A 144,179-nucleotide genomic window follows, 5' to 3' on the forward strand; every position below is an offset into this window, starting at 1 on the left:
GGGTCCGCAGAGTTTAGGTCCTTTCTGTTCATATGGATTGTTGGCCGGCTCGGTAGAGGCGCAGAGCTAGCCATGTTCGTTGTGGGCGTAGAGCACGGGGAGATGGTGGTGGTTTCCTTCAAGGGAGGTCGGTGCTCCTTTAGTTTTTTTGAACATGGAATTGGTTTGATGCTCTTGCCGTCAAATGATTTAGAGGAACTCCGTAGTACTCGCAAGGAGGCCTCTGAGATGTGATCTGTTTCGGACTGTGCAGGAAGAGTTTCACACGGGTCAAGAAGCTCCATGGCTCCTGCAGCAGACTGCAGACGACTGCTCACCCTCTGCTCACGCTCTGCTCACCGCTCCGCGGTGGTGTAGGTGGTTTTAAACACTCCCAGTAGAAAACAGGGTGAAAAGACTGCCGACTGCAGACGACTGCTCACCCTCTGCTCACGCTCCGCTCACAGCTCCGCGGTGGTGTAGGTGGTTTTAAACACTCCCAGTAGAATACAGGGTGAAAAGACTGCCGACTGCAGACGACTGCTCACCCTCTGCTCACGCTCCGCTCACCGCTCCGCTTTAGTTATTGCATGTTCAAATTCAACAGTTCATTGTTGCACATTTTGCCACTTTAACCACAAATTAATTGCAGTACTTGGATATCCTTGACGAAAAATGGACAGAACACAAAAGCACATATACCACTTATCATGCACATGCACTACCTGCGCGCGTTTTCTCCCCGTTTCTCTTTTTTCCACCCATTTCCCGTTTTGCCTACTCTTCTCATTCACTCCCCACCTCTTACACCCTTCTTACTCTTTTCCAAGAATCCTTTCGTACCCAGAAAAAGAATGTTCTAAATAACTACTCCGAGTCTACTCAATATATGAGACTCCTACTATTTTCTCTGTATCTTCACTTATTTATTCTGCACTGGACAAGACAATGCTACGCGGCACCACCTTCTACCCCGTTCGGGATAGGATACCACTTCTCTTTTTTCTCTTCACTTCTTACCAAAACCTAATGGCCATATAAAGTATAGATCAGAAAAGCCTCATCATCACTCACACAGGCCCTACTCTTCCCTACTACCCGTTACCACCTGTCCCCCCCTATTTCCCACTTACCTTTCCTTTGTAACCTTCGCAACCGGCACTCACGTGTTCAGTCAGGTGACCCGAGGGTCGCCGCTCGCAGTCCGACCCCAGTCAGGCTTGCACCCCAACCAAGCCGTGGCCCGCTTCGGCGAGCAGCTTTTCAGTCGGGTATTCGTCAACCGGGAACCCTTGACCCTTCTTCGTAGTGCGCACAGGCTGGTCGGCCGTGGAGGCGATTGTTTCGCTGGGGGGTGTCCCGGATCTCGCCGCTCGGAGCCGGCCTCGAGGCACCTCTCCAATCACGTTGCAGGGGGTCACCAAATGTTTGTGCCCTCCCTGACTCACACGTGTGAAATGAATAAAACAGACACTCCCTGGGCAGGGAATAAGGCACAAAAGAGCAGGCTGCGAGAGTTCAAGGAAAAGTTTATCTAGATCTCTGAGAGCGCTCTGGCCACATCAAGGTTACAACACATTTATATAGTACATCTACATCTTTCACATATGATGCTACGTTGGACCTGGATTGGCCAGCTGTGGTGGTGTCTTGGGTGTGGGCATCATCTCTTCCTCCGGGTTGGTTACTTGGTTGGCGGGAGGATTGTCGTCAGACATTTGTGCTCCGGATGGGTGAAGGTCAGGTCGCTGTGAACACGGAGGTCACGATCTAAGCTAAGAAAATACATTCTGAGTAATGCATGCACTAAATAATAGTTGATCAAAAGACTCTCAATAGTGTATCATTGCCGTTATACAAATCTCTCAAGGGTTTATATCATCTAAACATTTGGGTTATACAGGTCACAGGTTTAAGGGCCTTGACCACTATAATACTGTCATAATACTGAACTATAGGTTTAGTCTCACAAGAATCTCAGGTATGCGGCACTTGTTAGTATTGGGCACGATATACTGCAACAGGGGTCTAATGTTAGTTGGGGGTCTGCTGGGTGGGCTTCATAGCATGGTTGGCAGTCTGGCACATGAAAGGGATGCCTTGCAAGGGAACAGGGTTAGAATGGCAATAAGTTTCAACTGGCGAGGGTAAGAGGGCAAGGACACTTTTGTGGAGATGAACGAGCTATGTGCTTGGCTCATGTTGGTTCACATGCGGGACAGTGATCTCAGAGGAAAAGGGATGTGTTACATTTATTATTTGTTGCAAGCAGTTCCGGCCTCAGCGTGAGAATGGAGCTGCAGAGTTTTCCAGTTGGAGTGGGGACGAGGGTGGGGGCCATGTGCTCCGAGCAACAGCGACGGGCAAAAGGGGGAGATGCATTTTGTACTATCGCAGTGAGGCCTGGTTACCAAAATGGAGTCAAAAGGGGGTCCTGCTCGGTGGTCCCATCTACGCGAATGTAACCAAAAGTTAGTATTGCATAAGGGCGAGGGGCGTACCCACCACTAGAGGCACTTGGTCCAAGTTTTGTACTGAGAAGTCATGGTAGAGAGGGGCCCACCTGCCAGACTGCACACATTCAACTGATAACAATATTACCACACCTAATGCTAGGATGCAGCTACCATCAGGCAATTGCATCGGCTGCACACATAACTGGTGCACCCAAGCACCCTATGACACCTTACACTCTCAACTGACCTGGACTACGATCCCCAAGGGCGTTCAACCTATGAGCGCTTTGAGATCATAGCAATGATATATTGAGCGCTATATAAATGCCAAATAACATAAATTAAGTTTCGGTAAAAATTAAAGAAGACTGTGTTAATGCCCTCCGGTGTGTAACACATGGTGCCTTGTGGAGTCTGTATATAATAGATGGTAGTACACTGCTCTTCCTTCTTGCATAGCCACGCTAATAGTCTGCCTGGTTTGTCCCCTTCTGCATGTTGCCTCTCTACATACCTAGTGTAAGTATGTTTTCCTAATTGTACCCAGCAGCTCAGGCATTGTTGGCGCAGGACCATTTCGTTCCAACCCCTGTTACCCTGGAGTATATGGGATTGTGTCAGTGCTTGCAGTGCATCCACCACTGCGGTCAATTCCCTGCGGAGCAAACCCAGATTGCCCCCCAATTTAGCTATTGCAATGCCCCGCAAAACTACCTTCAGGGCTTCCCATAAGGTATCTGCCTCGGGCACACTACCCTTGTTGTGCTGGAAGTATTCTTGTATGCTATCTCTCAGGTGATCCCGGAAAGAGGGGTCCAAGAGGGTCTCACTTCTCAATCTCCACATTGGGATTGGGGCCTCGAAGGCACATAGCACCACTGCAATTGCAGTGGTTCATGGTTAGACAGAACTGTGCTCTTATAATCCGCAGTCATGGATTCTTCCATGATATTGTTTCCTACAAAGAAATAGTATAACCTGGTGTGAACTGCATGGGCTGAGGCAGCATGGGAATAGTGTCTAGCTTGTGGGTGAAGCGCTCGCCAGATGTCCACGAGCTCAAATGACTTTAGTAGTGACTGTAGGGTCATAGCCGGCGGGGATGGTTTCCGGACCTTAGAGTCCGACCAATCCATAGAAGGATTCAGGACACAAAGTCACCTCCCCTTATCACTGCACCGTCTCTGTGGGGACCGAGTCAAGGGTACAGAGTTTGGAAGAAGGCTACTGTGTTATGGTTGGGTGCGTATGTATTTATTAAACAAATATCTACATTTTCTAACAGTCCCTGTACTAGCACCATTCTGCCCTCGTCGTCAGTCCTAGATTGTGTCAGCTTAAAGGGTTCTGTAGGTGCTATCCAGATCAGCACCCCTCGGGCATGCGCCGAGTATGTAGAGCCTAAAGTTCCTCCACCCCCATTTCCTGGTAATCAATGCTTTCTTTTCGGGGGTGAGGTACGTTTCTTGCAATAGGGCTATATCAATTTTATGTCGGTCGGAGGTAGGTGTACACTCTATTCCTTACCACAAAGTTATTCAGTCCCCGGACATTCCAGGTTAACAGTCTTACATTAACAGCCATCTGTACACATTTATTGCAAAAGAGACTTGCCCCTTCGCACCCTCCTCCCTCCGTGCCCTACCCCAAAGCGACTTGACCTGACGACAGGAAGAAGAAGAGAAAAAAGAAGAAAAACAAACACTCTGCCTTGAGATTACTATTAGCAACACAAATTCCCTTATAACTTCCCCAAATAACAACAGTCGCCCAGCTATCGAGCCCATGCTCTGGCATAACCGCCCTTCGCCCCAGCCTTTAGGAAGCCTTCCATAAGTTGTGCGCAGCGGCTAGGCACAGAAAACAGGTTCCCAAGAAAAAAGGAGAAAAATGAAACCAAGAAAGAAATATTATAATGTTGAGGGCGGGTTAGTAGAAGCCCGGGATCGGTCCGCTCTTAAGATTGCAAGTACGACTACGGTGTGCATCCTGCCAAAAAGCAAACTAGGCAGTGAAGGTGAACCGAAAGGGGAATTGGTCCCCTCCATCTGCATTGTATGATCTGGAAGCTTTTGTTGGATAACTATTGTCTGCTCCTACAGTCCAAATGCCCTTGCTCTCCATCTGGAACTCAAGTTCTACATGTGTCTGCTTTCAAGGTCTCCATGTGTTTATTTGATGAGGACTCGTCCTCCTTCTGTGGTTGATTTTCTCTCTATCCATCCACTCTTGCACCTCCTCAGGTTGTTCAAATAAAAGGGAGCAGTTTTTGTATAGGACTTCAAGTCTTGGAGGGTACATTAGCATATACTTCAGGCCCGCATTACAGAGCCTGGCTTTGGCCAATGAGAACAGTGCCCTGCTTTTCTGGACCTGGAAGGTATAATCCGGGTACACTGCCAGATGTGGGGATGCCCTATGCAAGGTGCCCCCCGGCTTGGAGTAAGACAAGATCTTCTCCCGGTCTCTGTAGTTCAAAACCTTCGCTATGATGGGCTTGGAGGCGCTCCGGGCGGCGGCTTCCTGACTAGCACTCTGTGCGCCCTTTCGATTGTGAACCCTTGGGAGAGGTTGCCAGCTCCAATGTCTTGTAAGAACACATTTGCAATGTAGGTTGTGGGGTCAGCGCCTTCCTCCCCTTCAGGTAGGCCCACAATGCGTATGTTGTTCCTTCGGCCCTTCCTTCTGCATCTTTCGCCTTGTTCTCTAGAAGGTTGACTATTTGTTGCAGAAAGTGGATTTGGGAGCTGGTGTCCTGTGCCTTTGTCTTGTGAGTCTTCAGTTGGGACTCCAATTCAGTGGTCCTTTCAGATAAGTACCACACATCCTGACGTAGCAACCTGACGTCGACTATTACCTCGGCAATCTTGGAATTTAGCGTTGATTTCAATTCCGCAATGGCCATCAGAATCTGGTAGTTGGCTCCTTGTATGTCCCCTTCGTTGTCACACATCGCCGCCATCTTGTCGTTCGACTTTTGAGGCGGGGGTACCGCATAGTTTCCAAATGTCTTTTGGTTCCCCTTCACTTTAGCAGCCTTGGGAGGCATCCAGCTCGCCAATATTTAGCGTTATGGTTGTTTTGTAGAAGCAGCTGCTGCAGTGCCACAATGCTTCGCACCTGTTTCCACCACTGCACAAATCTCTCAGTCCTTCCCACCAGCTCCGTTGATGATTCCCTCTGGACTGAGACCAGGGTGGATGAGCAACAGTAAGTGACTAGGGGGGCAATCCAGTCGGTTGGTCCCTGGCTCAGCATCTCCTGCCCCTCTTGCTGGAAGGGTTCCCTCTGAGGTCTCTCTGTAGTAGGTGGGGGGGTTGTGTGAGTGTGTGTGTGTCTGTCTGTGTAATCCCTTTATCATCCTGCCGCTTCAGTGATTGCAATCCTCTGTCTTTCCAGAATCGTTATTTTGTATCCTTTGTCTGCAAGATTGGGTAGTTTCACACAACTTGTGCAGAGCGTTCGTTCTCCTAGGATAGTTCTGCAGTACAAAAATCGTTCACTGCAGTCTTCCAACAGGTCCAGCTTCAAGATCCAGTACTCTGCAGGTCTGCTTTTCTGCCAATTATTCGGAGATTGTAGGATCTGGCAGGGGCTCCTTCAAGAGCAGTCTCACTCCATGGCCACTAGCCACCCCCTTCCCAGCCATGTCTTTCCTTTTTCTTCAGGGCACCTACATTGGAAGTATTTGCTAGGGGCATCCTTCATAGTATGCCGGAGTCTCCCCTCTCAGGTGTTTTTCTCACGTGCTTTTCGCTCTCCCTTGGGTCAAAACCCAAGGATCTGAGCTTGTCACTGGAATCCGAGAGGCGCGTGATCAGAGGCAGAGGCCATATGGAGATCAACACAGTCATTCTCTTTTTCGTTTGGAAAGTCAACAATTCTAATGTCTCAGGAATCAATCACTCTCAATCTAGGTACATGATGGAATAAACACAAAATATATGAGCGACTTAATATTAATCTGTCATCAGTCTTTAGTATTCGTTTGTTCACGTCTGTTGGCCGGTCCGGTTGCGGATGAGTTCTTCTGGACTTGAGCTGCACCCCACAGTCTGCTTGGGTGGCAAACCTAGGGCTCGATCTAATCACGATTTATTAATATTTGTTTCCATAATGTTATTGGGCTTTGAATAATCTACCCACAAACATATAACTCTGACACGTCTCTCGTTCAGAGTCATAAAAGAAGTGATGTTAGAATTCTCTTCAGCGTGGTCCATCTGGCTTTCCACTGACCGAAAGCTTGGTTTTTGGGTAATGTTTACCGATAAACTGTCGACCTCCGAACTGTCCGGTTCACTGTCCTCATAAGTAGAGAGTTGCATCAGGGGATCCATGGAGCTTTCCAGGTCAGCCAGATCTGCCGATCTCAAGCGCATGCTTCCGTTATCCTCAGTGTCATTTTCATTCAGATGAGCTTTCATATTACAGGCCAACTTGCTTTTTTTAGCTGGTACTGGTGGTGTGCCCAAAAAAACATTTTTGAGATTTCTTAGAAAGCTCCTTGATCCACACGCTTTCCCCATTTTCACTTTTGGATTTCCTAGATTTCTCTGCTTTATTCATTTCAGTTGGCGTCTTTTTCTTCTCTTTGTTTTCATTGAAAAATTGTTTGCCACTCCAGCAAATTCTCTCTCGTCATTGTTGCCGTCATCTTCGACTGTAGTTACGAACTCGGGACAATTTGTGATCTCGATGTGATCCAATTTCTGAGTTGACACCACCTCTACGAATCTGGGGCCTTGGGTCGGTGCCACTATTGACCGCTGGTGTATTTCAGCCCTTTGATCACTTTGGACCAAGTCCCACTTTTCCATCAATGGTGCAGTCAATGCTGCTTTTAGGCAAACCACCTGAGGGTTTTGAACAAAGCTTTGCCGCAATCTAGTGAAACTATAGAGCCAGAACAGCTTGACATTAGACATTGGCTAATTTTTCCTCACTGTGGAGATCTTGGGGTTTTATCTGCATTATCAATCTCCCTAATTCCTTCAAGGAAAATTCTTTTGTCGTTCCTGGCATCTTGCGTATGATTGATGAGGGATTCTAAAATGACACCATCCATTTCTTTTCCCCCTCATCCTTTTCTCCTTGATTGCCTCTATGAATGATTCTACGTGCATTAATTTAGTATACATCAGTGCAATCAAGGTAGTTTGCTCTTTGTAGTGATTGCTAAGATTTTCATATAGCTTTAGAAAGGGAGCCAGTGTGATAACTGCAGAATAAAATACTGGTTTGTAACTGACATTCAAGCCGTCCAGGTACTCTCATCCATGACCGGTTGAGCTTGGTTTCTCCGTTTTTGTTTCACTTTTCGTGATTGAGTTTCTATGCCTTCCCTGTGATTCGTTTAGTCCCAAGAAGAGTCAGGTGAGTTCTGCTGTGTTCTGATCCATTCACATATTCCTGAATCAACATCCCTACTAGACTGGAGCTCGTTTTGCTTTGGGGGGTCAGACCTGGGGGAGTTTACCATTGAGGTCCGGATATGCTCTCCCTCAGAGTGCACCTTGTGTCTGTGCTTTTTTGCAGGGATAACTCGGTCCAAGTCGCTTTCATCACCGGTCTCAGGGCTTGGGTGCTTTTCACCATCGCAGCCACCTTCCATACTCAAGCGTAAGGTCAACTTTGCAATGTCTTTTGTTAACCGTGCAGCCAGAGTCGAGTTCTTATGCGGGCTTTCTCCAGCTTCTGTTCGTTGGACCAAGACGGTCAGGCATATAGTGCCTAATCATGGCAATCTTTGCTTCATCACTGGATTGTTTGTTGTCGACAATTGCTTGTTGTTGACTAGGGCAGACTTACCCGGCCTCCCGCAGTCCGCTATACATATTTGCACACCAATCGAGGACTGTGCCAAGGAGATCTCCTCAGCCAACCGAGGGGCACTAGAGGGCACAATACTTGTTGGAGGAGGGGATTGGGCTTTGCAAGGGGCCAGGTACTGCATCCAACTCCCTCGGGTTAGTCGCCTCTCCAAGATACGAGTTGGTGGTAGATCTCTTTCTTCGGCTGGGGCCACCCTCTGGAACAGTCTCCCTGCCTCCCTGAAACTTGAGGAGAATCATCTCTGGTTCCGGAAGCACCTCAAAACCTTTCTCTTTGCTTCTGCTTTTTCTTCTCTTCTCCCCTGCGGACTTCCTCGCTGAAACTGAATCTGCACTGGTTAGCTGGCTACCCTCTGATCTCGGGCCCAGGTCCTCTCCCCCTGCCAGTCGCACCCCTGCACTGCCTTCCTGGCAACCCCCGCACTTGGGGAATGTTTTCTGTATCTCTAACAGTCCCACTACTACCTGATATCTGCACTTATCCTTGCACTTGCCACCAGCTGGCTGTATTTTTACTTATTGTTTATTTATTCTTTTTCCCATGTACTGCACTTTCCCTTCCCCCTTCCCATGCACTTGCGCGATCTGAATGACACCTGGCCTAGTAGGATCGTTGTCTCTGTCTCCGCTCTGTTCCCCCCACCCTTTGCTCGTCGCGCCTTGAAACACTTGTGTACAGGCGCATTATAAATGCCATATCATATGTTTTCCAGCAAGTCTGCATCATTAAGATCAACCCATCAATTCACAGCCCCATTGGGAACATATTGGTCCGTTTCGGTGGGACCGTTTAGCCCACGTATTTTCCTTGGGCTCATGCCCTACAGAGGGCAAGCCTTCGACCGCAAGTAGCTTCATAACAGCTACGGCACCTGGGGATTCCAAACACTTGAAATGCCATTTTAGCATTGCTGCGTCTGCCACTGACACGGACTTGCTTCTCTTTTTAAATATTGGCGACATCCTGTTCTCACCAGAGCATTCCAACGCTGAGGATGCATTTTGCGTTGGGGCGACGTTCTTGGGAGAAACAGGGTCTGCAACATCAAGGGCCTCTACACGAGTTACTGAGGCAGTTACACAGTCAACGGCCTGATCGTTCACAGGCGAACCCACTACAGCCCTTCAGTCCATGTGGGTGGATTGATTTAGTGCAGGAGTTAGTAAATGGTTGGAGCAAATAATGAGTTTTGGAGACTAGAGGGACAATTTTGCACAATATGTAGCTGCATGAGTCAAAGGTACAATGAGTGCTAGAGTAGAAGATTCAAAGTGTTTACCTTTACCTTGGGAGTTCTGGGCGCCCGCTCAGTTTAAAACTGCTGCTGACTGCCCCAGAGAAGAAATTGAAGATTCCCCGATATCTGCCATCTGTTATAGGTGGGCTGGTCGTCTAATTCTCTAGTGGCAGTCGACCTAGGGTACGGTTTGCATCAGCCCCAAATACCACTGCCACTCTGCTGATGCTCAACGTCGGGTGAGGCGAGTTCAGGAGTTTGGCACCACCTCCAGGATGAGCACAGAGGAAAGACTCAGCAGCAGCACCAGGTCCACACTATACTGCCAGCACTCATGATTTCAGCCTGGAGCACTTTGAAAGTGGGCTTTAATTAGCAGACCTCCCTTTCAGAAACATAATTACCTGCATAATAATAATGTTAATAGAAATCTAAAAAGCTGGGGCTTCCTCACCCTCACAGATGTCAATCTGTCACAATGGCCTCTTAAGATACTTGCCAAGAACCAAGGGAGCCTACACCCTCACTCTACCTTCAAAGGTTCATCCAGGGGTCCAAGTTAGTTCCCAATGCGCACACATTCTTTTAACAGAAATGTGTTTGTGGCCTGCCTGGGGAGTTTGGAGCAGGTGCATTTCTGGAGCTGCTCTGCACAGCCACTGGAACATAAGCTGCTGCATCAGTGGGCCCATGTCACAAACTCTTAAATCGTGTACATCACTGGTGCACTCCAGGAACTGGACTTTTGGTACTTCCAGATGTTTTTTTGGGAATAGTCCAAATCGTGTCTCAGGCGTGTCCACTTAAGCCGTGCAAGGGGCACTTATTTCTCAGCCTCTGATTAAGGACCTGTGAATGGCACCTCCATGTTGCGATCACACTCCCTCCCCCCCTCCCCTCTTGCCCCACATGAATGTACCAGGTAACTGTTAGAGTCACTCCCATTGTGGTGACCTAGAGTTGTTCACCGGGCAGGGGTGCATCTGAAAAATAATGGTGTGGATGTCCCTTTGTTGTGCATTCGTAGAGTGCTGAGGGAACTATGCTCTTGCCGACCCCAAGGGAGAGAACCTTCTATAAAGTGCACAAAGGCCACAAGTAATCACGGCCAATATGCTGAATGAATAATAGAGGTAATTTTGGAACAGGTTGGATGCTTGTATGCTTTCCTTTTACACTCCAACCCACCTTTCTGCTGACGCAGAGGATGGGGCGGAGAGGTTTCCTCCTCCGTCTTGAGTGAGCACTCCGTTTTATGCCTGCATAACATTTTCATGTAGGTGAAAAAAGAATGGATTCCAACTGAATACCCCTCGCATTAGCGTCTGCTAAAGAAATTAGCAAGCTGATCCCATTGGAATCCGTTGTATTTTTTTTTTTTAATGCCTGAAAAACATACACGCAGACCGTGCTTTAGATCTCTCAGGGTGGAGAGTAGAACTCAACAGTAAAGACTATTTTGCACCCTTTTACTCTTCGCTTTCAGAATGACAAATTATGAGTGCAGGAACCCCACACCACGTTAAGTGTAATTGTAGGCAGTTCCTGCATGCAACTGCTGTCTGCAACAAAATGACCCCCAATATATGTCTCTCTGATGGGGAAGGACCACTCATGAGAGGCAAGCATTGCCATGGGACATGGGGTGAAGAAAGAAATATAATTGATAGTCAAGCAGCCAAATAAGCAACTGTTACCAGCAGCTCCTATCTGGTATGAGAAATGGGGAATTGCGGTCACAGCAGAGCTTTAACATTTGGGAGGTCGCATGTGCAGGCATGGCCATGCACGTGCTCCAGATACTGTAATGGCGGCCATTTTTGTATTTAAAGAGTGCTATGCAGATGGTTCCAGCAATCGCATCCCAAAAGTATTGAGGAAAGGGGACTAAGAAGTAGGAGTACTGGAAAGGCCTGCCCTGTGTAAGCTTTACTGAGGAGTAGATGTGGCGATTGCCGATTAGACTCAGATTGGATGAGGTTGGTCTGGTAAAAGATTACACTTGTAAGGCTTCTCCCATTATACTCGCCCACAAAAATATGAAGAACATTATTTTCATACGGAATTTGCACCCCTCTAAACATGAAAAGACATTACTGCTCATTTAGTGATCTGATTTCTTATGATAGCTTTGCAAGGCTAGACCACACCAGACAGTAATTTCCTGTATGTAATATGTTCAGGCTCATGATGTGTCAGGTGACGTCATGAAGCGAGAGCTCATCTGATGTAATGTCTTGAAACTTCAAGAATCCTACCGCTTTTTGGTCACAGAATGTTGGCAAGTATGCGGAAATGACATGAAATTGCCTTGCGCCGTTCCTCTATGACTTTTCAGTGGAATAACGAAGCTTTCGCACGTGAGAACGATACCGGGTGAAGAACAAAACCACTTTGGGGATCTGGGTAGAGGCTACGAGCTGTGTTGGGCGAAACACTGTTCTGTTTTGAGACTGGCCGTCGAAAACATTTTGAAGGAAAAACGTAAAGAAATGGCTGCAGAAAGCAATCGGTTTTTCCATTTGTTTAGCGGTTTCCACTAGTGTGCGCATCCAGGTGCATGTGACTCGAGAGAAGTCGGCGCTGCCGAGCCTTGTGAGTGAATTCTACCTCTCTCCCTTTGATGAATACACCGTTTACTCCATTATATAGTCATAATAGTACATGGGTCTCCTCCGATCTCTCATAGGTCAGTCCTCCTTTTCTCCATCGCCAGCAGGCATGTCGGTTACTTTGGAACTTTAGGTCGGACTGTTCTATTTCAGTCTCAGCTTCAGCTTCTCTTGGCAGTACCCTCTGTGCGTCCAAATCCGATTCCCTTGCCGACGTGTGGTCGGGGGTCTTCTCGTGTGCATGTCTCTGCTCTTACTCACTCTCTCTTGTGACTGATGTCTCTCAAACATTGCCACATGTTCCATTTGCGACTGCCTTGGGTGCGGACTTGGTTGGTTCCTCTTTGCACTACTTTGATCTGTCGACTGAGCTTGTACCCAGTCACTTGATCTTTGTGCGGTAACCGTATTTTAATCCAATCACCTTCTCCGACTCCTTGACTTTGGGTTGCTCTTCGCTTATCGTTCCATTTCTTCATCTGTGACTTTCTGTTCTTTATCTTCGATACTACATCCTCCACATTCACCTCTTCATCCTCCCTTAGGCAAGCAGTGAGCTGCTATGGCTTTCTTGCGGTCTTAAATGGGTCCATTCCAGATGCTGGGGCCAGCTGTATTGCCCCTTTGATAAACCTGTTCGTCCATTGGCTTGGGGTTTGGGGGTACAGTGCTGCTTTGATCTGCCTTATGTTCTTTTTCATGAAAATCTCAATTTCTTGTCAGACCAGTTGGACTATGTTGTTGGTAACAATGTCTTTTGGTAGTCCTTCCCTCTGAAACACAGATGTGAGTACTTCAATCACGGTCATGGTGATTTTGGCACAAATTCAGCTTCCACCCACTTTGATAAATAGTCAATCATGACCACTCCATACCGATGTTCTGGGGGCATTGCTACTAGGGGACCAATACAATCTAATTGTAACTTTTGCCACACCCCCCCTGGAACTTCAGTGGGTATTAGTGGTGCTTGTCTCGTCTTCAACCTCTTGTCACTGGTTAAGACACTTGTGACATTTGTCGATCATCAGGCATATGTTCTGATCAATGGCAGGCCATGAGTATGCCTCTCGCATGTCGTGTCATGGCGGAATCACTTGATCGCCCTTGATTATCAATCCTTCTGCCTCGAACATTTCTTCAGCCACTTTCCAGTATGGCCTCATGCCCTCTGGGATGGTCCTTCCTCCAACCAGCCTCTCCTGACCCATTCAGTGAGCCACACCATTGTGGGATCCTTAGAGGCTTCTTCATTCCAACGATCCTTGCTCATTTCTAGACATTCTTCCTGGATTGATGCCACCATGCACTCGTCCTCAAGTAATGTAGTAGCGTTCTCTCCGTTTCCCAGTAGTCTGGATGTGCAGTCTGCCTGGGCATACTACCACCCTGCAATGTGCGCTGTTTCATAAGTATAGTCTTGAAATTTCACTGCAATGTGCACTAGTCGAGGTGTGGTGTTTTTGTCCCTCTGGGGGTTTAACATATGGATCAATGGTTTATGATCCGTGACCAACTTGAATTTGGTGTCCCATATGTATGCCCTGAAGTATTCTAGCGTCCACGCACAGGCCAATATCTCTTTATCCTACGTCGAGTCATTTTCTGCAGCAGTGGACAATGCCTTGGACACGAATGCCACTGTGTTCTGTATCTCCCTTATTTTTGGGTCAGCACGGCTCCTAGACCATACTCGCTGGCATCGGTGGGGATGACAGGATTGAATTGTTGTAAACATGGAGCCCTCACGATCCTTCCTTTATGGATTTGAAACGCCTATTTCTGCTTCTTACACCATGCAAACTCTGCTCCTTTCTTGAGCAATTCTATCAACGCTGCAGTAACCTCTGAAAAGTTGGGGATGAACTTTGTGTAATATTCAGCAAGCCCTAAAAAGGATCTCAACTCGTCCTTGTTACCAGGTGCCTGGGCTTTTACAATGGCTTGTAACATGTTTTTCTTGGGACGGAATCCCTGACTTGATATCTTGTACCCCAGGTATTCCACTTCCTTGGCTCTCAGTACACATTTATTGTAACTCAGCTTCACCCCTGCGTCTTGTAACTTCATGAGGACTTTCCTTAGCACCGCATTGCGTGCCCGTCATCTTCGGCATATACTAAGATATCATCTTGAAAATATGAGACATTTCCTACATCATGTAACAACGAGTCCATCATCAGCTGGAATGCAGAGGCTGCAGATAATAGGCCAAACGGCATCCTTGTGAACTGATATGTGCCGAACGGGGTGATAAACGCATTGAGGGGCCTTGATTCTTTATGCAGGTATATTTGGTGATATGCATCCCTCATGTCCAGCTTGGAAAATACTTTGGCTTCTTTCATCATTAGTATCAGTTTGTTTCTATAGGAGAGGGCAGCTGTCTGTAACAACCTCCAAATTAAGACTGCAAAGGTCTATGCATACCCTCAAATTGTTTGAGTTCGGTTTTTTAATTAGTACAACTGGACTCAACCAGTTGGACGACTCCACTTCTTCAATGGTGCCCTCCTTCACCATCTTTTCTAGTTTCTGCTTCAACACGTTTCTTGCCATCGCTGGCACTGGATGCACTCTGTGCTTTACGGGGACTGCACTGGTTCTGACCATTATCTTGTGCACATAGTTCTTGATGATACCAGGCCTTTAAAAACAACTTGGGGCATTCTTTGGACACCAGCGTGCCTCCTTCATTGACCACCATTACTTGGTCTTCCCTTCTGGGGTCTAGCTTAATTTTAAGTTCTGCCTGATCGTCCCATCCCAGGACCGCTGCACCTTCTTTGGCAATGTAAACTCTGGTCCTGGTTGCTCTTACTTTAAACTCAATGACACCATTGGCGTACCCCAACAAACATACTGAGGCGCCTCTGAATATGGGGGGCTCGTGTTTGGTGCTTAACACTACTACATTGTCACTTCCTACCATTTCCCTATATGTGTGGATGGGTAGTATTGTCAGATCTGACCCTGAGTCAGCCATCACTCTCGTCTCCTTACCGTCCACCTTGATGACGCAATGTGGCTTTTCCCTCCTGGCTCTTGAGTTATTAACCATTATTACCACCTTCCTTCTTCTTTGACAAACTGTTTCCAGCTTGTCTGGCCGTCACTTTTTTGCTGTGCCACTTACATGAGACTGCTAATTGCCGAACCTCTTATAGTTGGAACGCTCTTTGTCCCTCACAGGACATTCTCTGTCGTTGGCCAAGTGCAGTCTACTGGCACATCTATGAAATATGAGGGGTTCCCTTCTCCCCTCTCGGAGTTCAGATGGCTGCTTCTCTTTCTTCCCTCTAAACACTACAGCCTGCACTTCCGTGTCAACTGGGCCACCAGCAGACTCCTTGCGTCTTCCCATAATCTCTTCTACTGCTCTTGCAATTTCAATGGCCTTATCCAACTGAAGTTCTTTCTCCAAGAAAAACTTGCCCTGAACCTTTCGGTTGTTCATGTGAACCGTGAGCATGTCGCAAATCATATGTTCTGCAGTATTACCAAAATTGCAAAGGGCAGCCAACTCACGTAACTTTGTGAGGTATCATCCACCGGTTCAGTAGGTTCTAGTTTCCAGCTGTAAAACCTTATTCTATGTAGCACAGCGTTCTCCTTGCTGGAAAATCTCTCAACAATCCTCATTACGGCTTCTTTGTACACATTGTTGTCATCCTCGGCCATCTCTGGCGTAAGGCTAGCAAACACTGTCCTTCCATTCCCAATCCATTGAGAAGCATCCCCCTTCTCACAGCCGTGAAGTCCACACCACCCAGAGCATCCACATACTTTACAAATAGGGGCTCCCACTCAGGCCATGGTACAGTGGGCCTATTTGGAGTTTGTAGAAATGGCGGGGTGGTTTTGCAGCTTGCATCGTTAGTCGTGGGGTTTCATTTGATCCTCATCGCCAATTCTGTTGTATAATAATCAGGCCTTATTGTGGGTTGGTAACTCATGGGAAAAGCAACTACAGTATATGTACCAGTGACAGTTATCTTCACTGTCACGGCACACCAAGTCTCTGCCATGTTTATCAGTCTGCGTGTGCTGAGGAGCTGTTGCTCTCACGTTCCAGGAGCAACGCCGGGAGCTGCTTGGTGCTCTGTTGCTCTCTCGCGCGCTCTCTCTCTCTCTCTCTCTCTCTCTCTCTCTCTCTCTTAAGCTGGATTTTTTCAGGCTTTGCGCCGCCCGTAGCACGTGTCTTGCAAGAACTCAGCGCTGCCAAGTCTCATGAGTGCGTTCGACAGAAACCCTATGAACCACAGACCAAGGTTATCAAATGGCGGACCTACTGTGCAAATTGCAAATACTAGCTATGACCTTAAAGGTTTTCCATAACCCAAGTCAAAAACAGCTTTATTTTAACTATTGTAATAATAAAAAATGTTGAAACATTCAAGGCATTTGCTGAATATTGGATAAAGTTCAATAAACCTCTGACAAAGTACAAGGCCTGATATTTCGTGAGTGAACCATGAGACTGCAAGATTTCAGGGAGTCATCAAATATCTAACACGCACTGAACAATACACTATACATTTATGTGAGCAGAGTTGGCGTAACTTCCAGGGAAGGGATTGGTTCCGTTACACAGAACGTCTTGTACCTAGCTTCAGGATTACACAAGTGATGCAAAAAGCAGTGAGGCAGCGCAACATATACTCGATATGGACACTGCTTGAGTGCCGTGCTCTGGGCTGCCATACGTTTGCAACAATATTACCTTTTATTTCACTTTGTTTGCATAAAGCACTTTGGTGATTTCAAGGGAATGATCAACCTGTAGGGTTAAAGGAAAGAGCGGTCAGAGAGTTGCTTGAGAATGCACTACCTTAACCCACATGAAGCTTATAGACAGTTCTTTCTGGGAACGATCATTATTTATTTTAATTTATTTATTTGCTTGTATCGCGCCAGGAACCCTCAAGCCTCAGGTCGCAAAAAACACTAGAAAGACATTAAATAGACGGGACAAAACATACAGTTTGGAGCTTTCCTGTTTAATGCTCATTTACTCATTTTGAACAGCAATGTTTTCAATTGAGCATGAAAAACATTAAACATTTTTTCCAGTCGCCTGGGACTGGGTTCGTATTCCACATCTGTGCAGCCCTCGTAGGGAAGTCTCTAAACCGAACTCTGCGGCCTTTCTGAACCTGAGCGATTTAATTGTTCCCAAGTTGGCCGATCTTAGAGCCCGATTGGCGACATAGGGAAACGTGCAAGACTTCAGATAGTTTGGGGCATTACCATAAAGGCATTAAGATGCAAGACTGGAATGTGAAAGATCTGAATCTCACTACACAAGAATAATCACTACTCCATAGTTCTCTTACACAAGATAGTTATCAGCAATGCTTAGTGGGGGAAGTTTGGAAGGTGATGCACTCTGCCTTTTGGAAAGGTCCAGTGCTGAATTCTTTATTATTATAAAGCTACACTATTGCAGATTCTAGAATTTGTGACCCTGATGTAACCAAGTTGTGAATTAACTAATAAGCTGGAGGGAAGGGGGGCTTTACCACGTCCGGTAATGCCCCGGGAGGATCCATAGTTACAGGCCCGCTCTTCGCTCAGACCTGTAACTATGGGCTCTGGGGCATTACCGGATGCATTAACCCCCCCCTCCCCCACACACACCCAGCAAGGGGCTTATTGCTATTACTACACCAGCCCGTTGGACCACCATGGAAGGGGAAATTAAGTCTGTTCTCCCTTTCCATGCCAGTCATTGGAAAGAGTAAAGTAAAGTAAACAAATAAAATGGCCGCCATCGAACAGAGAACAGACTAGATGAAGTCCTTGCTGCCTTTCCATTGTAGCATGTCGCTACCTGGAGGGGATGTTCCGGGGACTGAAGTGTACCTGGTACATCTGCTCCATAAAGCAACAAAAAGGAGAAGTGGGGTTGGAGGGGGAGGGAAATCTGTGGAAAAGGGAGGGAGGCCAGGGCACTTACCTTGCTACCCGATGGGCAAGAGGATGGCCTCCAGCCCTGAGGAGGCTGAGAGCAGTGGTATCACAGTCTGGTAATGCCACTGTTCCGAGCCTACTCATTGGCTGGGAGGCCACCACACCCCCCTCGAGAGGTACTAATGGTTAATAGCCTTATAATCCTCAATGATGAAGGGAGAAAGGAGATTGTGTAAGGTGGTGATTGTAGTGTAACAGTAGGCAGCGACTATTGGGAGATTTACAAGCAGCAGTGGAGGCGCTGAACGAGACATAAAAAAGCAAGTTGCAAGTGAAGCCACGAGGGATCACCCAATACCACACCAAGTGCCTGCATGCCCACTATGGAGTATGTTGCTTCCCTGTGACTCTTGTTCACCAGCATTGGTATCTTTCGTGGATTCACATGCTTTGAATATTCCCAGCTGACAGGCTTGGAAACCTCGGTAAACTCAGTATTCTACTATATAATAAACGTTTATGCTCACTTTAGTAGCCCATCACTGTCCTTTTGGGTGTATTGTGTCCCAGCCAATTGGACGTCTAGTATCTAGCTCCACCCAAGAGGCCAGCTTCACATTCTAGCCCCAGAGAGATGTGCTTCACATTATTGCAGCCTTGCTACCGCAGGGTGAATAGCAAGCACATGTGAATCCATGAAAGATACCAATGCTGGAGAAAAGGAGTTACAGGTAAGCAACATAATCCTTCTCCAGCATTGGATCGTTCATGGATTCACATGCTTTGAATAGATTACACAGCAGTTGTCAGTAAATGACCAGGAGGTGGCAGGGGAGAAAGGCATACCTTATTGAAAAGTGTTGTAGCACAGCTCTCCCGACTCTTGCCTCCAATTCACATTGTCCTTCCATGCAGTAGTGTTTCACACAAAGGTGTGCGGTACTGCCCAGATAGCTGCTCAGCAGAGGGATCCCTACCCATAATGCCACAGATGATCCTACTGCTTTTTTAGAAAGCGCTCGTACAGGTCCCTGCAGGAGTCTGTTCGCCTGTGTATGCGCCCTGGTGATCACTGATAACCATCGGGCTATGTCTTGTTCGGAAATGGGCTGACCCAAGTTAGCGGCTCCATTGGGGAGGCACTTTCTTTTGCGGAGGGTAGGTATGGAGAAGACCCCTCATACAATGTTTGATTATCCGTGCCCTGTAGAGTGGGGCTTTCTTCTCTCCTCTGTTAAACCTTGAAATTGCCACTAGGTGTACTTTGATGGACGAGTGTGACAGCCCCTCTTTGGCTACTTTTAGCAAATATGGTAGGAGACCATGATGAGCCATGTTAAGGGGTCCAGTTGCTGTTGGACACCACCTGCAAAAGCAGTCCCACTTATATCCATATGACTAGGGTGTAACGTCCGCACTGGCTGCTGTTAGAAGGCCTCTGCATTCTTGTGCAATAGGGGTGTGGCCGAATTCTACAAAGTGAGGAGCCAGGCCTTTAAGTTGAGTTACCCTGGCTTATGGTGCAGGCTTACTGGTTCCCCATTGAAAGCAGATTCAGATCCTTCCCTAGGGGATTTGGAAGGTCTTGAAAACGATGTATGAGGTCTGAGAACCAGGGCTCTCTCAGCCATGCAGGCGCTACGAAGATGACCCTGCATTTGGGCATTGTGATTGTTTGTAGGACTTTGTGTATCACTGGGAAGGCATCCCTCAGCGATCCTTTGTGTGGATACCTGCTGGCAAATTGTGGACACTTTGTTTTGCCATGTTGCAAACAGGTCGATATGCTTGCCAGTTGCCACGAGGGGGACTGATTGATGGCCCTGCTGAGCTGATCTGCAGTTTCATTTTGTTTTCCTGGAAGGTGGAATGCCTGGACTTTTATTTGGTTTGGGTTCGCTCAGTGCCCCAATTGCTGGGCTTCCCGTGATAATGTCCTAGATCTTGTGCCCCTTGCTTTTGTACATAGTAGTGGTGTTGTCTGTCAACACTCTCACCACTTTATTTTTTAGCATTGACTGGAATGAGCAGGGAGCCTGGGACACTGCTTTCAGCTCTAGGACATTGATGTGTAGTTTGGACTCTTGGAGTTTCCAGAGGGCTTTGATGGATAGGTGATTTACTTGAGCGCCCTATTGCGTGAGTGACGTGTCTGTTATTATTGTTTCTTGAAACAGTAACTCCCTGAGATATGATATTTTATTTATATAGCACCTATACACTAGTATTTTAAAGTGCATCAAGGCAAGGGCGGGAGCAAGGGTAAAGCACAGTACATTCTTATAAAGTCCTTGAGACATTTAGGAATGGCAAATAACTATCGTACTAGGCCTGACAACATTTCTGACAGTGTAAGTGCATTGACTATTGGGTGCAGGGGAAAAGAGAAGGTACAGGCAGCGACAGAAAAGCGGTCAAGATAGCCTGAGAATCAGAATAACTATGGTTTGGTCCACAATGTGGTCGTCTGATTTCGAACATAGGAGGCGTGGCAGTATGTGGAAACAGCGGGGTCAATTGCTATTGGAACAAGCAGAGGAAGGTGAAAGTTAGGAACACATAAGGGATAGGGGAGAGCGTCAAGCAGGGAGAAGGAGGGTGGTGCATGAAGGAAGAGTGGGAGGGGGAGGAGAAACACAGGGATGGTGGAGCAGGTGGAAGAAATGGAAAGGAAAGGTTAGGAAAAGCAGGAAAGACTAAGCACAAAGCAACCACCAATCGCAATTAAAACCAATATTAGAGCAGATGAAACAGCCACTGGGCACAATAAAAATCGATATTAGAGCAGATGAAACATTTAGCCACTGGGCAAAGAAATGCAAGTCCTGTTGAACATCTCGACTCTTCCACCCTCACTCTGTCTCAAGTTGAGGGGGGGGGCAGGGTCGCAGCAGTCCAGTGTGCTCGAGGGAGGGTGCGAGGACTGTCCCCATGGGCCCGGCCAGGAAGCAGACAGGAGCAGAGAGGGGCTATATGTGAGGGGCTGGCTAACGCCTGCCGGTGGCTGCTGGCTTCCAAGTGGACCACAGCTACCCGATCAGGTGACAGCAAGGCAGCAAGCTCAAATGAGTGAAATACACCAGCCACGTTAATGCAGCAGCCAATTTGGAGGATACATTTTGTTGTTGTAAAAGGCACACAAGCAAATGAAGCGATTCAAGGCTTCCAACCAAACAGAGCACTTTGTAGTGCAGCATCTTGTATTTCCAGCAGTCAAGTGATCACATCAAGATCCGAGGATGACATGGATTCCTTGCAGTAAAAGCCCACAAGGCTTGCCTTGGAGTGGAAAGAGCAATGCTGCTCCAGCAGCTTCCCGCGCTGGTCGGATCATCAGCACCAATGCCTGCGCACTGCCAGTGGGTGTTCCATATGGTGTTGAACAACCTGAAGAAAGGGAGGGGGGCCCTCAGAGCCCTCTAGGCCCAGACAGAGGCTTTTAATCACTGGCCTCCGATTCAAAGGGGCCAGCTTTCCAGCCTGCCAGCTCCCAATTGGCTGTTAGATGGAGGCTGGTGATGGAGGCTGGTAGCCAATAAGGGCCATTACTGTAGCCAGAAGCAAAGAGGCACTCCAGTGCCAGATGGTGACGAAAATATGGCGCCCATGTTAAAAGGGGTAGAGGCACCACAGCAATGCAGGGCCCCTTGGCCACGAGGTAGCAGTAGGGGCTACAGGCACACAAAAAGGCACAAAGAAAGAAAACCACACAGTGCCAATGGTATAAGCACCCCAAGTGGCTTTCAGTGCCCCGGCGTCAGAACACAACAAAAGAAAGTGGAAAAATCATTATCAAAGCCAAGCGGACCTTACCTAGTGGTGCGCTCGGTCCCGTGCATGCCGTGGTTGGAGCGCACTGGGAATGCTGGTGATGCAGGCAGGACCGTAGAAGAGAAAGGTAGGCTCAGGCAGGGGCCTTGAGAGGCAACCCGACTGGGGACAGGGATTTTTCCACCATTGTAGTTTGTGTGCCAACTGAGATGTTTCAAGCAATTTGTGGTTCCATGACCTGCTTGTTTATGACCATCGGTCTGTCAGAAATTCTTGGAGAGGCTGCATGTGCAGCCTGCTCTGCAGAATCGGTGGGATACAGGAGGACATTGTCCCTAATAGTTGCATGCATGTTTGTTCCGACACAATGTTCCCCAGGTAGAATTTGTTCAGAAGATGGAGAATTGACCTGGCAGGGTTGGACCCTGCCCTTTATGGTGTCGAATTGTGCCCCCAAGAACACCAAGGTGTTGGATGGCTTGAAGTAGGATTTGTCAGAGTTAATTGTAAAGCCGAGGCGCAAGAGGATGTGTATAACGCATTTATTTTTTTACATTTGAGAAACGCTTAGACTCAGGGGTATCACAGCGTTGTACCTTACATACGTGAAAGCAGAAAATGCATTGATAAGCCAAGACAAGCAGACAAACGCAAATTGTTATTTGTATTTTTGTCAAAATGCCGGGTTATTAACTAGTTTTATTTTAATGCAGCAAATGATTGTTCCTTTCTAATGTGGGAGGGAAGAGTGTTCCAGAGTGTGGGTGCATAGACGCAGAAGCTGGTCCCCCTCACCCCGGGTTCTTTTGCTCTTCAACCAGTGAGCAGAGTAGCGTTTAAGTTGGATCTCAGTGCCCTGACTGGAACAATTTGGGTGATGCAATTGTAGAGCTGATCTCCCTTTGAAAGCAGCAATACGCAATAGTTAGGGTTTTGAATTCTACTCAGGCCTTGCTAGGGAGCCAGTGGGATTCCCATCTAGTAGTTGAGATGTGGTCAGACCGTTTAAGACAGCGTGCCACTTGCAGAGATTTATTTTTTTGGAGCAATTGAATTTTGGACAAGTTCGTGGACGAGGTGTCCATGAGGAGAATATTGCAGTAGTGCAGTTTTGATGAAATCAATGCATGCGCACGTGTGAGTCAGTTTCTCAGAGAGGAACTGTCTGCTCAGCGAGATCAGTCTAGCTGGGTAAGCCGCTGATGAAGAAAGTGTGCCTGGTCATGGTAAGTTCTGCTTCAAGGTGAACCTCTAATGTTTTCGTTTTCAACACAGGGAGAGCCGTGTCGTCAATGCAGAAGGATGAGTAGGAAGGTTCCAAGTGTCTAAGTCAGTATGGGGCGCCAATGACAAGTAGTGCCGTTTTTTTCTTCATTAATGCATAAATTATGAGTAGCCATCTAGTTTTGGATACTCTTGTAGACAGAGGTGATTTTGATGTGAGAGTTGTGGTCCCCTGTGAGAAAGATAGGAATTTGAGTATCGTCCACAAAGTCGGTATAGATTATTTCTCTAGGATCAAATAGGGGTTTTGTGTAAGTATTATAGAGGGTGGGCGATAGGCATGACCCTTGTGGAACAGGGATGGGATTTCCACTACTCACCAGAAGCCACCTTGTGGATCGACTCCTTTGTGAGTGGCTGGACCATCCCAGTTTTCATTGGGGAGTCAGCAGCGGATCCCATCCCTGTCCGACAAGGGTCATGCCTATCACCCACCCTCTATAATACTTACACAAAACCCCTATTTGATTCTAGAGAAATCGGATGTATACGATCTGCCCATGAACATTTTGTTTGCGTACAGACAACCCGCAGTAAAACTGCTCAGGCCCCCGTTTCGACCGTTCATTGAAAACGGGGCCCAAGCAAATTTTTGTCCCCCGCCTCCATGGTTAAGGATGCAGGGGACGCCCCCTGCAGCCCCTGAGGCCACAGATACTTGAAAATGAGGAGCGGGGGACACCCCTGCAATCGCACTCCTCATGTTCAAGTAATAAGGTCAACAAGTAAAACCGTCAAATGTAAGACCTATAATTAGGTCAAAATTACCCAACAACCAAATGTAAATGGTCAGATTGGGTAGTGCCGTGGAAATACTGGCTGAGGTGGTGGCAGAGAATACTGTGTTCTACCAAGTCAAATGCTGCAGAGAGGTATAATAGGAGGATGGCTAGTTTACCGGCGTCACAAATGGAGTCCATTTGTATTTTTAAGTCCAGAAGGGCAGCTTCTATGCTTTGCCAGAAACACAGATTGCCTTTTGCCAAACATGTGGTTTTGCTCCAGGAATTGTTGGACATGGGCATAGGCTAGACAGTCGAAGATTTTAAGTAGGAAAGGTATTGTAGTAATGTTAGTTAGTAGGGATGGAGGTTTTTTTTAGTAGTGGAGTGACACAGGCCGAGTTGATGTCAGCGGGTACCGTACATGTGGCAAAAGCTGTTAGCAAATTTGGTTATGATGGGGGGTGAGCATAGGGGCGCAGAACTTAACTATATGGGCGGGGCAAGCGTCGCCCTTACAGTTAGGCTCTGATGGTAGCAATTATTTGCTCTTGTGTGACAGGGTGGAAGGACAAGAAGGGGATGAGGGCTTCTTTGGCAGGGGTTTCATGATTAAGCATGGGTGGTTTGCAGGCGAGCAGGGCCTTTTTTTACACTGATCGTGGTTAGTAGAGTTTCAATTTTGAGGGTGAGGTTGAGGGCGTTCTGAATAGTTTTGCACCGGTCTTTGTCAGAACATGTATTCACAATCAGAGGTATGGGCATTTCCCGTTCTTAGTATTGCAAATAATTCTCTACTTCTATTGGAGCTGGTGTTGGCAATACGGTCATTGTAGTCGTTTGTTTTACAGGAGAGAATTGCTGTTTTTGTGAGAGCAGGCTGCTTTGGCACGTGCCAAACAGTTCTGCGAGGAGGGATACATTTCCCAAAGGTGACCTAAGGATATTTTTTCCCTGTGTAGGTGGGCCAGCTCTTTGATAAACCAAGAGTTCTTTGGTTGGTGAGGTTTTGGGATTTTAGATCTGATCCCGCCATGCAGATCAAGGGCTGGCAGGCATGGTATTCAGTGGCAAGCTTGTGTGCTGTGTGCGTTTGAGATTGGACCATGGTATTGAGACCAGCAATGTGAAATGGTTTAAAGTCCTCATGTTTAAGGTTGCGTGTTTATATCACCTTAAGTGGCAGTGACATGGTCTTATGTAGCTTCGTCAGGGATAGGGGGGCGGGGGGAAGTGGTCAGACCTTGACACTGGCTCAATGGAGGATATGTTGTGTTGGCATTGGCTGAGAGGATCCAAGGCAGAATACGTCCTTTTGAGTGGGTTGGGGATGAAATGAGCTCGGAGAAGTTCTTATCACTGAGGGCCGTGTCAAGTGCGGCAGCTTTGGGGGTCTGTAGCCTTGATTAAGATCTCCCAGAATGATGCATTTCATGGCGGGTGTCAAGACAGGCATGACAAGAAGTGGGATGTCAATCTCATGTACACTATGTCCATTAGATTGCCTGTAGATCAGGGGAAGGATGCAAGGGGTTTGTGGTGAGCTTCAGGAGAGACTTTTCATATCCTGGGATAGAAGGAAGTGGACGAGATCGGATCTGTAGGTTGTATTTGGCTATACGGGCAACCCCTCCTCCTACTGCGTTGGTTCTGTCAGCTCTGTAGACCACAAAGTTGGGCGGGATGGCCAAAGAGAGTAAGGGCCCAGAGGCGTGATGGACCCAGGCCTCTGCAGAGGCTAGAATGTGTAAGTGTTGCTCTGGGATCAAGTCATGGATTTCGGTTGCGTGGGCCCCTAGAGATCTCACATTGATAATAGCACAATTGAAGCTTTGTTTGTTGCACAGTAACTGCAGTATTAATGATCGGTGGGATGTGCAGTCTTAACGGGGGATGATTGTGCGGGAGGGGTAGGGGGGAGTTGGTATGAAGTATAGGTTTGGGTGAGTCAGAATGAGGATGGTGGGAATCACCGAGCATGGCTAACGTTCTGGATTAGAGTCTAAGAAGGCAGTGCCCATCCAGGCAAGGTAGTGTGGGTCCCAGTGAAGGGTTCCTGGAACTAGAACTTTTAAAGGGTTTTCTTGAACATAGTCTCTGTAAGCGTGGTATTCCCTGGCATGGGAAGGTATGGTCCCGTTCATGGGGTCAGGGTCCTGGGATGGTGGGTACCAGTAATGTAGGTGAGGGTTTTCACTGCTTGATCGAGGCTGCAGTGAGGACCGTGGTAGCATCGTAGTGAGAATTGGTCGAGAGAGAGGGTAGAAGGGATGCTTTCACTGGCACAAGAGGCAAAGTGTAAGGACGAACAAGAATACGCTGTGCAGTGGTGCCTGGCAATACCTTAGAGCTTACTAGTGGTAATGGTGCCAGGGCCTTTGATTGGGACATGAAGCGAGGAACAGGGAGTTACATTATGTTGAGCAGCAGCATCATGATATGCATTAACAAACGAGAGTGGAGGGGTGTGTGTGTGTGTGGGCAAGGAGCCACAAGATTATAAAGGGCAGTAGCATCAGGCTATGCATTGAAAAACAATAGTGCTGGTGTGTGCGGGCAAGGAGCAACAGCATTTTGATGGGCAGCTGCATCATGATATGCATTTACACACGATAGTGGAAGTGTGTAAGGGAAAGGAGTAACAACATTATTGTGAGCAGCAGCGTCATGCTATGTATTAGCAGACAGTAGGGGTGGTATCGTCGGGAGGTGACCTTCCTTCACCACATAAGGTGAAAGTAACAGAATTATGCACAGCAGTATTTTGGGAAGCAATTGCAATCAGTGGTGGGGGCACAGTATTACAATGCGCAGTAGCTCCATGGTGAACATTTGAAGGCAAAGAAGGTGTTGGCAGCAGACGGCAGCCATCCAAAGGAGTATGGGGAGCAGTACAAGATATGTCACTGTTATTCTGGACAGCAGGGTAAGTGTTATAGTCTGAGGGTAGAAGTGCAGCCAGGCAAAGCCCAACTCAATGGCTGTAAATCATAGTTTGGTGTAGATGGTCGTTTTGGACACAGCACATTTCTTTTTTGCATTGAATGTCATAAGAGGTGTGAGCAGAGGGTCAAGATGACCCCCGTGGGTGGGGGACCTAAAGCAATATGAGTCTATGGCGATTTTCACCCCTGACTCAGAGGAGGCCCTGATCAGTACCCCTACCTCCTTAGGGATGCAGCCACTGGGGCCAGGCATTTAGTGAATGTCCTGGGTGCTGAGCACAGCTCGAATGCCACGACTTTGAACTAATAATGGTTGTTTGCTACAACAAATCTTAGAAACCTCCTGTGAGCCTTGTGACTAGGGATGTAGAACTATGCATCTTTGAGATCTAATGGTGCGAAAACAATTTTCCTCCTGTACGGCATTTATGACATCGGCAACGCTGACCATTTTGAATTTCTGCTATTATGGATTGGAGGCCTCCTGGGTCCAGAATTCGTCTCCATGATTTGTCCGTTTTTTGGACAACAAAGAACTTGGAATATGTCAAACTTTCTTCCATTGTGGCAGGTGGTACTGCAGATTGCCTCCCACTTGTGTTTGTGGAGTCTCAGTGGGGGCTTGGAAGCTGCGCAGGTCAGGCTTGCTTTTGTGGTCTCCCTGTGGAGGCAGTGGGTCCATGGCACCTCCTTGGTGCCATCTTGTAGTCTTTTTTTGTATGGATAAGACTTCCTGTATCCTTGGGAATAACCTTGAGATTAGGAAGATCCCTTCTAGTTGGATCCATTTCTTCTGCTGGAAGTTGTTGAACGCCCTGAAGCTCCCCGAAAGGATCAAAAAGTGCACCGCACTTGGGAGGTTAAAGACCTTGCTGTGTCTGTTTTAATTGCTTTTAAGGCATCAATTCTCTGCCTAAATAGTTGGCCACCCTCAAACGGCATGTCTATGACCTTTGTCTGCACCTCCTAGCTGAACTCAGTGCATTTTAACCACGCTTGTCGTCTTGTCAATCCATTGTTGATCTGTTTAAACCCGGCTTCTGCAGATGGATGGCCATATTGATGGCATGATTCAATGACTCTTTTCCCTCTCACGAGATGTTCATGGCTTCCCTGCATGTGTCGTCTGGAAGATGTTCTAGCAGCGGTGCCATCCTATTCCATATTTCCCGGTTGTATCTAGTTATTATTGCCAGGAAATGTTCCGCTTTGACTAGTGGCACCTGTAGCCAAGATCTTTTTCCCCAAAGCATCCTGTTTTCTGCAGTCATTTTCCAGAGGGATGGCACATTTGGAGCCTTGGGTGTTCGACATTCACCCCGCAGTGGTTGAGACTATGGACTCAGGAGTGGGTTGAGATGTTAAGCATGTAGGGGATATGTCAGGTGCCCTACATTTCTTTTCCAGTCGTCCTTTCAGTGCTAGTTCAGAAAACGATTTCCTCATGAGCAGTAAGCCTTCTTTCCACACATGATCTAAAATAGGTGTTGAAATGAGTCCTTTTAGGCATTAGATCAAAATAAAAAAGTATTTTTTCTGCTCCAATGGTACTAGACCAAATTCTTCACACGCTTTCTGCATGTTGGTATGAAATGCCCCAACTTTGTCGAGTGGGGACTGATTAGTAGGCTCATCCAGCACTGTGTCCATCCCTGTATCGACTTCATCCCAGTTATCCTGGGGTGGTCTTAATATCTGTATCGCGATTATCAGTATCTATGTCCATTGTTTGTAGTTCCCCTTCCTCTCGCTATGGGGAATCAGCTGGCCTTGCTGGAGAAGAACCTTAGGTTCTTAAGGGGCTACTTGATGCCGCCCTGAACCTAGGGGCTAATGGTGTGAGAGGCATCTGCCTGGGAGGCAACCTACTTTGCATAGGAGGCATGCCACCTCTGTGTTCCACTTCCTCTCTTGGTGTTACCCTCCAACACCACCCCCCACCCAGGGAATCGGGTAACTTCCCCGAAGGACCCTTGTATGAGGTATCCTGTTCATGTTTTTGTTTTATCACTTGTATTGCGCTCCGGACTCATAGGTATCAGGGCGCATAGCATAAGATTAGTCAAAGCTTAGTTACATATAAGAAAATACACTTACATAAAGGGATAGGTTACACACAGGCGAGTTATATACATACAAGATATATACATACACATCATTCTGATTGCAGGCCGAGAGCAGTCCTGGTTAATACAATGGTCGTGTAAAAGTGCAGGAAGCAATCTGTGATGTGACTAGTTGTTCGATATGTGCAGGAGGGTCAGTTTGTCTGAGGTGTCGTGGAGCGGCCTAGATGTCAGCGTCTTTGAGCCAGTTTAGATCCACTCTTAGTGGGGATGGCAGCGAGCTCCACAGTTGGGCGGCCTTGACCTGGAACTGCTACCTCCAACTCTAGAGAGCTTAAATCTAGGGACCAAGAGATCATTCGTATTGGGGAGTCTGGTAGTTCTAGTCGCTGGTTTCGTAATGATTCTATCTGACCAGTATCTAGGTGCCGCATTGTTCAGGCATTTATAGGTGAGGGAAGCAACGTTTAGTTGGATTTTATCATTTGTGGACAACCAGTTGTTAGCTCTTCTTGCATCTGAGATGTGTTCTCTCTTAGCAATTCCTAGAGCTGCTCTCAAAGCATTGTCTTGCAAGAATTGGATTTTGTTGATAGTTTGGTTGTTGGCCCCTAAGTACAAAGCGTTACAATAGTCGAGCTTTGATAAAAAATGAGTGCTCTAGCCAGGGTGATGCAGCTAGAGTCTGACAAGAAGGCTTTGTCTGCTCTAATCAGTTTGCAGGTGTATGCCGTGGCCGAGGACATGGCCTTAACCTGTTTGTTGAAGGAGAGAGTCAAGTCCAGGTAGAAACCCAAGATTTTTATCTCCTTAGCGACAGTAATGATATTATGGTCTATATTGAAGGCTGAATATTGTGGACTCCGTTTTTTAAGGGTCAATGGCGTTCCCAAGATGATGATCTCTGTCTTGTCATCATTCAGGCATAGACCATGGATGGTCATCCATGCCTGAATGATAAGATATACCCTGTTCGCCAAGGCCAAATCCTTGTCATAATCACCAGTAAGAGGTAGGAGGATCTGAGTATCATCTGCATAGTTCGTGTAGGTGATACCCAGATGATCCATATCATCGAAAAAGGGCTTGGTAAAGATATTGTATAGGGTAGGTGAGACACTAGATCCCTGGGGCACTCCACAAGTGATAGGGATGGGGTCGGCTGCTGCCATCGGTGAGAAGACTCTCATAGTTCGAAAGCTTAGAAAAGATTGTATGCACGCTATGGCTTCTGTTGAGAAGTATGCCACAGAATCCAGGTGACTGCATAGGACCCGGTGGTCGACCAGGTCGAAAGCAGCTGATAGGTCCAGGTGTAGGAGAAGTGCTGATTCCCCTTTATCCCCAAGTTCATCAATCTTGGACTTCAGGTCTATTACCGCTGTTTCGGTCCCATGTTGGCAATATAGAGTTAGATTCCAGATGTTTTTGTATTTGGGTATATGCCATTTTATCTATGATTTTCAGAAGAAAAGGCGGCACTGTGGTGATTGGTCGGTAGTTAGTGGTTATCAGTGGGTCTGGGGTCTGTTTTTTCAATAAGGGGAGCACCCACGATTCCTTAAGGTTAGTGGGGATGGTATTTGTTGAGAATGGCGAGTTGATGAGTTTCGTGATAAAGGGGGCTAGGTCTCTGGCTGCATCCTTTATGAGTTGAGCCGGACATTGGTCACCCTGACAGTTGGAGGGTTTGAGTGATAATATGATCTTTTCAGTTTCCTTTATGGTGACTTTGAAAAACTTGAAGCAGGAAGGAATGACAGTGTTATTGGCTGGCTCTGGGGTGACAGTATTAGGCGTAATGCTGGTTAATGAGGCTTTTTTCTTAGCAATTTTTACTTGTAAAGTCGTAACTTTGTTGGCTAATGCTTGCTGTATATTGGAACACCAGAGTTTGTCCTTTATACAATTGTCTGGCACTGGGATGGGGGCTTCCAACTCTTTGAGGGTGACAAAGAGTTCCTTCATACTTGAGTTGGCTTGAGATATTCTGGCGTTATAGGTTTCACATTTAGCTAAGATTATTTCGTTTTAGTATAAGGCTGTGATGGTGCTAAGGTTAGTCTTATTTTCCTCGGATGGGTGTGATCTCCAAGATTTCTCGCATTGCCTTTTTTTAGTGAGTAGTGTTTTTAAGTATGGCGTGTACCAAGAATTGAGATGGGCTTCAGGTTTGCTTTGTCTTAGTTTGGGTGGCGCTATTGAATCTAGGGCGGTGGTCATGATATGGTTATATTCCTTGACTAATGCGTCAGGTCCCAGGTTTTCAGGAATTGCATTGAGCGTAGGGAGGATAAGCGGGAGTAGGTTGTCACAAGGAATATTCTTATTATTTCGGGTGGGAATAGGTGGCGCTGGTGATACAGGCACTAAGACAGGTTTTTTGGTGGCTAAGGTAAAGGTTATGAGGTAATAGTACATCCAGATCTGAGGAGATATGGAGGAGATTGAGGCATTGCAGTTGTGGTCTGCTACCCAATCCAGTATTCTACCTTTATTATGTGAAGAGCGGAGTAGTCTTTGGGTGAAGCCTTGTTTCGTTAGGATATTTGCTACACTCGATGTATGTGTGTCTTTAGGGTCATTTTAGCCTAAGTTCATGTCCCCTAGTAGTAAGACTTGAGGAGTTTTTTAAGTTATTGGATGCAATATTCGATATGTCGTCCTCAAACAATCCGATGGGGCCTGGCGGTCTATATATCAGGTGGATCGTGAGAGTCTGGGAGCTGTTTATATTGAGCTTGGCTGTCAAAGTCTTGCATGATTTAATGTCCGGGGATGGCACTAACCAGATCGGTAGATTATCTCTGGCTATGAGTGCAATACCTCCTCCCCGAGTATCAACTCTGTCTGTTCTCAAAATGGTATATCCGTTGGGGATAGCCAGAGAGAGGGATTCTGTGATCGCTAGGAAATCAAGGTGTTCTGCTTGAATAATATCTGCTATCTCAGTTGCATGTGCGACCAAGGATCTCAAATTTATTAGAGAACCCTTAAGGCTAAGGTTGGCTGAGGCAGGTAATCGGCGGCTTGTTGTAATAAGGGTCTTGGAGGTAGAGTGGTTTGTGGTAGTAGGAGTAGGACGGCATTTAGTTTTGGTAATGGTAGTAGCAAGGGTTCTAGCTAGCGGTTCATAAAGTTTAGTTAGTCTTGAGCGGAGTCTACTGTTTCTATCAAAGGTTGTACAAGGTAGGGCATTCTATAATGGTCCTTGCGTGAGGCATTTATTTGGCCATGGTTTGCTTGTGTAATTAAGAGGTAGGGCCATGGTGAGCTTTTGGTTAGTATGATAGAGTAAATCTACCAGTAGTATCAGTAAGTAAGTATTAGCTGTTGAGATAGTGAGGAGGGGCAGTGAATTCTTCGGTAAGTGCATTTTGGGTGTGGGTACTGAAGGAGGGTGGACCAATTTCCCACTATTGGAGAATGGTCCCTTCTGCAATTAGCGTTGCAGAAGGCTAGTATCCGACCACTGGTACAGACGGCAGGCTACACAGTGGGGCTACACAATTGATGACTAACACAAGGCTACACATTGATGGCTATGGATGACTAAGACAAGGCTACGCATTGATGGCAATTGATGACTGAAACAAGGCTACACAATTGAAGACTAGAGTAGCGCTGCACAATTGATGACTAAGACAAGGCTACACATTGATGGCAATTAATGACTAAAGCAAGGCTACACAATTGACGCCTAGAGTAGCGCTGCACAATTGATGACTAAAACATGCTGCACGTTGATAGCTAGAGCAGGGCTATACAGGTGGTACCTGTGGCAGGTGGCACTACGTTGGACAACTAGGCATAAATTAGAGCTAGGCGCGTGATTACCAAGCGAAAGGTACAATTTGGTTATATTAAAGTACATATTGATAGTCCAGCGGGGGAAGCCTATATGCAGTAGCAGTTGGTGGTGTGCACATGGTATAATTAGAGTCTCAGAGGTGTACGCATAAACATTGGCAATCCCTTTGGTGGGACTATGATGTCAGGCAACAGCGCCCTAATTACATGCGTTGGCTCCCAGAGGGAGGGGGGGCCAGGATGGGGCCGGAGGTGGCTGTTGGGAGATGCGTCTCAGCTTACTACGACATAAAAAGGGAGATTTCGACTGTACAGGAGGGCGAGTCGCAAGGCTTAGCTTGGAGGGCTGCGGGCAGTGAATATGTGAGGATGATAAGGTCAGGGAGGGGAGTGGAGAGTTATGCCACAGTGGGGTACTCACAGTAGTTGAAAGGATGACTGGACAGCAGCATTTCTGGTCGGCAAACCGTCACAGACAGGCCTTGTGATTCAGGCCTTTGGAGTCAGCGCTGGTTGGCTGATATTGTAGAAGCCAATCAGCTGTTCTCAGCAGTGTTCGGGCCATTGGGGAATACGATGGAGCAACTTGGCGGCCATTAATGAATGGGCTTAGATACTGCGTGCCAGGCAGTGTGGAAAGACAACAAAGGCAGGAGCTCTGATGGTAGAGCCTCGTGTAGCGCTTTTCTGCTCTGGAGGAGCTATGAGCTAACACAGATATTTAAAAAAAATGCAAAAGTAGCCATGAGGGATCAGTGTGCACGCGTGGCCTGAGGGGTGATTGCACTCACCAAATGGGCATCAAAGTGCTCCCCAGGGTGGATGGCCACATGCAGATGGCGTAGAATCCTGGAGAAGGGCTCCTGCCCTCTCCATGGCATCCGACGATGGATTGTCTTGTATGGATGTATGAAAGGTAGCATTGTGTCTAGTTGCTCAACTAGCGATTGCAGTGAGGCTGAGACGTGGAGTGACGGCAACGCCTGCGGGTTGAAGGCTGCGGCAGTGTAGGTCCAATGGATGCCTGCAGCTTTAAGATAGGTTGAGGTAGAGCCAGCATGGTTGGTAAACTTGGCATAGGAAGCACCAGTGAGTGCATTGGCACTGGCAAGTGTACTGGTTTCCTTCTTGGAGATGGGCAACTTGACTTGAATAATCATCCTGAGAATGGGGGGTGAATAACACTACTCAACACTACTCAAAATCAATCCATATGGTGCTCCAGGATTTGTTTGGATATCACTGAGACTGGTGACTCCCTACCTATGGTTGGGATCTTCATCTCTTTAGTAGGTTGTTGTTGGTGGTGGTCCTTACCAGTCATGGTAGGCTATTACGAGGGATTTGTATTACTATAGTCTGCTCAGAAGCTGAATCCTTGGCTCTTGCTTGTTCAGCAGGGGGTCTCCTTTGTTTTTTGTTGCCCTCCAGAATCGCTCTCACGTAAACATGTTAGTGTCTGTTTTCTGGGCATTTTGTGGGATTTTTCGACGCCCATCAACTATTTTGTCAATGGGGGCCCAGTTGCTTTCCTTATATCATCGACAGATCTTGCTCTTCGTCGTAATCATTGGCAAAGTCATTGCTGCGACTCCTTTTTCGGTCACCTTTTTGGTCCCATCGATCATATTGTTATTGGCGATATGCCATGCACAGTAGGAGACTGGGTTGCCATTGTTAGAGGCCCCCGGGGTCGTCAAAGATTTAAACATCGTCGTTAACGGAGTTGTCATGGACAGTATAGTGGCTGTGACGAGGGCATTCGATGGTGACTTATTTCAGTCACTCGTTGACCGTGTTTTCATCGTAAAGGATGCCGTCAATGACGGTTGGATTTACTTGATTTGTCCTCTTGTCTCCTTTTGGGGTAGGATGGTAAGTTTTCATCAGACCTGGCCCTTTTCGGGGGCTCAGGTTTCCGAGCCTTGGTAGACACCACACTTCAAGTGGACTCCGCCTCAGAAGGGGGGTATTTACTGTCATCCAACCAACATACCAATCTCCTTTTTCGGTCTTTCAAGAGTTTTTGGGGGTAATTCATGGAATCAAGCAGAGAAGTTGTCCACGCGGCTGGCGCACAAAGTGCGTGTGCGCCAAAACCCATTTTGGTGCACAGCGTATTCATGGATACTTACATCCATAACCAGCCATGGCGCAGCGGCGCCAGTTACCCACCAACCCCGCCCGCCAAAAACATACGCACAAATCCCCTACATGGCGCAAAGGCCAGTGGACCAGCATACAGCCCCCCAACTACGAAAACACGCTAAATACGCCACACAGCCCACACATAAGAACCCAATCGCGTGGAAAACTCCCCACGCACCCCTCAGTATACACGTAACCCACTTGCGCCAGGCCAATCGTGTGGAAAACTCCCCACACACCCCTCGGAATACGCGTACCCCGCTCGCGCCAGGCCAATCGCGTGGAAAACTCCCCACGCACCCATCGGAAAACGCGTAGCCCGCTCGCACCAAGCCAATCGTGTGGAAAACTCCCTGCGCACCCCTCGGGAAATGTGTACCCCACTCGCACCAGGCCAATCGCATGGAAAAAGTCCCCCCTGTGGTGTGTGCTGGCTGTGGGCCATGTGCAGGGGTGATGGGCTGCCTGCGGGTCATGGTCGGGTGGATGGGCTGCCTCCGGGTCATGGCCTGGGGTGTTGGGTGGTCTCCTGTGGTGTGGGCTGCCTGCGGGGCATGGTCTGGGGTCATTGGCTGGCTGCAGGTCATGGTCAGGGTGGATGATCTGCCTGCGGGGCATGGTCAGGGTGGATGGGCTGCCTGCGGGTCATGGACTGCCTGTGGGTCATGGTCTGGGGTGTAGGGTGGTCCCCTGTGGTGTGGGCTGCCTGCGGGGCATGGTCTGGGGTGATGGGCTGCCTGCGGGTCATGGTCTGGGGTCATGGGCTGCCTGCGGGTCATGGTGGATGGGCTGCCTGCGGGGCATGGGGAGGGTGGATGGGCTGCCTGCGCTTATTCCAGGGGTGCGCGTGCAGTTCCACACGCGATTGGCTTGGCGCGAGTGGGGTACACGTATCCAGGGTTGCGCTGGAGTTTCACACACGATTGTTTTGGCACGAGCGGGGTACGCGTATTCCAGGGGTGCGTGTGTAGTTTCACATGCGATTGGACTGGTGCGAGCGGGCTACGCATATTCCGGGGGTGTGTGAGCAGTTTCACACGCGATTGGCCTGGCTCAAGCAGGGTACGCATATTCCGGTGGTGCGCGGGGAGTAATAGTAACTCACGCTCTCTTTGCAGCATTGATCTGCTCCCGTTACCGGACCTGAGAATGCGCAGGCAGGAGGCCAGCACTCACTCCAGAGAGAAGTCTATCTTTGGCTCGCCTTTGAGCCATTTTGTACAATATGCATGAAGTACATGGTTTCTCTGATTGAGTTGAGTATGTGTAATTGACAATAGTTGTATGTTGTACTTTCACTACTTTCCCTTGCCCATCCACCTCCCCTCTCCTGACCCTGTTTCCGGTTATCCTAAATACCGATTCCTATCCAACCAACGGATCCCTAACCCTCTTTGCTTGCCGGGGTCTTGGAGGCCTGTGCAACTTTTACCTTGCAGGTGCCCAGACCACGGAGGGGGTGGTTGGTTCGTGCTACTCCTGCGCCTGGAGACCGGAGCTGTGACACTACCCATCCGTTGTTGCATCCTCATTGATTGTTGTGTACTGAAATTGCGACCCATCCTGTTGAACCATTGTTCAACTGTGCTACCTTGGTACTTATTCTATCATTCTGCTTGGACATGTGCTTGGCCATATTCAGCGACTTCAAGTCATCTACTGGAGACTCTTCCAAGGTTTGTTGGTGGCTACAGGCTTTTTCCCTGGTTTGGGGGGTTTGGCTCCTCTGTGATTTGGTATTTTTACCAGTCAAGGTGGCCTCCGAGTGGGCTGGACCCTATTTACACGAAAGGTAGAACAAGGAAACCAAGGGGTAGGGGGATCATGAAGCCAAGTTGACTAGAAGGAAGAAGCCAACGGACCACAGACACAGTTCATCTGAAGGTCATGGTGATGAGTAAATGAGGGAGGGCCTTTTGTTGTCGGACAGTACGCTTGGGCTACAGTGTTTGGGCACTCTCTGACATTGTCATTGTGGGGTACTATGTACATGATGTGTTCTGCTGGTCAATGGCTGTTCCTGTGTTGGGTTTACTTCTCAGGTGTCAGGGGATTGTTGTGGTTTGTCATACTGGGGTGTACACATGGCCAATTTTCACATGTGATGTGTACAGGACACTGAGGGCCACTTGATTTCGCATGCATGTATGTATTGAGTGCATGTCCCTACTGAGACACGCTTACACAATGCTCCACCACACATACAACCACTCTTCCATGCCCACACGTGCACACAGATTGCCTTTTCTGGCATGCTGTGTCCCTGCAGCGCATGATCACTTACCATTTGGGGGATCGTGTACATGCGTCAGCAGGTTATTTTTGTTGCTTGTCCATTTTATTAGATGCTCAAGGTGTATACCCAACACAATGGCCGCTCACTGTGCTGTGTGGTGAGCGGTGTGTTGCAGGAGACACACACAGCACACAGGTTTGGGATTTGCAGATTTGGATTGGCCAATGTGCATGTCAACAGGCATTCTGTCTTTTGTTGATGGTACCGCTGATGGCATGCATTTGTGTATGACTTTGTATGTGTGGGAGGTTGTTGGTTAGTCATTTCATCTGATTTAATGTCAGGTGTGATTGTCTCAGGCCTCTTTCCATTTATCACGTGTCACTTCATATCAAATTGTCATGTGTTGGGCTTTTGGTTTGCTCTTTTGCTGTTGCATGCCATGTCATGGTGTGGCCGACAAGGGTGATGTGGGTGGGAGGGTTTGGGTGACACACCAGTGATTGTCATGGCCTGTTTTGCAGGGGGGGTGGTGTGATATACACCTTGCATGTGTTCCTTTTGGTCACACAGGATTGGTTATGTCTAAGTAGCAAGGGATGGACACAATGTAGCACTTCCATGGCAACATTCTCAGGGTGATAAGGTTGTGACAGTTGACTGTCTCTTTGTCATCATCGATTGTCACCTGGTATGTGCCAAGCCTGTGTGCACTACGCAGGGGTGGGAGTTTAGGTGAAAAATGTGGCCACAAGCTGGGTCCGGGCTGCCTCGCCACGTGCTTCTCATGAGCAGCGCCTGTGCCTGTGGTTGGGGATCTGGGGGCACCACCATGTCCACCAGTACGCCCTACCGTATTGCAACATTGGGCAGGACACATGCTGCCACAATGATCCTGCACACTACTGGGGGTGCATATAGTAGCTGCCCGCCATAGTGGTCAAGGGAGCGGAAGCGTGACTTGAGCACTCCGAATGTGCGCTCCACTATGCCCCTGGTTGCAATATGGGCAGCGTTGTATCTTACCTGGGGTGGTGTGGTGGGGCTCCGTATTGGCGTCTTCATGTGGTTGCTCAGATGGTAGGCACTGTCCCCTGGGGAGGTGATGATGGTTGTCATTAGTTGGGTTTGTGTATTTGTCTGTGTGTGACATGCATGCATGTGCACAAACATTTGTACTCACCAATGAGCCATGTGTCGCCATGCTTCCCAGCTTCCAGGTCCCGGCTCAGTGCGGACATTCTGTATATGAAACTGTCACGGGTAGACCCGGGATTGTTTGCATAGACAGAGGTGATGATTCCATGGGCATCGCATACAACCTGTACGTTGCTGGAATGCCAGTGCTTGCAGTTTTGATAGATGTGCTCAGTGGCCCTAGGTGGACGTAGGGCCACATGGGTGCAATCTATGGCACTGAGCACTTTGGGGACGTGTGCAACCCTGTAAAAGTCCTGGACCACGGCCTGCCTTTCTGCGGGTGTTCTGGGCATGTATATGTGCCTGCACACTGAGGGGCACGCAGTCATGATTGCCAACACCTGGTGTAGGCAGCGTGACTGCGTGGCCTGTGGAGACACGCCCAACTATGGCAGTTGTCTGCTGAAATGACCCAGTGGCCAAAAAACGCAGGACATTGAGCACCTTTTCCAAGGGGCTCAGTGCTTGCGAGCACAAGGTGGGTGATGTGAGGTCATCCTCCCACTCAGTGACCAGGTCTAGGATGATACGAGGTGGAAACCCATACCTGCCAAAGACCTCGTCATCAGGCATCTCAAAAAGGCTGGTCCTGGGCAAAGAAATGCAGGGCCTGGCTATTCTCCTCCTCCTGCGGTGTCCCACGATCAGTGCTGCGAGAAATGGGACATTCATCGTAGCTGTATATACGTGTTTGTTGTTTGCGCGCACTTTTATACTGCACAGAGATGCTTCTGCCTGCCTTCGTGTGGTGGACGTGTTTATGCCTGTGTGTCTCTTTTGGCGTGCACGGGTTTCCCATATTCGATTCCATTGATACGTGTTGTTCACGCGCGTGTGGGCGGTCTGTGTATTTCCCAGCAGTACTTCCCCAGTTACGCCTTCTTTTTCACACATTGTTCCCCATTCCGCGTGTTCCGCCCCCTTTTTGGTGTGTGCGCTACACGGTGTGCGCGTCGCCCATGGCATTCGGGATGTTGCAGTGACGTGTGCGCCACCCGTGGATTTGGCGCACATCCCAGGGAAAACACACGCATGGCCTTCCATGAATTGCCCGCGTGCGCTTGCTTTTTCACACTGGCGCCAGCTTGCACCACAAATTCCGGCGCACATTTGTTCCATGAATCAGCCCCTTTGTGCTAAAGGTAGCACACATTTCACAGTCCTCTTGTATGTGGTTTGGGTACAGGCAGTAAGGAACAAGTTACTTACCTTTAACTGTTGTTCTCCAGCATGGGTCTGGCATGGTTTCACATGCTCATGAATATTCCCAGTCAGGCTGGGAATACTCGGAAAAAAGAAAAACAGTTTCACTTTTACTTGCAAACTGTATTTCTCCTCTAAACCAATCACTGTCCTCTGGGTCATACTGCCCCCATCCAATGACAGTGCTCCTCCTAAATCCCTCCTCTGGCAGCCATCTTCCGATATTGCAAGCACGTAAAGTGGCAGTACAACCAAGAAGAGCCGCAGAGTGGACTGGGGGAGGGTTCGCATGTGAATCCATGCCAGACCCATGCTGGAGAACAATAGTTACAGGTAAGTACATTACACAACCACGGGAGGTGGCAAGGCTCAACAGAAGCAATCAACTCTTACCTCTGAAACAAACTCATCTCAAGCAAACAGGTTGCGAAGCACTGCTTGGCCGACTCTCGACTCCTCCCTGGAATCCCGGTTGACGCAGTAGAACTTCATGAAGGTGTGCGTGGACCTCCACATAGCAGACCGGCAGATGTCCAGCAGGTGCACACCATACAAACACTGTCGTCGCAGCGATCGCTCTGGTGGAATGGATCTCAGATGGCCAAGCAGCCATTGATTCACCAACCGATGACAGTGCGTGATGCAGCCGGAAAGCCACGTTGAGATGGAAGCCTTGGTCAAGGCTGTCCCATGGTTCACAGGACTAAAGTAAACAAACAGATGAGAAGTCTTCCGAAAACTCTTTGTGCGTGTCACGTAGTACTTCTGTGCACGAGCAACGTCCAGCGAGTGCAAGGCCCTTTCAGCCGGTGACAAAGGCTTTGGGGGGAAAACACAGGTAACACCAAAGGCATGTTGAGGTGGAATTTCGACAGAGCCTTCGGCATGAAAGAGGGGTGAGTCCGCAGCACCACCCTCGATTCGTGGAAAGCGATTTCCCGCCTCAGGTATGGGTGTTTGCAGGAAAGGGCCCAATCTCACCCTCTCTCCTGGCAGAGGTGATGGCCTCAAGGAAAGCCGTTTTCCATGAGAGGAACTTGAGGGGCCCAATGCATAGGCTCGAACAGGGCCCCCATGAGCATTGTCAGCACCACGTAGATTTCCCACACTGGGGCAGGAGTCTTCACTGGCGGGAAAGAGCGAAAATGTCCTTTGAGGTATTCCTCGACTAGTCGATTTGACCAAAGAGAAGACCTTCCTGGAGACCATGTGTAGCAGGAGATGGCCGCCAGATGTACCTTGATCGAGGACCAGCGGGGCCTTGTGACCCTAGCACTTTAAAGTCAACGACGCCCCGGCCTTGGCGAGGCCCTCCCTGCAGTCCGCAGGAAACTCATACCCTCCAAACTCTAGTGCTGTAGGAGCCAAGCCCTCAGGTTGAACGATCCTGAGTCGGGATGTAGGATTGCACCTCCTTCTCTGGCGAGAAGATCCAAGACCACTGGTAGCTTGATCGGAAGAGACCCTGACAGGCTGAGAAGGTCCGAATACCAAATCTGCCTTTGTCACTCCGGTGCGATGAGTATCATCCTGCACGGACACTGAGTGTATTGATGACTTTTAGCAACAGAGGAAATGCATACAGGAACGTCCCTTCCCACCGGAAGGAGAACGCGTCCCCCAGACTCCTTGGTTGGTGGAACCTGCTGGCAAACTTCTGACATTTGGAGATAGTCGTTGCAAACCGATTGATCTGGGGCCTGCCCCACTTGGCGAATATGTGGGCCACCTGGTCCTGCCGAAGTTCCCACTTGTGGCAGGAGCGCAATTCCCTGCTGAGGGAATCTGCAAAGGTGTTCTTGACTCCCGCTAGGTGAAGAGGGACGAGGAACATGTCTTGTTTGACGGCCCAGCGCCATAGGTCATGAGCTTCCCCAGAGAGCGCTGGGGATCGAGTGCCCCCTTGTTTCCTGAGGTAGAACATTGTGGTGGTGGTGTCCATGAAGATCCTCACCGCCTTGCCCTTCAAATATGGAAGGAATGACTTGAGGGCCCAGAACACAGACGTAGCTCCAGTACGTTGATATGGAGATCTTCCTCCTCCGGCAGCCACAAGCCTCTGGCGTGCAGGACTCTGGCATGCAGACATCCGGTGTGGCCTCCCCAGCCTTCCAGCAAAGCGTCCATGGTGAGCGTTTCCTGGAATGGAGGATTCTGAAACCCTGTACGCCAGGCGATGTTGGAGCAGACGCCCTACCACCTTATAGCCCGACTGAACTCGTCCTCCAGAGTGAACTCGTCCGCGAAGTTTCTGGACACTTATACTCAGCAAGGGTCCAGGAATTTCTGAAGAGGTTGCATTTGCAGTCTGCAGAGCCGGATGCGGTAGAGGCAGGATAACATGCTGAGCAACAACTTGATGGTCCACACCATGGCCGTCTTTATCGACAACAGCCGCGGCACCTTCCCCCGAACAGCTGCTACCCTCTCCTCAGATGGCGATGCTAGACAGGACACTGTATTGAGTCTTGCCCCCAGTAACAGTGCACGTTTTGCAATGGTGTCAAGCAGGACTTTGGAAAATTGATGGAGAATCCCAGGTCTGTCAGCAGCTTCACGGCCGCCTCCGTGTGTCCGACGGCCAACTCTGGCGAGAGGGGCCAGATGAGCCAGTCATCGAGGTACGGGTATACGTGAATCACCCGTAGAGGCAGATGGGCTGCCACTGTTGGCAGGCACTTCGTGAACACTCTGGGGGCTGATTTAGGGCAGGGCCTTGAACTGGTAGTGCTGTCCATGCCATGCGAAGCCCAGAAACGTCTGGTGTTTTCTATGACTGGGGACGTGGAAGTAGGTGTCCTCCAGGTCCAGCGAAGTCAAGAAATCTCCTCTTTCCGGTTCGCCGAGCAAGTGCTACAACGTGACCATCCTGAATTTTTGAGACTTGAGGTACTTGTTCAGACGTTGCAGGTCTAGAATGGGCCTCTTTCTTTCCAAGAAGTATCTGGAATAGACTATAGAGCCCTGTAGAGGCTGGGGAACCAGCTCTATTGCCCATTTTTATAGCATGGCCCATGCCTCCTACAAGAGCTGCAGGACATGCTGCTCTTCACAGGCCCCCGGTGTGATCCACCGACACATGTGCTGTAATTTCAGGGTATGTCTTTGGGCAAGAGCATCCAGCAGCCATCTGTCAGTAGTGATCTTTTCCCACTCGCCAACAAACCCCGTCAGCCAGCCGCCCATTGGAGTGCACGGGTGGGGGCCCGATGTCTTGTCCGGTTCAGGCTTGTTTCGTGCCGGCATCTTGCCCTGCTGGCGATGCGGAACTCCTCCACCGTAGACCTGGGTACGGCCTAAGTGGGCTTCCTGGGTCATGGATCTGGAAGGCTGACGGTACAAGGAGGAGAAACCTTTCAAAGACCTGTCTGACTTTCCTCTGGAGGAGCGAAAGGAAGAGCAGTGTTGCTGGCGGGTGACCAGGGAACAGGCCGTCTCTGTATCTGCCTTGTTAACATGTAGGGATTTGTTGATGATCTTCCCGAAAAGGTTATCTCCCTCAAAAGGCATGTGCAGTACCTTCGTTTGGACCTCCCGGCACAAATTTGCGGACTTCAACCAGCCTTGGCGACAAAGGCAGACACTGTTCCCCATTTGCCGGAACCCTGTGTCTGCAACGTCCAGCACCACTGTGATGGCGTGATCTGAAGCTACCGCTCCCTCCTGCAAGAGGGTGATCGCCTCCATCCTCTTGTCGTCCGGGAGGTACTCCAAAATCGGACCCAGATTGTACCACAGCTCCGTCGTACCTGGCTAGGATCGCCAGTGCGTTGGCCACCTTGATGGTGGACGCAGCGGTGTAAATCACTTTCCTCCCCATGGCGTCCATCTTCTTACCCTCGCTGTACGGAGGGACTAAGATGACGAGGACGGTTAGATGACCGTTTCGTCGCAGCTGCCGAAAAAAACCGAATCCGGCGATGGTTGTGCCCTCATGCACTTGGGTGCGGATTCTGGTACCCAGTACTTCTCCAGTCTATCCCGCTTGGCTGGATCCATGTAATGGCTCTTCAAGAGAGCCAGGCCCTCCTTCAACACGTCGTCCAAGAGGGATACCGCCACGATTGTCTTCCCCTTGGCCTCACACCTCTGGTACAGGAAACACTCCTTCCTGGTTTCTTCGGGCACAAGCTGAAACAGCTTGGAGGCTTTGGTGATCATGGACTGGAACACCCCACCTAATCCGGTGGGGACGCCCTAGGCTGCGGGGACCCGCTGCCTGCTCGAACGATATCGTTGTGGCCATATCTGTGTCTGGGTCTGCTGGATGCGAGTGGGCCTGACGCAGATGTTGAAATGGGGCACGTCGGATGGCACTTCCTCATCAGCGGTTGGTCGGGTGCCTGGGGACTGTTGGAACAGGTCCTTGTGGCATCCTCTTCTGTATCTACAACAGAAGAGTGTGGAGGGTGGACAGGATGTCTAGAGATGCATCACTCGGCGGAAGCTGACGTGATCGGAACACTAGGCCCCGCACCATCATAGCCGTTGTCTTCAACATCCTCGTGGACCGTGTGTAAGGACTCCAGCTACTCGTCGCCTTCTTGCAGGGCTCAGAGACAGCATTCTCTTCTCCGGCGTACCAGCAGGCTTCGCCACAGACACTGCAGCGATTTCCCACCTCAGAGGCAGGGAAACCTTCTGCGCTGTGGGAGTTACCTTTACGGGGTCAGCCTCTTTAGCCTTCGTGACAGCCTCCATCACAAGCTCTATCGTCGACGAAGACTTCTCCTGAGCCGATTGGGCTTCTTGGGCAGTTTGGCTGTCTTCTCCTCTGTCTCTGGCTTCTCCTGCAGCTTAGTCGGGTTGGACGATTTCCTTTTCGAGGAAGAGCTCAATCGCTGGCTGGCAATGGTAGAGGATGTCAATCGTGCCCTGTCCATCGTGGGACTCGCTTGCGCAGCAACCCCAATGGAACCGGACTTGCGATGCTTGCCCTCGTCTTGGGCCTCCACAGATGAGGCGCCCTCAAAGGACTCAGAAGCCCGCTCCTCGGACCTGCCGGTCTTGGGTGAGGCATGACCCTGCCCGGAGCAGAGGCCTTGGCTTTCAGCCACACCGCCAATCTACTGTGCCTATCCTTCATAGCCTTTTTGGAGAAGCCGAGGCAGATCTCGCACTCTTCCTTGTGGTCCGGATGAAGACAGTAGAGGCATTGCATGCGCTTGTCCTCCACAAACACGTTCCATAGCCTGCACTTGTGAGGTGGTGAAATTCACTGACAACAGATCCCCGCTATCGGCAGATGGAGAGAAGAGCACACAGGCCCTTTTGGAACAAAAATAGAACCTTTTTTCTGCAAAAAACACAAAAAATATAGAAGTAGCTTGCAGAGCAAACTCAAGGATTCCCAACACTGAAGCGCGTGCAGTAAAACTCTAAAGATGGCTGCAAGAGGAGGGGCCTTAGGGGGAGGACTGTCATTGGATGGGGGCAGTATGACAGTGATTGGTTTATTGGAGAAATACAGTTTGTAAGTGAAAGTGAAACTGTTTTTCTTTTTACCGAGTATTCCCAGCCTGACGAGGAATATTCATGAGCATGTGAATCCATGCCAGACCCCATGCTGGAGAAATGCACTGTGTGTTTATCCCCTTATAAACATTTTTAATGCCACATGTTTGCCATGCTTTGAACAAAGATTTCTATGCTCCACTTATCGTCTGGAGAAGTTGAAGGAAGAAAACCCTTCTCAAGTTGTTTTCTGAAGAAAGAAAAGTTTCTTTAGGGTGAAATGGTTTTAGGTGAACTCAACACAACGTGCAATTAGAACCTGAAGATGGCCTCTTGGATGGAGCTAGATTCTCAACATCCCATTGGCTGGGGCACACTACACCCAAAATGACAGTGATGGGCTACTAAAGTTAGCCTAAAAGCTTATTATATAGCATAATACTGAGGTTACCAAGGATTCCCAGCCTAGCAGTGGTGAATATTCAAAAAATGTGAATCCATGGAGGACCTAATGCTGGAGAACAATAGAGCCTTTGCTCTGTGCACTATGGCTTCAGAAACCCCCAGCATACATAAACTGTCTCACTGCTCTAGAGTGTGAAAAGAAAAGTGAAGCATTGGCTGGGAAATGGCAGGGAGGGGGGCAGTGTTCCTAAATTACTGGGAGTCAAACGGGGCATCTTTGCAGCAACAGGCCCCAGCATAGCAAGTAAATATGAATCCATACTAATCAGGAACTGAATGTCTGGCCTGCAGGTTACACACAGATCGCTGTAGTAGAGATGCAGATTATTGAGAGTTGAGTAACATAAAGCAGAGCAGTTAAGGATGTACCTGCATCATATGGAAAGACAGGTATGAGAAGGCTTCTGTCCTCTGCTACTGTACATTTGTTGATGCTGCTCATCAACGATTGTTACACAGACTAGAGATTAGCCAGGCTCTTTGCTATAGCTCCGCTTTCCCATCTTTGCCCAGGAGCACCATGCCAAAGTGTAGCATTCTGCCTGCAACTTCCTTAATTTCAAAGGGCTTCAGTGCCCCACCGCAAGCCAGTGGCTGGCTCTGCCACTGGTTGCAGCTCCTGAAAGGAAAGAGCTATTAATACTGCGAGCTAACAAAGGAGAGCTCATATTTAGAAGAAACATCTGCAATACGCAGTTTTCTGAAAAACAAAATGTAAAGGTAGGAGTAACATCTAACAAAATCCCCTTTTAGATAGAAAATACAAGATTAAATGGGAAAACCCCATCGAGGGGCATTCCAATGTATGTCTAAAATGTAAGATTCCACTGTGTCTACAGATGTAGAAATAATGCTATTGCCTAAATTTAGAGAACACTTTCAAGACGAGAAGCTTAATCCAGGCTTGTACTACACCTGACATGAGTTCAATCTTGACAGAATTCTCAAAACAGAATCAACCACACAGTGGTTTCATTCAAATAATACAAACAAGCAGAGTTGGCTGTGGTTGCATATAAAGGCCAAAAGTGATGTTCAGAATTATTCAACTACAGGACATCAAGGTGATCAGGTCGAAAAATAAAAAAAAACATTGGTAAGATTCTTTTATAGTTACAAGAAAATCTATAAACATAGCCCAGAATAGAATTAAAATACAGTTTCTTTAGTAATATTTCCCATACCCAGGGAGGCGGAATTGACAAGCCAGCTCTGAAACAGACAGTTACTCCAGCAGAGATCATATGAGCCATTGTGCAACTAAAACAAAAAGGTCACCACAGTTACAAAGCTGAAAGTACAAATATATCTTGAACACAAATTCTATAATCTGGTTAATCCCTTCCTAACAGATTGGAAAGCCATCTATCCACAATTATTGGCTACAATACAAAAGGATTTAATATCTTGGAGGAACCTGGGACATCATGCAATTTATTTAGAAGGGTCAGAATATGAGGGTATCCAGGGGGTCACATTTATCCAAATTTGCACTCCCAAGAAAATCAAGCACTTTCGCCAAATATTCTAGGACTGGAGGTTATAATAGTAAGTAATACCAGTCCTAGAATATGTTGGGGAAGGCTTTTAAGAGTGTAGAAAAGAAGAAGAAAAGAAAAAAGATGTGCCTCCCAGACTACTTTTTACTAGGTGAAATGATCACATAGAACCGAGATGGGGTGGGTTAGGCTTAGGCAGCACAACTTCAGATAATTGCGGACTGGCTTGATCCCAGTTCACAGAAACATTCGAAATCACTTGAAAACCAGTGGACCAGAAAACAAGCAAGACATGGCCTGCTCCCAGAGAAAATCTCTCGGGAGTATATGAGCTCTTAGCAATCATGGTTTGGGACAGACATGTACAGAGGCTTCTCTGAACCATGCCAACCCCCAATTAACCCTATCTTACTACTCCCTTAATTTCCAAATGGTTTGAGGGAGAGTGAGTTTGCAAAGCAGCTTTTCCAGGCAGGAGGGATCCTCTCCTGTGATAGTAAAACCGCATTTGGAATAAATGAAGAGGAAAGGCTACACTGCATACAAATTAGGTACTGAATTCCAAATGCACAAATCAAGCCCCAGGTGACTAGACCTAATACTAGCTTAGACAGATTGATCAGTTCCATTAATTCACTGAAAGGTTGTGATAATAAATGTATATAAAATGTTAGCAGCTAATCCCAATCTGGAACCAGACCCACACGTATGGGCATGGCATAAAGACCTACACCAGGCCCTATCAAACAACAACAACAAATATGACGCAGGATTTGCACAGCATCAATCTGCATGAAGTATTAAGAGCAGCACTATAAAATGATTCATAGATGGTACCTATGCCAGATCCCAGGACGCATATTAGTGAGAAAGCTACAGAGCTATGTTGGAGCGGATGCAGAGTGGATGGGGCTTTCCTGCAGATCATCGATGGAATTGGCCCAAACTCCTTAAATTCTGGAAAGCAATTACTAAAGAACTAACATTGTTTTCAGATAGGAAATTTCCAGGTGATTCAGCAGTATGTCTGTTGGGGACACCAGTAGAAGGGTCACATTGCTCAACCCCAGTAGGGGACAAAGGGAATCTGGGGGCAGGGGAAGTAATTATGAAAGATCTGCTGCCAGCAAGATTCCAAATAGCCGGTTGATTGAAATCCAGTGCAATCCCAGACTGTGATAATGGGTGCACAAAACGTTGGTCCAAACTGATTAAGGAGAAAATGACGCATGATATAAAGGATTAGTGATTCCAACTCTTCCAGGGTTTGGAACGTGTTTTGGATCATGTCAGAAAGCCAAACAAAGGTTAGGCTTGTGTGATGCTGGAAATTCATTGGAGGGACAGGGCCTCCCGGTCCTTGTCCTGTAGTCCTTTTTCATTTGTGTTCTGTATTGTTTTCTGCCCAGGAGTCCAGGTGGGACTCCTGGCAGTGCAGCTCTTCCTGTTTTTGGTTTGGTGTACAGACCCATGGGATAGCCTTATGGCACCCATGGGTGGGGGTGTAACCCTGTGCCCCTATTGTATGTTTTTGGGCACCTGTGTGTGTGACCCACAGAGCACGGTATGGGCTGGTGGCAGCTCCATGCTGAATTTGACAGTTGCTCTGAGTATCCTCCATTTTGGGATACCCAGGCCCTGCCGTTGGAATCAGTTGATTCCTGATAGGAAACAAGATGGCCCCTGTGGCGTCTTGCTTTCTATTGCCTGTTACCTTGTTTTCCTAAAGTCCTGGGAAGCGCTGACACTGTCCCTTCCCCCTGACTGGCTGTTGGGTGGAAGTTCCATATATGGTGTTGTTGTGAAGTCCAGGCCAGACTGGCTGGAGCCTTCCCAGTGACTGTATGTTGTGGGTACACCCTGTGGGTGGGACCTGGGTGAATGGAGTGTGTGACCAATATGCACCTCTTGTTGTGGATGTCGGGTATCTGGTGTTTGACACAATGACTGAGACATCCCTGCACCAAAACTGGTATGAATGCAGTGTGTAGTGTTGAATGACTGGGTACTTGTCACAATACACATTCCTTGTTGTGAGTGTCTGAGAGGGGGGGAGAATGGCCTGAATGCACTGTATGCCCGGTCAGCTGACTGACTGCTGAATGCCCTATGAGTGATTGGTTGCCCGAGTGTGACCCAGCAGAATGAATGGGAGATCAACTAGTATATCTGGGGGGCTCTCACTGCTAGAAATCGTTCAGAAGCTGGAGTTGAAACTAACATTGAAACTGAAGCTGAATCTCAAAGCCGAGCCTGAAGAAGAAGGTTGACTGCTGTCTCCCTTCGCCGAAATCTGAAAGCCGAAAGCCGTCAAGACTGATCCAAGAAAGGACCTGGTTAGGCGCCCTCTTCCTGTGCTCCGAGGGACCATCGAGCACCGCTAACCTTCGCCGAACCGCCCTGTAAGTCAGACCCTCAACAGGCTGCCAACCGGAGACGGGGGCCGCCGAGGAGAATGATAAGCACCGGACATTCTGTCCACCGCCGTCAACCAGGGTTCGTTCACATAACCGCTGGAGGCCCATCGAAGCCCAGAGAAAGGGACCGCTTGATGCCGTGCCATTGACGACCGGAGCCGCACGCTCCTTTGCTTAAGACTTTCGATTCACGGATGCGCTCGACCGCACCACCGACAGCCTTATCCCGCCGGAGAAGACCAGGCCGTCGACACGCCGAGGAGCATCTGCCGGTGGGTTTCCCGCCATCCAAAGACCATAGAGACGCCCGACGACTTGACGCCCTTGCTGGGCCACAGTTCTTCACAATCTCTTTGCGGTCCTGAACTATCGACATCAAGGTGCCCCGCACGCGTCTTCCATGCACGGCGTCTTCGCTCCATCATCGACTAGCACTGCTGGGACCGAAGCTGCCGCCTCAATGCCAAGTTCACTTTCTTGGAGGGATTTCAATGATCCGTGGCTCCTGCTTTAAAGGGAGCCGCTCAAGAAGGATCCGTTGACGACTCGTCGTCGAACTCTGCTATTCCAGGTACATTGGGGTGGTAGAAACATTATAGAGGAAATAAGACTTATAGTACAAGATATGGACTGGGCTTGTTATATATCTTTATTTTACAGGTTGCCCAGGTGGGGGGGGGATCTCCACACAGAATTGTGTCTAGGTAATGGGCCAGTATTCTGCCAATGGTTCTAAACCAACTGCATTCCTCCTATGTCTATTGTTGGTTACCATTATTAATTGATTTGTGTAACATTTAACCAGAGTACAGTTGATGCACTTTAATGAAATCTGATAATTGTGTTACCACTCAGAACTGTATATATTTGCCATTGTAGGTTAACTGAGCACAAAGAGAGTTATTGTGATTGTGTATATAACCTTGAACCTTCATTATATAAAGACTGTGTTTTAACTAATACAGTGTGTGGACATTCCTTTGTGGGTGCTTGGGGACTACTCTGTACTTAAGAACCAGCCTGTATCACCTCCTGAGAAGCTAGGCCCTGGGGTCCTCTGTGCCTGTCCTCTACCATATAGAGAGCAGGAGTACAGACACCCCCCCTCCAGTCTTTACAGCTTGGCAGACAGATTAAATCCCAGGGCTCTTAGAAATGTAACTGTTACAAACCTATGGGTTCTAGCTGGTTTGAAACAAAAAGGGATAGACTAGGGCCCTATGTTTTCTTCTGAACGGCTGAATTAGATACATGAAAGGATTGGTGATTGTTGTGGAAAGATACTAAAAGGTGATGGGAATTTGGTTTCATTTTATCTGTTCATTGTTCACTTCCTGAAACTGATGATTTGTGGGTTTTTGTTTGAAATCAGATTTCAAACATTATAGATTGAAAAACAGCTGGATTATTTCAGTGTGGTCTATTTTGCGATGACCGATAGAGATCACAGATAGTCTACAAAGACTAAAAAACCATGCAGCCAGATTTTGGCTCAATCTACAATCAAAGGCCCTAATGAAACCAGATCTCAAAGTACTTTCCCTAGCTACCAGTGGAATCAAGAAAATAATTTAAGACATGCTGCCTCATACATAAATCTTATTCTAGCAATGGTAACTGGCAGAAATTAGCCTCACACTAGGTGCCAGCCAGAAACATCCAACCACGTCCCATTGGATCCACCAACACACAAAATACAGGCAGCTCATGAAGAGGGCTTTGTCCCTATTGCTGTAACACAAGGTGCTCTCCTTACATATGTTGGGTTTCATCTATACACTTTTGTGGTTCTTTCAATCTTCCGAATATCTGCCGACTCTTGTAGTCATAAGATGTGTGCTGCTGTGTAAATCAACAAAATAAATAACTAGTAAAGGATAAATTGGGACGCAATCCTAGGCTGACCAAAAGCGTATAGGCCAGTTACATCAATTCATAGAGAACTTATTCCAGGATGTACACTGCCCGAAACAGGACTAAAAAAAATAAATAAAGGTCAATCTGTAGTATTTTAAGGTTAGTGGGACTGGTGAAGATGAAAGTGTGGTAGTGACTTTATAGGCTGAAACAAAGCAATGCTAACAATGAAGATTACCCCTGCTAACTACGCAGGGAGTATTAATTCTATTAAAGACTAGGAGGCGAGCATTATGCTTCAACTTCTTTAATTCACTACTCTTCAGCAGTTTCAACAAAACTCAAAAAACCATAACAAATACTGAAAACAGTCTGAACAGACTTTTCTTCCATTTAAACTACAATCCCCATAGTCTCTTTAGTCCATCACACTCCATGCCCAGTAATAACCACTTCCTGTCCCTGGGCTCCTCCTCTCTTTTACTCGCTCTGAAAGTCATATTGCGAATTCCACACTAAGCATTGCAACTGGCCGTAACTCGAACACTCCAACTATCGAACTTCCTCGATCTCGGGCGACTCTCTCTGCCAGACTCCTACATCAATTGTTCTTCTGCTCCTCTCCTAGGAATAATAGAAAGCAGAAAAATCAGGGAGGTGTCCATGTATTGACAATATCCTCATATCATCACTTTATGCAATCTCATAATATCCTGTACAATACATCATCCGGGTGGGAATTTAATGCTCGCCTCATAGTCTTTAATAGAATTAATACTCCCTGCGCAGTTACCAGGGGTAATCTTCATTCTATGACAAGACTGGAGGCGAGCATTATGCTTGTTCAAAGCTTCCGAACACTGTAACCGCTAAATTCTAGGTTGGCTTAAAATAAAATTCTTTAAAAGTTCGATCATTTGACCAATCTGCTGCTTACAGGATATCTCTAAGGGATACACCAGTCTTAAAGGCCTTAGATGCCATAGCTCCGAGCACTGAATGTGCCCCATACTTCTCCACATCTATCCCTGCTGCGAGCATGACCTCTCTAACCCATCGGGCTATAGTATCTGTGGATACACCCTTGAAGGGTTTCCTGCGCGCTATCAGCAATTGCTTAGTACTTGCTGCTCTGAACTCTGTTGTTCTGCACTCGTACTCTTTCACGCAGCTTGCTACACACCATTTAGTTCTGCTCGGGAAATATGGATAATGGACCGACGAGGTCCCTGTCTTAGTCCTTCCTACTATCGAGAACGTCACTCCCTCTGGTCCAAATGACCTTCTGTCTATCTGTTTCAGCGATAAGTATCTGTTGGCGGGCCAACGCTCCAACAGCTTAAGAACTGAAAAAACATCCCAGACGGTCTTGTAACGAGGCCCTGGGGGCACTCTAAATTTCGCCCCTCGGATAAGCCAAATCACTGCTGGGTGTTCAGCTGCTGTTACTCCCTCGATAGGGAGGTGTCCTGTGGAAATGGCAGACCTGTACACTCCTATGCTCTGGAACGCTTTTCCGTCCTGCAACAAATGAGCTAGAAAGTTCAAAATTCGATACTACAGGTGCAGAAATGGGATGAACACCTCTCCCTCTGCACCAGCTCGTCCCTTTGGCCCAAGCCGCGCCATAGCTCCTCCTAGTGGATGGAGCCCAGGATTCTGCGATGAGCTGCGCAGCTTGAGACGAGATGCCTGGCAATGCCCAGCGTCTCCCGATATCCTGCACGCGACAAGCGGGAGAGTCCCCCTCACTCTCAGAGGGTGATACGACCCAACTGGGTCCGTGAGCAAGTGCTCCCCTTCTGGGAGCATCCTCGGATAGTCCACTACTAGCTCCCTAAGAGTCGGGACCCATACTTGTGACTTCCAGCATGGTGCTACTAACAGCAGTTCCGCCGTCTCCCTCCGACACTTTGCTAGAACTCTGCTCAGCATCATAAATCGGGGAAACGCGTAGTGTAGACCTCCGTTCCACTCCTGCAGGAACGCATCTGTCCCTCGACCTCCCGGGTCCAGCCTCCAGCTGAAGTATTCTGCTGTTTGTGCGTTCAGCCGCGATGCAAAGAGGTCTATATGTACTGGTCCCCATCTCTCCGTCATCCTCTGAAATGCTGCTGGATCCAGCTTCCAATCGCTGGAATCCGTGAGGTAACGAGAGTTCCAGTCTGCTACGATGTTCAGCGTCCCCGGGAGGTATTCCGCTGAGACGGACGTCTCTGACTGCAGACAGAAGGGCCAAAAGTCCTTCGCTAGTTCGGCTAGCATCCTGGATTTGGTGCCGCCTAGGTGATTTATGTATCGCACTGCTGATATATTGTCCATCTTCAGAAGGACACAAGACCTCATCCTCCCCTTCGTGAAGGCTCTGATTGCAAAGGAACCTGCTAGTAACTCTTGGCAATTTATATGTAAACAGAGTTCTTTTTCGCTCCATTTCCCCCCTATCTGCAGGTCTCCGCACCTCGCTCCCCAGCCTAACCTGCTGGCGTCGGATTCTATGACCAGATCTGGTCTGTCTCCGAAAATGGCACGTCCATTCCAGGAGTCCATATTCTGTAACCACCATTCTAGTTCTGTCTTGGACTCCTGATCTAGTGGAACCGCTTGGTTGTACCTTAGGCCCTGCTGCAGATGCTTTATCTTTAATCTCTGCAGTACTCGATAATGCAGCGGTCCTGGGAAAATGGCTGGAATAGAAGCCGCTAACGGTCCTACAATCCTTGCTAGGGTCCAGAGGAATACTATCTGTCTCTGCAGACATCCTCTGAACTCCCTCTTGATGTTGCGAATCTTTCGAGCCGGCAGCTCGAGCGCCGCTTTTCTCGTCTCTATGATGAAAACCAGAAAGTCCAGTCTTTGTGCCGGTTCGACATCTGATTTCTCCTTGTTCACTAGGAACCCTAGGGATGATAACAGGTCCATGACCCACGTTGTCTGATATTTGAGGGTCTCTCGATCCTCGGCTAGCAGCAGGAGATCGTCTAGATAAATGATCATCCTTATTCCTTTCTCTCTTATTGCTGCCGCTACTGGCTTCATCACTTTGGTGAAGGCCCATGGCGCAGAAGCAAGCCCGAAGGGCATAGTCTTGAATCGCCAAAGATGTCCTTTCCAGCGAAAAGCTAGGAAAGTTCTGAACTCCTCTGCTATCGGGATCGTTAGATATGCATCCTTCAGGTCTAGCCTCATCAACCAATCTCTCTCTCTGAGCGAGTCTCAGAGCTGATGGATGCCTTCATCTTGAAATGACGGTGCACTATCCAGCTGTTCAGCTCCTTTAAGTTTATAACTGGTCGCACTTTCTCTTTTCTGTGCACCAGAAACATATTGCTTATAAAAGCCAGGGCTCCCGGGCACCTTTCTATGGCGTTCTTCGCCGCTAGCCGGCGTAGCTCCTGATCCAGAAGGCTCTGCTCTGTGCTCTCTAAACGCTGCTGATGGGGCCTGCGCTCTTGCACGGGTGGCTGAACAAACTCTAGCTGCATACCCCCAACTGTTTGTACCACCCAGTCATCGCTGGGGTCTTCTTACACCTTGGTTGCAACCAGCCGAGCGACCCCTGTAGCGACTGGTCCCTCCAAAAACTTGTTTGCCTCTCCGTCGTTCCGATGCGCTGACGCAGTTCGCGTTCCCTAGAAGGCATACTGCTCTCTACGCCCAGGCCGCCAGGACGTCGGGGTCCACTTCCTCCCCAGTATCTCGAGTTCTTTCGGCTAGGTCCATTATCTTCGCGAGATGTCCGGCCAGGTTTAGCACTTTCTCCTCGCAACTTCTCCAAGACCTATCGATACCCTTACGAGGGTCTTTGCTAGTTTTTGACACGAAAGTCAGCATTTTAGGATCTATTTCTGACGTCTCGGCCACCTTCCCCGGGAGGTCTGGTCTCGGGCACTCCGCTCGGACTCTCTGGCGAACTTCTTTATCCAGCGCTTTTCGCAACCTCTTGGTCATATATTGGGGCACTCCTGCTGAGGGCTGCCAGTCCGAGGATCTCGGGTTCCGGATGCTCTCCGGATCGAACATGTCCTCCTCCACCTCTTTGAGGTGTTTTTCTTTGCGGATTCTCTTCCCTCCGCTAGGTTTAATTTCTATCTCCTCCTCTTCTTCTTGAGAGGGAGTTTCACCTTCCTCCAGCTCTTCTTCCGAGCCTGGGTCCTCTTCTCCATATTCTTCATCCCCTGGAGTGGGGGGTTGTGAGGTCCGGCAAAGTGTGACGCTGCAAGTATGCTTCCTGGAGCTTTCACCCCATCCGAAGGGCCCTGGGGATCAAGAGGGGCTTTACTCTTTCGGGCCTTAGTACTCCCCAATGACCCTGCTTCTGAGGGTTCTGTGGGCATGCTCTCTCTCCCTCCAGCATTGTCTAAGGGCTGGTGCAATATCACCTCTAGGTACTCCAGCCTGTCTTGCAGGGGTTTCACCCCTTGAGCCACCGCATCTATCGGCGAATTTCCCAGCACCTGTTTGAAGCTGGCAGCTAGATCTGATGTCTGCTCTTCTTCGCTCCACTCAAACTCCGACATCTTGTGTGCGTGCTGTGTGTCTACTGTACCCTTGAGGGTGTCACAGCACGCCCTTTCACTATAAATGCTTCCGGGTCTTACTCTCGTGACCCTCCTATGAATTTTCTCCCAATAAATATAATTATATCTTCTTTCCTTTGACTTATTTCTTTCTTTCTTTCTTTTTTTTCTGTGGTGGCAGCACCGGGTGGGAGGAAGTCTTTATAGGAGCCTGGGATGGGCTGTCTTCATTGAGGCCTCTATGCTAGAGGAGCGTTGAAAGTGTCTGTTCAGCGTCACTGTATGCCTCGTGAGGCTTTCACCCAGATGATGCTGGTAAAGAGTCTTTTCCTCCACTGTCGTGCGCGCGTTGGATCGCGCTCCTCAGATCGGGATACGATCTTGTAATGAGGCAGTTGCCTTGTAGATTAATCACAATATAATATCACCGCCGGGCCCGGTTTGTTACGGGTGCTCTGCTCCGTGTCGCATGTATTTTCGAATGCGAACATGGAAGCAGGCACTCGCTGGCTCTGCCCCACTAAGGTGGGGGCCGTGAGGGTTCCCTGGCGCACCGCCGACTCAGCCTCCCGAAAGGAGGGGGCCGCTACACGGCGCTTATGCTCCCCGCTGTCTCCGGCTCTGCAAGGGAGGGAGACCGGGGTACAATGTTGCGCAGTCCTATGAACCGCCTCAGCTCAGCCCGCTCGCGGCTAACTCCCCAAGTGTGCCGAACATACAGCACGGGGCGTGCGAGTCCTGGGTAAGACAGCTCGTAAAAACGAGCCTGCAGTACGTTCGAGCTTCGAATCGCTCGGCTACCCTGCACGGCGCAGCGCGTCGCTGCGCAGCCTACATTTGCACTTCAAATAAGTGATCTGAATATCTAAACATTCATGTTCCTGCTTGCTTGATCCTAGCAATGCTATCAAACACTATATCTACCCTACACTTGCTGAAATAATATTTCCACATACAATAGGGAGATAACTGGAAATAGTACTTATCTGCTTGAAGAGCAGTAAAAGAAGAGGAGCAGCCCAGGGACAGGAAGTGGTTATGACTGGGCATGGAGTGTGATGGACTACAGAGACTATGGGGATTGTAGTTCAAATGGAAGAAAAGTCTGTTCAGACTGTTTTCAGTATTTGTTATGGTTTTTTGAGTTTTGTTGAAACTGCTGAAGAGTAGTGAATTAAAGAAGTTGAAGCATAATGCTGGCCTCCAGTCTTGTCATAGAATTGGAGGTGCAGGCTCTCTAAAAGCGTACTAGAGTGTGCCAGAAAGGTTTCCCTCTACCTCACTAGATTTACTCAACCAGTCCTTGCTGTGTTTGGTTGCGATACCCAAGTATTTTAAGAAGCTATCGATCTAGCTCCTGTCAAGCACGTCCTTTTTGCTGCCACATCCTGTGGTTTAGGGCTCCTGCTTCTCATCAAGACTTTCCTCTGACACTTTATAAATTGATGATAGTTTCAGTGATGATTAAAGTCATTCATTTATAAAGTGTCAGGAGAAAGTCAACCGCATCTTATAAGTAGTTCGGTATCAACCAAAAGGACAAGCACAGCAAGGACTGGTTGAGTAAATATAGTGAGGTGCTCTCCATTTAATCTCATGCTGTGCGTTAGAAACACTTGCCACCTTAAAAATTAAGATACAAGCTTGTGTAGTATAAACTCTGGAAATGCACCAAAATTAATGTCTGTGGTCATTCATTGAGCAACTGTGGAACTTCCATTAGCCAACAGAACTGGGCTCTTTACCCATGACGGTCCCATTTGTCAAAAGGGATTTCTCTTGGGTTTCCGAAGGTGGGAGGGTATCGAAAAATAAAAAGGCCAGGGTCGCGGGCAGGGGTTATCAACTGCCAGTATGACTTATGCTGTTCCAACAAGACTTCAATATCATCAGCACCATCTCACCTTTACATAAAAGAATGACAATTGGGTGTAGCTTTCAGCAACGAGAATTTACAGCTGCATGCATTAAAAGTGAGGCAATACAAACACAACTTTCTTAGAACTTTACAGAACTCGGTAGTCAGGTGGTTTATGGGTGGCTCAGCATATCACATTTTGCCTCAGATCACTTAAAAGGCTCAGACTTGGCATCTTCCATTGCGTGGATCATGGTCAAAGTCCTCTTTCTGCAGGACAAACTGTTACCCCAATTAACCAGAAGGCCATTTTCTCTACCCATCTTGGTCTAATTGCAGTCTGTTTCAACACCATAAACAAATACAGGGAAACCTTGTCAATCCTTGTTCCTTTTTGAAGGAATGCACGTTCAGGGTCTTACTACCTCACGCATGATAATTTGCCATTTAGACAATCTGTGGTGGCTATTGTTCACCGTCTAACCTGTTGAGATTATGCTGTGCACTTCTTTGCCTCTGCTCTGCCTTACCATCAGGATTCTCAACAACGAAAAAAAGTGCACCACAAATAAACGTGCTAAGGCATATATTATCTATTCATCCTCCTGGACTTTGGGGGACAGCATTTACAGCACAATAGTTTTAATGGTCCCCTTTCACTACCAGTTTTCAATACGGTCATACAGCCCACCAAAATTGAGGCTGGGTTAACCCACTGCTTTCAAGGTGAAACGACTGCCAAGAGCCACAATCACTGCTCCTCTTCCATCAGAGAATAAAATCAACATTTGCGCTATTGCATGTGGCCCAACTAGTGCTGTCAGACGGCTATCGGTTTGAGCACAAAAGAGTATATTCTAGCACATGTCATAAGGCTACCATTCAGAAAAATCTCCTGTAGAGAATGGCAGTCCTAGAGGACATCTTAGATTGGAGAATATCATGGTAGAATGTAATGCTGGTTGGTATCCGGTTAGGGACTGCAGAGAACTAATTTGTCCAAGCTGCTGGATGCAATACTAAGTAGTGGCTATGTCGTTTATTATATGTTAATAGAAAACAGGTGATCACATACAAAACAAAAGGAACTCGCTATTCTAACAATTGCTTGACCGAGGAAGTATTCACAAGGTAGGATTTAATGATAGTTTCAAACAAATTTGACCTCTAGTAATACAGTTCTGAATAAACAGATTAAGATGATCCGAGGGCACAAAGCACAACCTTACAGAGGTTCCCTTACAGAGACTGAAGCATCAAAATAGCACAAAAACTTAATTTAGAAGCAGCCAGTAGGGCAGAATTCCTTCTTTATTGCAGCCACTCCTCTCACCCAGAGACCCCCCCCCCATCCCCACAGTTACAAAACACAGTCCCCTATTCTGTTACCATCTGGAGCCAGCATATCTCTGTATGTGTGTTAGTCATGTTGTGCATTTGCTAGAGCAACCTCATGCATGTCGTCAGAGTGTGGTAAAACATATCTATCTTGAAGGGAGGTGGGCACGTGAAGCTGTTTTTGTTGCAAAAGCAGCAACATGGTAAACTGGCTCTTTTTAAAATTGTAGAACGTTCATTTCCAGCGTATATTTTAGTGACAAGCAAAACCTACAATAACCATATAAAAAGTTTTCTAATAGCTTATGGAGAGTCAGGGGGCACTCCTTTTGTACTTTCTAAATACCCCAATAACAAAAAGGGAGAACGATCAGCGAGTATTCCAACCTGCTTTGCATAAAATCAAAGAGCAATTTCAAAACATTAAAATGACCACCAGTATGTATACTTCGTAAGTATGTCCGTCATAAAAGTATTGGATACTTCTAATACGAAGTACATAAAGCACACAGGGCTTTCACAACACTCGCCATAACATCAGCAAATTTCCCTTGAGTTTGTAGTCCACCTTCCTTTTAATCCAAAAATAGAGACCTTGTCCGTCGCACTCTTGGAGTAGCAAAAGGATGAACTCACTCCTTTATATGAATCAAACATTAACTGCTATACTCCGGAGTTGCGCCAAACCTCCCAAAGGTAATCAAAAACTGAATTTGTTTTGACAGTTTATTACACCGTTCAGCTTCTCTGTGTTAACACGTGTTTCGGCCCCACAGCCTTTCAAAACTGGGTTGTGTTAATTCAAACAAAGCTAAAATGATAGATGGGTCACTATGTAATTATATCAACAATGAATAGTTGCGACCGAGCTTGGTAGCCGGGAGGATTAGTTAGGATAGAGAGACAATGACATTCTACATTAGTTATCAGCATATGCTAATTGCAAAACATGTTCATAAGGGATCTAGATATATAAATACATTTTGTGCTGTTATTCTCCATTTAACTATTTGAGCTTCATATATTGTCCACAATTGTATCAGTGTCCAGTTTTTCTTTTTACACTATTGGTCACTGTAAGTGACTTCAATCCAGCAATCCAACTAAGTCACTGCTTAGGATGGGATGCCCAATGGAAGCTCTTATTTATATATTTTTATGTCAAAGTTCTTTGAATCTGGATGATGAAACCTTATATAACGCCCCTCTCTTTGGATCCCCCTGACCTCACTGAGCCAAGAAGTAGGTTTGTTTTGCAAATTAAAAGAAATGGGCCCGTCAAGATCTGGTCAAGGGATTGGCTTCACTCTCGCCACCGGACAGTTCTCAGGCTTTCTGGGTTCTGCTCTCAGCACTGCACGGCGGTCTGGGTCTCTTGAACTGCATCTGACGGGTCTTGGATTACAGTACTGCTTTCTGGGTCCGGATCTGGGTTCTAGCACAGGGTTCTTAGCTAGAAGCAAATAGCACGGCCCGGCTGTTGAATGGTTTGGTTAGGCCCGTGGAAGTTTAGGGGTTAGAATCAGATTGCAAAGGATTCTGAAGGCCTGCCGAAGAGGTTTCAGCTTGTGGATTAGGCCTCTCTGATTCAAGGTTCTAGAGTTTGGTTCTAGAGTCTGGATTCTAAGCTCTGGTCTCTGGATCTATCTGGATTCTGGAGTCTTCCGTCAGGGTGCTGCGCCAAGAAATCTGTTGAAGAGTGGAAAGAATGTGTCCCTATCCATCCTAGGCAGTCTCTTTTTATGTGTTTTCAAAGTGGGTGTGGAGGCCGATTCTACATGCCCAACCCCCTAAGGATTTGATAGGTCAGAGAATCTCCTGTCCCCTGACTGGAGAAAAGAGTAGTGTGTCATCCTGTGTCATCAGGTGTCATGTTTATGGCTTAAGGAAAGAACACTCCCCTTTGCTTTTACTTAGAAAATCAATTTTTCATAACAAACATATTTCCCAGATACACAAGTTGTTCATAATACATACACACATCACAAATTATTTAAGATACATCTCTGTTCAAGTCCCATGTACCTACGAGCTTGGATTCAGAAATGACAACTTATTCACGCTTTTGGTGGGTTTCGCAATATTGGTTCTGCACCATATTTTACACAGACATACACACCCTCTCTGAGCATATTACTGTAAGTTCTTATGTTCATAGCAAAAACACTACAGCTGCAATATTAATAAATCCCGGAGTTTGGTCTCAGAACATCGCACGACGTCCAGCATAGTCTTAAATTGTGAGTGAATTTTTCATTGTCACAATCTCAAAGTTGTACATTTTTGTCAGCTTGTTCCAATATTTTAGAACCATTTTCCTTAAACATATATTTGGTGCAATGTTAAATCCACAGCCCCCTCTGGTCCGCCCCCAGAGCTGGGTGAGTCAGATGGTCACATGGCCTGCCTCTCCCAGAGCAGTTGTTGACAAGGCACACCCAAATTTATCATATTCTATTCAGTCAAGGAATAGATTGTCTCTTTTTCCTGCCAGCAGGGGAAATCTCCTCCACTCACAACAGTTCTAATTAACATGTCCATTCGATATCCTCTCCTGTTGGTAGGAAGGACAAGGTGTGAAGGGTTCCCATGGACAGAAGGCATTTTGAAGTTTTAATTAAATCAGATTCCTTCTAGTCAATTGCAACTTAGTTCCTTGAAAAAAAGAAATACATTTATAAACTCACAATAAGCAACATATCTTTAAATCAAGTCTTTTTCAACAATGAAATCGCTGTGTGGCACTCTATGTGGCATTTTGATGGAATTCTCTTCTTTGGCATATTTAACTTCTGAAACACCAGTTCTCCTGTTAGAATTATAAATCGCCAGCACCTGCGGAGGCGAGTAACGGTACTACACCCATTTTTGACAGCGGTCTATCTTTAAAAGGATATTTAGCTTGATAGCATATGATTCTTGCTGACATTGTATTGATGTGGATTCTTGCAGTACCATAATGTGGAACACCCAACAAGAAGGTTGGATCTTTTTGGTGATTTGTGAGCCATGATTTTAGCACATTTTGACAATCAAGAAAATTAATTCCCAAACAGCTCTGTGTTGCTTTTGGCAATCAGCATTGCTTTTTCCAAGTGGTTTCAGGCTGCTTTGTGGATGGCCCAATGGTGGTTTTAGGCAGTGATCTCCTGTGCTCCCTAAGATAGGCAAAAGTGGATGGCAGCCTATCTTTCAGATTTTTACTGCACATTTTTGGCTGGTTTTGAGCAAGCAGCATGCTTTCCAGTGGCCATTCTGATATTTCTGCTGCCAGCAATGTACAGTACTGTTGCAGGGTTGGATTAGTGGGTTGATGCATCCCACAAGCCCCTCTCTTGCGATGGCGTTGTCAATCAATGGACTCGCAAGACTGGGACTGTCAGCCCCTCTTTTGGAGAGGCACACAGTGTGTGAGGGATGATGGCTGAAATTGTGCACACACAAGACACCCCTTCAAGTATTGGTCGAGGTCCTGCCCCATGTGTGGCCAGTATGCAACCTCTCTTAAGATCTCAAGTGTTGTATGAAACCCCCTATGACCGGCTGTGGCCGCGTCAGGGGCGTGACTTAACGTCAGGCTTTGGAATGAGGTAGGAACCACGCACTGATCATGGCCAGCTTAGGATTTCCTTACCAACAAACCGTCTTGGATTCGGAACCTTATTGGTAATTTCATCAACACTCTGAGGTCCTCTTTCCCAATGTAATCGGTATCCGTCAGGGGAAAGTTCTCAGGGTCCTCAATGGGTTGGTAAAACTTACCAATTATTGCATCCCCTTTCTGAGCTATAATCAAATCAGCATCTGGGGTCTCCTTACTCCATTGTGCAGTTGAAAGATCATTGTGAGCATTTGTCTGGGACCAAGTGATAGCAGTGACCTGGAGTTCCCCCAACAGAGGCTCGATCTCTATTAGATCCCCTTGGATGGCCCCGGTTCTGGCCAGCTGATCAGCTAAGTCATTTCCAGTTTTGTCTGGTCCCTCCACTTTGGAATGACCCTTGATCTTTTTCCAGTAGATGGTCATCCCATTCGAGGTGCGTGGACAACACACTGTGCACACCTTGATTTGGACGATCTTATTACATATAGATTGTATATTTTTATATATATCTAGAGATATTAAAGAAAGTAAAGGTGCGGGGGAGAGGTGCTCAGCCTTGGTACCTAGGCTGGAGATAGAGGACAAAAGAGAGTGTTTTCCTATTAGGAAAGCTTTGTCCGCTGCACACTATCTAAAAGGCCAAAGCCTAATGGTGATTAGAGAATCGTTAAAGATGGAAAGTCTTTTAAAGGCATTTCAGATATATATTCAAAATTTCACTAAATAATTCAATTTTGACAACTTGAAGGATAAATTCATAAGCAAGACGATTTATTTTTCATACAAGATGGTAGGCCAAACGCGTTTCGAGTAGCAAACAACTCTTCATCAGGGGCATTTTTTCTTTAAGAATAACATTTCTATAAAGAAAAGAAACATTTTAAATTTAAACAATATAATATTTTTAGTCAATAAGCAATTTCGAAAGCAACAATTTCAAAACAACCTCAATTCAAGGACATCTCTGAGATACATGTCAACACACAGATCCTGGACTTAAAGTGTACAGTGCATAATTCAAATGGACTTAATTGTTTTAGAGTGTCTAACAGCCTTTAGAGTGAAACCGTTATCAAAAATTGACAAAAACTTAAAACTCTTAATTTGAATCAAAACAGATACATTTTTCATCAAAACAGATACATTTTTACGTACAACCAGGTTATTACTGGTGCTAATTGCCTGTATATGCTATTCACAGAGAGAATAATTCAATGCTCTAAGTGTTTTTGAACAAAAATGGATAAACTGAAGTTGTCACATAAGGAACAGTTATAGCTAGTTGTTCTTACCTATTTAAAATACCAGATTAAGATACCCAGTGACCATTGACTGGTCAGCTCTACCATTGGACCAGTTGTTCAACCAAAGACTTGTAAGTGTGTTTTCACTTATGCATAAACATGACAACCAGATACCTATATTCTTGTCATTAAGACAGCGTCTTTCTCCTTATCTGAATATTGCGTCTTAGACCAGATCTCACGACAGGTCAAGAACAAACTTTGCGAAATCATCTCAGGAACACTTTCATCTATGGCCATACAAGACACTCCATCTTTTTTGGCCTATTTTAAATAGGTAAGAACAACTAGCTATAATTGTTCCTTATGTGACAACTTCAGTTTATCCATTTTTGTTCAAAAACACTTATAGCATTGAATTATTCTCTCTGTGAATAGCATATACAGGCATTTAGCACCAGTAATAACCTGGTTGTACGAAAAAATGTATCTGTTTTGATGAAAAATGTATCTGTTTTGATTCAAATTGAGAGTTTTAAGTTTGTCAATTTTTGATAACGGTTTCACTCTAAAGGCTGTTAGACACTCTAAAACAATTAAGTCCATTTGAATTATGCACTGTACACTTTAAGTCCAGGATCTGTGTGTTGACATGTATCTCAGAGATGTCCTTGAATTGAGGTTGTTTTGAAATTGTTGCTTTCGAAATTGCTTATTGACTAAAAATATGATATTGTTTAAATTTAAAATGTTTCTTTTCTTTATAGAAATGTTATTCTTAAAGAAAAAATGCCCCTGATGAAGAGTTGTTTGCTACTCGAAACGCGTTGGGCCTACCATCTTGTATGAATAATAAATCGTCTTGCTTATGAATTTATCCTTCAAGTTGTCAAAATTTAATTATTTAGTGAATTTTGAATATATATCTGAAATGCCTTTAAAAGACTTTCCATCTTTAACGATTCTCTAATCACCATTAGGCTTTGGCCTTTTAGATAGTGTGCGGGGGACGAAGCTTTCCTAATAGGAAAACACTCTCTTTCATCCCATTCGAGGTGGCCAGATCATCAATATTTTGGATTAACTTCCCATGTTTCAAGGGTTTGTTATTAGCACATAGCATGCCTCTGGTTTTCCAATTAACCAGGTGCTCCACGAACCCGTTCCGTACATAATCCGAATCTGTGATTATGACCAGTTTGTGGAGTTGATGTTGGACAGCAGTGAGGATGGCTTGGTGCACAGCCATCAACTCTGCCACTTGACTACTTTGGGGACCAATCTTGTACCCAGCGGAGGGTTCTGGGGACTCATTCACCCATGCATTCCCTACGCCGGCCAAAAGTTCTTTTTCCCAGTTGTTGTCAACATGGTAAGAGCATCCATCCACATAGGCAGTGGGCATTCCCTCACACTTGTCTTCTTCAAAGACCTTGTGTGGGGAATTAAGGTATGCCTCCATTTTGTCCTTGATTTTAAGACTTTCGTCCTTGAGACAGTTTTCTCTGGCACAATCATGCAAGTCAGCCAGACCTTGCGTGAGGGGACTCTTCTTGTTTTGGCCATATCTGACCTCCACAGGAAAGCCTGTCATTGACAGAATCCAGGAAGTAATTCGGGAATTACTCACATTTCTGGCCCGGATTCTGTCACTTTGGAGATATTGCAGAGGCTGGTGTGGAGTCTCCACTATGATGTTTTCCCCCTGGATAAACGGGCGGTAATTCTTCAATGCCCACACCATTGCCAGGAGTGCCTTCTCACAATCGTTGAATTTTTCCTCCACAGAGGATAAAGTTTTACTCGCATAGGCGATTACTTTATTGACCTTGTCATGCTTTTGGTATAATACTGCAGTCAAGCATGTATTAGAGAACCCTGTCTCCAGGAAGAACTCCTTGTTTCTGACTGGGTAAGCTAGGCAAGGCGCTTGTGAGAGGCTTCTTTTGAGCTGTCTTACTGCCTCGGATTGTTCTGGACCCCATTCCCACTTGATCCCCCCCCTTTCAAGAGATGAATCAGGGGTCTGGTGATCTCTGCGTAGTCCTCAATGAACTTTCTGCTGTAATGAATCAGTCCAACGAGGCTCCTTAGTTCCCGCAGAGCTGTGGGGTCCTTCAATTTCTGGAGTGCTTCCACTTTCTTTTCCTGGGGACAGAGACCCTGAGGAGTAATCTCATGCCCCAAGAAATTAACACGGATTCTACACCACTGTGCTTTCTGAAAGGAACGTTTTGCTCCGGTGGCCCTCAACTGTGTCAGAACATAACGGATCTCCGCTATGTGTTCCTCAACAGTTGAGCTCTTGATGAGGACATCATCTACATAAGCCAGGTTACCCCTTTCACCCAGGTCGGGAATGGCCTTATGCAGAAAAATGTTGAATTCATTGCCGGAGTTGAGGTATCCGAAGGGAGTCCAGGTCCATGTGTACTGCTGGCCCCCAAAGGTAAAAGCCAGCTTGTACTGGTCCTCCCTACTGACAGGCACAGTCCAGTATCCATTGGTCAGGTCTGTTGCAGTGAATACCTGTGACCCCTGGATCTGGGCCAGCCCTTGGTCAATGTAGGGAAGAGGCCATCAGGAAGTATGGACACGTTTGTTGAGCTCCCTAAGGTCGGCGCAGAGTCTCCACTGGCTGTTTGGCTTCAATATCCCCAGCACCTGATTATTGAAGGTGCTGTGGACTGGACGGATGATCCCGCGGGACTCAAGGTTCTTAATTATTTCAGTAAGCGACTCCATTGATGCGAGAGGCAAGGCGATATTGCTTCACAAACACTGGAGTCATGCCAGGGTCCGTGGGAATTGTTGTTGTGTGGATGTCGGTGGGACCACAGTCATACGAGTCCACCGCAAAGATCTTGAAAATCCAAGAAAACTTGTTTCAACTTTTGCTTCTGCTCCAGAGTCACACAGGCATCAGCTAGGTTTATTCTCTCTTCAACCATCTGCCTGAAGCCTGGAAAGACTTCTGGTTTCGCTATCTGAGCGGCCTCCTCCAGCTGGGTGGAGAAGTCACTGGTCAGAGTGCTGATTTGGACTGGTGGCTTCAGGTGGGAAAGGCAGCCCTCATTGACCTGGAAAATCACCTCATCCCTCCTGAAGTCACAAGTCACATCTTCCTTACCATAAGGGCAGGAAGTGTACACCAGGAAGTTCCCCCCCATACCGGGTAAAGATCGTGTCTGGTGTTGTATTGTCATCACTGTCACTATCAAAACAGTCCTTGGGGATTGGTTCTAACAGTTCATTTCCTAAATCAATGGAAAAATGTCAGTCATCAACCGCCATTCCAATAATGGTGCCTGCGGCTAGAGCGATACTCTGTAAGTCGCTGTTATCCACCTCTATTGGAATGGTGTCATGTTCTATATTGACTAATGGTGTTGGTTTTACCCCCAACCCTTGCTGTTGGAGAGAAGCATTTAGATGAATATAAGCATCAGGGTTTTTCAATTTTTGTCCTCTTTTAACTCACTTCCAGGGAGAATTGTCGGGTCCTTTCTGGGATGGCGACTTCCTCTCCAATCTGAATTTCAACTGCATAAGGCAGCAGTTGAGCTGGCCTAAATGCTTTCTCTTGGTCATCAAAGCTCATGGGATTATCCGCTAATCGGGACCAAGCTTTGAAGTATATTAGGTCCAAACTAATGGCAAAGCCATTGAGAATGTCACTGCCTAAGTAAAAGGCCGCAGTGACGTCTCGCACGACCCAACAATTATGGACTATGCTCTTGTTGCCAATGGAGATTCTGAGCATGCACCTGCTTGGCAGGAGATGTTTGGAATTAGGTGCTTCCAGATCCATTTCCCATTTGTCTATCAGTTTGAATGTGGGAATGGCTGGATCTTTTGGGAGTTGGTGGAACATGTCTTCGCTGATGAAGCTCTTACCGTTGTTCACACACACTCGGGCAAGAACAGGGTCCTTCCCATCATTTAAACGAACAACTGCTCTCCAATTTGCTGAATATCATCCAGGCTCTGAGCTGATTTCTCATCTTTCTGGACTATTGGAGTGGGAATGTCTGATTGCGGCTTGGTAAAGAATTGCAGAGTGTTTCCTTCCACTGTGGAATACCACCTTAAACTGGAAGGAAGGTTGATTTTCAGAAACAGTTTGTTGTCCTACTGCTATTAATGTCACGTCTGGAATTTGGTTGTTATGGAAGTGAAATTCTACTTGGTCAGATTTTTGTTCAACCATGTTGCATGTGCCGTTTAAACTAACATGGTTGATTAACACTGTTTTAATTGTATTGGTCGGCTAGTCTGGGTCCAGAGGACCTTGTTTACGCAATCTATTAGGGGTGACAACCTTCTCAGGAGGTCATTCCCTAGTAAACAAGGGGTGCCCTCTGGAGTCACTACTATGACCAGGTGTTTCACCTTGTGTCGCCCAATTTTAATGTCCAAATCCGCAGTCCTCTCGACGGGAATCTCCTTCCTGTCAAAGTTCTGAAGTTGTCCAGGAAGAGAGGTGAGAGGAATTTGGTATTTCTCCCCCCTTCCTGAATTTAGTTCATCAAAGGCCTTTCTGGACAGAAGGGTAGCTTGGGATCCAGTGTCCACCAGTGCCAGAATTGTCCCCTGTACTTGTACCGGGGCATAGTATCTTCCCTCCTTCTCCGCAAGGGGGCACAGATAATGCACATTTTTGGACAACTGGTGGACTAATTTTCTGGTTTCGGACATGGAGAGAGAAGTGATTTGGGCAGAATTCTGTGGAGAGTCTTGGGAATCTGAAAGAAAAAGTTGGCAACTGGAGATCGGAGAAGTTTTGGGTTTCCCTGGTTCCGGTTCTGGGCCACCCCCCCCCCCTTTTTGGAGGCAGTCACCAGGATGGGTTTGAACCAGGGGATTTTGATGTTGTTGGTTCTAGGATGGGATGATGGGCGGCGCTAGCTCAGTCCCCACATCTACCCAGTCTGGATTTGAATCCCTTGGGACCCATTTTTCTTTGGGAGGAGTTCCCCCATCTCTGAAGGAGAAGATCCTTTTCCCAGGATCCTCTGAGGATCCCTCTGCCTCAAACTGGAAGATCTGTATCTCCTCCACAAAATGGGTCTGTTTGGGTCCTTTGTTTCTCCTACCTCCTCTCTGCTCCTTGTGTGGCAGACTTTCAGGGGTAGGCGATTTTGTTTCCGGTTCCTGGGTTTCCAGGGGCTGTTTACAAGTGGGGAAGGAAGCTTCCTCCAAGGCTTTACACCCCTCTTCCCCTTGTGCCTCCTCCCTGGGAACCAGTGGGTTGTCGGGGTGCTGCCCCCGTCATTGTTCTGGAGCACCAGGTCCAGAGTTTGGGCCATTCTGTACCGGCATGCTCATCTGAGGGTTCTGCTGAGCCCTCAGCATGCGACCTAGATCCTGTGCCATATTTTGGACCTGGCGCTCTAACTGTGAAACCCGCTCAGGCTGATACAGGGTTCTGTTTTCTCCCCTGGGCTGATCCCGGGAAGGGTAGCTATCCCTTCTCTGGTAGTACCCCGGGTTGGGAGGATTTGGGTACCCCTCCACCCTTGGCCTCCCCTCTCCCGGATTAGGTGGTCTGGGCTCCGGCAAGTGGGGAAAGAAAGATGGATGATTTTGGGGTTGGAAGTTGGGTGGATACCTGGGGAAAAAGTTCTGCCCAGGGTTTGGTGAATTTCTGCCCTCCTGGGGGAAGTTAGGAGGGAAGTTCCCTGGGTTAGGTGCTTGGTTGGATCCCCCCCTTGGGCTGGAGGAGTCCACACATAACCCAGGATGGGTCGGTTTCCCTTGTAGCGGGGACTTACATAGTCAGGGGAGTGAAGGACCCCATTTGTGGGACTACCTCCTTGGCTCCCTGTCTGACTGGCCCGAGGGCCTTCTGAGCTTAGAATTATTCTGTGCAGGCAGGTTTTTAGCCCCCCCCCCCCCATCTCCAAATCTAAAATGGGGGCAACCTTTACCTCTGCCACCTTGGCAGCAGCAGGGGTGCTAGTCGGTTTGGGGCTTTTCTGGGCATTATTTTTATTTTCTATGGGCTTCTGCACCTCATAGATTCGGGTGGCCTGTTGAATGACCCAGTCTAGTGATCTTTTCTCATGTAAATCTCTCACAAGCTGGGTCATGATGTATTTGGGCGAGGCATGGAAAAACTTATCAACAAATTCTTTGCTATCCGTGCGCACCCTTTTGGTAGTCTGCGCAAAGGCACGCTTAAACTCCTGCACAAATTCTTGTGGGGCCTGATCCCCCCCACATTGCAAATTGTAGGCTGCCTTGCAAGCCTCTTGGGGATTTCTATGAACAGAAAAGTGCTTTAAGATGGCCGCCCTATATGTGGACCCTCTTGAATGGTTTTGGTCCTCCAGCCCCGCAAAAAAACTGGAGTAGTCTGTGGAGAATGTCCATTTTACGTACTGAATGCAGCTACTACTGTCTTTCAAATGGAAAGACTCCATCAATTGCTCAAAGAGCTCCAAGTGTTCCCAAACAGAATACTTGGAGTTCTTGTGATAAGGAGTGATGACGCTCCTTATTGTTTTGATCTGTTTTAAGGGGTCCTTAAGCAAGGCCCTTTTTTGCCTTATTGGCCTTCTTGGTCCGGGTAACCCTGGTCCATTCATCCTCTGACTCAGAAGCACTGCTCCCAGAGGTGCCCGTCTGATCTTCCAGGTTTTCCCGGATTCTGCGAGGCTGGGAATGGCTGGCAGAATGTGGGGACCTAGTCTCTTGTGTCCTGGGACGCTCAGAGGAGTCTTCAGATTCCTCCTTGCTGCCCGGATTTGATGGGTACCCCCCCCACTGACCTAACTGGGCAGAGGTATTCAGGATGCCCTTAGTGGGCCTACTCTCCCGGGGTTCCCCACTAAATTGCACTGTACTTGGGTGCCCATACCCAGATGCCCGCCCATCCATTCCTGGGAGGTACTGGCCTATGAGCCCCATGCTTCTGACTGGATAGTAATCTGCCATCCCCGTGGCCTTGGGCTCATGTGTGCCAGTGGACATGGGGGTGGCAGAGTCCAGGGACTGGGAGAGATGGAGGCCTCTGGTACTAGGGCTTCTGAGGTTATGCTCAGGTGTTTCCCTTTCCCAGCGAACCTCATCTCTATCAGCCCCTGTTGCCATGCCAGAGCCTGTGCTTTCAGTTCCACAATCAAGGCCTTACTAGACTATCAGTCTCTCCTGCATGGCTACCTGTTGCTGGAGCCTACCATTGTGCTGGCAGAGAGCCTCATTCTCTCTCTGTGCTTCCAGGTTGGTCCTGGAGTACTGGGCCAGTCTTTGCTGCAGGAGGGTTACCTCCTGAGTCCCATCCCTACTGGCCTGCTCCTTACTTGCCAGAGCATCTTCCACCCTCCTGGTGTACTCTAATTTGCTTTGATGCTCTTTTTGGAGGTCACCCAGTCCCTGGAGGGCAAGGTGATTTTTTTCCAGCTTGCCTTTTTAAGTGGCAGACTTCCTGGCCTACGGTGTCCCTTTCCTGAGCAAGAGCCTTCCTCTGTGCCACCAGGTCGTCCCTCTGCCTTTAAGGGCACCAGCTTTCTGGCGCTCTTCATCAAACTCTGCCTGGGTATCCAGGTCTTTCAAAATCAATGTATTGCTCTCCTCTTTTTCTTTATCCAATTGGCTTTGCAGGGTGGCTACCTGCTTTGTGCATGCCCTATTGAAATATATCTGTTGCTCCAGCTTTTTGTGGCTCTGCAGTAGGGAGTCCAAACCTTCTTGCTACTCCTTCTGCAAGGCCAGAATTCTGGTATCCTGGTCTGCCCTTTCCTGTTGCAGGATACCCATGTCCTCTTTGATTTTAATGATATACTGCCTGCTTTCGTTTTCTGACTCCTGGCTCCTCTGCAGCCTATGCTCAGAAGAGTCCAGGTCAGATTGGGCCTTCTCGAATGCAATCAGTTGCATATTTTCCAGATCTTGGCCTTCAGCACATTTGTCCTGTATAACTCCATATATAAATATAAATATGCCGCTATCCTGACAATCTTGTTGTGCTCATCGTGGGCCTTCAAGGCCATATACAGTTCACTCAGGGCCACGTGTAAGGGACCCTGATCTTTCCAGATATGTAACTCAGTTGCAGCGATCTGTTGTGTGATTGCCTGCAACCACACATTCCGGTCCTGCTCACTCCACTCACCTCTCACAAATAGCTTATGTAAGAGGTGTTCTCTAGCTATCTTGATATCTACCAATGTCGCCATTCTGGAAATTTATTTCCTTCCGGATTTACAGATGTTTATTATTTTATTTTGCAAAACAGACCGTTTCCTGAGAGCGTTCCCTTTGAGGGGTGCTTTTATAGCGTAACACAGCGTGGTGATCCAACAGGATTTATGTATCCTGTCAGTTAGCACACTGTATTAAGCTGCACAAGTGGTAGATCTAATCCAGAGATCCCGGACGAGCCCCCATTCTGTAAGTGACTTCAATCCAGCATTCCAACTAAGTCAATGCTTAGGATGGGATGCCCAACGGAAGGCCTTATTCATATATTCTTATGTCAAAGTTCTTTGAATCTGGATGATGAACCTTTATATAATTCCCCTCTCTTTGGATCCCCCTGACCTCACTGAGCCAAGAAGTAGGTTTGTTTTGCAAATTAAAATAAATGGGCCCGTCAAGATCTGGTCAACGGATTGGCTTCACTCTCGCCACCGGACAGGTCTCAGGCCTTCTGGGTTCTGCTCTCAGCACTGCACGGCGGTCTGGGTCTCTTCAACTCGATCTGACAGGTCTTGGATTACAGCACTGCTTTCTGGGTCCAGATCTGGGTTCTAGCACAGGGTTCTTAGCTAGAAGCAAACAGCACGGCCTGGCTGTTGAATGGTTTGGTTAGGCCCTGTGGAAGTTTAGGGGTTAGAATCAGGTTGCAAAGGATTCTGAAGGCCTGCTGAAGAGGTTTCAGCTTGTGGATTAGGCCTCTCCGATTCAAGGTTCTAGAGTTTGGTTCTAGAGTCTGGATTCGAAGTTCTGGTCTCTGGATCTATCTGGATTCTGGAGTCTTCCGTCAGGGTATTGCGCCAAGAAATCTGTTGAAGAGTGGCAAGAATGTGTCCCTATCTGTCCTAGGCAGTCTCTTTTTATGTGTTTTCAAAGTGGGTGTGGAGGCGGATTCTACATGCCCAACCCCCTAAGGATTTGATAGGTCAGAGAATCTCCTGTCCCCTGACTGGTAGAAAAGAGTAGTGTGTCATCCTGTGTCATCAGGTGTCATGTTTATGGCTTAAGGAAAGAACAATCCCCTTTGCTTTTACTTAGAAAATCAATTTTTCATAACAAACATATTTCCCAGATACACAAGTTGTTAATTATACATGCATACAGCACACATTATTTAAGATACATCTCTGTTCAAGTCCCATGTTCCTACGAGCTTGGGTTCAGAAATGACAACTTATTCGCGCTTTTGGTGAGTTTCACAATATTGGTTCTGCACCAAATTTTTGTAACGCTCACCTGATTCCCGCAGAGGCACCGGTCTTGACTGGGTGAATGCCGTATCTTCAAAGGTGATGTGTAACACACGGTTGGCTCTTTGGGCTGGACCTCTGTGCACTGTATGTCTGACTCGAAGAGTAAGATGTCTGCAGATAGAAAATATGGGATTAATGAACTGGGGTTATTGGGTGCCTCTCTCCTCTTCCCTTTCTCTTCTCCTGTAGAACCCCAAAGGTTATCACCCTCACCTTAGGTAAGTGAACGCCGAGCTCTCCATCTGCCTCGGGGCAGGGTGCCGTAACCAGTTTCTTCACTGGATAAGGGTGCAGGCCTCTTGACCTCAGAGGACTGCTGTCCGTCGTTAACTGCACGAACGGTAAGTTCTGGGCACTTCAAATGTCTTAAAAGTCTTTTGTAATGATATCTCTTGTTTTGCAGGGTTCCGGCGATGGCGGATGGCGGGCTGATGAGAGTTGAGGATCGAACCCGCGTGAGGAATAGAAGCGCCTGGAAGCACGTAAGTAAGCGCTTGTAGCCTGCTTCACGATGCGCACTAACTGTCCATTTTATCTTGCAGGTACAAGTTCGGAGCTTTAGAGAAGCTGAAGGGTGCTGGAATACCCACTGGATTCGGCGTGGGAAGGAGTAATGGCACGTGAGTAATAAAGTTGCCCAATGTCTTTAAACGCACCTTCTTTTGTCTTTCAGATGCGGGATGCAGCGCCGAAGGGCTCCGGAGCGTGCGAAGAGCTGGTAAGCTTTTGTCTTTCAGATGCCGGAATGCAGTGCGAAGACCTCCGGAGCATGCGAAGAGTAGGTAAGCCTTTGTCTTTCAGATGCCGGAATGCAGCGCGAGGCGTTGGTGACAGCCGATGGACCAGGTAAGAGATGCGCTGCCACTGAAGACCGTAGTGCTAACCTGTTCTTTCTTTGTCTTTACAGGTGCTGCTGAAGACTGGATTCCAGGATGGTAAGCCTTTATTCCCTTAGGCCCAGGATCAGAAGCAGAAGACACAATGAGCGTTCTGCTGCAGAGAATGCAGAATAACGCAAAGCAAGATTCATCCATCAGGTGTGGTTTAAATAGCCTCCTGTAGTGCTTAGTAGTCCCCTTCCACAGCCACGCCTAGGTAAGAAAAGAGTTCCTGCTTTCCAGAAGAGTTCCAGTGTTCTGAACCTAGGGAGTGGCTCCTACCCCCCCCCAACAGGAAAAGTAGTCCCAAACAGAAGAGGATCAGGGGTTCAACTGGCAGGTAAGTAAGCAGCATGGTCTGCTGCAGGTAAGTCCACCCAAGCATTATGAGCCCGGCGCTTCCAGCGCTGGGAATGGGCATCTTTATGAGCCTGGTGCCACTGGCGCCAGGACAGGGTCCAAAAGGTCCCAATTGGGACTGGCTGGCACTCGGAACCGGGGTTATGGGTCTGCTTCCAAGGGAGCCGGGCAAGTCCTGATCTTTTGGAAGCAGAGATCATGACAGCACCCCCCCTCAAGGCCCCTCCCAAACCGGGCTTCTCCGGGGGTTTGGGCTTGTTAGGAAATGTTCGATGAAATCTTTTGATTAGACGAGGCGCGTGGACATATTCTGCAGGTTCCCAGGATCTTTCTTGGGGACCGTAGCCTTTCCAGTCAATCAGGTAAAATAGTTTAGATTTGGAGATCTTGGAATCCAGGATGCTTTTGACTTCAAACTCGAGTTCTCCATCAACTAGAATAGGTTTTGGAGATGTAGTTAGTCGGGTTTGAGGTTGCACGGGTTTTAATAGAGAGATGTGGAAGACCGGATGTATCTTCATGTGAGGGGGCAAGTCCAACTTGACCACTACTGGATTTACTATGGTAGTGATGGAATAGGGACCAAGGTATCTTGGGTTGAATGTGCGTGGTCCTTTTAGAGGTAGATATTTGGTGGATAACCAGACTTGATCTACTTGATATTGGGGGGCTTCCTTCCGATGTTGGTCTGCTCCTTTCTTGTATTGTTCTTTAGCCCTTTGAAGGTGAGAAACGGCTTCCTTAAAGGCTTGGGTGATTGTAGAATGCAGGTGGTCTACTGCTGGTGTTCCAAGATCTTGGAGTGGATCCAACTCCGAGGTTCGAGGGTGACTACCGTATAAAAGAAAAAACGGGGTCTTCCCAGTTCCCGAGTGGACAGAGTTATTGTAGGCATATTCGGCTATCCAAAGGATATCTTTCCAAGTTTTTTCAGTTTGTTGTAGCATGCAGCGCAAATACTGTTCCAGAGTTTGATTGGTCCTCTCGGTTTGTCCGTCGGTTTGAGGGTGGTGGCTGGTCGAAAGTCTCACATCAATTTGAGCCGACCGACAGCAACTTCGCAAAAAATGAGAAATAAATTGACTACCTCGATCCGAAATTAGAACTGAAGGAAAACCGTGCAGTCGGACGATGTTTTCGAGAAATTCTCGGGCCAGAGTTGCTGCTGTTGGTAAGCCTTTGAGTGGAATGAAATGCGCCATCTTGGAGAATAGGTCCACGATTACTAGGATCGTATTGTATCCGGAGCATGGAGGTAGATCGGTGATGAAGTCCATAGAAAGCGTATGCCAAGGGCGAGGCGGGATGTCAATAGGGCGTAAGAGGCCGGCTGGTTTTTCCTTTTGACTCTTGTTTTGGGCGCATACTCCACAGGACATTATAAAGTCTCTGATATCTTTTTTCCAAGACAGCCACCAGAAGTAGCGCTTGATCTTTTCCGAGGTCTTGGTCATACCGGGATGTCCTTCCATTAAAGAATCGTGATAACAAGAGATTACCTTTTTCTGTAAATCTGTGCTGGGCAGGTATAACCGTTCTTGGAAATTTAATAGGTTGTCCTTCACCGTAAAGTCCTTTCCCTGCAGATGCCAATTCTGTATGTCTGCTGGAGTTACCAGTAGCCTGGCTTTATCCTTAACTTCCTCTATGGATTGTGTGGCGATTACACCTAGAATTCTTTGTTCGGGAATGATAGGTACAGGTTTAGGATTGATCAAATGTTCTTCCACTCCCATCCGAGAAAGGGCATCAGCTTTACCGTTTTTTGTACCAGGTCGATAGGTAATTATGAAGTCAAACTCTGCAAAGAATAGTGCCCAACGGAGTTGCCTAGAGGATTGAGCTTTTGCGGTTTTCAAATATTGCAGGTTTCGGTGATCTGTAATCACAGTAACGGTGTGTCGGGCCCCCAGAAGATAATGCCGCCAAGCCTTAAAGGCGGACTTGATAGCTAGAAGTTCCTTATCAGTAATAGTGTAATTGATTTCAGGAGGCGAGAATTTGCGGGACCAAAATGCCACGGGATGCAACTGATTGGTTACTGGGTCCTTTTGTGATAGAACTGCCCCCATGGCAAGGCTCGAAGCATCAGTTTCAACGATGTAGGGGAGTTCTGGGCGAGGATGTTTTAAGATCGGTGCAGAGATAAATCTAGTCTTCAAATTCTGGAAAGCTTGTTCCGCCTCGGTAGACCATTCAAAACGTTTGTTTTTCTTTAACAAGGCGGTAATGGGCTGGACTATTCGAGAGAATTCGGGGATGAACCTGCGGTAAAAGTTAGCGAAGCCTAACATGCTTTGAACACCTTTTACGGAGGATGGCGATGGCCATTTGAGAATTGCATCGACCTTCTTTGAATCCATACGCACTCCGCTAGGTGATAATATGAATCCCAAGAATTCAACTTCAGTCACGTTGAAAACACATTTTTCCAACTTAGCGAAAAGTTTGTGTTGACGCAATCTCTCGAGGACCATTTTCACGTGTTTCCGATGTTCAGTTTCCGATGAAGGATAAACGAGGATGTCGTCAATGTAAACAACAACACACACATCTATGAGCTCTCTGAGGACATCGTTCATAAAATATTGAAAGGCGGCTGGGGCATTGCAAAGTCCGAAGGGCATGACCTGATATTCAAATAGCCCATACTTGGTGCGGAAGGCCGTCTTCCATTCATCGCCCTCTTTTACTCGTACCAAGTGGTAGGCTCCTCTAAGATCCAGCTTTGTATATATGCATGCTTTTCTGACTTGGTCCAGGAGTTCAGGGATCAAAGGTAACGGATATCTATTCTTAACGGTGATCTGGTTCAGGGCGCGATAATCTATACAAGTTCTAAGGTCCCCTTCTTTTTTTGGAACGAAGAACAAAGCTGAGGAAGCAGGGGACTTGGAAGGACGAATAAACCCATTTGCTAGGTATTGATCCAGGTATTGTCGGAGGTGAAGATTCTCAGGCTCGGTGAGAGCATAAATTCTACTACAAGGAGGAGTAGATCCAGGTATCAGGTCTATCTGGCAGTCATAAGACCTATGAGGAGGTAGAGAGTTAGCCTGATCCTTCCGGAAAACATCTTGGAATTCTAGGTATTCAGGAGGTAACTGAGGAGCCTCCGAGGAAATTGCTGCCAGTGCAACACCAGGTCGAGGGTGACAAGTAGAGACACATTCTGGAAACTGAACCGTTCTTGCTCGCCAATCGATCTGAGGATTGTGCTTCTCTAACCAAGGAATTCCTAGAATAATCTGGAACTGAGGGGCCTTGATCACATCGAACACGATCTTCTCATGGTGTCCATCTTGACTTACTAGCGTCACTTCTTGGGTGGTATGCGTTACTGGTCCGGAGGCTATCTCCGTACCATCCACCGTAGTAATGACGTCCTTTACAGCCTTTGGACAAAGAGTCAGATTCATCCTCAAAACCATTTCATGATCCACATAATTGCCGATGGCACCGCTGTCGACGTAAGCTTCAATCGCATGTAATCGATCCGGATGTTCAGGGCTAATGAAGACCATAGGTATCACGAAATGCGAGGTCACGGAACTGGTTTTAACGCTCGGCAAGAGGACCTCTATTCTTGTCGGGCGAGGTCGTTTCCCTGCTCAGAGTTTGTGACCCTGGTAACTGCAGCTCCTACTGCCTTCTTGGCTGGTTTCACCGGACAGTCTCGAAGAAAGTGCCCGAGTTTCCGCAATAGAGGCATAATTGCAGCTGTTTTCTCCTTTCCCGCTCCTTTTGTGTTAGTGGTCCTTTCAGGCCCCCTATTTGCATGGGTTCCCCGGAGTCTACTCCTTTGGTAGGAGTTGGTGGTTTGGAAAATACTCGAGCATCAAACTTGGAACGATCGGCCTTCCTGTTCTGCAGTCTGTGGTCAATTTGAACGACTAAGTCAATATAGTCCGAACAGTCTTGCGGGGGATTCACTACTTGGGCTAACACATCTTTGAGCTCTCCACGCAGACCTCTATAAAACAGCGTAATCCTTTTGTCCTCAGGCCATCGAGTTTCCACTATCAGTCTGTTGAAAGACGCAATATAAGCCAAAAGGTCTTGATTACCCTGTCGCAATGAAAGGAGCTCATTGTCCAAGGCCTGCCCCTGTGAATGTCTTGCAAACAGTTTTTCCATACTGAGCTGAAAAGCTTGAAAATCATGGAGAACCGGATCATCTTGATTAACTAGAGGGATCGACCAGTCTGCCGCATTGCCACTAAGGTACGAAAGCACGAAAGCTACCTTAGCTTGATCAGTTGGAAAGGCTGCTGGCCGGCATAAGAAGTGCAACCGGCACTGATTAATAAATACTGCAAACCTCTTTGGGTCACCAGAAAATCGTTCGGGCGGAGCCAGAGGTACATTCCCAGGTAGGTTGATCTGCACTGGGTTCGTATAGGATGTTGAAGGAAGATTTGCCCCTGATGCGGGTAACGGAGTTTGTCCGGCTTGTGACTGTAGCAATTGTCTAGCGAGATCGTCTGTTCGCTCCTTGGAAATAATCAGTTCCCTTCTTAGAGCATTTGTTTCCTGACGGGCTGCATGCACTTCTGCTCTTAGTTCCCCAAGTAACTGGGCTAGCTGGTCGGTATCTGAGGTTTCCATAGTGCCTGGGTGGGAGTTTTGCGATGGGCTTTGCGTTCTATAACGCTCACCTGATTCCCGCAGAGGCGCCGGTCTTGACTGGGTGAATGCCGTATCTTCAAAGGTGATGTGTAACACACGGTTGGCTCTTTGGGCTGGACCTCTGTGCACTGTATGTCTGACTCGAAGAGTAAGATGTCTGCAGATAGAAAATATGGGATTAATGAACTGGGGTTATTGGGTGCCTCTCTCCTCTTCCCTTTCTCTTCTCCTGTAGAACCCCAAAGGTTAACACCCTCACCTTAGGTATGTGAACGCCGAGCTCTCCATCTGCCTCGGGGCAGGGTGCCGTAACCAGTTTCTTCACTGGATTAGGGTGCAGGCCTCTTGACCTCAGAGGATTGCTGTCCGTCATTAACTGCACGAACGGTAAGTTCTGGGCACTTCAAATGTCTTAAAAGTCTTTTGTAATGATATCTCTTGTTTTGCAGGGTTCCGGCGATGGCGGATGGCGGGCTGATGAGAGTTGAGGATCGAACCCGCGTGAGGAATAGAAGCGCCTGGAAGCACGTAAGTAAGCGCTTGTAGCCTGCTTCACGATGCGCACTAACTGTCCCTTTTATCTTGCAGGTACAAGTTCGGAGCTTTAGAGAAGCTGAAGGGTGCTGGAATACCCACTGGATTCGGCGTGGGAAGGAGTAATGGCACGTGAGTAATAAAGTTGCCCAATGTCTTTAAACGCACCTTCTTTTGTCTTTCAGATGCGGGATGCAGCGCCGAAGGGCTCCGGAGCGTGCGAAGAGCTGGTAAGCTTTTGTCTTTCAGATGCCGGAATGCATTGCGAAGACCTCCGGAGCATGCGAAGAGTAGGTAAGCCTTTGTCTTTCAGATGCCGGAATGCAGCGCGAGGCGTTGGTGACAGCCGATGGACCAGGTAAGAGATGCGCTGCCACTGAAGACCGTAGTGCTAACCTGTTCTTTCTTTGTCTTTACAGGTGCTGCTGAAGACTGGATTCCAGGATGGTAAGCCTTTATTCCCTCATGCCCAGGATCAGAAGCAGAAGACACGATGAGCGTTCTGCTGCAGAGAATGCAGAATAACGCAAAGCAAGATTCATCCATCGGGTGTGGTTTAAATAGCCTCCTGTAGTGCTTAGGTGTCTCCTTCCACAGCCACGCCTAGGTAAGAAAAGAGTTCCTGCTTTCCAGAAGAGTTCCAGTGTTCTGAACCTAGGGAGTGGCTCCTGCCCCACCCAACAGGAAAAGTAGTCCCAAACAGAAGAGGATCAGGGGTTCAACTGGCAGGTAAGTAAGCAGCATGGTCTGCTGTAGGTAAGTCCACCCAAGCATTATGAGCCCGGCGCTTCCAGCGCTGGGACTGGGCATCTTTATGAGCCTGGTGCCACTGGCGCCAGGACAGGGTCCAAAAGGTCCCAATTGGGACTGGCTGGCACTCGGAACCGGGGTTATGGGTCTGCTTCCAAGGGAGTCGGGCAAGTCCTGATCTTTTGGAAGCAGAGATCATGACAATTTTATACAGACATACACACCCTCTCTGAGCATATTACTGTAAGTTCTTATGTTCATAGCAAAAACACTACAGCTGCAATATTAATAAATCCCGGAGTTTGGTCTCAGAACATCGCACAACGTCCAGCTTAGTCTTAAATTGTGAGTGAATTTTTCATTGTCAAAATCTCAAAGTTGTAAATTTTTTCAGCTTGTTACAATATTTTAGAACCATTTTCCTTAAACATATATTTGGTGCAATGTTAAATCCACATCCCAGTCTGGTCCGCCCCCAGAGCTGGGTGAGTCAGATGGTCACATGGCCTGCCTCTCCCAGAGCAGTTGTTGACAAGGCACACCCAAATTTAGCACATTGTATTCAGTCACGGAATCTATTGTCTTTTTCCTGCCAGCAGGGGCAATCTCCTCCTCTCACAACAGTTCTAACTGACATGTCCATGCGATATCCTCTCCTGTTGGTAGGAAGGACAAGGTGTGAAGGGTTCCCATGGACCGAAGGCCTTTTGACGTTTTAATTAAATCAGATTCCTTCTAGTCAATTGCAACTTAGTTCCTTGTAAAAAAAAAATACATTTATAAACTCACAATAAGCAACATATCTTTAAATCAAGTCTTTTTCAACAATGAAATTGCTGTGTGGCACTCTATATGCCATTTTGATGGAATTCTCTTCTTTGGCATATTTCAATTCTAAAACACCAGTTCTACTGTTAGAATTATAAATCGCCAGCACCTGACAGAGGCGAGTAACGGTACTACACCCATTTTTGACAGCTGTCTATCTTTAAAAGGAGATTTAGCTTGATAGCATATGATTCTTGCTGACATTGTATTGATGTGGATTCTTGCAGTAGCATAATGTGGAACACCCAACAAGAAGGTTAGATCTTTTTGGTGATTTGTGAGCCATGATTTTAGCACATTTTGACAATCAAGAAAATTAATTCCCAAACAGCTCTGTGTTGCTTTTGGCAATCAGCAGTGCTTTTTCCAAGTGGTTTCAGGCTGCTTTGTGGATGGCCCAATGGTGGTTTTTGGCAGTGATCTCCTGTGCTCCCCAAGATAGGCAACAGCCAAGCCCCTTATTTGTTAATGCATTGGTTTTTGCCCCCTTACCCTCCCCCCTTTTAAAAGATACTGTAATTCCACTGCTGTTCATGAATTTACTTGGTTTGCCCCATGCAACCATCCCTTACATCATGCTCCTACTCACCAATTGTATTTCTCTTCACACCATACATTCCCTGTTTGCTCAGTGTCCTCCCCTCTAAATTTCTGGGATAATCCCTTGGACCGGCAAGACATATTAGGCTACTTGTGATCCTATGCACGTTCACTTAATAACTTTACGGGTTCATTCAAAAAGATCTGTTTCCCAATCATTACTTGTGCATTAGAGCTTACCTTGCAATGTGACAATCTACCGTCATCGTCCGATTTTCGACATGGGTGCCATTTTGGATATTTAAGCTGTTACCATGGCGACCTTGATGTCAGACGCTTGTGCATTGCATTACATTACATTAATGCAGCCATATTTTGGGACCACTCTTGGTGTTTAAACTGTTTCCAGGGCAGTCGTGTCATCACGTTAGTGCCACCATACTTTGGGATAATTCCCCACATTATCACTCACCTGTTTGGTATGAAAGTATGCCTTATATAAATACGTTCTGCATCCAAACATCAATTTCAGGCATTTTACCAATAATGTCTATATGCACACTGACACGTGTCAAAGGTTATGAGCCCCGCTACATCGTGAATGTAGTTATTAGTGGCTTCATTACATATATTACCATATTTCTTTACATTCTTTTCTCACATCTATCCTGATTATATCTGTTGTAGAACGGCCCATGTCCAACAAACAAAGGAAGTCGCAATGGGCACCAAATATGCACCAACAGTGGTATATGGGTCTATTTGAGGACACTTATCTACACAGACCAGGCATTTCATGAAAAGATTCCATTATGGTAAAGATACATTGACAATGTTCTACTAATATGCAACGGGAACCAGAAGGAACTGGACTTGTACATAGAAAGAATATAAACAACTTTGATATTTCCTTTACTGGTACAAGAAGTCAGACCACTATCAATGTTCTAGACTTAATCTATGCATCGGGTAAGAACTTTCGAAAACTAACCTACAGGAAGGAAACAGAAGTGAATTCGACCGGCTATGCAACCAGCTGTCGCCACCAGGTTGTAATCAAGAACATTCCAACGGGTGAATGCATAAGGGCTTTGTTACGCTCACCTGGTTCCACGGGGACGCCGCCCAGCAGTTGGGACTCAGGTATCCTTCTCTGCGGTTCCCAGGTGTGACCAGCGGGAGGGTTATGCCTGGAATACAGGTGGGCAATGTTCAAGACTGGGCAACTGGGGTAAACAGTCCCCCACCACCCTGTATACCCGCGGCCCCACTGGACCTCTCCTCACCTTGTTTTTAATGCAGGTGTGTTCTCCGTCCTGCCTTCTTGGCAGGGGCGCGTTGTGCTTGGTGGGCGTTTGCGATCGAGTTAGTTCACTGATGCCGGCCCGCTTTGAGTCATTCAGGTAGGTCTTATTGCTGTGCTATATTATAGTCCTTGCATGCCTTTTCGGTTTAACTAATGTCTTTTCTCTTCCTTAGGTGCGCGGAAGTCCAATATGTGGCATAGACTGAATTGGTTCTCGCCGTTAAATAAAAGGCTTTTTTAGAAAGCCTTGATGCGGTGAGTAGGCGCTAAGCGCAGCGCTAAGATGCCTTGCCGCTTGCTAACCTGTTGTCTTCCCACAGGTCGCGGTGATCACCCGGTGCATGGAATTCCTGAGGCGATGCTGGTCGAGGAGCGGCTTGCAAGGTGAGCTTTCGGCACCGTTCATTAAATTGTAAAAATGTCTAATGCCTCGTTTCTTCCTTTTTTGCAGATCCGTCGGTTCGGGAGGAGCGCTGGTTCCAGGATGCTGGTCTCAAGAGCCGTGGACAGCCAACGATGAAATTACAGGTAAGCTGCTGCTGCTAACAATGTCCTTTTTCTCCTTTACAGATGCTGTTCTTCCGAGGTTCGCGGGTGCAACCGAACACGGTGAGCGTCACGTTGCAGAATTGCAAAGTAACGCGAAGCGTGTTATCCCAGTCGGGCGTGGTTTAAATAGCTTCAAGAAAGTAGTCCAGGTAAAATAGTTCTAATAAGTGATCTTTGATAGAATATTGTTCCCCCTGCGCTTGCCATGCAAGGAGGGCATCCGGATTCATGGTTTGCTGAATTTCTTTTCCCAGTTCCATTTGGGTTAAGGCCGTAGTGAGGCCTAAGAGTTTGTCTTCGGGTATGATGGGGACTGGGTCTGGGGCCGTATAAACTATGTCATCAGTGCCAGTACGAGAGAGTGCAACAGCTTTTCCATTCTTGACCCCTGGTCCAAATGTAATGACGATCATATTCGGCGAAGAAAAGAGCCCACCGCAACTGGCGTGAAGACCGGGCTTTAGCTGTTTTAAGATATTGCAGATTTCGGTGGTCCGTGATAACTGTAATGGTGTGTCTGGCCCCCAGAAGATAGTGTCGCCAAGCTTTAAAGGCGGATTTGATTACCAAGAGTTCTTTGTCCGTAATGGCGTAATTTACTTGTGGAGGTGAGAACTTCTTCGACCAGAAGGCCACTGGATGTAGCTGGCCGGTGTCAGGATCTCTTTGTGAGAGCACAGCTCCCATTGCTATACTGGAAGCATCCGTGTCCACAATATAAGGCAGATCTGGACGTGGATGTCGCAGGATTGGCGCTGAGGTGAACCTTTTCTTAAGTTCCTGAAAAGCTTTTTCTGCTTCTTCGGTCCAGGCTAATTTTTTGTTATTTTTTCATAGTAATACAGTGATCAGGTGTACAACTTGGGAGAAGTCTGGTATGAACTGGCGATAGAAGTTCGCAAAGCCCAACATACTTTGCACTCCTTTTACGGGTGTTGGTGATGGCCACTTCAGAACGGCGTCAACTTTGTGCAGGTCCATCCTGATGCCTCCGGGAGTAAGGATAAAGCCTAGAAACTCTACTTCGGTTACGTGAAAGAATCTTTTCAAGCTTTGCATATAAACAATGTTCACGGAGCTTGGTGAGGACTGAACGGACGTGCTTGATATGATCCTGTTTTGAGGTTGAGTACACTAGGATATCATCTATGTACACTAGGGCACAGACATCAATGAACTCTCTCAAGACGTCATTCATGAAATATTGGAATGCTGCCGGAGCGTTGCACAGCCCAAAGGGCATGACTTGATATTCGTATTAATCATATTTGGTATGGAAGGCAGTTTTCCATTTGTCTCCGCTTCTGACCCGGACCAGGTGGTACGCTCCTCTAAGATCTAATTTGGTGTAAATCTGAGCATCTTTGACCTGGTCCAGCATTTCCGGGATAAGTGGCAAGGGATAACGGTTCTTTACAGTGATCTGGTTTAATGCGCGGTAGTCAATACAGGTCCTTAAGTCCCCTTCTTTTTTCGGCACGAAGAACAAAGGACTGGCTGCAGGGGACTTTGATGGACGGATGAATCCGTTTGCAAGGTATTGGTCTAAGTAAGACTTCAGATGAAGATTTTCAGGTTCCGTAAGAGCATAGATTCTGCCATAAGGGACTTGAGCACCAGGAACAAGGTTGATTTGACAGTCATAAGGCCTGTGCGGCGGCAGGGTGTTTGCTTGGTCCTTCTGGAATACATCCTGGAAATCGCGGTATTCCTCTGGCAAGGTATTAGTTACACCCAGGGTTGATGTTGTCGCTCCGGAGTTGCAGAAATACTGAAAGCTGGTTTCTGTTCTTGATAACAGGTTGGAGAGCAGTCGCTGGGTAAGGTTAATTTCCTGGCCCACCAGTCGATCAAAGGGTTGTGAGCGACTAACCATGGCATCCCTAGTATAAGCCGGAATTGAGGTGCCTTGATGAGATCGAACTAAATGAGTTCCCGATGCCCGTCCTGGCACAGCAATGTTATCTCAGCTGTGCATTGGGTTACGGGTCCGGAAGCGATTTCTGTCCCATCTACCATAGTCACCTTGTCTGTAGTCGGCTTAGAACATAAGGGAAGCCCCATCTCTGCAGCCAGGTCTTGATCTATATAATTCCCAAATGCTCCGCTGTCGATGTATGCCTCAACGGCATGCATTCTTGACGACCGTTGGTTATTGATTAAGATCACTGGCATTGCAAAGTGTGAGGTCGGTGGCTCTTTCCTCTCACTCGACAAACTGACCTCTACGTTTGCCGAGCTGGGTAGTTTTCCGATTTAGATTCTTTCTCTTCATCTTTTTACGTGGCCCCGACGATCTTCCTTGGAGGTTTCACCAGGCAGTCCTTCAGGAAATGCCCAGGCTTTCCGCAATACAGGCATAACTGTTGTTGCCTTCTTTTATCTTGCTCTTGTTTTGTTAATGGAGGTCGCACCCCCCCCCGATTTGCATGGGCTCCATAGTGCTTTCTTGTGCTCGGGTTACATTGTCTCTAGACCGAGCATACACAGTCCGAGGATCCATTTTGGAAGGATCTGCTTTTCGGTCTTGCAACTGGTGGTCTAGTTGTACGACCAGATTTATGAACTCCGAACAGTCTCGATGAGGATCACCTACTTGAGCTAGAACGTCTTTTAATTCGCTTTGTAAGCCCTGATGAAACAACGTGGTTCTTTTGTTTTCAGGCCACCTAGCTTCGGCAACCAATCGGTTGAAAGTAGCAATGTACATTAACAAGTCCTTATTCCCCTGTCGAAGGGAAAGGAGTTCATTGTCCACTGCTTGCTCTCGGCTATGGTGAGCAAAATGTTTCTCCATTTCCCTCTGAAATCCCCCAAAGTCATGTAATAAAGGATCATCATGGGTCACCAATGGTACAGACCAATCTGTTGCGCTACCGCTCAGGTATGATAAAACAAAGGCTACCCGAGCTTGGTCATTTGGGAATGCTCCTGGCCTGCAAAGAAAGTGAAGGTGACACTGATTCATGAAAGCTGCTTATTTCCGTGGATCACCTGTAAACCGCTCCGGCAGTGCCAAAGGAACTGTTCCTGGTAGCATAATTTGTACCAGAGGAGAGGAAGTGGATGGCAGGGTAGTATTCTGCATCGTCCGGTTGCTTCCAGGCAGAGGTGTCTGTCCTGCTTGTGATTGCAAGTATTGTCTGCTAATGTCTTCTGTGCGCTCCTTAGTTACTATTAAATCTCTTCGGAGCGCGTTAGTCTCCTGTCGGGCAGAATGAACCGCGGCACGCAGTTCTCCTATTAATTGGGCCAATTGGTCCAATTCCGAGGTCTCCATGGCGCCCAGGTGGATTGGTTTGGCAGGCTTCGCGTTCTGTTACGCTCACCTGGTTCCATGGGGATGCCACCGAGCAGTTGGGACTCAGGTATCCTTCTCTGCGGTTCCCAGGTGTGACCAGCGGGAGGGTTCTGCCTGGAATACAGATGGGCAATGTTCAAGACTGGGCAACTGGGGTAAACAGTCCCCCACCACCCCGATCCTCACCTTGTTTTTAATGCAGGTGTGTTCTCCGTCCTGCATTCTTGGCAGGGGCGCGTTGTGCTTGGTGGGCGTTTGCGATCGAGTTACTTCACTGATGCCGGCCCGCTTTGAGTCTTTCAGGTAGGTCTTATTGCTGTGCTATATTATATATTATAGTCCTTGAATGCCTTTTCGGTTTAACTAATGTCTTTTCTCTTCCTTAGGTGCGCGGATGTCCAATATGTGGCATAGACTGAATTGGTTCTCGCCGGTAAGTAATGGCTTTTTTAGAGCACCTTGATGCGGTGAATAGACGCTAAGCGCAGCGCTAAAATGCCTTGCCTCTTGCTAACCTGTTGTCTTCTCTTCCCACAGGTCACGGTGATCACCCGGTGCATGGAATTCCTGAGGCGATGCTAGTCAAGGAGCGGCTTGCGAGGTGAGCTTTCGGCACCGTTCATTAAATTGTAAAAATGTCTAATGCCTTGTTTCTTCCTTTTTTGCAGATCTGTCGGTTCGGGAGGAGCGCTGGTTCCAGGATAGTGGTCTAAAGAGCCATGGACAGCTAACAATGAAATTACAGGTAAACTGCTGCTGCCAACGATGTCCTTTTTCTCCTTTACAGATGCTGTTCTTCCGAGGTTCGCGGGTGCAGCCGAACACGGTGAGCGTCACGTCGCAGAATTGCAAAGTAATGCGAAGCGTGTTATCCCAGTCGGGCGTGGTTTAAATAGCTTCAAGAAAGTAGCCCAGGTAAAATAGTTCCTATGGTACCACACCCAAAAATACTATACTGCATAGCTTGGTTCCAAGGAGCCAAGCTATGTGTATGCCTCCATGTTGATTGACACTGAAATAAAGTAGTTCCCAATAGCAGTCCTTTATCAAGTATGAGCCTGGCGCCGAAGGCGCCAGGACTGGCCCCAAGAAGGCCTAGGCCAAGGATGCCTGGTTTTAGTGGAGACCCTTCCTGGCCCATGGGCTTGCCAGGGGGTCTTCTGGATTGGGGTCGTGACAGGCATGTCAATACTGTGAAGAATCAAACAATTTTGATGAAGAATGCAACCTCCTAACGACCAGATTTTGTGAAAGAGGATACTCAATACAAAGTATCAGAGCAGCACAAGAGAAGGCACAAGAAATGCCAAGAAGTAAGACTTTGAAACAGAAAGTAAGGGGCACCAGCAAAGAGGCATATAAAATCAATTGTGTGACAAAATATTGTAGGGACCACTATAAGATAGTAAATATCAATGCCTCTTCAAAATATTTCATATGTCTAGACAAGCATGTTACCAAGTACTTAGACGAGAAACAGGCACGCATTTTCAAGAGAGCAAAAACTCTTAAGAACAAACTGAGCCCATCTTACTTACCAAGTGTATCCACTGAACCAGCACGGACCTGGTTACAACTGATGAGGAAGGGCTTTCATAAATGTGGCACGTGTACAATGTGCAAGTATGCGCACATAGGTACTAAAGAACCTATGGAACAAAAATACACAGACCATAACATTAACTGTAGATCCAAATTAATCAAATATACAATAATTTGTGTATGTGGAAATATATATATGTATATATATAGAGAGAGAAAGTACGATATGTGAACTTAGAGTAAGGGTGCATATTGCAACCATTGTGAGTCTGGACCCAAAATTCCCACTGCCACACACCATTGGCAATCTGCTCACCAACTAAAGAAGAAGAAAGATCTATCAGCTTGAAGAAGGTAACCCTGGAAAAGAGGGGAGGTGACAAAGCAAGAGTATTAAGACAAATGGAAGCCAGAATGTATGTAAAATGCAGGCAACAGAATTCGGCCTAAATAAGGACCATGAGATGACTTCCATCTAATGAAGCATGTTAGTACTGTACACAGTGATAGACGTCAGATGAGTGACAGAGGTTGCAAAAGTTCTGTCTGACGTATTTAGACAGAGAATATTACACGGCCTGTGGTAGCGGCCGTGTAGTTATGCTTAACTTGCTAATCCCATAGGAAGAGCACTTTTTGGGTGGCTTATAACTTCGCTCTCCCTGGAAGAATCCTCACCAAACTTTGCAAAAAATGTATATGGCCCACTCTGACTTTTAAAGTTTAGTGAGGTTTGGTGCAGGGGGGGCAAAGTTATAGGGGGTCCCAAATTTCTTTTTTCCCATAGAGTGAAAGGGGAAAAAACATTGCTCACGCCTACAGCTCAAACCGCTGGACAGATTTGCAGCAAATTTGCAGCAGGAGCAGCGGCTTGCTCCCGAAAGCGTGCTTTTGTAAATTTTGTGGAAATCCCTCCAGTAGTTTTAAAAGACCAAAAAGTAGGTCTAAAATAATTAGTGATATCTATGTTCGCTCCGCAGACACATTTCCCTGTTCGCTCCGCAGACAGGACACTGATTGGCTAATCGGCTTGCCTCATGTCCACGGGCATGCAACGTGTTCGCTGATTGGTTGGGGTGAAGTGTGAGGTGCGTCTCATTGTTTCGATGCGCCCGCCATCTTGGATCCACGGACATCTGCAGACAGTGCAGCGCTGAACGGGGGAAAAATACTATTTTGGGGAGTGCTAAGAGTGCTTGGGGAGGGTGGGGGAGTAAGAGATGGGTTAAATACTGTATTTGTTTAGGTGGCAGGTGCCCCTTATTTGTTCGTCATGTCTGTGGTCTTCACGGCTGCCCGCGGACATAAAAAATGCACTACTGGCTATTTTACTTAGTATGATATTGGTTTTGGGTTGGTAGTAGAGCATCGATTGTAATTAATATCTCGTATGAGTAGTCCATATACCACAGTTAAAATGTTTGATTCTATGGGTGTGTTATGCTGCGGTGGTTGTGGCCAGGGCATAGCACCCAAGACTCTAGGCCCTGGCCACAACCACCGCAGCATAACACACCCATAGAAACAAACATCCATCAAATATCCATAAATACAAATTTGTGTACCGTTTGATTTGTAGAGTTTGTATGTGAAGTTTTGGTTAAGTCATACAATTAAGGTTGTAGAGTTTGGTAACAAGCACTGCAGTATAACATATCCATGGAAGTAAACATTTTGGATTGTGCTGTATGGTTAGATGTTTGCTTGAATGGTTGTGTTATGCAGCAGTATTTGTGTGTTGAATTATTATATACTTACTGTTTGACTTTTTGTGATTGGATATATTTTTTTCATGACTTGGGTAACTGGAGCAGACATTCTTTTTCAATTTCTGTGATAAAAGAAAAGATCATATGTTAGTGTAGTTAGTTCATAATGAGTTATTGCATTGCATAATAGACATTTCTGCATTATTTCGACCCTCATATTTAGTACTTTAGAAGTACTATATTTCAAACAAGTGTACTGTGCAATTTGCTCAGTTTCTGCATCTGTTTATTAAATCATTGGGTCTGTGGGGAAAAAAAATCCATGCTGGATTAAAAAAAACTTTTTTTGTTATGGTACTATATTTCTTTCTTTGTTTTCAGTGCTTATTTGTTGTTTCTGGCTAATCTATCTGTTGGCTTGTTGCAGATTTTTGCGGCAGTTTGATACTTGGTGTATTCTAATGGTTTACTCATAATTTTATGCTAATCTATCTGTTGGGTTGTTGCAAATCTTTGGGGCAGTTAGATACCTGTTGGCGTATTCTAACTGGTTATAGTTTTTTATTTATACTTTCACATTATTCATCTATCTGTTGGGTTGTTGCAAATCTTTGGGGCAGTTAGATACCCGTTGGCGTATTCTAACGGTTTATTTCTTGTTATATTTTAGTGGTATTGATTTATCGGTTTGGTTGTTGCAGAATCTTGGGGCAGTTCGATACCTGTTGGCATATTCTAACTGTTTATAGTTTTCTAATTGAAGTTTTGCTAATGTTTATGCACAGATTAGTTATTAAATTTTGGTTTTAAGAATATTAAATAAGCGTTTATAAGATTTGCTGGTAATCTCTGCTTTAGAGTAATGGTACTATCATAACATTCGAACCATCCACAATTCTTTTTTATATATGCAGTGTAGGGACCTGCATTGGTTGTGGCTCCTGCGTGGTAGATTATACCTATTGTTGTGAAGGTTTTCTTACCAAGTGATACTTGTCCATGTGTGAATTCAGTCAGCTTGCAGTTGTTTTTGGTACCATCTGCATTGTAACATAAAAGCATTACTATTACGTATTTACTATGTGTCTGTATTTGTAAAGCGGAGTGATTATCAGGATTGCAGGTAGTACATAATCTGACATGGTTTGCATTTTGTACAAGTTGCTGAAATGGAATGGATTCACAGTTAGGTATGGATACATACACGAAGCGTTCATTAGGGATTTTTTTCCTGTGCCACATGGTTGCAGAGAGTGCATGTATGTTTCCACATGTATGAAATCTAAAAGATTTCATTTATAGGTATGTTTTTGTTTTCCAGTACTTGTAGTAAGTACATTTGAAATTCTTGTGGATCTTCTTGTGAGTTTATAGTGAATTTGACCATTGCAGCACAGTAGTCCAATTCTTGTCTTATTACATGAACACTGTAGGTGTGGTCAGGATTGTTGGTTGCATTTCTATGAAGGACTAACATTTGCAAACACAATCGATCTGTATTGTTTAAGTAAATGTTGTCAATAATTGGTGGCAATTGGAATAGAATAATTATTGCTACATTTGCGTAGCAATTTACACCAGTTATATTTGAAAATTTGAATGGACCTGATAGTTCTGTGTCCAAGTCATTTTTTCAGAGTGTGTGTTGCTTCTTTGAAGAAGTACTTGTGTTACTTTGAGCAGTAGATTCATCTTTGTTTGTAGTAATTGAAGAGGTATTAGCTTCTTTTACTCTCTTTGGAGGATTTGCAGTGAGATGCTGTATCATTTCTGTTTGAAGTAGTTTTCTTTTACAACGTTTTGCTTTTTGTGGAACAGGAGAGGTTTTTAGATGGGGGTGTACAGTGAACGTAGTTTATTGTATTCTAGAATGCAAGGAATATCAGCATTTACTTTACTTGCATCAAAGTTGATTAGAAATAGTCTCTCAAGTGTACTTAAGCGTGATAGTGCTACATAGCTCATGCCTTCTATAAGGACTGTGCTCCCAATATCTATCAATGCTTTTTCTAGGGTAAAACCTTGTGATTTGTGAATGGCGACTGCGTATGCTAGAGTTAGAGAAAATTGTTCTCTTCGTACATACATGTATTTGAAAAGAAGGAATCGGGCTGTTGAGCGTCCTATCCTTTTAACTTCTGATAGTTTGTCAAAGAGAATATTGACAAACTGAATGTTGTTGTCACGTGGGTATGTTTGAAAGCCAACAATTGTACTAAGTGCTGAATTAACTAGTCCTTGCTCCACGTCAAGGTTACGTTTAAGTATTACTCTACAGTTTAAAGATAATTTTAATATTTTTTCCAAACCAGCTGTGTTGGAGATTTCTAAAGTATTTAGTCTTGTTGTGTCTTATTGACACATGGATAGTGTCATACCATGTACGTCCAGTTTGTCTGTAGAGCAAATTTCAATTATTGGTTGCATTTCTTTTTGCAACACTGTTTCATTGAATTTTGAACAGCTTGCAAGAGTTGGCATCAAGGACATACAATTGACATTTTTGTGTGCTAATTTTTCCATGACATCAGTAGCACATGAGTTATGGCCATAGAGTGCATGGATGTGCCGGGTTTTTAATATTGATTGTGCTTCTTGAGATAGTACACCAACTCTAATACTTTATAAAATGTTGGCGTATGTGACGTCTGTAGAGTGGCACCTGTTTTCTGTTAATTCTCTGTATTGGAAATGTTGCCAAAGGTTGACATTTCCCATGCTGCCAACAGTTTTACGTCAGAGTTTGTGCCCTAAGGTTTTAAAAATAGTTTCACCTTTCACTGGTGTTAATTGTAGAAGATTTCTGAAAACAATAATGTGTTTTCCTCCAAAGAGCTCTTCGTAGTCTGTTTTGAGTACCTCTTGTAATCTGAGGTGAATCAAAGCCAACATTAGGTTGGAGACCATGCTCACTTCATCTATTAGTAGCTTTGTCATTTGTTTCAAATCTCTGCGTAGTTCCATTGCAGCTTCTGTAGAAAGTTTGTAATAATCTCATTTGTTTTGGTGTTCTACTGGCAGGAGTAGTAATCGGCGTAAAGTGACACTGCCTATGTTGTAGGCAGCTAAACCTGTGGGGGCAGTTACAACAGCTAATAGTTTGTTGTTTGTCAATTGTTGAAGGAACTTGGTGATGATTTTGATTAAGAATGTTTTGACCACTGACGTATAGCAGTATAGGTTTGTCGTTTTGTCAGGTACAGTTTTTATTTTCATGTTGTACACCATGTTCAATTTGTTTTGTTACTTCTTGGAAAATGCTACGCTGCTCATTGTTCAGTTTTGATTTCAGTGCAGTGAAGTCTTCTGTATCTTGTTCATAGTGACACATGGTCTTTTCTACTTCTGTCATAAATTCTACCTCATTTGCTATTAGTGGCTGTCCCAGTGGTTCTTGGCTTCCTGTTACAGAAGGTTGACTATTGTCGGGAGTGTCCTCATCTAGTTGGGCCTGGAGTTCTTCTTCGTGTTGCTGTTCATTGTGCAACATTGTTTTGTACTGTGTAAAGTGTACTGTGTAAAGTTTGCATCTGCTATAGTGCTTTCATTTGCTTTGAAAGCATCTTCATAGGAGTCATAGATAACTAGTAACTCTTCTTTTCTGCATGGTTTAAAAAGTTGTAACAGGGACATGTAATAGTTCTTTATGTTAAGGAGTTTTTAATGACAATTTGATAACATTAATTAAGCTTCATTTGGTAAGTTTCACTAAGCTGCCTTCACAATTTGTCACTGTGCATCTACCTTTGTTTTCATCTGGTTTTATATTATTTTTGTATGTGAAGTTTTGGGCTATGTGGTGTAGACACATGGTTTCCAAAGTGGTACTTCTGTTTGGGTAGTATGTGTCTAGTAAATTGTTTTTCAAAATGTCTTGGCTGTTGGGATCATTTTTGGCTATTGTTTCTAAGTCCTCATATGATTTGAGAACTCTTTCTAGATTGAGCAGGATCAAGACTTAGCCATACTATATTTTCAGATTTTCCATACAAAGCAGTACCGGTTAAACGCTCTGCAGCTTCATAGCAGCCACATTGTCTATGATAGAGCATTTTTATGCCTAAGATGTACAATTTCTGTGACAGTGTTTTGTCAGATGATAGGTCATTCCAGAGGTCTTGAAGCTCTGTTTTTTTTCTGCTTTGGTTAAGTAGGCTGTCACATATCATGAAACTGCAGTGGAATTGTCTGCAATGTACTGCACATCTATGTTTGCATTCCATAAGAGGGCAATGATTGCATTGTAATCATTGATATATTTTGCTTCTTCTGTTCTTTTTATGTAATATGTGTTCTTAGGTGATTTAGCTTTGACACTACATCTAACTGAAGACATGAAGTTGTTTACTTGACTTGTTGTAACTGGTCTAGGGAAACCAAAGCAGCATTTGGTGTAATATTTCCCTTTGTTTTTATATTTGCGACGAAAGATTTCCCACATTTGTGTCTTTGAAATTGTAAAAATTGTGCATGAAGGTCACTATTTGTTGATTGTGAAGGAATTTCACGAGTAACATTTTTCGATACTTTACCAAATTTAGGAGCATCTTTAATCCATAAAAGCATGTGGATATGTGGTGTTCCTCTGGCTTGGTATTCTTTTCTCCAAAAGAAGTGTTGCGCTTCTCCGAGGGAGGGGAGGAACAGTTTTTATTATAAATGAAGTGCAGCACAGCAATGAAGCGATGATGGAAATATCTTGAAACATTAACAGGATCTAGAGAGCAGAGTTCTCCAGGTGTTAGTATATCTACGTTTGTTTTGTTTTTGTTTGCTATGCGTAGGAAATCATGTAAATCTTCCCATGCATATTCTGCACAACTTAATGTAACAAACCAAGTGGGTGGGCCAAGGTTTCTTATCATACATCGTACATCTCCGTGGCGTCGGAACCAGTATTCTTTTGTACCACGCGTGTTTGCTAACAGATTTGTAATGCTTTATTGTAGAACCTCTTTTTCTTGCACTTTTTGTAATAATTGCATAGCTGACATATTTTGAAAATGGGTACCTGATTTCAATGTGTGTGCAACTCCGTAGCATAGAGTTGCTAGTTCACTTTCAAAGAGTAGGCGGAATATGTATTCCACATTTTGTCTAAATCTGGGATCTTCAGAATACATTTGTAAAGAGCAGTATTCTGATGCTGTTATCTGAGTGGGTCTATCATCGTACCTTCCTCTTTTCCCAGTAGGAAAGAGTAGACGAAAGGCACATGCTTCTATATGTTTTTTCCATATGCTGATTGGTGATCCTTTTGTTTGTCGCATTTGGTACATTTCCAGTGCATTATCTATGGTGTCTTTAGAGTGTATTGGATGAATTGTATAATGGTCTAAAATATTGGATACTGTAGCAGGATCTAGAAGTTGAAATTGACCAGTTTCTGGTGACTCTTGAATTATTTCAGTGGTTTCCCACAGGTTTTCTTCAATATTAATTTCTTTGTAGTATTCATTATTGTCTTTCAGATATTGCAAGGCTTGTTTAACTATATGCAAGTCCACGAGTTGTTGGCACATTTTTTTTGTCTTTTGTAGGTACACCATTTACTAAGACAATTAAAGATTGATCTATTGGACTTTGCACTCCCAGAGTGTGTACATTTTCTTTCAGATCTAATGGTAAATAAACTACTTTTCCACAAATGCCTTTCACTAATTGAGGGAGGTAATTTTGCTGTTTTTAGTTGAAGGCGTATTATTGCTTGAAATGGGTGCACCGTTTGAATTATGATGCTCTCATATAAATTGAGTTGTTGCAGGGGTTTTGGTAGTGGGAATAATTCCAAGTTATTTGTGATAGCACGTGAAGGAGTTTGGTTGTTGTCAAGTTTTGCAGTGCAGTAACTGCAAAGTATTAAGGGGTCAGTTATTTCGTATTTGTTTTCTGCTATAAGGTAGAGAGCTAATTCAAACCAATTGGAATCTTCATTGTCTTCTATTTTGTATGTTAGGTCTACAGTTTTTGCGCTACTTTTATAAAAAGTTGTGCAGCAACACACACACGCACACACACATGGTTTGGTATTTCAGCGGATGTACTTTTAAATTTTAGCATTTCTTTTTTGTATGTGTGTAGTAGAAGGTTGCCATCTGTACAATTGTTGCTAGTCTGTTGTAAAGCTATTGCATTTTGTAAGTGGCTTTCACTTCCAAAATATTTTCTCTGGATATGCTATATATCTTCGAGTAGTTCTTTGGCTGTAGCATGTAGAAGATTATTTAAATTGGCTAGTGCTAAAGCAGGACTTTTAGCATAGTACAGTTTATGGACCAGATTTCTTATAGTTGAATGATGTGTTCATAGCACTTTGATATGATGGAAGGTGCTTTTGCAAATAGGTCCTGAGATGCAGGCTAATGAATGTCCTTGTAGTCCTGTGTATTTGCGCACCGGACAGGTATCCATATTTTGTAGTAGATTCATTTTGAATTTGTCTTTGCCTTTCACATACTGATTGAGGAACTGGCGTAAAGATTTGAAAGATTTTTTGGCAATGTTACACATGGACGTGCACGGCCATTTGTATACTGGACGTTTTGGTTCAGTCGAATGGAGAGGTGATACTGAGTTTTCTGGGGATATTTTTGTAAGCAGCATTTCTTGTTCCATTATGGTATTATTAAGTTTTCCATACCCTCATTCACTGCTATGTATGGCAATTGTGTTTGTTTAATTTTGTTTGTATGCTTCTTTATTAAAATATGGTTCTGTGCTTGTAGTGTGACTCCATTCACCTCCACAGATATTTAAGAAGTTATTTTTGTTGACATTCTGTTTATTGAGAAGTCTTTTTTGTAGTTTAGTAGTTAGTTTTGTTAGTGGTTTCATTTTGTTTAAAACTAAAATAAATAACTTCCTTTTGAGAAGGATTGCACTGTCTATGGGAGCTTCTAAGATTCATTTTCTATGGTAGGTTTTAAGGGTTGTGCATGATTTCTCTCCTGTTTTTATAAGATTCTGAAGGACCCTGTAGCAGCAATTCTTTTGTAAAATACTTTTTTTGGTATGGTTATTTGCCACTACATAAAGATTTATAGGAGCAATGTTAGCAGTAGTGGTAGCTGAATCCTTGTTAATCACTTTCTGTTTCGTTTTACATTTTCAAAGAGGAGGCAAAGTTTCTGCACTGCGAGCTTGTTTTGTTTCACTTAATGACTATTAGCTGTTTTGTTTGAACTTTTTGTACAAATTCTGCTAGAGATGGATGCTTATTTTGGACACTTCTATTTTGATTTGCTCTACTTCTGTGTTGCTTTCTACGGAGTTGCTTTTTGGTAGGCATTCTTTGGGGTCTGTTGGATAAAAAAGAAGGTATGGGTTGGGCTGTTGTGCAATGTATGTGTGCATGAGTGTCTGAGTATGATGGTAAGGATGTATGTGGAGGTGTGTGATTGTGCAACGGCCAGCTACAACAAGTTGGGAAGGCTATTCTTGTATTTGTGTGTTACTATACTGGGGTTCAGATGACAACACAAAGTAAGCTATTGGTGAGGGGAAGCACTAATACTAAATCTAATGGTATATAATTAAAACAGTTCTTTGTTCTGCAATACTAACATTCTAGGGGTTGATTCATGGAATTTGTGTGCTGAAAAATGGGGATTTGTCTGCCATTCTGCCCGCAAATCCCTGTTTAACAAATGGGGATTTGTGGGCAGAATGGCGCAAAAATTCCATGAATCAGCCACACAGTGTGTTTGAGTAACAGTTAGAACATTATGGTAGTATTGTACTTACTTTTGTGTATGCAAAGAGTAGGTTTCTTCTGAGTTGTTGTTTGTACTTCAGATGCTGCTGCTTTTCAGGAGAATGGTCTTTACTGCAATTGTAAAAGAAAGAAGTTAACAATTTTGTGTATTTATAGCACTGTTAATTTAGACGTTGATTTTTATGTTTTTGTAGTAGTGTTTTTGATAACTGAACAGTGTGTATATGCAGTTTCCTTTGCCTATGTGCAGCCTGCATATTTTACTTGGAATCTGTTAGTTGAGCATGCTTTGCAAATGAGTGTAATACTAAGCGTATGAAATTCACTTGGCTTCTTTAGGCTGTGTTATTGGATGTTAGGAGATAGAAGAAATAATCATACTTATTTTGCTATTTTTATAGGGTAAATGGCAGAATCTGTATAGAAAAGCATGGTATGCATGTATTTGTGAAGGTGTAGGTAATAAAGCAGAAGGATGTGATGTAGAGGCAGCCGTGTCATTTCAGCTGGGAGCTTTTCTAATGATAATGTCTATCTGTGTGAGTGTATAAAGATGCATGAACTCATCCTGGCTGTGTGTAATTTTATAATACACTACAAAGTGTTTTTCTACAATTATACTCTTATTTCTCCCATCTTTTAATATGAAATTACACTTTTTTAGATCGCTGTGTGTGTAATAAAAGAATTTGGATAGCAGACAGGTTTGCAAGTGACAGTTGATTATAGCAGATGGGAAAAATGACAGTATGTTCATTTTGTGGGTTATACAGGTTAAGTGGCAGTTACCCTGTTTATATTAATTTATACAAGAGCTGTACATGTACTGTGCAGAAAATATGCATACCTGTAGTTTGTATTCATGCATGTGGATATGCATGAAGCTGCAAGTAGAAATCTTGGAGACTTGTACAGTCGTTTTTGTAGTAGGTGCTTTCCAATGACATGAGACTTGTACTCAGAGTGATCAACAGTACATTTGAAGTGCTGAACTATGATGATGGTGTGAGATGTAGAGTTCTTGGGTGTGATTGATGGATGGTTGTGTGACTGTACCATTCCCTCATTGGATACAGCTAAGCAGAGAGTGAAGTGGAAAGCGTAAAAGGGCTGACTAAGAGTTACGCGGTCTGCGGACACCGCGGCTGTCCGCGGACAGGGCGTGCCACATCCAGGGATTTTCAGCAAATGGAAAGGACTGTAGGGATTAGCCAATCGGGTGTTGAGGTTGTGGATTTGTGTTGAAAGAGGCTGTGTGTAGTGAAGATGGCAGAGGTGGAGATATGTTTGTGCATGGTTTGGAGCAGTATGCTAAATGCAGGAATGTGGCAAATACTTTTGATGTTAAAGGAGTGGAGGTGGTGTGGAGCACTGTGCCCGATTTCAATATGCAGGGAATTGTACAAGTTTGTGAAGATATGAGCAGGATGAACAGTCCCCATGTGGTAGTTTTGCACTGTGGTGCTTTGCATTTGGGCTATGTCAGCGCCCCTACTTTGTTAGCAGATTAGGAACACTTGGTACAAGCAGTAATGAAAGTCCTAAATGCCAAAGTTATTTTTTCTGGTTTAGTACCTAGGGCAATATGGGACAATAGTTCTGTTTTTTGTCCTCAGCAAAACATTGCCAGGTGTGCAATCACTGAGGCATGTTCGCTTCCATGCTTATAGCTGGTATGTTCTTTTGTAATAATGAGAACATTGATTCTGGTAATGCTCTTTATTTTAAAAAAGATGGCATTTCTTTATCTTTTATGGGAAACGCCATGCTGTTTTGGAACATAAGGGGTTGCTTTGGAGAAGCTTATGTGAAGATTATGGGAGTAAAATAAGAGAAAAAATACAAAATAAAAGGTGTCTCTCAAGCATCTGCAAAAAAAACCCAAAAAAATGACTTTTCAGAGCCAACCTCAAAGGGGAAATGGGGCACACTATTTACATTTACATTCATCACGCTCAGATTTTTCGATTTGTCCGCGGACACCACGGTTGTCCGCGGACAACATGTATTACATAGAGGGATTTTGGGGTTGAGAGGCATGCAAATGAGAATGAGCAGAGCAAGGGATTGATCAATAAGGTTTACTGGGTGTGTTGTGTAAGGAGAGAGTTTGTCAGAAAGTCTTTTTCCTGAGAGAAGAACAGATGGCTATGGCTGTGTGTTTCAAAAAACAGATTATCTGGATTTTGGGAGATTCATGGATACATTGGTTGGGGGTGCATGCAGAACGCTGTGGAGTGGCTGCACATCTTGGATTCCCTCATGTGGAAGTGCACTGGCATGGAGTGTGTGGAATGAAGTGGCTGGATTTGGTACCTCTCTGTGCAACTTTGGTGACACAGCGTCATCCAGACATACTTATTTATTCATTGTGGAGGGAACAGTTTAGGACATGTGTCTGGAATTTCTTTGCAATTTGCAATGAAAGAAGGACTTTGGAAGGTCATGGACATGTTTCCAAATTCCCAAGTAATTTTTTCTCGTACTGCACATAGACAAATGTGGCTGCGTTCTTCTTTATTTGGTCCACAAATGGAGAAAGCGAGGCACAATGTCAATAAGGTTGTTTGTGCCCTTTTAAGAGAAGTGGCATGTCCTCTTTTCACAATGAAAATATTATGTTTCGTAGCACATACATTTTTCGCAGAGATGGAGTCCATCTTACTTATGCTGGCAATCAGATTTTTCTGCGAAATGTACAAAATGCAATGCAACCTTTTATGTAATTACATTAATACATTTTGCAGTAGGTGTTAATAATTTGAAGTTTTTGAAACACAAAAAAACATCACCAAAAGCCTCTTTTCAGAACCACCACTTCTTCCCATAGTGCAATGGTCCTGATAGGGCAGCACCCCCAAAAAATAAATGCCCTGCACTATTTATTTGTCACTTCTATTTTTAAAATGTGAAAGGCGGCTCTGAAAAGAGCCTTTTTATTGGTTTTTAAACACGTCACACAAGGAAAGGAGGGGAAAGGAGGGTAAGGAAGTGACACCCACCACAGGGATAAGAAGGGAAGGTGGAGAGAGGAAGATGTAGGGTGGGCCTTATTTAGGTAGTGGGAAGTCCTTCTCATGCTCCTTGACCGCAGTCTCGAAAGCACTCCGAAGGTTCTCCCCCCTGCAGAGTACTGCATCGCAGTACATACACAATATTGTGACCCTCGAAAGGTAAGGGTCAACAGCATCATGAATGGCCTGTGAGGCAGCTGGAGGGATGCGCTGTCCCATAGGAGTCTCTTGTGGTGACAGGAGCGGAAACGGAGGATGCTGTAGAGGAACTCAACCTACTACGTTTATCGCAAGGTACAACCTTGCGAATAGCCCCACCGTAGAACGACCTTAGGTGTCTCTTCATTGATGTCGTACCAAAGCTGTATGAACCAGGCCTTCCACGACTCAGCACCATGTGGCACTGATTGCAGGTCACCTTATTCGCACAAGCTTTTGGCACTCCATCAAGAGCGGTAAATAACCGCCACACCCAAGACTCACTGCGAGTGCTGGTAGTAGGGACTTCCACTACCTCATCCTCCTTATCCGTCTCTTCTGCATCCTCAAGCCTGTTCCCCTCTGCAGGCCCTTGGGGACGTGGTGGTGGTGGAGGGGGTGCTGATGAAGCTGAAGCAGCCATGGTCGCCATCTGGAGGACAGCAGGCAAAAGTCACCAGCAATGCAGTCAATGCAGGTCTGAAGCAATGCTCTGTCAGGTAGCCATAAGAACAATGAGGAGCAATTCTAGGGTGCTGGTGCGCGCTCCGTGAACACCTGCACTGTCCGCGGACACTTCGGACACCAAAAAAGGGCTCAAAAAGTTGCAAAAATTATGTAGATCGCCAGGGACATTGTCTGGGACATGTGCAATGGTGAACTTTTAATGTAAAATACCTTTGATTGTCCAAAAAAGTACTTTAAAAATGTTTTGGGGTGCCGGACAGTGTCCGCAAATAAGGAGACACGCTCAGCGTGGTTGCGGTCGTATGATGACATCGTGGACCCGTTGGCGAATGGGACGGATGTCCGCAGGACATAAAATATGCAGGGGCGGCTGTGCGCATGCGCGCGGCTGTTCTATATACAGTGTTCGGGTCCTTGAACTAATTAAAAGTGCGACAAACGTGCGACGGACAGTTTCAGACTGGCACGATGTTCGTAGGACTTATGGGTGTGGTGCGCATGTGCGTAGATGTTCTACGGACAGTGTGGACACTCGCATTTTAATTACGAACAGTACAAACAGGTATCGTGTCCTTGGGACACCTCCATTTTGGTTAATTATGGACATTCCGGACATAGAACACACTCTAAGAACAGTTCCATTTTGATTGCGAACAGTACAGAAATATATACTGTTCTTAGGACACTTCCATTTTTGGTTAATTGCGGACATCCCAGACATCGAGTGTGTTCTAAGAACAGTTTCATCTTGATTGCGGACGGTACAAACAGATATTGTGTCCTTAGGACACCTCCATTTTGGTTAATTGCGGACACCGAGTGTGTTCTAAGAACAGTTCAATTTAAATTGTGGACAGTACAGACATATATACTGTTCTTAGGACACCTCCATTTTGGTTAATTGCGGACAACCCGGACACCTGCGCTGTCTGCGGACACCCTAATTGCCTTTTTTTTAAAAAATAAGACAGAGGAATAAAGTAACAACACACATAATATTTTATTATTATATACAAATATAAAATTTAGGAAAGAGAGGGGGAAGCAGAAACGGACACAAATACAGGGGAATTAGGGGTTTGGCGATGATGGATGGGAGGGGATGAAGCGATGGAAGTCTCATAACGTTTTCTTGGTGGTGAGGGTTTGGGGATAGTTGACTGGTACATGGAGAGGGGGGAACGGGTACATGTGGGACAATGATATTTAGGGGCCAATTTATGGAACAAAAGTGCGCCGAAAATCCCAGCGCAAGGAGGCGCAAGCGGGAGAAAGCAAGCGCACGCGTGCGATTCAAGGAAGGCGCTGCGCTACTTTCCCACTGGTTGTGCACCAAATCCGTACACGGTGCACGCTGGCGCACACGTCTCCAAACAGCGTGCGCTAAGTGCACAGCGAAAGCGCACATAGCGCAGCGCACACAACAAAAGTGGGCGTAACATGCGGAATGGGGAATAACGCGTGAAAAAGAAGGCGTAACTGGGGAAGTACTGCAGGGAACTACATGGAACGCCCACACGCACGCGAACAACCCGTATTCATGGATTCGAATACGGGAAACCCACGCATGGCAAAAGACGCGCACAGGCGTCAACGCGTCTGCCACACGAAGGCAGGCGGAAGCGTCCCTGCGCACAGCATAAAAGTGCGCACAAACAACAAACACGTACATACAGCTACGATGAATGCCCCATTTGTCGCAGCACTGATCGTGGGACATCGCTGGAGGAGAATAGCCAGGGCACGCATTTTTTCACCATGGACAAGCCTTTTTGGGATGCCTGATGACCAGGTCTATGGCAGATATAGGTTTCCACCCCATATCATCCTAGACCTGGTCAGGGAGTGGGAAGATGACCTAACATCGCCCACCCTCTGCTCCCAAGCATTGAGCCCCTTGGAGAAGGTGCTCAATGTCCTGCATTTTTTGGCCACTGGGTCTTTTCAGCGGACTACTGCCATAGTGGGGGGGGGGGTCTCACAGGCCACGCAGTCACGCTGCCTACACCAGGTATTGGCAATCATGACAGCGCGCCCCTCAGTCCGCAGGCACATATACATGCCCAGAACACCCACAGAAAGGCAGGCCGTTGTCCAGGACTTTTACAGGGTGGCACACTTCCTCAAAGTGCTCGGTGCCATAGATTGCACCCATGTGGCCCTACGTCCACCTAGGGCCACTGAGCACATCTACCGAAACCGCAAGCACTGGCATTCCATCAATGTACAGGTGGTATGCGATGCAAAGAGAATCATCACATCCGTCTATGCAAACTACCCTGGCTCCACCCATGACAGTTTCATATACAGAATGTCCGCCCTGAGCCGGGCCCTGGAAGCTGGGCAGCATGGCGACACATGGCTCCTAGGTGAGTACAAATGCCCGTCCACATGCATGCATGCATGCATGTCACACACACACACACACACACACACACAAACCCCAATAATCACAACCATTATCACCTCTCCAGGGGACAGTGCCTACCCTCTGAGCAACCACATGACGCCGCCAATCCGGAACCCCACCACACCACCCCAGGTAAGATACAATGCGGCCCATATTGCAACCAGGGCCATAGTGGAACGCACATTCGGAGTGCTCAAGTCACGCTTCCGCTCCCTTGACCGCTCTGGCGGGCAGCTACTCTATGCACCCCCAGTAGTGTGCAGGATCATTGTGGCAGCATGTGTCCTACACAATGTTGCAACACGGCAGGGCGTACCGGTGGACATGGTGGTGCCCCCACATCCCCAACCACAGGCACAGGCGCTGCCCATGGGAGGGCATAGGGCACGTGGCGAGGAAGCCCGGACACAGCTTGTGGCCAGATTTTTCACCTAAACTCCCAACCCTGCGGAGTGCACACAGGCCTGGCACATACCAGGTGACAATCGATGATGACAAAGAGACCGTCAACTGTCACAACCTTACCACCCCGAGATTGTTGCCATGGAATTGCCACATTGTGTGCATCCCTAGCTACTTAAACACAAGCAATCCTGTGTGACCAAAAGGCACACATGCAAGGTGTGAATCACACAGACCTGCAAAACAGGCCATGACTATCACTGGTATGTCACTCAAACCCTCCCAAACCACAACATGACATGGCAAGAAATAGGCATACACCACCACAGTACCAAAATGGTACACATTGCCATGTGAACAATGTAAATGGGCATCAGACAATGATGCCTGACATGGAATCAGATGAAATGACTGACCAACAACCTCCCACCAAAAATAAGTCGTACCCAAATGCATTCCAAAAGTTGTATTTTAAACATAACAATGAATGCCTGTCCACATGCACAATGTGCATTGCAAAATCAACACTGCAGCTACTGTGTGCCGTGTCCACCTCCTGCAACACTGCTCAGCGCACAGCACAGTGAACAGCCATCGTGTGTGATGCACACCCTGAGCATCACATCTAAGCGACAAACTACATAAAAAAACCAAAATAGGCATGTACAGGATCCACAAATGGTCATAGAACATGTGCTGCAGGGACACAGTGGGCACCAGAAGGCAAACAGAGTGTACACGTGGACATGTAAGGGTGGTTGTACATCTAGTGGATCATAGTGCGAGTGTGTGGGTCAGTAGGGACATGTACTCAACATATGCATGTGAAATCAAGTGACCATCAGTGTCCTCTACACATCACATGTGAACATTCACCATGTAAAATCACAACTAACCCCTCACACCTTAAAGGTAAGCACAACACATGAACAGGCATTGATCAGCAGAATACAACATGTAAATAGGAAAGCACAATTACAATTTCAGGGTGCCCATCACACTGCAGGGCAAGGCAACTAACAACAACAAAACACACCCCCTCCCTCACAAATCACCACGACCCACTGAACAAGTGCATCTGGGTTATATTCATCCGACATCCTTGAATTCCACCTGGCCACAGGATCACCCTTCCCCTTTGTCACCATCTCCCACCTTGTGTGTAAAAAGTTGCCAGCACCCTCAGAGTCCACCTAGATTTGCAAAAGCACAAAATCCAACAGAACTCAAAGCAGGACAACACAGAAGCCAAGCAAATAGCCTGCAGGCAGTAAAACAAACCAGAACAGCCTCCAGTAGATGACTTGAAGTGGCAGTACACCACAAAGGCCAAGCATGAAACAACCACCCCCACCGTGATCTGGGTACCTACAAGGTCCAACTCACACAGGCTTCTGAGACCCTGGTGGGGAAGGAGGGTCAGGGATATGCAGTCGGGACAGGCATTGGCATACTGGATAACCGGAATGAGGGGCAGGAGAGAGGAGTAGGATTGACACGGGAAAGTAGGGAATGCACCAAAATGTAGTACACACATTAACACATACACAATTAGATCAAACTTGTTCACATGCACATAGCACCAAATTACTCAAATGTAAGTCAAAGAGAAACTTATCTCTGGGGGCGAGTGCTGGCCTCCTGCCTGCACACTCTCAGGTCCGGTAACAGGAGCATTTCAATGCTGCAAAGAGAGCCACAGTTAATCTGTGCGTGCCCAAAACACACAAACACACCACCAAATATGCCCCAAAGTAACAAAATACACTACAGACAAACTTGTGTGGATGCTTCATACCCATACGTAACATTACCCCTCTGATGGTTCATACACAGTCAATGCAGTAAGTTAGGCACCGGTGGGTGCGTGGCAAATGGAACACCAATGTGTCACGATTCACACAACATGCAATGTTCCCTGTGTAAGCAGACAGACGCATTTAGCAAGGTATGACTTCAGAACAAGTCCTGTACCACCATGACCAAAATAAAGTAGCCAGTGCATTTATCAATTTCTACTTGGAAATGAAATGCACTGCACCCGAGTCTGTCCCTTGCTGTCTGTCCCTGTGAGCTGCTTCATTCCATGTCTCGGAACACTACATGGCTAATACAAGTGCCTCAATGGACCATGGTGGACCGGAGGGTATGTGCCACCCGTGTAAAGCCCCGTTAAGTCCCGCTTTGCCGCGGACGCTTCTCCAGTACTACTGCGATCGACAAAGGATTTGCTGTTATACTCACTACAAGATCCAGCAGGCTTTGCTGCATCAAGGGCTGGGTGGAGCTATATAAGCTCAGGATCGCGCGCACCGCGCGCGCGCACCCGTGTAAAGCCCCGTTAAGTCCCGCTTTGCCGCGGACGCTTCTCCAGTACTACTGCGATCGACAAAGGATTTGCTGTTATACTCACTACAAGATCCAGCAGGTGAATGGAAGAGTGAACTGTGCACTACTTGGAGATAATATAGCCATAAAACAGACTATATAACATACTTTCTCTTATTTAGGCTTTGCTGCATCAAGGGCTGGGTGGAGCTATATAAGCTCAGGATCGCGCGCACCGCGCGCGCGCACCCGTGTAAAGCCCCGTTAAGTCCCGCTTTGCCGCGGACGCTTCTCCAGTACTACTGCGATCGACAAAGGATTTGCTGTTATACTCACTACAAGATCCAGCAGGTGAATGGAAGAGTGAACTGTGCACTACTTGGAGATAATATAGCCATAAAACAGACTATATAACATACTTTCTCTTATTTAGGCTTTGCTGCATCAAGGGCTGGGTGGAGCTATATAAGCTCAGGATCGCGCGCACCGCGCGCGCGCACCCGTGTAAAGCCCCGTTAAGTCCCGCTTTGCCGCGGCAACGCGGCTAGTGCTGGTTATTCTAGCGGGTGTTTTGTTTACAGTTGGACGCTAGGGAAGCACACTGTAGTTAGGTGCTATTAAAACTCTGTGGCGTCCGGAAAAAGGCATCCCAGTGTCAAGATGTTTACACTCCGTACTGGCATGCCTTCCACCGAACGAGTTCATGCCTTAATGGAGTCCACTTCAAGAGACAGCCCAGCGTTGTCTACAAACACGGTACGACCTTCTGCCAAAAGTGCACCGTGGGACAAGCGAATAAAGAAGAGAAGCTCACGACTGGATTTCGCCATGGGCGACTTAAGGAACTTTGGGTTCAACAGTTGTCGGACATTACGCTCTGTAGCTAGAATGCCTGAACTTAATCTAAGTGTATCGAATATAGAAGCGCAGCCCCTTTGTAATGACGTAGGGGCGTGCTCTGCTCAGCAATCTGTGGTGAATTCACAAGTGACACAGGTCACATATGGTGACAAGGAAGTGGAAGAACAGCCATGTAATATTTCACTGTCTGATTCAATGATACTCCAAAATGCTCGTTCAGGGGTTGTTAGCTCAGCTCCCCTTCCAATAGAAAGCCAGGATGTTGGTGTTGCTAAAGATGTTGCAATTATTGAGCTGGAATCTTCGGACTCTTGCTTTGTGGCCAAGGACGACACTTCTGATCTTTCCAAATCGCCAGCATTGTTTAATACTGGAGACATTACAGAATCCGAAAGTTCGATCTCATTTATTCCGCCGACTCCTAGGAGACCAAATGGAAATAGCTCGATTATAAGTCCGGCTCTCGTGTTAAAAAAAGATGATCCTTTAACACTGGAAAAAATGAACATGGCTTTGATGGCTCTAGCTAGACTGTTTGAAACCTTAGACTCCAAAATCAATGTAATACAAGATAATGTTGATAATTTCCAGAGATCTCAAAAGGCATTTAGTTTGTCCTTGGCCCGAAAGCAAGAGGCTGATGCTGATCAGGCAGCCCATTTTTCTAAACAGTTGGGTATGATGTTATTATCCTGCCAAAACATTGATGACCAGCTGAATGGCAAACTGAACCCAGTTACAGTTGGGGGAAATATACAAAGTGTTAACACTATTGTGCCCTTTGTTGAGGGCATTATAAGAGAGGTGACAGATAGGGAGACAATGAATGTACCAATGGGGCCACTATCTGACCCAAGAATTGAAATAATTAAATCTGTTCACGGTGGGAAGGAAAGAAAGTCTGTGAAGTCTGTGGAGATGACACTGGTGAATCCCATACCCGATCAGTTGATACTGAGGGAAAAGGAGGCAGGGGCTCCCATGGTTGATGATTCAAAAATTAGAGAAACACAGCAGTTAAAAGGGGCGTACACGATATTTGCAAAAAAATCTAAGGGCCCCTCCAATCAATCAATGTTAAACCCAAAGAAGTTAAAAAATCAGAAGTCCAAAACAACGGCTGTGAGTGGGTCTATGAAACAATTCTTTAAATCCCTGTCTAAACCAGATAGAAGCTCAATGTTAGCTTCTAGTGCTATCACAAAAAAATATCAAAATCTATCTCAGGAAAGACAAAGAATGTTGAACAAGGGTAAGGATCCCAACCACAGGACTCTCCCTTATGCTCCCTTAGATGAGTTGGTGCATGTTGCGCAGGAGCTGGGGAGCGGATCTACTAATGTAACGGCCCCAACCCAAGTGCCACCTGTACCGAAGAATAAGCGAGTGAAAGCTAACTCAATGCCCAATGTCACAGTTAATACGCAGGACCTTAGGAAAGCTGTGGATGAGTATATGAATCAATTCCATCCTAAGCCACATGTGACTCACCCTCTGTCTCAGACTTGTAATCCATCACTGGAGAAACCTGAATTAGGGGATGATGAAAACACTAATGGCGAAAGGACCCTCCCGACTCAGGAAGTAAAGTCTTCTAAGAATGATCTACTAATAAATAAAACAATTTTGGATGCGCAAGACAACCTACAAAATAATATCCTATGCACAATTAAAGACTGTCTAGTTGCTTTGACCACGGAACAAAAAAGCCTTAAATCTTCCTTGAAGGCAATGGGGAGTGGCCACTCTGGTGTGGGAAATCCATCTCATGAAGAATGCATCTCTAAGAATGTAACGTTTAAATCCCCACTGGAGGAGACCCAATGCTACAAGACTAGAGATTCACTTAGTAAACAGAATCATTCTGATGTTAAGGTACCACACAAGAGTAAAAAGCCTACCCAATTATTTTCCCTGTTCCTTAGTTGTCGGGGGGGTTCCTTTCCAACATACATAATGAACAGAGGAAGCATCATGCAAATATTTGCAGATATCCCAAATTTGGAAGACATCTCCTCTGGTGATCTAGTACAAGTGGAGTTCCCCGATGATAATGATCCAACGGTGTCCTGTATGTGGTTAAGTTCTCGCATCATTTACAATATCATTTGGTCCGCTAGATCTGAATTCTTTGATTTGGGTTTTGATTTAATTCCTACTACTAAGGAACAGCCGGTGGAAGCTATCACTAAACCAACTAGTCAGGTAATTAGTGGTGAGCATACCTCAGGTAGGGGATGCAGCTGTGGGAAAGCATAACTAGGAATTGATGACCCTGATGTTCGGGGTCAGAAATTGGTAGTCATGAGCTGGAACACGAGGGGATATAAACATTTGTTAAATAATGCTAAGTGTGATCTCAAAGATTGTGATCTAGCCCTTATGCAAGAAACCTGGTTGACTGTCCCCCTATCGTGGAACAATCATTATGTCCATTTAGTTCCAGCAATTAAGGGACAGAAAGGTAGACCAATGTCTGGGTTGGTGACTATCTCCAATATGTCCACGATAACTAATATCTCTGAGGGGCCCAACCCAAACTCCTATTTGCAATGTTCAGTAATTATGTTCCAAAAGCTGAAATTTTTAGTTATAAATATATATTGGAACCCAATTGCAATTTCAACCTCGACTCTCCTTAATGATTTGAATACATTAATGGAAGACAATATAACTATCCCGGACATCGCGCATGTAATATTAGCCGGGGATTTGAATATGCATTTGTTGGCATCATCTAAGGAAAGGAGTTTGGATCGGGTTTCGCCGTGGAGAACTTTTATTAACACATGGGATCTAATTATGTTGAATGGGGCAGTGGAAACTGATAACCCTCCATCATACACGTGGTCTTGTGGCGCTCAAAATGCTACAATTGACTATATGTATGTTGATAGAAGGCTGTTTGAGAAAATCTCTGAGTTTAGGGTAGTTCCCACCATAGCGAGTGATCATTGGATTTTGAGAGCCGAGTTTGTGATCCAAACCAAGGAAGAACTTCGCTCCAGTCCAAATCAATTGAGTGGTCTTATTATTAACGCCCAACGAAACAGACTTTACTGGTCAAGCGATGCACTGCAAACATTTGCACGCAGTGTAACGAATGACCAACAGCGATTGGTAAGAGGCATGGATGTTGCTGATTATCATGATAAAATGCATCTCTTTGCCCCTGCTTCAACTACAGAAACTAATAAGAGCAGGCAGCAGCATATCCATATGTTCGATTTGGCCATTAGAGATCGAAAGAGGCAATACCGAAAACAGAAAAGACAGATTTCTAACTTACCGGTACAGTATCGTGAATTGACTTTACGCAAATTGAAGACCAAATATAGAAATTGGATTCGAGGTCACAAAGCTAATATGTTCCAACATGATGGGGAAAAATGGTTACAGATGGTCCAAACTAAAAATACATCACAAATCTGGAAAATGATAAATAATGGAGCAGGAGCTCCGCAGCTAACGGCACAACTTAATGGCGTGTCGGAAAAAAAGTTGGGTCGCCTATTTCACTAGCATTTACGCTCTTCCGGCGAATAGTACCTCAAAGTTGAATCTAGAAATATTGAATTCAGCCTTTCAGATTAGTTTTGACCGTGAAGATGTTTTGTTTTATATCAACAAAGCTAGCTCTTCAAGAGCTCCTGGTCCTGACGGTTTATCAAATAATGTCCTAAAACAGAATCCGGAGTTATGGGCATCTATTCTCTATGCTATCTTCCAGGTCCTGCAAATAAAACAGGCAGTTCCTCCGTCGTGGTGTAAGGCCATCACAGTGCCAATTTATAAGAAAGGCGATCGAACAAATCCGGCCAGTTACCGTCCGATTTCTCTTCTTGACGCTCCTGGCAAGATTTTCAGCAGAATTGTTTTAAGAGACCTTGACAATTGGGCTTCAAAAGAGAATCGACGAGATCCATTTCAAACTGGTTTTGTGCGAGGTCTTGGCACAAGCATCAATATAACGACCCTCAATGCAATCAAAGAGTTATACGCCACAAGGAATCAACCAATATATCTGGCGTATGTTGACTTTCGAGTGGCCTTTGACTCGGTAGATCGGAACCTATTGTTGGAGAAGCTACTGAAATTTGGCTGTCCACCCTCACTTGTGCATTTGATACATTTGCTTCATTCGAACACTTCAATGAAAGTTAAATTGAATTTAGAAGGGCTGCTATCAGATGAAATACCAACTAAACGCGGCCTAAAACAAGGCTGCATCTTAGCCTCTACATTGTTTAATTTGTTTATATTTGATCTTGGCAATGAATTCAACAATGTTGTGAATGACGCCCCGAAACTTGGCAACCAGGTCATTGCATGGCTCCTGTATGCAGATGATTTAGTTCTTATCTCTAAAACACCGAGAGGCCTGCAAAATATGCTTGATAAACTTGACCAGTACGTTGCCAAAAACAACTTGACCTTAAATTTGGAGAAAACACAGGTGATGGAACTGGGGAGACTTGGACTTAGATCAAAGAAACAGTATTGTTGGCTTTTGAACAAACAGAGGTTAAAAATAGTCAATGAATACAAATACTTAGGAGTCATATTTAGCAACTCCTCCACTAATATACCCCAAAGAGTTGGTATAGAGAGTAAATTGTCCACTCTAATCTCGCAAGCGAGAATCTTGCAATATAAGTATGGCAAGTTCTCATGCAAACACATTCTCACCTTTTATCAACAGAAAGTAATCCCCATTGTTACCTATGGTTCAGAAGCCTGGTCACCTCCACAGGCTGGTTATTGGAACAAAATTGAGGCTAGGTTTTGGAAGAAAGTTCTGAATCTTCCAAACTCTTGCCCAAACGCACTGCTTCGTTTTGAGTTGGGAATTCTCTCCGTGAACATACAAGTGTCCTGGAAGAGATGCTGCTTATTCCGGAAATGTGTGATGGGCTTATCCAGCAATAGTGTGCTAAGAATCCTGGCAGACTATTTATTGCGGTCAGAACATTTATTCCCAGTAAATTGGAGAGCGGCTGTTTTGTCGGATCTAACAGAAGCTAATATCACATTAGATCTATTACTATCCAATCCTACCAAAGCTAAAACCAAATTGTATCATTTAGATTGGCACATAACACAACAAAACTGTATGAAGCTAAAAGATTTTGATAGAGCTATGTTTGGGCATAAAAAACTCCAAGGAACTGCTGATTATCTATTAAAATGTCCTTCCCATAAATTGAGAAATCAAATATTGCGATTTCGTTTGAATCTATGGCCAACAAAACAAGTTTTGCTAAGGAGGGGTATCATTAAGAGAGACTGTCTTTTTTGTCGATTCTGCAATGATGCAAAAGTAGAAGAAACATTGAAACATCTACTGATAGAATGTGCTGCATTACAATCACAGAGAAAGGATTTGGTTGACAAACTAACAAGGCATCATTACATAAGACGCTCTAATGATGAGCTATGGTATGAGCTGTTCGCAACCCCAAAGATAACAATAAGAATAGCCACTATCCATTTCCTAAACAAAATATTATGTCCCATATTCAAGTGAGTAACTAATCTGCCCATTGGAAGAAATGGAAGAAATGGGATAGTATTTGGCTCTCTATATATATATCTTGATTGTGGTATGGTTGTATCCGATTTTAACATGTGATTTTAACATGCGATGTTTTTTTTTCTTCTCTTTTTTTTTTAATGATGCATGTATCTTGTTTTAAACCTCGTTTTGAAAGGTTGATTTAATCAGCCATCCAAAATAAAAAAAAAAAAATAAAAAAGTATGTGCCACTGCCCCTGCAGGTGCCCCAGACAACTTTCACATCAACTAGCCATCAGACCACTAACACATCTGAGCTGTAGTGTGCACTTCTACACCAATATTTGTCCAAGTTCACCGTCAGTGCTGCTACTAAGCATGCATGTTCAACTGGCCAGGTGGAAGGTTTGCTGTGTTGTGACCCCCCTGTGCTGCTCACCCTGCCTGGTGTCCCTTGAAACATGTCATCGGTTTTCAGATGTATGATCGCAATCCCTGTGCCTCTGCTTGCGCACACATGCGCATACATGCGCATGTCGGCAGCACCAAACGTGTCCCCATTCCAGACGTCCAATGGCCCATGTCCCATGTCTGCTGGCAAAGGTGGTCTTGAGGCTCATCCCCCTGCAGAAAGTGCAGGAAACACAGGATTAATGCTTCATATTCATCTTTGTGTGTCTCTTCAGGCATTATATGACTGGGACATGTCAGAGACGTACATCAGAAATCACACCATCAGTCCATCTTTCACAGCAACAGTGTGGAACACACTATCTACGGCATGATTTGCAACAAGCACATGTTCATTAAAGATAAGAAACATACTACACAATGCATAGCAATGAATGTACACATGAATCAAACACCCCATCCAGCAAAAGAAGAACAGTGGATAATTACACCCCAATCATCCCCACTGGGGGTGTTAACACAGGTTCCACAGCAGCAGACATGCCACAGATATGACAGTCCATTGCCCTTGTGTAATAGGCTGTTACACCGAACCATCCTTGCGAGCCCATGGATAAGGGAAGCAGGAGTGGCATATGTGAGTCAAGGACCCCAAGCAGCAAACGCATACACAAGACAAGCTTGAAGGGCCCAGCTGGAACAGACAGTGGATGCTTTCAAAAGCCACAAAGCACCACACTGTCGCATGAAAGCACAATAGACTAGCTATTTTAAACTATATTAACTAATTACACTATATGAAAAACCTACTTTACCTATTTAAACTAACTATCAAACAGAAACTTAACTAACTAAACTAAAAGAAAAATAAAAAATGGCCATATACGACCCGGGGGGGGGGGGGCACGTAGGAGGGGGGCGGTACAGGGTGCTGCTCAACACCCACATGCGATGATGCTGAGGAAAAAAAAAACCTCCATGGGCTCAACGCCTGCACAGCCCGACCTATGTGGGAGATAGATTGTTGTCCGAGTCTGGCTCTTCCTGGAAAGGAGGAAGTGGCACAGGAGCATGACCACGCCTAGCCGCAGCTTGCCCCTCGTCGGCAGCAGGTCTGCCGGACGGGTGAGCCTGGTTCTGTGTGGTGATGACACGTAGGTCTGCATGCAGAACCTCCCGTGATACACGTGCTTCCTCTTGCAAGGTAGCACGTGTAACATGGAGTTCCTCCTGCAAGGCGTGGCTTGACAACTGCTGTACCTCCCGGCAAGCATGTAGCTCAGCCGAGATGGTACGCTCAAGCTGTGCAAGCCTCTCCTCTGCCCGCTCCCTTTGGGACATTAGAAGGACACCCAGAGTGGATCTGAGGGAAGCATACTCCTCCCTCAGGGCCTCCATGTGTGCCTCTGCGTGAGCAGCAATTGCTTCACGCAGAGACATTTCAGCCTGGCGTGCCCTGTCTGAGGCCGCCATGCCCAGCCTGAGCGAGTGGGCCGTGGACTGTGCCACCTGCTGCTGGAGAAGCACCTGCCTAGCAGGGGGGAGCACAGATCGGGCCACACGCTCCATGCTCCCAGCGATGTTCTCCATTGCTGCCCCCTGGCGTTCAGAATTGGCAGCCATCTCTTGCTCCCACTCAGTATACAGTAGTTGCGCGTGGCGACCGCGTTGCTGGGCTTGACCCCTGCGGGACCAAGGACTGGGTGTCCTCGTTGTGTTGGCACCGCCCGCGGCTGCACGACTACATGCCCCCGTCGACGTGATGTCCCAGGCACATGAGTGACTGGTGTAGAGGGTGACCCTGTGTCACCCTCCACACCGATCCAACACGGGTGGAGGTTCCAAGGCTGTCTGACCCCTCAGTGCAGGTGTCGCGGACAGAGGAGTGTCCACATCAGAATCACTCACCCCTGACATATGGACCTGATGCTCATCCAGCTCGACATGGTCGTCAGAGTGTTCATCAGGGCTGGACTCATAGGCAGCCAGAGACAAGATGGACTGTAGCACTTGGTGGTTTTCGTGGTCTACCACCCCGACCCCCACTTGTGCTGGGTTGATGTAGTGATAACAACCCTGTGCCTGGCATGACAACACCATCCTCCGGCTCCATTGCGTCATTACCTGAAAAATAGAGAGGAAAAAGGTCACTACACATGTTAGAAGCACACTACACACACACACAGACACACACACCAACACCAAACACATCAGGCAGACATGTGACACACAAAATAGAACCTGGCATGCATGCTGGGTAAACTTGAAATTTCTTCTGTGATTAGACCTGTGGAAAGGTGGCAGTGTGCACTGAAGTGGGTCTATGCAGTGCAGCAAATATGTATGTTACTCACTATCTACATGTACAAGGACTTCATGGTGTGTGTCAGAAAATGTGAAGGCAGTGCAAGGTCAACTTCAGGCATCACGTGCAATGTGCATTCAATGGTAGCATATCTACAAGCAAACCACCACTCCTCCCAAGTGCAAAAGCAGGAATGCCTGGCATGGTATCAAAGGGCTGACCATAGACCTGTGTATTGACAGTGTTGACTAGCATCAACAGCATCATGTGAGTCAAGTGCCAACACAGCAAATGATGATGGGACAGTAAGCAGGACACATGATGAAACCTCTGGAGTACACCCACGTGTGAAGAAGACACTACACCAGTTGGACAGAGTCATTGGCCATTAAACAGGCTGAGGCCTGTGACCCACACAGATTGCCAGACCCTAAACATTTGTGCAACGCAGTACTGAGCATGGGCATGGGGCATGGGAAGGCAGATGAAATGCCATGCAATTTGGGTCCTCATGGACTTGTGTAACAGTGATCATCCAGTCATGGACACATATGGGCATGCGTGAAATGCGCATTGAGCATGAATGGGCACTCATGTCCCTGCGGGGCATCTGCACAGTCCAAGTGAGACACCCTGCATCAAGTATTAAGGGAGTACCTCAATTGATATGTCTGGCAGATTGGCCGCTGGATGTTAGAATGTACACAGGAGGCATGACCAGGGAAGTAACCAAGGGCAATATTGTAGCAGACCAGTGCTAAAATGGAATTGGGGTGCAGAGCAGGGGGTTGAGGGGCAAGGGAGCATGCCTACATTGGCTACCCCCTTGCAGGCAGAGGACACATGCACGTCAGTCATGCTATGCATAGTTCCTGGGCTGAGAGGAAGCTCACCCCACGCTACATGCAGAAGTGCCAGTGAGCTGGAACATGGACCGGAGGGGCATGCTGGTAACCAGCATGTGACTAGGGTGCAAAAGTGGTGATGTGGACAGTCCCCGTCTGCTCCACATGTCCACCATCCAGCAGAGTAGACATGCATCAGGGAAGCATTGCATTACTCGCACATCATAACCATGTACACGCGACATGTAGTGCAGTCATGCACAACACATCACACAAGTAAAAAACACACGTCCTCGACAAACACGCATCAACACTCACTGGACTGGGCATCAAAGTTCGGCATATCTCCCACTCCTTCGACCAATTCAGATGGTATGAACTCCGCAACGAGTGACTCATGCGGAGTGAGGTCTTCCTCCTCCGGTGCAGGCCCACCGCCAGTCACCAGAGTCAAGTTGTAATTTGAGGCACGCTTAGCCTTAGCGCTGCGTTTGAGGTCATTCCAACGCTTTTTGCACTCTTGCGCCGTGCGCACCTCATGGCCGAATGCACTCACATGTTCTGCAACTTGCTTCCAGTGGGTATCACGGTGGACAGCCGTAGTCTGAAAATTAGCACCCACTAGCATGTCACGGCTGTGTTTCCGCACGTAGCCCACGAGGAAGTCCAGTTCCTGTTTGCAGAAAGGCTTCTTCCTCGACGTGCAGGAGGTCGTGGCTGTGTGTGGGGTCCCAGCCTGAGCTGCAGGTGCAACCTTCCTCCTCTTGGATTGTGGCGCAGACCCTGGCTGGCTAATGCCGCCCTGATCAGTATGGCCTGTGGGTTCGGTGGATTGAGCCAAGGGAGTGGCAGGTGGAGGGACAACCAAAGGCCCGACTTGTGTCAGTGGCAGCTGGGTGCCCTCTAATGGACCCTGCGCAGCAACATCCGCTGTGGCAGGGTCATTGACCGCAACTGTCCTGGTTGGCAGACTCACAACTGGGGTGTTGTTGGGTGCATCTGCCCCTGCACTTGCCAACACCCGGCTGTTCGGGGCAGCAAATGACATAACTGCCCCAGGGACACGTGTCTTGGTCAGGGCAGCCCTGCGTGCCCCTACGGTTTCCCTCCTGGCCTGTTGGAAATCTTCCAAGGGCTCTTCAAGTGCCAACACAGCCTCCGCTGGCAGACCCTGGGCCTGGGGGGTGGTGTCCACAGCTGCACCTGCAGCTACCACTATCCTTGGGCCCGTGGCAGTCGATGAAACGGACTGCCGGGTCACACGGGCGCCAGTGCCAGATGCAGAAGCTGCATCTCCCGGAACCACAGGGGGTGGTGGCATGACTGCACCGACACATGGCACAACATTGTGCTCAAGTGGCACACCCCTGCCTCTTCCCCCTCTGCGGCCACCCTGGAGTCCCCCTACTCCCTGGTCATCAACCCGGCCATGTCCCCGACCACGCCCGCCATGAGGACGACACCCAACTGAGGCGCCCCTGACCTTTGGTGGCCTCCCAACCATGGCACAGATGTAGTAGTGCCGGCACAGATGGAGTAGTGCCAATGGGAGGTGTACACCACAATTGACCTGGGCAATTGGGGTGAAGGGGGTGGGATGCAAGATGTTAACAGCCCCCCTGCACCTGCAAGGCTGTATGTGACCCCAGTGATGTAGTGACGGGTCACGCAACGCTCAGACACCCCAAAACTGCAGTAAAACCGTGCACGCAACCCTGCATCCTACGTGGCACCCAGTAACACGAAAAACGCATATGCGTGGGACACGCAGGCTACTATGACCTCGAAAATGGGTGCGATACACAGGGGCACCCGCAGTGGGAAAAATAGCGCGTGCGACTCACCGTCTGACTAGCGCGATGCAGAAAAACATGTGTAGCCAATACCGCCACCAAAATAAGAGATACGTCCTTGATAGCTGTAAAGTTTTGATGGCGTGCGAAACAACACGAAGCAGGAACACACGTCGGTCTCCACGAAAGGCACGTACAGCAAACTGCTGGCCCTGCTCACCTTTAACCCGTGCTGAGGGAAACGCACGCGTGCGTCACGTCACTTACGCGCGTATGCCCTTTCTTCGGATTACACGCATTCACACGCGGACGTGCAGTTTATTCACGTGCGCTGAACCGCTATGCCCACGTCAGGAGGGAAATCACTCCGTATCAAGCTGGCCACGCAACAACACACGGAAGACCATGCTCCTGCCCAGAAGGCCAAATTACTGCCCCCCCAGGGCCCCGAGCACGCTCACACCTGCCATCTGCTGCTGCCTGCTGCCCACGTGCCCTGCTATTTGGTGCCTGCACGTCGGCCAGGGTTCCAGTTGCTGTGTCCACCCCTGCTGGAACAGAAGACTCCCGACAAGTGAAGAAGAGGGCGGAGACAGCGCTGTGTGGCCAAGTGGCGGGGATGCCTCCACCGGGCGTCGACGCAAGGCCCAGCCACCCTCCCAGGACTTGCCATCATCCGGGAGCAAGGGGGCTGGTGCCGTGTTTGCCACTACGGCTGTGGCGGAAGGGCCGGGTGAGCCCCCACAAGGGCTTGCAATGGCTGAAGACGGTAAGGAGACATCCAGGTTGGTGGTCTCCACAGAGGAGGAGGAGCCCGCTACTGGGCCGCACATGGGGCCTGGTGGGGGTAGTACCACTGGTGCAAGTGGTGCAGTCCAGGGCTAGGGTCAGGAGGCAGCACAGGTCTCCGCGGAGGGGCCTGTGCATGTCCCTGTCCTTGACCCTGTGACTGCACCACCATGCACCAGCAGGGATGCCCTGTCCCAGGCCCGTCCGCAGATAGGGGAGAGTGCCATGTCATCTGCCTCTCCACTACCTGTGGACGAGGGGTCCCATGAACGTATGGGCTCCGTCCTGATTGGTGTTGCATTGCGCACGCGTGACATTCGTGATAACGTGCGTTCTTCCTGGGCAGAGAACGCACGCCATTACGAAGAGCAGCATCGCGACGTGGCACTGTTGGGAGGGGCCCTGGTTGGTGGGTTCCTACATGTGACGCGCACTCTGGTGGACCTCTCCTCCAGACTATGCGCCAGTCGTTCTCCCTGCTGTCTTCCGGCCCAGATTTCACCAGGGCCCCCTGTGGACCTGGCCTGACCAACACAGCCAGCTTGGTGGAGATCCCATCCCTGCCACAGTCAGGAGTTGGCAGTCCAGCAGGGGTGGACACCACAACTGGAGATCAGCTGATGAAGGATGTGCAGGTATCATCAGACAGGGCACATGGACAGCAGCAGGAGCAGGCTCTAGGTGGGAGCAATGATGGCTCTGGGCCATCGACATCAGGGGGGCAGGCATCGGCCAGAGGGCAGGAGGACCCTGGAATGGATGCGTCTTCCGTGTGGCTTCATTTGGGCCAGCGTATAGGTGTGGAGCGGCGGCGGGTGGAAAAGGTCGTCTCACCATGGTCAGGGCGGAGTTCTCCATGCGTCGGGCATTGAGGTAGGCAGAGTGCCTCGAGGCGACTCGCAGGGAGTTGGAACAGCGAGACCTCGGGGCCAGGACAGAGGCCCGCCTCCAGCAAATAGACATGGAGTTCGATGATGCCCTGGCCGAAAACATCAATGAGTGAGCCGCAGGACTTGCCCGTCGACATTGTAAATAGTTTATAGTGTTAGGTTTCCTTTTTTTTTTTTGGGGGGGGCTTTTGGACTATGCCCCACACTTTTGTAAATAGTTTTTTTGTTAGGTAGGTCATTAGATAGGTTTCATTTGTTTCGTTGGGCTCATGGACTCTTTAAAATTGTATTGTACATAGTTGGACGTTGGATTTATTTGGACATTTTAATTTCATTTCACCAGGGATCAATGGATTTACCTTTTTGCGTTTCATTTGGATTTGGTTTGGTGGACAGAGAGTTTTGGCCATTTTTCTTTTTGGATTACTTTTTTTGAAGAATTTGTTTTATTTTTATTTGGACATGCATTTCATTTCTTGTTTGCCATTATTTTATGCTTTAAGTACTTTCAATTGGTTTTCATGTTAATACATTTTGATCTTTTACTTCAATGTGTGTGATTCACTGATTGGGTTCATGCATGTTGACATGTGGGTTTACTCAATCAATGGCAACCTGTGTGTGTGACGGACATGTGTTGATGTACATAGTTGACTTTTGATTTGTGTCATGAGATGGGCATGTCACTGCTGGATGGGTGAGTGGGTGGGGGGACATGAGTGGGGGCCTGCTGGCAGGTGCCCTCACTGCTGGAGGGGTGCGGGTGCAGGGGGACATGTGTGGGGGCCTGCTGGCATGTGCCCCTCACTGCTGGGGGTGGGGGTGCAGGGGGACATGTGTGGGACATGAGTGGGGGCCTGCTGGCAGGTGCCCCTCACTGCTGGGGGTGGGGGTGCAGGGGGACATGTGTGGGGGCCTGCTGGCAGGTGCCCCTCACTGCTGGGGGGTGGGGGTGCAGGGGGACATGTGTGGGGGCCTGCTGGCAGGTGCCCCTCACTTCTGGGGGGTGGGGGCACAGGGGGATGTGTGGGACGAGTGGGGGGACATGTGTGGGGGCCTGCTGGCAGGTGCCCCTCACTGCAGGGTAGTGGGGGTGCAGGGGGACATGTGTGGGACATGAGTGGGGGCCTGCTGGCAGGTGCCCCTCACTGCTGGGGGGTGGGGGTGCTGGGGGACATGAGTTGATCATATTGCAAGGTGACATGTGGCTTGGCTGGGGGGCATGCCCATGGTGGATGGGCTGCCTGCGGGACATGACCAGGGGTGCAGGGTAGTCCCCTGTGGTGTGGGCTGCCTGCAGGGACCATGGAGGGGGTAGAGGGGACACCTGGGAGGACCCACACTGCCAATTCACGTGTAGGACTCCCCACGCACCACACTGGATACAGTACCCCGCTCCGACAGCAAAATCGCATGTGAAACTTCCCGCGAACCCCAGTAATACACGAACCCCGCTCGCACAGGTCCTTTCGCGTGTGAAACTTCCCGCAAACCCCAGTAATACACGTACCCCACTCGCACAGGCCCTTTCGCGTGTGAAACTTCCTGTGAACCCCAGTAATGCACGTACCCCACTCGCACAGGGCCAATTGCGTGTGAAACTTCCCACGAACCCCAGTAATACATGTACCCCGCTCGCACAGGCCCTTTGGATGGTGTGCTCTCCGTCCTGCTTTCAGCACAGGGGCGTGTTGATTGATGCGGGCTCGTTGGTGCCTAGTTACTTCACTGGCAAGAGTCCGACTGGTAAGTATAATGAGTCTTTGAACAGTTCTCTAACTTCGTTCCTTTCCTTCTTAGATGATGTCCGGGGATAGCGGTGTGTTGCTGAGATGAGTGGCGCTGAAGGCGTGTGAGCGCGATGCACCCTTTTCGTATTTGTAATGAACCGAGTTCTTTTTCTGTGTCTTAGGTGCCGCGACATTGTCAGCGTGGATGCCGGTTATGAAGAACAAATGCGGTGAGTAAGTGCGGTATGCAGCGCCTCTAGATGTTTCCACGCTAACCTGGAGTGTCTTTTCCCCCTCGCAGATGGATGAGAAGTTCCGGAGACACAGTTCCCCCAGAGCGGCTGGGATTCAGGTAAGCGTTTGAAGCTCGTATTGTATTTGAAGAAGAAAAAATAAGCGAAGAGCTGTAAAATGCTTACTAATGCCTTTTCTCTGTTCTTTTCCTCTTCATTAGGAAGCGGCGTGCCGGGATGGGAATGACACTGCCGAAGATGCCTGCAGAACAGAAGGAGCGTTGAATGATGTGCAGAAGGGCTGCAAGGTAAGGCTGTTCCTAACAGTGTTCTTGCAGGAGCTGAGCGCAGAAGAAAGATGCAGGCCCACTGGAGACAGATCCGAACACGGTGAGTGTCACGCTGCAGGTGCAGAAAACGCTGAGTAATCATTATCTCTAGCCCATAGTCAAACCAGATTTAACCTTCTGCGAGAGCTATTCTACTCTTATTTACACTGTCTCTCTCTCTTCTGACTATTTCTGGTTATTTATCTGTCTTTTCTTTCATTAGAACCCAAGCTACAGTTTCCAGTTCAGCGGTACTACGCCTAGGCAACCCGTCCTCCGACAAGACCAGCTATCTACGCGTCCAGGGTTTTATTCCCCAGAGGGTTTCCCTGGGGTTAGTGTTCCGTCCCTGCTGGGGTTACATTCCCGGGAGGAGGGTTTAGGATCCTCAGGGAGGCCTTTTATATCTGCAGTGGCTGCATCCATACTGGCATTCTGACCAGGTTAGTGGATACTTATACCGTCAGTTTTGGAACGATCATAACAGACATGCATTACTCAACGTAATATCAATTCTGATTGCATCTGCTTAGATTCACATGCTGTGCATATAGTCCAACATCTAGTGGTAATCGCAGAGTATTGCATCTTTCTTTCGAAGATCGAAATGAGACGTCACAAGGGCGGGACTGTAACACTATCCGTGACGTGCAGTGTACCCAAAATCCCTCACGCGTCAATGTCCCTCTGGTTGTGTTTTTTCTTCCATGAGGGAACCTTATAGTCAGCGTGAGTGAGTACATAAGAGAGAAGATGTATGAAGTCTATGTTCCTTCTACTCCACGAGTGGAGGAAGGGTGGGCTCATGTGAATCTAAGCAGATACAATCATCATCAATGCTATTACGGTGAGTAATGCATGTCTTCTGATGCTTGTGAATCTGCTTAGAATCACATGCTGTGCATAGACTACCGAGCAGTACCCAGCGATGGTGGTGGGGTGTGTGAAGGAACAATAGCAAAGAGATGTTTTGGCACCGTTTGTACCACCTGAGAATCAGACCTAGAGCATGTATCTAGGCAGTAGTGTTGTGTAAAGAACACCAGGTTACTGCTTTGCAAATGGACTCAAGAGGAACATGTGCAATGAATGCTATGGAAGCCCCTGTGCCCAGAGTAGTATGCTCTCAGCATGAACGGCAGATCTCTTGGCAAGAGAGAAACACAGTGTGATGCAGTTTACGATCCACTTTGAGATAACCCACTTTAGAGATAGGCTCCGCTTCTCTACCAGCTGCCACTGAAACTAAGAACTGGTTTGTTTTTTCTTAGCAGCTTTGGCTTTTCCAGATAATAGATAACAGCTCTCCTCACATCTAGTGTGTGGAGGCTTCTTTCTGCCACGTTAATGGCATTCTGGAAAAAAGGTGGGTAGTTCTATGGATTGTTTTACATGGAAATTTGAGATGAATTTAGGCACAAAACATGGGTAAGAGCTCAGAATCACCTTAGCCTTTGTGAATCATGACAAATGGGCCCTGACTGAAAGGGCCAGCAGTTCACCAACTCCCTTATAGAGGTGATGGCCACCAGGAAGGCGGTCTTGTAGGTGAGTGATTTAAGGCTAGCCTTGTGCATTGGTTCAAATGGAGGCCCCATTAGTCTGGTAAGTACAACATTCAGGTCCCACCTGGGGGCTGGGTTGGAAATTAGGGGACGACACCTTTTTACTCCTGCCATGAAATATTTAATTACTGGAATCTTCCACCACGAAACCTTGTTTTGGGACGTGGTGTACACCGAAAGCACAGCTAAATGGACTTTGAGAATTGAAAACCAGACCTGAATCAAACAGGTGCGTTAGATACAGGACAATATGTTTAGGTGTGCATTCAATAGGATTGATGCCCTTGCCATTACACCAGATGACAAAGCGCTTCCATTTGCTGGAGTAGCAATGCCTGGTTTTCGGTTTCCATGCTTCTCCGAGTATGACCATACATCTTTGAGGGAGTTGGAGGTTAATGTTAAAGGACATTTGTACACCACACTATCACCCGGTCCCCTGGCGCTCTGAAAGAGGAAGGGAGGGGGGTTAGTGGGAGGAAGCTGGAAAAGTGCAAGAGAGTAGTGATGTGCTGTTGGTGGCCTGGGGTGTTTGCGGCCAGTAGTCGTTGTGTACTGCTGTGCAAGTCTATGTGTGTTTTTGTCGTTGTGTACTGTTGTGGAGTTGCAATGTAGTGAAGTTTGTGCTGTAGGTTTTTGAATTTGTGGTGATCTTTGTTTCTTATCTCTTTTGGGATGTTGTTCCAGGTTTTTGCGGCTAAGTGGTAGAAGGAGGTGCCTCCAAGTTTTTTCTTAAGGTATGTTTTTAGTTCCAGGCGGATTTTGTTGCTGGATCGGAGGGGCCTCTTGGTTTGTAGACTGTTATTTTCTTTTGAAGGAATTCTGCTCCTTGTCCTCAGATTGTCCTGTGCGTTATGCACATGGTTTTGAAGGTGATGCAATATTTTACCGGGAGCCAGTGTAGTGTTTTTAGGGATGTGGTCTCTTCTGGATAGTTTGAGGAGTAGTCTGGCTGCCACATTTTGGATTCATTGTAGTTTCTTCATGAGGTATTCTGGTATTCCGAGGTAGAGGCTGTTTGCATAGTGGATGGACATGATGAGGGCGACGATAGTGAGTGTTTTGTGCGTGAAAGAGAGGAAAGAACAAGTTACTTTCTTACCTGGTAACGTTCTTTCAATGGGATGGTCCGACAACGTATTCCATATCTATGACATGTAATCACCACAGCTGTGCTGCTTCGGAAACTTTTTTCGGCGTCTGCGTCCTGCGTCGATGACGCTGATGCGCCGTCGTCGAGGATCTCCTCCGACGTCATCCGATGTGATAAGTAGGACGAACGACGCCGTAGCCTCAGTTGTAGTTTTTCCCCCCCAGAACGTGTGACATAAGTCAACTGCCAGTCAGACACAAAGCCTTGCGGAACGCAAGCTGCAATCGCAAAAGAAATTCTGCAGCAGGGAAGGCAGGGAGGGAGCGATATGGAATATGTCGTCGGACCATCCCATCGCAAGAACATTACCAGGTAAGAAAGTAACTTTTTCTTCGAGGGGATTGGGTCCTCCGACGTATTCCATATCTATGACAGACTCCCAAAGCAGTACCAGAGCAAGGAGGAGGGAAAGAATTTAGAATCAAAATTTAGAATTGCCAATCAAATAGAAGAGCAAAGGACCGCCTTGCCAAAGGCCAGATCCTGTCCTCGGATGGAATCGAGGGAATAGTGACGTACAAATGTATGTACTGAAGCCCAGGTGGCTGCATCACAGATGTTGAGAATAGGAACACCCCTCTGCAGGGCAGTAGATGCAGCCATACCCCTGGTAGAATGGGCCCGCAAGCCAGCCGGTGGGTCTTTACCCGCCAAGCGGTAACACTCCGAGATGGCCAAAATAATCCAGCGAGACAAAGTCTGTTTCGTCACAGCTTGCCCCAAACGCTTTCCAGCGTAACCAATAAAGAGTTGATCGTCCACTCTGACCCGGGACATGCGTGAAACAAAAGCTCAAAGCTCTCCTAGGATCAAGCCTATGGAGCCCCTCCTCTTCCTTACCAGGATGCGGAGGAGGATAGAATGCCGGAAGAACAATCTTCTGGGCCAAATGAAATTCCGTCACTACCTTCGGGAGAAAAGAAGGACAAACTCGAAGGACAACCCTGTCCTTGTGAAATACAGAGACTTTGTTGCTGGCCAATCCTTATACCTCAACCTTTCAGGAGCCAAGCTTGAAGGTTGAGGGATCTGACCTCTGGATGGAGGACCTGACCCCCCTCCCGTGAGAGCAGATCGTCTCGGTAGGGAAGACGACGTGGAGGGCAGATGGACAAGTCGAGAAGGTCCGGGTACCACGTCCTCCGAGCCCACGCCGGAGCAATGAGGATCATCCGGGAACCGAACTTCCATAACCTCCGCAGCACTTGCGGGATGACGGGGACTGGAGGAAACGCGTACAGCAGCGGGAATGACCACTCCACCATGAACGCGTCTCCTAAGGCTCCTTTTGGAGGAAATTCCCGCGAGCAGAACCTTTCGCACTTCCGGTTGACACTTGAGGCGAAGAGATCCACTTGAGGGGTCCCCCAAAGGGCGAAGATCTCCAGGAGAATCTCCTGAGCCAACTCCCACTCGTGAGAGATCGTGCTCTGCCTGCTCAGAGCGTCCGCCGTCACGTTTTCTTCTCCGGCCAGATGAACTGCCGAGATCGAAACTTCCTGCTGGATGGCCCAGAACTTGAGCTGCATTGCCTCCCTGCACAGAGGAAGTGACCCTGCCCCCCCCCCTTTTTGTTGAGGTAGTGCATGGCCACTGTGTTGTCCGTCAGGATCAGGACACTCTTTCCTCGCACAGTCGGCAGAAAAGCCTTCAGGGCTAGCCTGACGGCCCTCAGCTCCAACAGATTAATATGGAGTCTGGACTCCGACAGAGACCAACGACCGCTGACTGTCAGCCCGTTGGCATGAGCTCCCCCATCCCGTGAGGGATGCATCCGTCACGATCATCACCTCCAGCCAGGGAAGCCAAAATGGAGCCCCCTTCATCAAGTTGCAGTCGACGGCCCACCACAGAAGGTCCCGGGCGACCGAGGGCAGCACCTGAACCGGGTCCGACATCCTGCCGGAGGACTGCGACCATTGCATCTTGAGTGCCCACTGCAAACATCTCATCCGCAGGCGAGCCTCTGGCACCAGAAGAATGCAGGATGCCATGAGGCCGAGCAACTTCAAGAACTCGAACGCTGGGAGCGTCTGGGCATGCTGAAACTTGTGCACCATCTGCTGAATGTGAAGAGCCCTCACCTGGGGAGGAAAACACTGTCCCAGGGAAGTGTCGAGCACTGCTCCGATGTACTGGAGCCGCTGTGTTGGCGTCAAATGGGACTTCTTTAAATTGAGGGAGAAGCCCAGCCTGTGAAGGGAGTGGCAGGTGACGGACAGATGATCCAGGACCTGCTCGGGAGAGCTCCCCCTGATCAACCAATCGTCCAGGTAGGGGTAGACGTGAATCCCCCCCTTGCCTGAGATGCGCTGCCACCACCACCATGAGCTTGGTGAAAACCCTCGGGGCGGCGGTCCATCCGAACGGCAGGACCCGAAACTGAAAGTGCGAGTCGCCAACCGCAAACCTCGGGTACTTCTTGTGCTTGGGATGGATCGGCACATCAAGGTCGATAGACAGCAACCAGACCTGAAGCTGAAGGGCCTGGAGGACTTGAGAGTAACCATCTTGAACTTGTCCTTCCTGAGGAGTTTGTTCAAACCACGCAAGTCCATGATGGGTCTCAATCCCCCATCTTTCTTCGAAATCAAAATATAAGGGGAATGCCATCCCTTGTTCCTCTCCGCTACAGGCACCAGTTCTAAGGCGCCTTTCTCCAGCAGGGCTTGGATTTCCTGCGCAAGGAGCAGATCCGGACTCTGCAAAGAGAGGTTCCCCGGTGGATTGTCGCGAGGCCTGTGCCGAAAGGGAAGACAGTAGCCGTGGGTTATGATCTCCAGAACCCACACATCTGAAGTAATGGCACGCCACTCTACAAGATGCTGCGCCAGCCTTCCCCCAACCGGCGAACCATGGGGCATGGCCTCATGACTGAGTGGTAGCGGCTGCGGCGTTACCTGAGGGCAAAGAGGCAACTGCCCGAGCGGCCTTGGCAACACGGGTACCCTGTCGTCCACCTCTGGTACCCCTGCGTTGGCCTCTTTGACTGCCAGCTCCTTTCGCTTTACTGAAGGACGAGTAATAGCGAAAGGAACCACCCCTCCATTGCTGTCCCCTAGGACGAAAAGGCAGAGGTTGGCGAACAGCAGCGCCCAACGACTTCGCAGCAGCTTTTGAGGTCTGCAACCTCTCAAGGCTCTCGTCAGCCTTGCTGCCAAAAAGGTGTTCACCGTCAAAGGGCATGTTGAGGAGCCGGGACTGCACATCAGGAGCAAACCCAGACGTCCGCAACCACGCAAACCTGTGTATCACGGTGCTCGCCGCCATGCACCTGCTGACGCATTCAGCCAAGTCCAAACCCGACTGAACGGACTCACACATGGCATCCTTACCATCCTGGACCATAGCAAGGAAACCATCCCGTTCGTCCCCTTCGGGAATATGTTCAGCCGCTAACGCAACACAGTTCCACAGAGTGTGTGTGAAACGAGACAAGGCACAAATGGAGTTGGCCGCCTGAAGCGCCATACCACCAGAAGAAAACACTTTCTTCGTCCAGCCATCAAAACGTTTGTCGTCCCTATCAGGAGGGACGGTAGGGTACGACGCCTGCTTTGCCGGGGCCGTGGCCGCCTGCACCACCAAACTCTCCGGAGTGGGGTGCCTGGTCAAGTAGCAGGGGTCGCTACTGGCTGGACGGTATTTTCGCGACAAGGACCTGCCCACCGGCGGGAGACTCTCCGGAGCAGTCCAAGCCGCCGCCACCCTTCTCTGTAAAGCCATATGGAACGGCAGTACCGGGTCAGTTGGTGGACCAACATCAAGGATGTCCGTGAGATCATCCTGCACAAACTCCCCTGGGGGAGCAGCCCATCCCAAGTACTCAGAAACCCTAGCCATAAGGCGTCGGTACGAGGAATCGGCATGAGAGCCAGGCTCAGGCCTACAAAACTCCACCTCCGGAGAGGTGTCCAGTCCACTGGCATCATGCAGTGACTGCCTCAAATCGTCAAACTGACTATGGCCCGAGACAATTTCATCTGGAACCTGACTAGGAACCAGGCCATCAGAATCCTCATCCGCCTCTGAAATATATTCCAGGTGGCGAAAAGAAGGCATCCGAGAGTGCTTGCTCTTAACCAGAGCCTTCCTAGGGGGTTCCCCCATGCCACGGGGTACCTCCGACACGAAAGGCGGCGAGCGAATCGGCGCCGGCATCGAGAGAACAGGCATCGGCACCGAGAGAATCAGCGTAGAGGAAATCGGCGTCGACGTCAGATGCAGCGCCGCCAGCATCGGCGGCGTCGACACAGTCCTCGAAGCCGGAGTTCCGAGCGTGTCCTTCGACGACCTGAGCGTCGACGGCTTCGACGACTTCCTCGGAGCCGGAGCCTCGAGAAAGCCTTTCGACGCCCTCGACGCCTCAGACGTCGATGTCTTCCTCGAAGACATCACAGGTGCACACGGTCTCGAACGCGTCGAGGACCGGGACCTGGAACGAGTACGTCGAGAACGAGTCCCCTTGTCCGAACGGGACCTCTCCCGTGACTCTTGCGAGCGGTGTCTCTCGACCTCTCACGACCGACCCCACTCGGGGGCACGGACGGCTTAGTACCCTGCGACTCGAGAATCGCCAGCATTTTCTTCCTGAAGGAAGCCCATTCCTCCGGCGTCGCACGGCTGGTGGGGTAAGTGACGTGCAGGGCACAGTCCTCCGAAGAGGACCTGGAAGACGACCGGTGTCGGAGCTTCCGAGAATGCCTCGAAGAGGCTGAGGAGTGGCGAGACCGACTCCTAGAAGGAGACCAACGAGACTTCCGACGATGACGCGGAGAGTCTCCTCTCGAATCATCCATCGAAAGCCCCGCAGACTTAGACTTCCGGGGCTTGGACACCCGACCTACCGACAACTTCTTCTTACGTTCATGTAAGGCTTTGGACGTGAGCGACTGGCAGTCGATACAGTCATCCGTGTCGTGGGCCTCCCCGAGGCACCAGAGGCAGGCGTCGTGCGAGTCCGTCACCGACATTTTGGACCCACACTGCCCGCACTTCTTGAAGCCCGGACGCGGGGTCGAAGACGAAGTAGAAGACATCTTCACACGAAGGATTTTCACAAAAACGAACAGGTTCGAAGAACCGAGAAGAACAGAACTCCAAAGACTCGAGGCATTAACCGAGATTTACGAAGCAACACGTTCGTGGAAAAAACGGAACTAAGGCTACGGGCGTCGTGCGTCCTACTTATCACATCAGATGACGTCGGAGGAGGTCCTAGACGACGGCGCATCGACGCAGGAAAAAGTTTCCGAAGCAGCACAGCTGTGGTGATTACATGTCATAGATATGGAATACGTCGGAGGACCCAATCCCCTCGAAGGTAGGATTCTTCTTGCCGTGTGGAGGAGGAAAAAGCATTTCTTGACTGTTGCATTTGTGGTTCTAAGGTTAGGTTGTTGTCCACCATGACGCCCAGAATTTTTACTACCTTAGATGGTGATGGTGCGGTTCCCATTTCCGTTGGCCACGGGATGGCGGTTTCATTCTCTTGGTCTTTGGATATGATCATGATTTCTGTCTTTCCTGGGTTGATTTTCAGGTTTTTGGCAGTCATCCAGTTGAAGACTTCTTTTAGACACTCGATTAGGGTTGAATGATTGGCATGGGTGTCTTTGATTTTGTAGATGATTTGAGTATCATCTGCGTAGTATGTAATGTTGTACTTTTTGAAGATTCTGATAACCGGAGTCTGGTAGGTGTTGAAGTACAGTGGTGATAGTGAGGATCCTTGTGGCACTCCACAGTCGTTAGCTCTTGGAGTGGATTTGAAGGGTTTAATCCATATGGTTTCTGTTCTGTCTGCTAGGAAGGATTTAGTCCAGAGTAGTGCTGCGTCTTGTATGCCTAGGTCTTCTAGTCTTTTGGTTAGGGTGTCATGACTAACTGTCGAAGGCTGCGGAGAGGTCGAGTAAGATAAGGGCTGAGGTTGTGTTCGAGCCTGCGTTAGTTTTTAGGTCGTCCCAGATGGATAGTAGTGCTGTTTCCATTCCTCTTGCAGGTCTGAAACCGACTGGAGCTTGGTCTAGCAGGTGTTTTTCTACGTGTTCTTGAGTTAGTTTGTATACGTAGGTTTCCAGGAGTTTTTCCGGGTAGGGAATGTTTTTTAGAAGTGGTTTGATATGTGCTGTTTTGAAGGTCCTCGGTACTGTTCCTGTTGCTGGTGTCACGCCCCCCATCCAGAAGACCCCCTGGCAAGCCCATGGGCCAGGAAGAGTCTCCACTAAAACCAGGCATCCTTGGCATAGGCCTTCTTCGGGCCAGGCTCATACTTGATAAAGGACTGGTATTGGGAACTACTTTATTTCAGTGTCAATCAACATGGAGGCATCCACATAGCTTGGCTCCTTGGAACCAAGCTATGCGGGATAGTATTTTTGGGTGTGGTACCATAGGAACTATTTTACCTGGACTACTTTCTCGAAGCTATTTAAACCACACCCGACTGGGATAACACGCTTCGCGTTACTTTGCAATTCTGCAACGTGACGCTCACCGTGTTCAGCTGCACCTGCGAACCTCGGAAGAACAGCATCTGTAAAGGAGAAAAAGGACATTGCTAGCAGCAGCAGCTTACCTGTAATTTCATCGTTAGCTGTCCACGGCTCTTGAGATCAGCATCCTGGAACCAGCGCTCCTCCCGAACCGACGGATCTGCAAAAAGGAAGAAACAAGGCATTAGACATTTTTACAATTTAATGAACGGTGCCGAAAGCTCACCTCGCAAGCCGCTCCTCGCCCAGCATTGCCTCAGGAATTCCATGCACCGGGTGATCACCGGACCTGTGGAAAGACAAGACAACAGGTTAGCAAGAGGCAAGGCATCATAGCGCTGCCCTTAGCGCCTACTCACTGCATCAAGGCGCTCTAAAAAAGTCATTAATTACCAGCGAGAACCAATTCAGTCTATGCCACATATTGGACTTCTGCGCACCTAAGGAAGAGAAAAGACATTAGTTAAACCGAAAAGGCATGCAAGGACTATAATATAGCACAGCAATAAGACCTACCTGAAAGACAAAGCGGGCCGGCATCAGTGAAGTAACTCGATCGCAAACACTCACCCAGCACAACACGCCCCTGCCAAGAAGGCAGGACGGAGAACACACCTGCATTAAAAACAAGGTGAGGAGAGGTCCAGTGGGCCCGCGGGTACAAGGGCTGGTGGGAGACTGTTTACCCCGGTTGCCCAGTCTTGAACATTGCCCACCTGTATTCCAGGCAGAACCCTCCCGCTGGTCACATCTGGGAACTGCAGAGAAGGATAACCGAGTCCCATCTGCTGGGTGGCGTCCCCGTGGAACCAGGTGAGCGTAACAGCTGGTGATAGGTTCAGAAGGTTTCTGTAGTATTCTGCTGGCATTCCTTGTGTGAGGATTGCTTTGTAGATGTCCGGCGGGCAGGGATCCATGGGGGATCCAGCTTTCTTGCTGTGTTTTACCAGCATTGCGAATGCCTCTGCTGATATTTCAGGAACGTTTTTGAGTTTGTGCTGAGGTTCCGTGATAGGTTCGCTTAGTAGTATGTTGTGGTCGGTTGGTATGTTTTGTATGGTTTGTCGGATGTCAGATTTTTTTCTTGAAGTGGTCTGCCAGGTCGTTGCATAGTTTCTCTGAGGGGGCTGGGGTGTTGTCACAGCCTGGTGGGTTTCTCATCTCTTTAATTATGTTAAACATTTCTTTTTGAGTGTTGGTGGCATTGATGATTCTGTCATCATAATGCCTTCTTTTCACCTTTTGAATTTGATTCGTCTCTGGAACAGTGTTTTTTTGTCTGGGTTGTATTCATTCCTCCATTCCAGTTCCATCTTTGTGTTTGCCTTCTACATGGTGCTTAATAGTGGGGTGAACCATTCTGCTGTTGCTTTTTTTGGATTGGGTGAATGGTTTTCCTGGGGCGATCGTGTCAATTGTGTTTCCAGTCCATTTGTGTAGTAGCTCCACTTTCCCGTCTAGGTCAGCTAACTCTAGTTCTGTAGTTTAGGGTTTGGTTAACTCCAGTTCAAATTGGTTGCTTTCTTTGACGTGTTTCCAGTTTTTTCGTTGTGGTGGTTGTGAGTTTAGGAGGTTGGATGCAGATTTGAGTAGGCAGAGTGATTACGAATGGGGTGATGAGATGGTCGCTCCACAGTATTTGTATCAGCGATGCCGTGGTGATGAGTTCTTCCCTTGGAGGAAATTGAGTTGAAGGTGTGTCCTGCCGAGTGTGTTGCCCCTTTGACAAGTTGTCGTAGTTTCATGGTAGTGAGTTGTTCAATCAGTGTGTTTTGGGAGTTGGCGTGACTGTCTTCAAAGGAGGACAGTCTTGACGCATACTTCGTACTCTGTACAGAAATATGGGATTTAACCCCATCAAATATGAACACGACATTAACTAGACTCTGCCCAGGTTTGAGAAAGAGTTAAAACAGCCGAAACACGTGTCACTTAAGGGCATTGCAAAATACTAATAAATACAAAAAGAAATCATGAGTACCAATTGAGTGATATGGATTGTCAGCTGGCGCAGTTTTGAGAATTTTCTACAGTGACTGTCTTCAAACCAGATGTTGAAGTCCCCCAGAATGATTAGGTGTTGATGGCTATTTTGGTGATGGCTTCTATGAAGTTATCGGCGAAGGTTGCATCATATGTCGGTGGTCTGTACACCAGGATCAATGTGACATTGGTTTTTGGGCTTGCTGTTAAGTGTATTACCATGGTTTCGCAGTTGTGGATGTTAAGCAGTTCATCTTTTTTTATTTTCAGGTGTCGTTTGAATGCTATTGCGATGCCTCCTCTTTTGTTTTTCCTGTTTATTTGAAGGCATTTGAAGACCGTTGGAAGGCAGCTTTGGAGTGTGATTTTGTAGTTGTCGTCCAGCCATGTTTGTGATGAACAAGATGTCAATACCGCTGTTATCGAGTAGGTCGAAGATCTCTGTTGAATGTTTTGACATGGATCTTGTGTTTATAAGATTTTAGTAGAGACCACCAGGGGCGCGGAGCATGATGGACCTCTGAGGCTCGCGCTCCGCCACCACCGCAAGGCTTAGTGGGCTATACTAATCCCCGGCTGGGATTTCAAAGCGCAGCCGAGCGAGAGCAGTCCCAGGGCGGCTCGCCTAGCACGCCACACCGGTGCAGGGACTCCCCCCCCACCCCAAAAATATCCCACATCCACAAATTCAAGAGAGCGACACGGGAGAAGGATAGTCGGGGGGGCCGCACCGTACCGAATAAACCTCCCGCAGCAGATCAGGGAGGGAATCCGCACCCCAGCACCGCGAGCACTCGGGTGGAGGCCGGTGAGGACGGGAGGTATCTGGGCCCACCGAGGTGCCTGCACCCACAGAAGGAACGGGAAGGCAGCATCCGAAGCGGCCCCCGAACGAGGCGCTTCGCGTCGGAAGAGCAGATGGAACACAGTGCTGCGTAGCACAGTGTGGCGGAGGCTTCTTTGTGCGTGCTACGAAGAGTGAAATACTGGACAGGCAGAGGCGAGGGAGGTTCCCCCTGGCACAATAGACGCCCGCCGGAGTGTATTGAGTGTGTTGCCTGTGTCTGGCGAGTCTTTCTGCCATTGCCACTGCAAGGAGAGGAAAAGGAGGAGCTTTGCCATAAAACACCCGACCCCGCCGGAGCGTAGCAGAGTGTATCGAGTGTGCTGCCTGTGTCTGGCGAGTCTTTCTGCCATTGCCACTGAAAGGAGAGGAAAAGGAGGAGCTTTGCCATAGAACACCCGACCCCGTCGGAGCGTAGCGGAGTGTATCGAGTGTGTTGCCTGTGTCTGGCGAGCCTTTCTGCCATTGCCACTGCAAGGAGAGGAAAAGGAGGAGCTTTGCCATAAAACACCCGACCCCGCCGGAGCGGAGTGAGCGGAGTGTATAGAGTGTGTTGCCTGTGTTCCCTGGTGGCCCTTGGGGGCGTGGACAGTGAGAACAGTGAGGAGTAACATCACCTTGGAAATTGGCAAGCCGGTAAGAGCGGATTAGCGCAGACTGGAGCGTGCACTGCTCCAATTAAAAATAACTGTGGGTGCATGTGAGGCCGGGAGTCCGCAGAACGAGGACAGTGACAACGGCGAACACCCGCACTCAAGCGAAGCGTAGCGTGGCATCTGTAAATGCTAATACAAATGTACCTATCCTGCACGCCGCTGCGGCGAGGATCCCGCAAGTGGAAATTAGAGACTCGGCCCCGCCTGTTGCACCTCTCCCCCCCCTCAGTAATCTTCATCTGTAACCCCTGTTGGTACAGAAACAAATAGTAGGGAGAAGGGAGGAGGTGTAGGAATAAACAGAGCAGCGACCGAAGAATGTGATGGAAGGGGGGTCAATGAAAACATGAGTAAGCTTGGTAGTGTGAGCGAGGAAGAAGCGGAGTTGGGGTTGATGAGGGCGCCGCGAGTGAACAACAAACACGTAAATACTCACACCCAACACAAGCAGAGTATGTGATGGTAAAGGAGATATTGGCGGTAGTTGTGAGTGACAATTCAGGTTCTGTGAAGGAAAGATGCATTGTAATGGTACATCATACACCGGCACTGAGTAACATCCCCCCCCTCTCGCCAGCTACTAATCCCCTCTCAGCTCGAACTATGTGTCCGACCATGTGTAGATCTATTGGGTGAGGCCGAAACTTATAAGAGGGGTACAGGCGATCGGGGTGCCTCGACAGGTACTCATCTGAATCATAATGTTAGTGTAAAGCATACAGAGAAAATGCAAAAAGACAGGAAATGGGATCCAATTCCGGCGAAAGAAGCTCAGGTCAGAGATGCTGGAATATCCAACCAGCAGCAATGACGACGATTGGTACGGAAAGTCCTATAGAGGAGCAAGTGTCCTCGAAGCTCCTACAAGCGAGGCCGGAGGTGACAGTCCCAAGGATGGTGAGTTGCTACAAGGATCCTCTATCTTCAATATGTGCATCGACTATGGAGAATTTTATCAAAATCAGGGCCATCTTTAAAAATGTTGGCATGGACTAGTGTTGCAGCAATGCACAAGTCAGAACCTAAAACTCTAAAAACAGCAAACACTATCGCTACACCACCATTCCTGAACGAAACAGAGGGCCCAAGTCCCCCTCTACAAATAATGATGAAGATCACAAATCCAGTAGAGACAATGCTAGAGATAAATGAGGACTGGACAAGACCTGAGGTCTGGAATGAAAGAACTGCTGAGCCAAACTCTAAGATAATACCCTGAAGAGATTCCTTGGGGATCGCTGATCAACTGCTGAAAGATCTCGCAGCGATGAATTCCAAAATAGCACAACCACGAAAGCCCTCCCGAGCAAGCTCAAGCGAGAAAACAGCGCCACAAGTTGGGTGGCTATCAAACAAGGACCGGAATATTTCTGACGTCTTGAGACTTGAAGCAATTACACCAACGTTTGAGATGAGAAATTATGAAATTGTAGTTTCTCAAAAGAGAGGTAGAAGAAACATAAGCTCTGATAGCGAAACAGAAGGCTTGTCCAAACGATTTAAAGGGAGATTAGGGGAGAACGGATCCCCTCTGCTCAAATGCCCAAGAGAGCATATTGAGAGCCAGTCAATCTCTGAGTCGGAGTGTGAAGACAAGACACCACGCGTACACAAAGCGAGTTACCAGCCGAGTCGAGCATCAAATTCTAGTGAAGTGAAAATCTCTCAAGACAGCGCCGCCCTCTTAGAGTTGGTTGTTGCAAAATTAAGTCCGATTTTGATGTTAGCCACGACAATAGCTGGGGCGCCTTTGATGAAGTATGAGAATCTAAATGAGAACTACCGTGACCAAACTACGCTAATAGCACTACTCAACTCAAAAATCATAAAACTGGAAGCCGACCTAATGGAAATTACAGCACAGGTCATTATGACAAGAGGAGGCAATGAAATCTCTTTAACAGCCTTAAAAGAGTGTCTAAAAAATTCAGCGGAAGATAAGAGACACCTGGCGGAAGTCACAAGACAGGCCTTGACACTGTTACAAAATGAACGTAAAGATAAGGATGTCGCGGTTACCAAATGGCAGCCCAATAAAGAGCTTCCTCCAGTCGCTACAATGTCAGAACTGGGAACAGAGGCTACTGGTAAGAAGCCACTTATTGATGACCAACTCAAAGAGAAAATTGCGAAGAATAAGAAGGTATCTCTATCTCAGAATTGCTGCTATGTAAATGAACTCACCATTAGCAAGGTGTCAAGTCTAACCCCCGAGAAAGGACTGAAAGAAATGGGCAGTCCAATGAATATGGGTATACAAGCAGTTTCAACTTCCATGACGATACCAGTAAAAGCAAATTCATTGATCACTTCTCAAAGTGAAAGAACGGAAATGGTGTTAACTCCCCAATAATCGACCTGACTGACCTAGATAAAAGCAATGCTCCCAGCACAGTGAGTGCCGAGATTAGTACTAAATCACTACCACCAAAAAAGAATGATTGAGTGGTTTGATATATTCGAAAATCCGAAATCGCCAGTGAGCGGTGAAAAACCAAAGAAAGGTCTGAAGGCAGATCAGAAGCAGAGTAATGGTAACAAAAAGACAAAACTTCAGCAAGCACAAAAGAACAAAAAGCCGAGGAGCTCAGCGAATTTATTTAGAAATATCAAAGCACTGAATATTACAGTAAATAGAGCAAATCACAACAAAATATAAAAATAAAGACGTTGTGCCAGACGGGGAAACCGAAAATTTAGAATCTCAAGCAGAGAATAAAGAATCCCAGCCAGGAACAATCAATAAATCAAAGAATAATAGTGCTCCCCTATTGATAGATGATGAGGAAGCTTCTGAGGAATTATTGAACCTGTCAACTTACAGCACACCAGTTGACGAAGGCATGGGGAATAAAACCATGACTGAAGTAAATCAAATAAGTGAGGATAAAAGTGGCCAAGGTGAGACCCCAGTTGACTTAACTGGTCCACGGGTGCCAATACAAGAACATGAGAAAGTGCGAGACGACCATCTCAGAGGTAAAAGAGTGGTCTCTTGGCCTCGATCACCAATGAAAACAAACCCTACAAAAGAAAAAGAAAGTGCAAAACTTCAAGAAACCCAAGTCTTCCACACGTTTGAGGAAAAACGTGTGATAAGCATGCTGAAAGCGAATAGTGGGGTGGTGTTCCCGGTAGAAGCACAGATCAAAACAAAGGAGGCTCCTCCAAAACACAATTTAAACCTAGAGATATTGAAAGTGGTCACGAGCTCGGCTACTAAATTAGATGGGGCTATGGGTGAAAATCCAAATAAATCCAACCAGCAGCAGCACCCCATCCCCAATTCCAACCTTAAGACGCCAGTAAGACTCCAACCTTTCAGAATACTGGTGGAAAAGATCGAATCCATAAAAAGTGATGCTCCACTAAATAGGTACACTATATTGCAGATATTCCAAAAAATCACGGTTTTAAAAAGTATACAAAGTGCACAAATCAATCGGGTTGAAATTATAACAGACGCAATCCAGAAATTTGTCCTGCTACACATCACGGACAAGAAAGATGTGGAACTGGTCACGATGTACGAAAGGCAGTCGTGGGAGGCTGGCTACCAAATTTACGAGGTGGACAACCCTCTGGTGGGAGTTGAGCCTGATAAATTAAAGGAAAAAAAAGTGACAACAGAAAAAAGAAAGGGATGCCCGGCGAACAGCCCTGAAATAGCAGGCGTCAGTGATGAGGCTCGGAGAAACGATGAAACACAATCAAGGGAAGGAGATGAGAATTCATCTTGCCCATTGAATGATACAAGATTGAATGAAATTAAAATAACTATAGAGAATTGGCAGGACAATAAATCGGCAGAGTCTATGAATGAGGACTCGAACATCCAGGAAGACAAGGGAACAAGATGGGCATGGTTGGCAAAAAGTTTAAATGGCTCAACGAAGAGTTAATGCCAGGAGAAAGTGATAAAAGTTAGTGATAGCCTCTTGGAACACGAGAGGCTTTTCTCACCTTTTTAATTCTACACCGAAAGTTTAGGAAAGGCTGATTTGATATGCCTGCAAGAAACGTGGCTCGCGACTATACCTTATGTGGAGGGCTTTGATGTTGCATTAAATCCAGCTATTAGAATGACCAAAGGACGTCCAATGTCGGGCCAATTAACCCTAATTAAAAGAAAATGCGGTATGAGAATCAAATCAGCTGTAAATATTTCACCATTTGTGCAGAAAATCTGTGTAGAACCTGCAAGCCAGTCAGAGTTGAAGGTGCAGATGATTCACCTTCTAAACATCTACTGGAACACAACGCCGAAAACACACCAAAAATTCGAAGATGATCTCCTAGACGCAATCGACAACATCATAATTGATGACCCGGAAGCTAGGTTGATTGTGTGTGGAGACTTTAACATGAAAATAATAGAACTTGACCAACCAAAGGCTGCTGCGAACTCCAAAGAAAGATATAACGGTGAATGCTGGTTAAAAGAAATGTCATATAGGAATCTGACAATGTTGAATGGAACAACGCGTGGAGATATCCCAGCTAAGCCAACCTGGGAAAGAGGTGGTCAAAAATCTATATTAGATTACATCTTTGTATCGAACAATCTGGTGCAGGATATAATCTCCTTCAAGGTGAACAGGTCAAACAAAAGTGACCATAATATTGTGTTTATGGAATAGAAGATGAACAAACCTGCTCAGAGGAAACAATGGAGACAAGGAGTGTTGTTGGTCCCAGGGCAGAACAGATTGCGACTTAGAAATGCCGACATATTGGCGGTGACAGAAACTCTGAAACAATACCAGGAACGGGTTTGGTCTGATCTAATTGAATACCAGCAGTTCTTAGAGATTTATAAAACTCAAAAGGGCAACCATATGACTAAACCTGGGTACCAAAACCATCAATACGATCCTGATGTTGCAAGAAGAAAAAGAGAGTTGAGGAAATTCATAAGAAGAATTGGTGCTGCAAACCTAAGGAATGACAATAGTCAAATTAAAAAGGCAAAGAATAAATACATCAATTGGTGTAAACAGCATCGGGCTATAATGGAACAACGAGATGCCGAGCTAATGCTGAAGGCTCTAAACCAAAGAAACTCCAAAGGCTTTTGGGCTATAATAAATGAAGTATCTAATTCCGAAATGGCAATAATATCAAGTATGGTACCTGAAAAAGAGTGGGCAAGTCACTATGAAAAATTATTCAAAAAGAGAAAAATCCCGAGTACCACAAATTTTTAGTGGAGTGAACCCTGGGAAATCGAAATAGACAGAGAAGACATTTGCGCAACTATTAAAAAAAAGCAGTGCCTCGCACCCATCCGGGCCGGATGGCTTGTCGAATGCAGACTTAAAAGAGAACATCGACGAGTGGGCAGACTTCTGTGACATTTTGTTCCGCTCAATAATTAAAGAAGGAAGGATCCCTGTGTCATGGAAATCTGGGATAATCATACCCATCTTTAAGAAAGGAATCCGCACGGACTCTGCTAATTATCGGCCAATAGCCCTCTTAGATGTAGTGGGCAAAGTGTTTGCAACACAACTATTGGTGCAATTTACAGCATGGATCAGAAAGGAGGAGATTTACGATGACCGACAGTCTGGGTTTGTCAAAGGGGTAGGCTGTGGCATAAATTTACTAATGCTGAACCTGCTAAAAATTGATGCAATTAGATCTGGCCAAAAAATATACCTTGCATTCATTGATATGGCGAATGCGTTTGATGGAGTGGATAGAGAAACACTCTGGTACAAACTTATGGAAAAAGGGTGCAATAAAAGCCTTATCCAAGCCATCAAAGAGCTATACTCAGATACTTATATCCAAGTCCGTTTAGACCGAGAAGGAAACTTAACGAACCCCATACCAACAGAGAGGGGTGTAAAACAAGGCTGCCCATTAGGGGCAACCTTGTTTAACTTTTACATATCAGAAGTAGGCACCGCTTTAGCAAATGTGTCATTTCCACCGCGGCTGAACAGAAGTCTGATAAACCATATCATGTATGCGGACGACATGGTGATCTTATATCATACACCAATTGGCCTTCAACGAAAATTGACAGCGCTAAGAACCTTTCTGGAAGACCTGGGACTGGAGATTAATGCCGCCAAATCGGAAATTTTGGTTCTAGAAAACAAAAGAGGAGGAAAATCCAATAGGTTTAGACAAGGCTGGTCGCTTGGTGAGAAAAAGCTGAACAAAGTCCCATACACAAGGTACCTGGGAACAATCATTAGCTCAAGTATTAGCAATGGCCCGATGATGAAAAAACTTCTAAACAGCTGCAAACAACTGACTGCGCAAGGTATGATAATCCAAAAAAAAAATATGGAAAATTTTCATGTGATCCAGTACGAAAATTCTACCGGAGCAAAGTCTCGCCAATCCTAACCTGAATACAAACTATGGTCACAATGCGAAGGCTTTTTCTGTAAGAAAATTCTCCAGATCCCCCAAGGGACGCCAACTGCGAGTGTCCTGTTTGAAGTAGGGACGTCGTCACTTAATGCAAGGATCACTTGGAATAAGCTATCACTATTTAGGAAGACATGTGATGAGGCAAATCTACCTCCTTTCAAACTTTTGAGAGAAGAGATGAATCCAAAGAAATCAGCGCTAAACGAATGGAAACAACAGTGCAAAGTGATCCTAATCCAACTCGGAACAGACGAACAAACTCTTTGGTATAATCCGGACTCTGTGAAAAAGAAATTGTTGGATCGTGATTGGATCGAAATAGCAGAGAAAAGATTGACCCATAAATCCATGCAAAATCTACCACCAGAAGCAAAAAAACGAAATAAGCTTCCAAATTACCTGAGGCTAGCACCTTGCAAGCGTTTAAGAAGGTTGTTCCTAAAGTTCTGATTCAATATCTTTGAAACAAAAGAAATTCTGAGTCACTGACGGATGATCCTGATAAACAATACAAAATGTAGACACTGTGCTAAGGACGAGGAAAACTTAAAACACCTGATTCTGTATTGCACGGACCTAAGGATCCAACGTGAGAATTGTCTGGGTAAATTGAGGAGCTCATACCAGACGTATAACGCTGAAGAATGGTGGAAACATCTGCACATCGGGAAAAGCAAAAAGCTGATTGGCATGATGTGATTTTTGGAGCAAATCCAAATCCAATTGGAGACAAGATCTCCACATACTTGTAGCGATGCTGCAGAGTGCGAGAGGAAAGAGACTTGATGTTCTAAATGAAAGACTCATAAGATAAGTAGTAGTCTAATTTTTGAGTAAAGTAATATGTGATCATCAGAATGATGAAGGAAAAGGATTGATAAGAAAGATGAATGATTTTAGAGAACAAGAAAAATGCTATGTTGACAAGTTTTCTTGTCTTTTTCTTTTTTTTCCCTCTTTATGTGCATCTATTTTCAAAAGGTTTGTATAAACAAAATGAAAAAAAAAAAAGAAAAAAAAAGACGCCCGCCGGCCCCCCACCTGAACACGAGTGCCCCGCTCCCTCGAGGCTCTACGTGACACGGGCCTGAGGCCAGGGACCCGCACCGGACACACGGCTGTGCAGGAGGCCCCAGAGAGAGAGAGGTGAGGAGACAGTCTAGTGGAATCTGATTGCTGGGGCCCCCCCGGTCCCGCCTCGGAGCCCGGGAAGTGGATTTCCCCCAGCTGGGCGACGGGGCCCGGGTGGCTCCACACACAAGACCAACTGTGAAGAAGGTAGGGGCAAGGGCCCTCGGCGTGTGATGCCGCCACAACGCGGCGGACCAGTTGGAGAGCCCCATACGAGAGTGGTGGGCCCCTAAGACTAAGAGGAGTCCTAATCACCTACTGGACGCTCCGCCTTAAGGAAAATACAGGGAGAGTGACCCTGGAGCAGGCCCCGCTTAACAGTGCAATCCTCTTGCTTCTGTGCTTCTGCTGGACCCCCTCATCCCAGAGCAAATTCCCCAGAGCCACCATGCCGGCAGAGGACACACCCCTCGGTGGCGTACACTAGAGAAGACCTCCAAGATATCCTCCAAGAGATCAAGGCAATACGTACCAATATCCAGGCCTCCGTGGTGGACCTCAGGGGGAGAGTGGACACCCTAGAAGAGAAAATGGAGGGGATGGAAAACAATCACCTCCAGGCGGATCTACTGGATATGAAACACGAAGCGAGGCTAATGGACTTGGAAATGTGGGAAGAGGATATGGTCCTGAAGATGGACGACCTCGAAAACAGGGAACGCCGGAACAATCTCCTTCCTAGGGCTGACCCAGCAGAAAGGAGAGACAGCGGCTGATGTGGGGCGGAAGGTTCAGGGCCTGATAAACCAGCTCTTCGCATTGGAAGGGGGTAAGGAGGTCCAGCTAGAAAGAGTGCATCGAGGAGGCCGCCCCAGGTCTATTGTGCTGCGCTTTCTCTGCTACAGAGAAAAGATGGAGGCTCTGTAGAAAGCTAAAAGACTGGGGAGCTTCCTCTACGAAGGGGACACAATTAAGATCTGTCTTCACTCACGCTCAGCCGCAGACGAGAATGCCGCCCGCTTACACAGTGGCTAACAAGTCAAGATATACGATACAGATGGTCGTTCCCATTCGCACTTTCCTTTGAGAGGACCGGGGTGGACTATAGAGTGATCAATGGCAAGGAGGCCTTGCAAGTCCTACAGGTCCTAAAGGGAGACATCCAGACAGAAAGTAACAAAGAGGAAATGCGAGCATCCCCGAACAATAGGGAACCAGAGGGCCCATGGTCCACGAAGAGAAAAGCAAAGGGCAGAAGAAAATGTAGAAAACCAAACACCCCGACGAGGAATGGGGAAATCGACTAAGATCGTGGAAACACCCCGAGAGAGGCGGCAAAGTTAAAAGTTTTACATCCCTGGCCGGGGACACAGAGTTAATCAGGAGAACTGAGTGGAGGGGCATAATTCCACCCTGATAGCTTGCCCGTTGGCAGGCGTCCTGAATTTGGGAGGGACGGGGGAGAGGAGAAAGAAGGAGATTGGAGTTACACACGTACAGAGTCAGCACAGATTCAATCTTAAATGGTATCAGAGCGGCCCCCATGATACCGAAAGGGAGATAACAAGGCAACACTCCAATGTTAGACAATGAAAATAGGGGCTGGGTCGAGACCCTCAGGCTGGGCTCACTTAATGTCAAGGGGGTAAATTTGTCAGCCAAGCGCTCCCTGCTGGGGAGGGAAATGAAAAATGCAAGAGTGGACAGCCTCCTGGTGCAGGAAACTAGAACGATAAA

This window comes from Ambystoma mexicanum, chromosome 7q, assembly GCF_040938575.1.
Source record: "Ambystoma mexicanum isolate Mex_15411 chromosome 7q, UKY_AmexF1_1, whole genome shotgun sequence".
Lineage (NCBI taxonomy): Eukaryota > Metazoa > Chordata > Amphibia > Caudata > Ambystomatidae > Ambystoma > Ambystoma mexicanum.